This window comes from Zingiber officinale, chromosome 7B, assembly GCF_018446385.1.
Source record: "Zingiber officinale cultivar Zhangliang chromosome 7B, Zo_v1.1, whole genome shotgun sequence".
Classification (NCBI taxonomy): Eukaryota; Viridiplantae; Streptophyta; class Magnoliopsida; order Zingiberales; family Zingiberaceae; genus Zingiber; species Zingiber officinale.
The window spans coordinates 101,129,632-101,272,907 of NC_055999.1; the positions used below are offsets into that span (position 1 = coordinate 101,129,632).

At 37.9% G+C, this 143,276-nt stretch overlaps 11 protein-coding genes and 1 non-coding gene across 22 annotated transcripts; 5 read left to right on the top strand and 7 right to left on the bottom strand.

Moving 5' to 3' along the window:
* The first annotated feature begins 1,188 nt into the window (after window positions 1–1,188).
* Window positions 1,189–4,476, top strand: LOC122006540 (inositol-3-phosphate synthase-like). Its single transcript, XM_042562084.1, has 10 exons — window positions 1,189–1,525; window positions 1,614–1,682; window positions 1,782–1,917; window positions 2,127–2,374; window positions 2,512–2,738; window positions 2,821–2,936; window positions 3,023–3,199; window positions 3,277–3,465; window positions 3,548–3,610; window positions 4,130–4,476. The coding sequence occupies exons 1-10, from the start codon at window positions 1,338–1,340 to the stop codon at window positions 4,247–4,249; spliced, it is 1,533 nt and encodes a 510-aa protein (XP_042418018.1). The 5' UTR covers window positions 1,189–1,337; the 3' UTR covers window positions 4,250–4,476.
* Window positions 4,477–9,069: 4,593 nt separating this feature from the next.
* Window positions 9,070–11,079, bottom strand: LOC122006541 (cytochrome P450 81Q32-like). The gene is made up of 2 exons (XM_042562085.1): window positions 9,960–11,079; window positions 9,070–9,891 (listed from the first exon to the last, which is right to left on the bottom strand). The coding sequence occupies exons 1-2, from the start codon at window positions 10,887–10,889 to the stop codon at window positions 9,262–9,264; spliced, it is 1,560 nt and encodes a 519-aa protein (XP_042418019.1). The 5' UTR covers window positions 10,890–11,079; the 3' UTR covers window positions 9,070–9,261.
* A 1,029-nt stretch (window positions 11,080–12,108) lies between these two features.
* Window positions 12,109–12,195, bottom strand: TRNAM-CAU. Its single transcript is given in 2 exon segments — window positions 12,109–12,144; window positions 12,158–12,195. It is a non-coding gene; the product is annotated as a tRNA-Met (tRNA).
* A 902-nt stretch (window positions 12,196–13,097) lies between these two features.
* On the bottom strand, window positions 13,098–26,792 carry LOC122006542 (polyadenylate-binding protein 2-like). 3 transcript variants are annotated; one of them, XM_042562087.1, is made up of 6 exons: window positions 26,570–26,792; window positions 26,395–26,500; window positions 25,920–25,990; window positions 13,715–13,906; window positions 13,482–13,612; window positions 13,131–13,393 (listed from the first exon to the last, which is right to left on the bottom strand). In XM_042562087.1, the coding sequence occupies exons 1-6, from the start codon at window positions 26,741–26,743 to the stop codon at window positions 13,348–13,350; spliced, it is 720 nt and encodes a 239-aa protein (XP_042418021.1). In that variant the 5' UTR covers window positions 26,744–26,792; the 3' UTR covers window positions 13,131–13,347. The 3 variants fall into 3 exon arrangements, with proteins under 3 accessions (XP_042418020.1, XP_042418022.1, XP_042418021.1); XM_042562086.1 differs by having other exon boundaries at window positions 13,098–13,393; window positions 26,395–26,792; XM_042562088.1 differs by lacking the exons at window positions 25,920–25,990; window positions 26,395–26,500; window positions 26,570–26,792 and adding an exon at window positions 16,254–16,748 and having other exon boundaries at window positions 13,098–13,393.
* A 4,161-nt stretch (window positions 26,793–30,953) lies between these two features.
* On the top strand, window positions 30,954–34,785 carry LOC122006544 (cytochrome c oxidase subunit 6b-1-like). The gene is made up of 5 exons (XM_042562089.1): window positions 30,954–31,503; window positions 33,834–34,136; window positions 34,215–34,297; window positions 34,382–34,463; window positions 34,553–34,785. Exons 1-5 carry the CDS (start codon window positions 31,462–31,464, stop codon window positions 34,604–34,606), a joined length of 564 nt encoding a protein of 187 aa, XP_042418023.1. The 5' UTR covers window positions 30,954–31,461; the 3' UTR covers window positions 34,607–34,785.
* Window positions 34,786–35,478: 693 nt separating this feature from the next.
* On the top strand, window positions 35,479–36,712 carry LOC122003992 (E3 ubiquitin-protein ligase ATL6-like). Its single transcript, XM_042558940.1, has one exon. It carries the CDS (start codon window positions 35,594–35,596, stop codon window positions 36,581–36,583), a length of 990 nt encoding a protein of 329 aa, XP_042414874.1. The 5' UTR covers window positions 35,479–35,593; the 3' UTR covers window positions 36,584–36,712.
* A 3,454-nt stretch (window positions 36,713–40,166) lies between these two features.
* LOC122004621 lies at window positions 40,167–41,288 on the top strand. The gene has a single exon (XM_042559479.1). The coding sequence runs from the start codon at window positions 40,167–40,169 to the stop codon at window positions 41,175–41,177; it is 1,011 nt and encodes a 336-aa protein (XP_042415413.1). The 3' UTR covers window positions 41,178–41,288.
* A 109-nt stretch (window positions 41,289–41,397) lies between these two features.
* Window positions 41,398–43,133, bottom strand: LOC122006545 (aspartyl protease 25-like). The gene has a single exon (XM_042562090.1). It carries the CDS (start codon window positions 42,917–42,919, stop codon window positions 41,648–41,650), a length of 1,272 nt encoding a protein of 423 aa, XP_042418024.1. The 5' UTR covers window positions 42,920–43,133; the 3' UTR covers window positions 41,398–41,647.
* Window positions 43,134–53,950: 10,817 nt separating this feature from the next.
* LOC122006546 (ubiquitin carboxyl-terminal hydrolase 17-like) lies at window positions 53,951–60,710 on the top strand. The gene is made up of 11 exons (XM_042562091.1): window positions 53,951–54,479; window positions 55,254–56,340; window positions 56,491–56,579; window positions 57,590–57,675; window positions 57,766–57,928; window positions 58,206–58,326; window positions 58,424–58,581; window positions 59,216–59,300; window positions 59,397–59,609; window positions 59,715–59,776; window positions 59,847–60,710. The coding sequence occupies exons 1-11, from the start codon at window positions 54,184–54,186 to the stop codon at window positions 60,529–60,531; spliced, it is 3,045 nt and encodes a 1,014-aa protein (XP_042418025.1). The 5' UTR covers window positions 53,951–54,183; the 3' UTR covers window positions 60,532–60,710.
* Window positions 60,711–61,442: 732 nt separating this feature from the next.
* On the bottom strand, window positions 61,443–80,902 carry LOC122006548 (nodulation protein H-like). 2 transcript variants are annotated; one of them, XM_042562093.1, is made up of 8 exons: window positions 80,772–80,902; window positions 73,098–73,559; window positions 72,434–72,669; window positions 72,098–72,356; window positions 71,266–71,445; window positions 71,043–71,198; window positions 70,632–70,866; window positions 61,443–61,701 (listed from the first exon to the last, which is right to left on the bottom strand). In XM_042562093.1, the coding sequence occupies exons 2-7, from the start codon at window positions 73,128–73,130 to the stop codon at window positions 70,693–70,695; spliced, it is 1,038 nt and encodes a 345-aa protein (XP_042418027.1). In that variant the 5' UTR covers window positions 73,131–73,559; window positions 80,772–80,902; the 3' UTR covers window positions 61,443–61,701; window positions 70,632–70,692. The 2 variants fall into 2 exon arrangements, with proteins under 2 accessions (XP_042418027.1, XP_042418028.1); XM_042562094.1 differs by having other exon boundaries at window positions 61,443–61,704.
* Window positions 80,903–80,952: 50 nt separating this feature from the next.
* On the bottom strand, window positions 80,953–82,734 carry LOC122006547 (MORN repeat-containing protein 3-like). 2 transcript variants are annotated; one of them, XR_006118716.1, is made up of 4 exons: window positions 82,059–82,734; window positions 81,459–81,687; window positions 81,084–81,390; window positions 80,953–81,017 (listed from the first exon to the last, which is right to left on the bottom strand). XR_006118716.1 is itself a non-coding variant. In XM_042562092.1 (3 exons), exons 1-3 carry the CDS (start codon window positions 82,703–82,705, stop codon window positions 81,226–81,228), a joined length of 1,041 nt encoding a protein of 346 aa, XP_042418026.1. In that variant the 5' UTR covers window positions 82,706–82,734; the 3' UTR covers window positions 80,953–81,225. The 2 variants fall into 2 exon arrangements, 1 of the variants encoding a protein (XP_042418026.1); XM_042562092.1 differs by having other exon boundaries at window positions 80,953–81,390.
* A 3,117-nt stretch (window positions 82,735–85,851) lies between these two features.
* Window positions 85,852–99,510, bottom strand: LOC122006549 (outer envelope protein 64, chloroplastic-like). 7 transcript variants are annotated; one of them, XR_006118720.1, is made up of 15 exons: window positions 99,188–99,510; window positions 98,027–98,179; window positions 97,695–97,819; window positions 94,588–94,713; window positions 93,917–94,099; window positions 93,673–93,814; window positions 92,504–92,669; window positions 91,985–92,119; window positions 91,657–91,857; window positions 89,392–89,519; window positions 89,248–89,299; window positions 87,791–87,860; window positions 86,715–86,943; window positions 86,521–86,627; window positions 85,852–86,031 (listed from the first exon to the last, which is right to left on the bottom strand). XR_006118720.1 is itself a non-coding variant. In XM_042562096.1 (13 exons), the coding sequence occupies exons 1-13, from the start codon at window positions 99,406–99,408 to the stop codon at window positions 86,900–86,902; spliced, it is 1,746 nt and encodes a 581-aa protein (XP_042418030.1). In that variant the 5' UTR covers window positions 99,409–99,510; the 3' UTR covers window positions 85,852–86,899. The 7 variants fall into 7 exon arrangements, 3 of the variants coding, with proteins under 3 accessions (XP_042418030.1, XP_042418029.1, XP_042418031.1); XR_006118718.1 differs by having other exon boundaries at window positions 85,852–86,627; XR_006118719.1 differs by having other exon boundaries at window positions 86,521–86,943.
* Window positions 99,511–143,276: the final 43,766 nt, after the last annotated feature.

Genomic DNA, 143,276 nt, shown 5'->3' on the forward strand with positions numbered 1-143,276 from the left:
TCGGACACTGAGTATACAGAAGTCCATTTCCATGCTCAATTCGACAAGAGTCAACCCATCGAGAACCAACCCGATAGGAGACGATCCGATACAAGCCGACTCATATCATAATCTTCTCCGGATCACATGCGATCCCCGTGATTGAATCTTAATGACGTTCATTTCCATTTACTCTAGAGTTAGTTTATCAGTAATAAAGGACCTTGACAGCGATTCCTAGGTTTTTTTTTTTCTTCAAAAAAAAAGCTTCACAATCACATGCCTTTCATGCTTATCCACAAGGACGAGCTGTAGCAGTCTTCTCTCTCTCTTTCTCTATCTATCTATAGATAACTGTGCTCTTATTGCAGCAGCGGCAGGAGGAGCAAGTGTGGTGCCATGGCAGAAATCGCTCTGTGGGCAGCGGAGGAGCTCGACAAGAGGAGGAAGTGGAAGGAAGGAGACCCCAGAGTGGGACAGGAGAGGAGGTGCTCTGCTTCCAGGGCTCCCTCTACGGTGTCGGCTCATGGCAGGAGAGCTCAGGAAGAAGCCGGCGCCGCCACCTTGAAGATCGGACCTAAGGAAATGGATCTCGCGAGGAGGTGCCTCGAGCCGAAGAGTTCATCCGATTCCCCTGCCTCAGATGGCTTCTTCTCCGTTTGACTTCGTTGCTGCTAGATCTTCTCTGTTTCATGGATCTTGGCTTTGTGTATATTTCTTCTATAAATGTGCCTTGATCTTGGAATTTAATGATAGCTGTTTGGATTTGGCATGTTCTAAGATGGAATGATCTCCATTTCCAATTTCACTCCTCACCCAATTTAAAATTCAGATTATAAAATAAAAAAAATGGAATATAAAAAATATTTTACTTTTTAAAGAAGAGTTCCATATCATGATTATACATGTTGGCTTGTTTTAGGTTTATTTTTATATTAACGAGAAAACAGAAAATAGGAAAGGCAATAATGGAAACGGGAGATAAAAGGGACGGAAGGTCCTCCCGGTCACGTGCGGTGCATGTGACACGCGGAGGAGAAGCGGAGTTAGATCCGTCAGCCACGTGTCGGTTTTCTAGGTGCTTCGACACACACCGCGTGGCGGTTTCTGCATTCCTTGCGCCCGTCGGGATGCAGCTCACGTGATTCATATCTCCCGCATGCTTTTCTCTACGCGACCCGTCGGGAAAGTTTTCCATAACGAGAAGCTCTATGCGGGAGTCCTGCCTTTCGCCGTAAGCGGTCGCCTCCTTATAAATACACGCTGCGTCGACTCGTTGCGAGACCTACAAGGAGAGCGAGGGAGGAGGAGGACGAGAAGGCGGCGGCGGCGGCGGCTTCTCGGATTGGATTGGGAAGATGTTTATAGAGAAGTTTAGAGTGGAGAGCCCCAACGTGAGGTACGGGGAGGAGGAGATCGAGGCGGTGTACTACTACGAGACGACGGACCTTGTGCACGAGGAACGGGACGGTGCCTATCAATGGATCGTACGCCCCAAGAGCGTCAGATACGACTTCAAGACCCAAACCCGCGTTCCCAAGCTTGGGTATCGCTTCTTCCCTCTCGCCTGTTGGGTTCGGTTTTGTTTCGCTTAGTGGTGTACGATAATCCCATTATGTTGTGGAATTTTTTAGTGTGATGCTTGTGGGATGGGGTGGGAACAACGGTTCCACGCTCACCGCCGGAGTCATCGCGAACCGAGAGTAAGATTTCGCTAAAAAGTCTGTTAATTTGTTGTTTGTTATTATCGTTGGGTTGAATGTTTGTGAAAGTTTCCTTTTGGATTATGGTTTGATCGATAGGGGCATCTCTTGGGTAACCAAGGACAAGGTGCAGCAAGCCAATTATTTTGGATCTCTGACCCAGGCTTCCACCATTAGGGTTGGCTCGTACAATGGGGAGGAGATTTATGCCCCTTTCAAGAACCTCCTTCCCATGGTAAAAACACATCGTCTTTTCTGTTTCTTATCTTTCCTAAATAATAAAAAAAAGTCTCTTTTCTCTTGTCCATGAAAAAGACAAGTACCTTCATGAATTGAACGGCTGAAATTAGTTTTGTCATTGTTTTTCTGTATATTTAATATCAGAATCATGAGCTGGTTGGAATTGCATGTGATAGGAACTGTCTTTGTCATTGAATTTGTTAGGTTAATCCAGATGATATAGTGTTTGGTGGATGGGACATTAGCAACATGAACCTGGCAGATGCCATGGCCAGAGCCAAGGTCCTGGACATTGACCTGCAGAAGCAGCTCAGGCCCTATATGGAGTCCATGGTCCCATTGCCTGGAATTTTCGACCCAGACTTTGTTGCGGCAAACCAGGGTGCCCGGGCCAACCATGTGCTCAAGGGAACCAAGGTCGAGCAAGTCCAACAAATCGTCAAAGATATAAGGTGTTTGCATGCCTTCATATAACAAGCTTATTCCTTAACAATTAGCATGCAAAGAACTAGTGTAGTTTATCTGATTGCTGTTTTTTTGGTTTAATGACATAATTCACCTGTTCAACAATGTTATCATTGCTTAACAGGGAATTTAAGGAGAAGACTCAGGTGGACAAAGTGGTTGTGCTGTGGACGGCTAATACTGAGAGGTACAGCAACGTGATTGTCGGTCTCAATGATACCACAGAGAATCTCATGGCCTCACTGGACAAGAATGAGGCTGAGATATCTCCTTCCACGTTATATGGTATAGCATGTGTTTTGGAGAATGTCCCTTACATCAACGGGAGTCCACAGAATACCTTTGTGCCTGGTATGTTGCTTGAGCAAATTTTGACTTGAAAATTTGGCGACTGATATTTAGAATGCCTCATGCTTTTCTTATATATGTGCAGGGCTCATTGACATGGCTATTCAAAGGAACAGCCTGATAGGAGGGGATGACTTCAAGAGTGGGCAGACCAAAATGAAATCTGTCTTAGTTGATTTTTTGGTCGGGGCCGGAATCAAGGTATCAAGATTTTTTGGTGCTTGATTATGTGTAATGATTTGAGATTTAATTAGTTTAATGCATCTCACGTTGAATGTTCCTACTAGCCAACATCTATTGTTAGCTACAATCATCTGGGAAACAATGATGGGATGAACCTATCTGCACCACAAACCTTCCGATCCAAGGAGATCTCAAAGAGTAATGTCGTCGATGACATGGTCTCTAGTAATGGCATCCTGTATGAGCCTGGGGAGCACCCTGATCATGTCATTGTCATCAAGGTGGGTTTAAGTTTTACAAATCTGTTTGATTATTTACTAGGCTATTCTATAATGTTCATCCTTCGTTTAAACTGCAGTATGTACCATATGTTGGTGACAGCAAGAGGGCTATGGACGAATACACCTCTGAGATATTCATGGGTGGAAGGAGCACTATCGTTCTTCACAACACCTGCGAAGATTCCCTGTTGGCAGCGCCCATAATTTTGGATCTAGTCTTGCTCGCTGAACTGAGTTCTAGGATTCAGCTTAAAGCTGAGGGGGAAGTAAGTTGTTGGCAATATTTCTCATTCTGGCAATATTTGAATTTTAAGCAAGCTGCGTCTTAATGTTTTTCTGATGTTACAGGGCAAATTCTCCTCTTTCCATCCAGTGTCTGCAATCCTCAGTTACCTTACCAAAGCTCCACTAGTAAGTAAAAAATTTAAATTTTAGCATCTTCATTTTTATATCCTTCATGGAGGAGACAATCAGACAAACAATCGCGTTTCTTCTTCATCGTCCAAAAATGACGTATAATGAAGACTAGCATGATAATGCATATATTCTTAACAGTTGGAAGGCAACTTTAGCTTCTGTTCACATTAAATGTCGTAGCACCAACAGTGCTTTCTGATGCTCTGTTATCGGCGTCAAAGTTTGATGACATCTTCATCTTTTTTCTTTTAAAGAAAGATTCTTGTTAGCTTTCTTAGTCAAAATGATGTTGCATTCTTTGGTTAATCTTCCATTTGAAGTCTTGAAGATGTTCTTCTTTTTTTTACAATGAACAATATATTCTTTTATATTAAAGTACATAGCAGAATCAATCTTGATTCGCCATATCTACGACATTAGCTAGCAAGCAGCACCTTCGTTTTTTTTTTATATTTTTATTTATTAATGGATGATTTTATTTGATTAACTATTTCATTTCATGACTAAAAACAGGTCCCTACAGGCACGCCAGTGGTGAATGCTCTGGCCAAGCAAAGGGCCATGCTGGAGAACATACTCAGGGCTTGCGTTGGCCTGTCTCCTGAGAACAACATGAACCTAGAGTACAAGTGAAGCGAACATTTTCACAATGATTTTTATGTTTTTGTCCTGGTCGTCTTCTCCTCTTCTCAAGTAATGGGGAGACTAGTGCCTGTGATGTTTAGAGCTAAATTCATGGGGCTGCGTGCTGATATATATCATGCATTTCCGTACTAGTGTCCTGATGACAGCATAATTCTCAAGTTTGAATGTTGCCTCTCACCTTGGTTTGTTTTAATTTTAATGTCTGGCATCACACTCGTTTGGTTTCATTCATATATCAATGCGTTTGATTTTAAGTTACCATGGATATAATCAAGGTTAAATAAAATATAAAATATAACATAATATATAATATTGTTTGGTTCAATTCATATAATTAAAGTTTTATAAAATATAATATAATACATAATATTGTTTGATTTAATTTAAGTAATATAATAAAATTTTATTTATTTGAAGAATTTAATATATAATCTAGTTTAAAATAGATTATCCTCCATACATATTATTTTTTTTCTTCTTGAATTTTATGTTTATTTTCTTGAACTTTACAAAAAAAAACAACTTTATTTTAAATAAAATATCACAGGTTGTTGGATTCTATCTATTACATCCAATTGCTATACTAAATTATTTATTATTTATGATGTACAGTGAGCATTTATGGGAAAATATCAAGAGCAAAAACTCAAAAGAGCGTTCCAAGTTGGGCGTTTCATTTTATTTTTTTTGAAAAAAAAATCATATGGGTGTACTTATTGTGATTTTATTTATTTTATTTGTTATAGAAGCTAACGGATAATTTTTACCAGTCGAGCTGGCCCGTGGTCAAGGTGGGGGCGTTGCACAAGCCTCACCTCTGCTAGTCTATTTTTTAAATAAATAACAATACCTGTTTTTTAAAAAAATAATAATAAATTATAAAGGTCGAACCCACTTTTATATACACACACAGAATTCTTATGCTACGGTTCATATCCTGCGGTTCCGTGCGGCGAAGACGATGTGACAATTCCATGTCATTCGCGTGAGAAATAAGTTAGCGTCAAGGGCAAAAAAAACAATCACGTCAAACCTCAAACCTCTCCTCTCCTTCCTCTCCACGAACCCTAGCAGAAGCGTCGCCTCTCTCTCCTCGAATTCCTCTTCTCGTGTCCCTTCCTCTCCAGTTATTCTAGACGGCCAAAGGCGAAGGAACGTGATCCTCAACGCAAACCAAATCGAGGCGAACTCTCCGCGCTCCTCTCTTGCCGCGATTAGCTAGGTTTTCTCTCGCCGCAACCTCCCAGCTCCTTTCCCTACTATGACTACCTCTCCACCGACATATTCCTTCTCCGATAAAAGCTCCTATGCTACTTTCTGTTGAGTGGTGATTTCTTTTTAGGGTTTCGCGGGTAAAAACTCTCTCTTTCTATAAGTGTTGATTTTTTGTATTATGACATTCACTGGTAGACATTAGTTGTGAAATTAAGTGTAGAAGGTAAGAAACAAAAAGAAATAGTCAGTGAGGAGATGATTGGTAAAGTCAAAGAGAGGGTGATGCGGTGATGATGAGAGGTCCCACCCCGTGGAGGATAGCTGTCACGGTGGAGGTCAAAGTCAAGGCGGTCAACGCGCATATAGCATCGGGTGGGCAAGCAAGCATGCCCCGACCGGGGGGAGAAGGTCCCGGTTCGACCCGCCTTCGACACGGGGAGGTGTCAAATGATCGACTCAATGGAGTATCGGACGCCGGACGGAGGAGACGATGTGCAGAAGCTAGGTCAAGCGATTACCCCGCTCGGCCAGACAGCAGGACTCGACATTGGCAGAGCAGAACTTCGGCCAAGCGGACGTCACACAAGCACAGTGGAATTCCGGCTGAGCAGACATGACACAAGCACAGTGGAGTTACTGCCGAGTGGACGAGACACAGGAACAGCGAAATTATTGTCGAGCGGACTAAACACAGTGGAGCCCCGGCCGAGCAGGCAGGACACAGGTGTAGCGAAGCTCTAGCCGAACAACCAACCTGCTCGACTTAGCAGCATACTCTCTCTTTGGTATCCATCGACATCCTTTTGGGAGTTAGTGTCACCGACACCGATCATGAACAATCAGAAGATCATACAGCGGAAGTTTCCACAGTCACTTTAGAGATATGCTTGGCCTGTTAAGGTATTGTGTCAGAGACACTTTACTGATGAGTCTTTTCAGGGAAAACTTTGAAAAACGTGTTCAACTTGGGGAATGTGCACGTGCGCTACAGGAGCTCTATATAAATGGGGGTCCAAGCATCGACGGAGGTACGCAATATGCGATAGACACTGTTCTCGCTACTATTCATTTTGCTTCGCCTTCTACTTCATCGTCGGTGACTGACTTGAGCGTCGGAGGGCGAACGTTAGGGACCCCTTCCCTGGCTCGACACTGACATAATTTGTGTTGCAAGTTCGAGTGGAGTCTACAAGTCGTCAGCAGGAGTGCCACATCCCCAGCTTTCCATCTTATCGACTTTCGGACATGATCATATTTGGCGTCATCTGTGGGAACGTAGCCTACATCCGAGTTGAGAAGATGGAGGACGCCAGACGACTCACAACCGTGACACTCACCAAAGAGGAGCTCGACATGCTCATGCAAGCCCGAGCGATGAAGATGTTTGAGCAGCAGCAACAACAAGCTTTAGCCGATTGACTAGTACAGCAGCTGGCGATGTTGGTAGTAGGAGGGCGAGCGAGACTGGAAGACCGACCAGAACCAATTTCCATATGGGGGCAGAATAGAGATCCGACCGACACGCAAGGGGAAGCGCCGCCCACGTCCATCCCTTTTCATCTCGCCCTATTCCAAACCCCCTCAGAAATAGCTCAAGCGAACCAAGAGAGGGGGTTATCTTCGGACGATGCTCCCGTTCGGGATGCGCGGAAAGGAAAGGCACCCATAAGTCATGCATCGCCTGAGCGAATCAATCTGCAGTTCTCTCAAGCGATCTTGAGTGACCCTCTACCTCGACATTATACACCACTGGCAATCGGGGAATATAATGGAACGATCGATCCAGATGATCATCTGAATAAGTTCGATAATGCTGCCACATTGCACCAGTATACAGATGGATCGAAGTACCGAGTCTTTCTCACCACACTCTCCGGCTCAGCACAGTGCTGATTCCGAAGACTGCCGGACAGCTCAATATGAAGGTTCAAGGACTTCCGAGCTGCATTCCAGCACCATTTCGCCAGCAGCCGACACTATTAGAAGACGAGCGTTAGCCTCTTTGCCCTAAAGTAGGAGCCCAAGGAAGCGCTCCGAGTGTACATCAGGCGCTTCAAACAAGTAGCCATGGATATCCTCTCGGTCTCATCCAAGACGATGATGAATGCCTTCACTCAGGGGCTGGTGGAAGGAGAGTTCTTCCGATTGCTCATCCGTAAACCGCCCAGGGACTTCGACCTCTGCTCAGGAAGGTCAATGAATACATAAACGTAGAAGAAGCCCAGACAGCAAGAAAGAAGGAAACGCCGATCTAGCTCGCGTAGGCGCTCGAGCGGCGACCGACGAGCAGCCACCAACCGTCCAAAGAACCAAGAGCGGAGGGAGCGCGGCCACACCAGGAGGCTAGGACACATGCCGTACAACATGTGGCCTCCAGTCGGTAGAAAACAACAAAAGGCAAGGTATGGACGCCTATGTTCTGCTCCTTTCATCAGTCGACGACACACAACATACGCAATTGCTACGTGCAGAATTCATACATGAAAAGGACTTTATTGTTTGTATTTAGTTAAAATGTTATTAAAAATTTGACTAAATCTTATGTAATATTATTCATGTATTCTGTATGCCGGTTAAAAAGTGAAAAGAGAGGAAAATAATGGAGAAAAGAAAAATGGTAAAAAAAGTTAGAAGAGTAAAACAAGAATGACACTTGAAAATGTATATTCTTTGATAAATTATAAAATAACGTATGTCTTTTATTAAATTTAAAAATTTAGGTACATTGTTATTTGATAAATTATGATAGTTTTTTTTTTTCAAAAATAAACATAGGAAAATGTGTCACGTGGAATCTCTTTTTTATATCATCCATACTTTGAGATAAATAGGATAAAATGATACATCGGCCCGACTCTCCAAGGTCATCCACTAGGATTTAGTATCAGATAGGTTTTTTTAATTTATAATTTAGATATTTAATATTTTAAATTGACTAATTTTAAAAATAATCAATTTAATCATATAAAAAATATTTTTTCCAATTAGTAGAGTAAATTAACAAATATTTACTAAAATTTATCTAAGCATCAACATTCTAATTATTATAAATGGAAAATCTCAACTGCTCCCTAAATACAAACTATTTGAAAGACCTAACTGACACCACACACGAGATGATTTTATAATTGACATAAGGGAAGAGGACAAATTTAATAGAAGAATTATCATTTTAACTCCCTGTACTTTTTATTATTCTTCATTCATTCATCTTCATATCTTTTTTTGTCAATAATGGAGACGTAAATCAATTTAATTTATAAAAATACTAAATATAGAATGATCAGTAAATTACAAAGATGTATATAACATTATTAGAGTAAAATAATAATAAAGGTGTTTTCATTTTCATATCTTTTGATTTGTATTCTTTTTTTATAATTAAATCTTCTCATCCTTCGATTAATGTTGTCACTGTATCTAGTGCAGATTGAAAAAAAAAAACAAAGCTCACGAAAACCTTTATTAAACGCAAAATAAAAAAAAAAGTAAAGGATAAGATTTTAATAAGAGATTAAACTTGGGTTTAAATCTATTTATAATTAAAATTATTAAATTTAGATGAGACACTTGAGTCTTGAGACATTTGAGTCTTGAGACACTTGGAAAACTTAATTTTTAATTAATTAAATTCAATAAAAACATTAGACTCTAGCTTTATTAGACATACTTTTCCAAACTTACCCAAATTCCAACCCGATCAGAGAGCGAGTCTAGCTTTATTTGGTGCGGCCAACATGGCCCCACCCAATTTTGATAACTTAGGGAAGACACATATATTCCAATTAAAGCTGGGAGAGAGGGCCAATCATGGACGGACGCGGGCGACACATTGCCTGAAGTGGAACCGCTTTGGGCAGCGTCAGGGCGGAGCCTTCCCTCATGTCCACCTTCTCGCCGCCCACCCTGTCCCACTCGAAGCCCTGGATCAAGATCCCCAGCACCAACCCCACCACCTTCATCGCCAACCCTTCCCCGGGGCACTTCCTCCTCCCCATTCCAAACGGCATCATCCACTTCCCCTCCGCCTTCCCCTCCTCGAACCTCTCCGGCGCGAACTCCTCCGGCGCCTCCCAGATGCTCGGATCTCTATGGATCGAATAAACATTCACCAGCAGCATCGTCCCCGGAGGCACGCGGAACCCGGCCACGAAGCACTCGCCTGAGGATTCGTGCGGCATCAGCAGAGGCCCCGCGGGGTACATCCGCAGCGTTTCGGAGACGACGCAGTTGAGGTAGGGCAGGTTCGGCAGATCCGATTCCTCCAGAAGTCGGTTCTTCCCCTTCTCGGTCCCTTCCAGGTACGCATCGATCTCGTCTCTCGTTTTCTTCATCGCGTTGGGGTGATTGAGGAGGAGGGAGATCGCCCATTCGATCGTGTCGGAAGTGGAGTCCGTTCCGGCTGAGAGCAAACTCTAATCGGGGAGAAATTCAATTAGGGCAATGTTCGATTTGGATCATGAAACAGAGAAGCTGAACTCACGGTGACGAGTGCTTTGATGATTTGATCGGAATAATGTTCGGGATCTGTTTTCTGCGAGGAGAGAAGATAACCGATCATTGTTCTGTTCATCTCTTCGGGGTTTTCGTTGCTGTTCTTGTTCCTGACCTCGTCAACGAGTTCCTGCAACAACTCATCTCGATTTGTATGGAATCTCATCATTCTTCTCTTCATTCCTTTCAAATCCAACCACCGGAGCAGAGGCACGAAGTCGCCGATGTTGGAGGCGCCGCCCAAAGCTAACCTCTCCTCCACCACGGCCTGGAACCTCTTCGCCTCCGCTGACACAGTGCCGGCTTTGTCCTCGCCGTAGTATCTCTTCCCTGCTATCTGCCTCATCACAAGGTTCATCGAGAACTGGAACAGAATCGGCCGGAGCTCCACCTTGGAAGCCTTGTCGACTTCGGCGCAGGCCTGGAAGAGGTGCCGAGCCATGGCACGGGCCTCGTCAGCGCGAGCGGTCAAGGAGGTGCGCAGACGGTGGGTGGAGAGGAGCTCGAGGGTGGCGAGGCGGCGGAGGTTGCGCCAGTGGGGTCCGTAGCTGGAGGATCCGAGGGTGGAGTTATGGTAGCTTAGGTACTTGCCAGAGGGGAGTTTGGGGCGGTTGGCGAAGATGAGGTCGTTGGTGGTCAAACACTCATCAGCAGCTACGGAAGATGAGACGAGGAGGGCGGGGCGAGAGCCAAAGCGGAGGAGGAGAACGGGGCCGTGAAGGGCGGCGAGTTTGGCGAGGGAGAGGTGCATCGGCTTCTTGCAGAGGTGGAGGTGACCCAGGAAAGGGAGGCCGCCAGGCACAGTCGGGGGAAGAAGAAACTTCTTGTTTCCGACGAGGGAGAGGAGGCGGCGGAGGAAGAGGGAGAGGAGGAGAAGGCCGGCGAAGTAGTAAGGCAAGTCGGAGAGCTCTGCTGCCATGGCGACGTTGGTAGAGCAACAGACAATTCTATGATTTGTGGACCACAGGAATGGCAAATTTAATAGAGAAAATTTTCATATTTAAACTCCCTATACTTTTTATTATTCTTTATTTTTTTTTTTAAATAATCCTTCGGCTCAACCAAATCCAGTGTAGCGGGCAACCAGCGACTCCTTTTTAATTTATAAATACATTATAGTAAAATTATAAAAAGGTTTTTTTTAAACAAATTAAAATGAAAAAGTCTAGTTTAATAACCGGGAGATAGCGACTTTATTGGACTAGAAAACTGGTCCACCGACTTATAATATATATATATATATATATATATATATATATATATATATATATATATATATATATATATATATATATATATATATATTTTTTTTTTATTGACGGTGAAGCATGTGATTTCATTTTAAAATATTCAAGGAACATGAAATTCCATTATTGGGTTCTTGTTCATTTTCATGGTTTATTTATATGGCACGATTCCAAGTTCATGGTTTATTTATATGGCACGATTCCAAGTTCCAACATATTAATTTAGTATTAATTGGAATAATCGATTCGGTTAATTCTTTTTTAATAAATTTTTTATTTAATTTAATTAATCAATATTAAATTAATTTTCAATTAATTTAATTAATTTATAAATCGAACTAATTGAATGTTCATTCCTACCGACAGTTATTTATCAACCCGTTAAGCCTCGGTTCATTTACCGAGCGCTAAGTTGATTGTTTGCTTTAAACAGCTGTCCTTGATACAAAGGTGTTAGGTGGTTAAAAAGATTAATAATTCTATTGAAATAGTAGAGAAAGTCAATAGAGAAGCCACTCCCCATCTCCGGATCCAAGCCTTGGTTCGCTTAGCTAGTGCTAGAGTTTACTGTTTGCTTTAAACAGCTGTCACTGTACCCAGAACATCTACCATGATAATTACCCATGGGTACCTTGGCACAGAGAGTACCCAAATGCAAAATATTAACAAAACATCAAATCCAAATAATAGCCGAAGAAAGATAGCACAAATACATTTAGCATCAGCATCCAAAAGACCATTTCAAAATGGAGAAAGTCCTCTACGTGGTCGGCGCACCGGTTATATTGATTGAATTCAGCAGCTTTGAGGATGTCGCTACCTCAGCGCCGGGATGGCCTATTCGCTAAGACTAGAACTTATTTTTTAAAAAAAAAACAAAAAAAAAATAATTGGGGTGAGAGAGGCTCGAACTCTCGACCTCAGGATTACTCAAACAAGCTATGAGACCTACGCGCTAGCCAACTGCGCCACCACCCCTTTGCTCAGATTGATATAGGAATTTACTTAAATATATGAAATGAAAACAAAATGGACAAAAAATTCCCCCAAAAAATGAAACCTAAGGCAGGCAAATGCAACGCTTTTCATAAATCCACCACAGGGCACTGTAAGAGGCAACACTGGATTCAATTCCCACGCATGATACACTGCAATATTCAGAGGGAGGGCACTTTCTCAAACAACAAAGATTCGATTCTCAATTTCTCATGCAATGACGCATCCAAATATTGAACCATCGAAGGGGTAGTCGAGGCCAAGCTCACTAATACTTTGTTTGGAAACAACTTAAGTGAAGGAATTGAATTGAATTCCATTAGGAATTGAATTCAATTCTTATGTTTGGAATGGATTAGTGAATAACAGAATTGAATTGAATTCCTTAATTTAGAATCTATTTGAATTGAATTCCATTTTTATACATTTACCATTTTATCCTCATAACTAATCATTTAATAATAAAAACTCCAGAAAGAGAGTGTTAGCATACCACTCTTGATCTATCCAAACAAAATGTAGAGGCTACTGAGGAAGTCGTTGATTTTGTTGCTGATTCTGTTCAGCAGGTAAGAACTCGTGTTTGTTTTGCTAGGGTTTCAATCCAGCGCACGGGAAAAAGTTGGCACACGGTGCACAGGAACAAACAGTCGGCAGATGAAAAAAAAGGGGATTTTAAAAGGGACATTTAAGTAATTCTAGTTCTTCAAGGTAAATTCCCTATCCAAATCAGATGGGTTTTGGTCTAATTTACTTTTGCACTATTTCATAGAATTAGAATTCAATTCTTGAGCGATTCCATATCAAAATTTTATACCAAAGAATGGAATTGAATTCCAATTCCAATTCTTAGTCTTTCCAAACAGGGTGTAAAGTAACCGTTCTTTAAATAAGGTAAAAAAATATGAAGATCTGAATTTCCAATAACATGGGGTAGAATAGAACTTAAGATTTGGAGTAGTTGCAGTTAGGAATACAAATTAAGGGACAGCCAAATAGCACATTCAACCTATGGTGCTTACAATTGCACACACATTTCGTCCTTAATAATTTAATAACGTTGCAGTTGTCTTGAGAATGAATCAGTAGAAAATGCAGCCACAGTGATGAAGCAATATCGATAATGCTATGCTCTTAGAATGGACGGTAACGCATTGGCCTTCTATACCTGGGCGTCTTCCTGCAAAAGATTAAGAAAACAACGCAAAGATCCTGTCATACAAAGATTGCACATTGCACATCCGCTAGTCCAAGGACAATTTACCAACCCGTAGGGATAGGGCAGGGGGAAATATGGTGGTGGCATGTAAGGCCTCCTCGTGGAATATCCCATATAGGGATTGAATCGTCGTGGGCGAAACTGCTTCATCCCGGGGACGTTAGTCCGTTTAGCAGCCACCTGCAGAACACAGACACAAGCAAAACTGATGTATATTGTTTCAACAGACGAAAAACATCGTATGTAATGCTGCATGACATGGATATGTTTACATCGCCTTACTTTTATTTGACGACCATGCAACTCCGATTCATTCAGTTGGAGAGCTTCTTGAACAGCCTCAGTTTCCAAAAATTCAACATAAGCAAAACCCTTTGGCTGACCAAATTTGTCTGTCAAAATAGTGACCCTGTTGACTGTTCCACATGACTGGAAATGCTGCTGGACTTCTTCAGGCGTACAAACATAATCCACCTGCATTTTCAATTCAAAAGTACAATAAATTCAAGAGTTTTCAATGAATATTTACAAAATGCTGCTACCAGCTGAATCCGGAGAATAATAATCACTAGTATTTCAACAGAACTTTCATCAGGTAGATTTGTGAGGTAAGGTAGCCTCAAGATTAGCAGATACTCCCATAGCAATATTTCTATGGAAAAAAAAAGGACAATTGCAACCTTATTGGCTTCTGAATAGGGATGACAATTTCACCCAAATCCGATGGGTAATCCAACATCTGACCCGAATGGAGGAGGATATGGAGGAAAGTTTTATACCCAATTATAGTAAATGGTATTCGGATATGGGTATGGAGGCGGATGTGGTAAAATCCTACTCATACCCTACCCGATACCCGATACCCGATATATATATAAATAGCTCGCTTTCCGTCTTAGAAAAAAAAGACTTAGTTTGTCTCTTTATCCGGTTATCAATACGTATCTCATCTTCTTTTCCACGGAAAATATTCACCCGATCAAAGGAGTGCGAGACGAGGAAGAGCTGACAAATACATTGAAATAATTTTTTTAAAAAAAAAACGAGAATGGTAGTAGGATGATGGGTAGAATATGGATATCCGAAACTCTGATGGGTATGGAGATGGGTATGAAAGTTAAATATCCAATGGGTATGGGAATGTGCACAGGTATAGATATAATAAATGAGGATGGGTACGGAGGATATGAAATCCTACCCAAATCCTATCAATTGTCATCCCTACTTCTGAAACTATAAAATAAGAGTAATAAGTAATGCCATCTGGTTAAAATGCATTAGTAACATAATAAAAAAGTTTAACTTTGATGACAAGAAACTGGCTGTCTGCAATTTAGCATATTTATAAAAGCATTGTCTCCACTAATTATATTGGTTAACAAGAAGAGGTTGTGTCTCAACTAAGGGGGTCAACTATATGAATCCTATCCCTTCATGGCGTGTCTATATGTGACTACATTTCTAGCATACATGGTTTTCTAAATCACTTATACTGATATGTAGATACCACATTTAATATTCACCATTTAACATGGAATATCTTAAATATGCTACTTCACAGGTAAATATTGATGACGATACCCCTAATAGGACAAAGAGTAAGTAATTGAAGCCGATAGAAAGATGGTTGTGCTATCTTCATGTCTTCATGTGCCCCTTATCTTACGACCAGCAGTCTATGGACTAGAACGTTTGACAACTGCTAAGATAAAATATGTGATTACTAGAAAAATAAAACTTGAATAAGGTGCAGACCCAATAAATGATAAAATGAAAAAAATAACCAATCTGAAAAGATAAAAAAACAAGAAAACTGCTATCCAGGAGTAATAAGCGCAAGTGGTGCAAGTCCAATCAATGATGATAGGAGAAAAACTAAATTAATTTGGTACGAAGTGTTCAAAGATGGCAAATAAATTCTAGACAAGTCGAAGTAATTAAGAAAAATAAATAAATAAAACTCTAGCTGATAATTAAAAATGATTTAGGAGATTTGAATCACTAGTGAAATAATCTAGCATATGTATGTTCAATGAAGGGATACAATTCCTCACTAGGTGCCTTACCTTCTCATGCAAAGGGCCACTGCGCAAGGGCAAATACACCCCCTCCCCTTGATTTACTCCCTTCCATAGAGTGTAGGGCCGCCCTAGAAGGGTCACTAAGGCGACAACTTCACCTTTTACTCCAATGAAGGGATACAACTGATATAATTGACTGCCAAAAGTATACTAACCCAGCTTCATGAAGATGATTTACAAATTTTATCAATTCAATTTGTCCAAACAAAATTTGTTTATCACCTTTTAGTGTTTTTATATCTTAATCATTTCTCTAATTACACCTAATTGCTCCTAATAGTAACATTTTGTTTCTATAACCACACCACACTCTAACTTCTTGTATGTGTGGATGAATAAAAAGAGTGACGAGTAACATTGATTGCAGAACTGCAGTTTGCAAAGAAAGAACCATATTCCATGAATTCCAGCGAAATAAAAGTTCATTTAGTACATATCAGTTCCAAACAAAGAAAACTAGTTAGCTGATCATTATTATTAGACTCTCCTCACCCAGTTCAATCCTCTATCATTTTGTAAAAGTACATATTATGCAGATCTGTTTGGAGAGAAGGATGAATGAATCAATTTTCAGAAATTTAGTCAGCCAAAAAAAACAAGACATTTTCTGATTACATATCTACTTTAAGAATAAGTAGATGTTTTTTTCTTGCATAAAGGAATAGGTACATAGTATGTAGATGAAAACAATTGAAGGAGAAGTTTAAAAGGTCAAACGCAACAGATCAAGGACCTCTCACCATATTGCAATGCAATAAGAGACTTCAAGGAACTCCAAGAATCAGTTGGCTCCAGCATTTAAAGTTGCATATGCGTCATGAAGAAATAGATAAACAATGAGAAAGAATTTTTCACTCCACTTGCTTGGATTTGCCATTAACAGAAAGCTGTTGACTATCAAGCCTTTCCTTTAAGTTATCAGCATTAATGTCAAAGTTACCATCCAGTTTGCCATCTCCATGCCTTTCCTATCTTCTGCACATATAATTACTATTTTTTTTCTTTTTCACTTTGTTTTTTTTTTATTTCCCTTACCACTTTTTTACTATATTTTGTAACTTTCATTTTCTTCAACTCCCTCAGAATTTCCCCCAACTTTTTTAAGTACTCTTTTTCTCATTTCCATTTTCATCCCTTTCCATCAATCAATCAATACACAATCTTTTTTTCCAAGACTACAAGCTTAGTTAAACAAGAAGTTTCTGGAACCCAAAAATTGAGCATCAGACAACTCAATTCCAAAAACAGAATATCTGTACCTGCACATTGTTAGATGTAGAATTAAAAAGCATTAACCTGAATTGTCCAAAGGTGTATCAATAAATGTACCCAAGAACAGAAAAAAAGGAAAAACATGTAATTGATACTAGAATTCGTAGTTCATTCCAAACCCACTTTGTTGCAAATAATATAAAAAGAAACATGAATCATAGGGTAAAATTACAAATAAAACATAATAGATATAAAATTGCAGGAGTTAGCTGACAGTAACTATGGGGATAAAGTTTTTTTAGATTCTATAGTGATAATAGGCTAAAGATATTAGAGTAGATACAAAGGCTCAGATGAATGAATCTCCAACTTGAATGAAATTGACCATTATTGGAAAGAAAAAAATGTAGCTTGTATGAAATTTAGTATGATAGCCTTTCTTTGGTCTTTGTTACTGAGCTTCTAGAAGTTTTTAGAGAACTGATTCAACACTTCACTCAAATGAACTTCCTTGGAAATTTGTTTGAGAGAGAAATGAAAAGAAGAATACAATTTTCCAAGGAATAGCTACTGTTGGTACTTCAAGCAAGTGCATGCCCACTAAGATAACTACTTGAGCTCAATAACAAGGTCAACTAATTTTACTTGCAAAGACAAAAAGCCATTCTCAAACAAATTTTCTCTCAGGATGGAAGCAAAATGAACATGGATCACCAATCTGTTGTCATCATTTCTGATCAAAACAATAGGCATGAAGTGACCATAGTGAAGCATTATTTTATGAATCCAATTAATAAAAAGATAATCTCTTAACAATAAGAAAACAACCTAATTTCCCTCGCCAAGACATAAAGACATGTTTAAAAATGATTTCCATCTAAGGATTGAAGCAAAATAAACCCAAATTGTCCAGATCAAGATAGAGATGTGATGACCTCAGAACAGTCGATTAACCAAATCAATATAAAATATCCTAAAAATAAACAAATATTGGTTGCCTAAGTAAAGTAATATAATAAGTAATATACAACAACAACAACAACAACAACCAAGCCTTTTCCCACTAGGTGGGGTCGACTAATATAATAAGTAATATAAAAAGTAAAAAAAATAATTTGACCTGAAACTAAAGTCTACAGTCTAGCTTACTTTAGCAAAATTTGACATCATGTTTAGCTTGTTTGTGCTAACAATAGACACTTTACTTTTTATCTGCTTTTTTCTTGTCTTTCATATGCATGACTTTGCAACAATTCAATCAACCAGCAATTTGTATTCTATTTAAGTTGTTTAATTAAATACATCCAACATAACAATAAAGATCAATCTTTTAGAAAAGAATTTTCATTCCATGGAGGGATGGAAATAACTAAAATTTCCATTCCAATTGTTTCCTTGCAGGCAATGAAAGGCGAGGGACCCTTAAATTTTACAACTTTATTTTTTAAAATCAAAATATGTTAATCAAAATAGATTTGAAAAAAAAATCAAAATTTTAAGGTCGAATTTGAGCTCCATGGCACCAAACAGTAGTTTGTCTGTTCAAATTCGATAAAAGGATAATTGGGAAAAGCAGGAAAAGTTTTTATCTTTAGTCTTTCCCTTCCTCTCTATTTCCAGCAAAGGAAGCAGGTGAAAGATGCCACTGAGAAAATCTTTCTATCACCTTATTTCAATCCACAGTTCCTCCCCTCATAAGAAGCACAACATATAATAATTTCATTGACAATGGTGGCAGAAGCTTCTGAATGCAGATTGTGAAGCCACCTCCAACAGTGTGAAGCCATAGTTATCATTTTCCTTCTCAATCAATGTGATGAGGTGATATCAAAATTATATATATATCTTCGGTTATTGTTCTTCTCTTTGTTGTTCCTCCTTTCAAATCTCACCCCAAAACCCTAATTCAAATACTAGGCAAGTATGCACTTACTGGGTGTTTCTCCCTAGATGCTCACTCAAACAACTGCTTAGCAATATCTAGTGTTCTAAAATGTGCCCTAGGCGGCCGCCTAGGCGCTCAGCGGCCGGCACCCGCACCGGAAAGGTGCTAGGCATCTAACCTAGGCAGCCCAGCTACCTAGGCAGCGTTGGGCGTCGTCGCGGAAATTTAGGAATTTTTTATTTTATTTTTTTTTCAATTTAAAGTCCTAAATGGTTGAACTCTATTCGATCTCACCGTTTCGACTGTCGACCGCCTCTCGTCTCCTCCGGAAGAACTGTAAGTTTTTAAATTTATTTTATATTTTTAAGCAATTTTTTACACCTCCCGCGAAGCTTCTAGCGTTGCGGGACCCGCCTGGGGTCGCCGCTTCCGAGGAATAGTCCGACGACCCCAAACGTGTCTAGGAACATGCTCGGTGCCGCTCGCTGCCGCCACCGTGCCACGTCGCGCGTCGCATTCAGCACGCGATTTTTTGTTAATTTATTTATTATTTTTTAAATTTATATGTTATTTATTTAATTCAACAATTCCTCACTTAAATAAGGTAATTTAAATAGGCTTTTATACCCCCTAATTAAATTATCCCAATAAATTATATATAAAAAATATTTAAAATTAAAATATTTTAAAAAATAAATTTTATTAAGTTATTTATATTCTAATAATATTATATTTCAAATTTAAAAATTCTAATAAATATTATTAATTAATTTATATTCTGATATTTTATATTTAAATAAAAAAATTCTAACAAATCTTATTAATTCATATAAATCATATTTATATTCATAAATTTATATTTAAAATGTTAAAAAAATCTAATAAATTTTATCAATTATTTAATTCATATAAATTATATTTATATTCTGATAATATTTTTTTACTGATTTATATTAATATTTTTAACTGATTTATATACTATAAATTTATTCTTAAATCACTTTTCAGGTTATCACAATTACAATGGCGAACAATCCATTTTCGACGGCATCTGTCACTCAACTTGAATCCGGAATTCCTAAGAGAAAGTCAAATGACATTGGATGAGAATTTGGAATATTGATTGACTAAGAATCTCGATAAAATTAAATGCAAGTTGTATGAAAAAACGATATCGGGGGAGTGTATAAGATCAAGGAGCACATAACAAATATACCTAGAAATATATCTGGTTGTCGAAAAGTATCTTAAGAAGATAAAAATAAGTGCAAACAGACAATTTTAGAAGGGAGGAGCGGAAAAAAAAATAAAATAATGAAAGAACAAAGTTGCACAGCAGAGGTGACTATTTCTATAGACGAAGAAGAAGGTCCTGAAATTGAAGGGATAGATGGAATTAAAAAACCTCTTCTACTTAACCCCATGGATAGATATGGATCGGCAATTGCTCTAGAAAATGCAGGCTCTAGTGGGAGTAAAGTGTTTCGCCGAAAAAATATAAATGAGGCTCCTTTTAAAGAGAGAACTCAACAAGTTCAACAATATGTTGGGAGTGTTGGGGATCGTATGGCCGACTAGAAGAGGGGTTGAATAGACGTTACCCCCAATTTGATCGCTTCCTACAATTGTTAGTTTGCACAGCGAAAATACAAACTAATATGAAAGCTAAAGACAATAAGAGAAAGCAAACCACTAACATGTTTCCTTTAACGTGGTTCAGAGATTAGGGCTCCTACTCCACGGTTGTCTGTAAGGTGGACGATTCCTCAATCCTTCGGTGGATTAACCCCCGGCAAACTACGACAGCTCAAGCAACTCCTTGTCGGTTGAGAAACCTCACCACAACACCAACCAAGAACACCTGGACACAATGGAAACCTTGAGCACTTAGTGACTACTAATTAGGCTTTAACCAAGTCTAATTTTGTCAGCTTGGCCAGCCATCCCAACCTCTATTTTATAGAGCTTAGGAAGAAACAGTAAAACTGTTTTACCGTTACTAGTCGATTGGTCCTTGCACCAGTCGACTGGTCCTGGCCAACAGCTCTTTACCAGTCGACTGGTGTCAACACCAATTGACCGATCCCTGTCGTTCGGGCACAAAACCTCTACCAGTAGACTGGCACAACCCTAAACCTGGGGTTTCCCTTCCCGAATACATTTCTCTCGCACTCGGACCCTTACGACTCATTTAACTGTTCTTCACAGCTTTGACCTCTTTCCTTCAAGCCTACTTCCTTTGGCTCTAGTCCCTCGGATGCATTCAACCCCGCGACTCGTCCCCAATGTCATCCTTCGCGTATGCCTCGAAGTTGCTTCCCTTAGTCCTTGTCCTTGCTGCCTTGTCCACGGTCCCTCGGATGCTCCATTTTTCACTGGACCCGAAGCCATCAAGCTGAGTCGTATCTGTATCCTGTAAACCTGCACACTCATATACACATATCAAATACAAGGGTGAACCTAAATTAAACCCTTTGCCCAAACACCAAAACATATAGTCGCACGAACCATTGGGATTACTCCAACAGGGAGATGGGTTCATTCAATACTATTGATAATGATAGCTTCAAGCAACTAATATAGGCAGTGGGTCAATTTGTACCAGGATTCAAGCCTCCAACTCAATATCAACTTAGGGATCAACTATTGAAAGCCGAAGTTGAAAGAACAAAGCAATTGATAAAAAAACATGAAGAAGAATGGGAAAAGAATGGGTGCTCGATCATGACAGATGTATGAAGTGATAGAAAAAGAAGAAGCATCTTAAATATGTGTGTTAATTGCAAGCTGGTACTACATTTTTAGAATCTATGGAGTCTTCGGACAAGGCGCATATAGCTGAACTTATTTTTGAGTATGTTGACAAGTGTGTTAAACAAGTAGGAGCTCAGAATATTGTTCAGATTATAACAGACAATGCCACCAATAATATGACTGCAGCTAAATTGATGAGAGAAAAGCGACCTTAGATCTTTTGAAGTTCATGTGCAACTCACACCGTTAATCTCATGCTTGAAAGTATTGACAAACTTCCACGATATAAAAAGGTTATTGGGCAAGCCAAGTCTTTTACCATCTTCATTTATGCTCACCATAAAACTTTGTCATTGATGCAAAGTTTCACAAATAAGAGAGACATAGTCCAGCCAGGAGTTACCAGATTTGCATCGAATTTCCTCACATTGCAAAGTTTGATTAAAAAAAAATCTGGTTTAAGGACTATGTTTACAAGTGATATGTGGGAGAAATGTAAATAGTCAAAAACAAACAAAGGAAAATTGGCTTACTATAATGTGATGAGCATGAGTTTTTGGAATGGTGTGACACTTTGTTTGAAAATATTTGCACCTTTGGTAAGAGTTCTTCGATTGGTATGGAGATAGAAAGTCATCGATGGGGTTTCTATATGGGGAGCTTCTTCAACATAGTTATCAAAAGCGCTCGCTTCGCTCGCTTAAGCGCAAAGCGAAGCGAGGCGCAGCCCTTGCGCTTCCGAGAACTTGGAAGCGCAACAGGTTTAAGAAGCGCGCACGTCGCTGCGCTTCGCGCAGAAGCGAGCGAAGCACAGCTCTTCTGCGCGAAGCGCAACGACCCTAAAAGATTCCTTTTTTGTTTTAAATTTTATTTAAAGCCCTAATTAATCTCTTTAAACTTGTCTCTTCATCTCCCGCTGTTGTTCGTTGCGTCCGCCGCTGCTGCAACTAGACGGATTTGTCGTGGCTGCTTCTTCACGTGTCCTGCTTCTTCACGCGTCGCCTGCAGGTAAGGTTTCAATTTCTATTACTTAAATTCAATTTGAAGCATCCTGGCCATTCTGCGATCGCCTCCGGCAGTGTCGCGAGATGCCTTCGGCGGCGTCGGAGGCGTCGCGAGAGGGCCCCGACACCTCCAGCTGCGTCGCGGGAGGGACCGACGCCTCCAGCGGCGTCGCGGGAGTTCTCCGACGCCGAAGGCTTCCTGCGACGCCGCCCAAGGCTTCCCGCGACGCCTCCGGCGACGTCGGTGGCCTCCGGCAACGGCTCTGGCGCCGTCGCGGGCATCGCGATGGCATCGCCGTGGTCGTGTCTCGTGTGAAACAGTGAAAGGAGAAAAAGTTTGATTTTATTAAATCAAATTTAAATATATAAACAAAATTAAAAATATAAAAAAATTGATAAAGTTTATTAATTCATATAAATTTAATTTAAAGATATAAAAATAAATTAAAATTTTAAAAAACTTAATAAATTGCATTAATTTATATAAATCAGATTTAAATATATAAAAATTATTTAAAATAAACAAAAATCTAATAAATATTATTAATTCTAATTTCTAAATCAGATTTAATTATTTAATTTTAATTAAATGTATCAAAAATATTTTAAAAATCTAATAATCTTATTAATTTTAAACTAGATTTAATTATTTAAATTTTAAACATAATATTTTTAAAAAAATCTAATAAACTTTATTAATTATAAATCAGATTTAATTATTTAAACATATAAAAAATATATTTAAAATAAAAAATCTAATAAATTCTATTAATACATATAAATCAGATTTAAATATATAAAATATATAAAAAAAAATAAAAATCTAATAAATATTATTAGCACATATACATCAGATTTAATCATTTAAATATATAAAAAATATATGTAAAATAAAAAAAATCTAATAAATTTTATTAATACATATAAATCAGATTTAAATATATAAAAATATATATATTTAAAATTAAAAATTGTAATTAATTCGTATAAATCATATTTATATTTTGATATATTTTTACTGTTTTATATTGTTTTACTTATTGAATGTTTATTATTAATTGCAGCGCTCTTGACTCTTGATTCTTGAGTTAACCATGTCAAATATAACAATTTCATCCACTCGAAAAGATATTGCTTGGAATTATGCAATATGTTCAGATCCTAAAAATCCAAATGTTGTCAGTTGTATTTTTTGTGGTAAAATAACAAATAGTGGAATTTATCGACACAAGTTACATTTAGTTGGGGGCAATAGAAATGTGAAAGCTTGCCCGAAATGTCCTGAGCATGTTAAAGAAGAAATTAGAGAGTTTATGCAAAAAAAGAATAATTTGAAGAATCAAATGGATGAAATTCCTCATTCTGATGATGTTGATAATTTGGAAGATTTGGAAGAAGATGAAGAAGATGATCATCAAACTAAAGTGAAAGGGAAACGACCAATATCATATTCAAGCAACCATCCTACGACCCAAGGTAAAAAGTGTAAACAAACTGGGCCTATTAATCTTTATTTTATGAAAGATGTCGATGAAATTGTCAAACAAAGACGTGCAAAAAGCAAAGGACAATTTGATGAAAATAAAAAGAAGTTAAGAGATATTGCAGTTGAGAAATTTGCAAGATGGATATATAATGTTGGAATTCCCTTCAACGCTGTTAAATATGATTCTTTTGAGCCTTGTATTGAAGCTATTGGACAATTTGGATCTGGGATGAAACCTCCATCATATCATGAAGTGAGGGTTAAGTATTTGAAGGAGTTGGCAAATACGAACTCACTTCTCAAATCCCATGAAGAAAATCATGCTAAGTTTGGGTGCACAATCATGGCAGATGGATGGACAGATAAAAAGGGTAGGACTCTTATAAATTTTTTGGTGAATGGTCCCAAAGGAAGTGTATTTGTCCAATCAGTTGATGCTTCAGGCTATTCTCACACAGCAGACAAAATGTTTGAGTTGCTTTCTAAATTTGTGTATCGCAATGGAGAAAAAAATGTGGTTCAGATTGTAACAGATAATGCAAGCTGCAATGTCAGTGCAGGTAATATTTTAAATTTTTGTTAAATATTAGCCTGTTATTTCCAAGTTCCAATTAATAATTGAATTATATTTTTAATTTTTTTGAATAAATTTTTTTTTTTTAGGTCGTCTTTTGGAAAACTGATTTCCACACTTATACTGGACTCCCTGTGCAGCTCATTGTTTAGATTTGTTGCTTGAGGATATATTCAAAATTCCTCATCTCAAAAAATTGCATGAACGGGCATTGATGGTGAATGGTTATATTTACAACAGACCACAAGTATTGAGCATGATGAGAGAGTTTAGACAGAGAGACATGGTAAGAACCGCAAAGACACGTTTCGCAACCGCTTTTTTGACTTTAAAGCGGTTTCATGTACAACAAGCAAATCTGAGAAAGATGTTTACATCTGAAAAGTGGGCAAATAGTCGATTTTCCAAAGAGGTCGCAGGAAAATGTGTAGCAGAAGTGATATTGATGCCTTCTTTTTGGAAAAATATGGTTTTTGCATTAAAAGCTAGTGGTCCATTGGTAAAAGTATTACGGCTGGTAGACGGTGAAAAACGATCTCCCATGGGTTATATTTATGAGGCAATGGACAGGGCCAAAGAAGCTATCGCTGCGTCATTTAACAATAATGAAGAGAAATATGGTAGCATTTTTGAATTCATTGACAAAAGATGGAACATTTAACTGCATCGACCTTTGCACGCAGCCGGATATTTCTTGAATCTAGAGTGTTTTTACTCAAACCCTGATATAGAAAATGATACAGAAGTGATGGAGGGTTTGTACAAGTGCATATCTAGATTGGTGAGAGGTGAGGATTTACAAGATAAGATCACGAATCAATTGGAAAAATACAAGAAAGCAGAAGGACTTTTTGGTTTGCCAATAGCTATCCGACAAAGAACTTTAAAATCGCCAGGTAAATTTATAAATAATATATCGCGCAATAATCAATATCAATATTGGATGGTAATAAAGTTAATCTTATAATTTATATGTTTTTGTTTTTCAAGCTGATTGGTGGTCTTCTTATGGTGCATCAACGCCTGTTATAATATGTGAGTTATTATGTAAATTATTTTAATACCGAGGAATCCGCCTAGCAGCGCCTAGTCCCCGCCTAGGTGCTAGGTGCCGGTCTAGCGCCCGACTAGCGCCTAGCGAATTTTAAAACCTTAGCAATATCCATAGCTTGAGACAATTTAAAGGGCTGCCCCAATCCTGAGTTTTATGTCTACGCACTCACCAAAAGCAGTTTATAACCTATGTTGCTAGAATGCCAAAGAACATCACTAGATGATTGATGACACAAGCAGCCATCAAACGCACGATGAGCAAACAGTTACTGCCAATAAAGTGCTTTGAACAATAAACAATTGATTTGTCAAAGACAAATTGTGTTGGAAAAGATACCCAAATTGTATTGTAAAAGATAGTACAATGTTAAACATTATGTAGGATCAAAGAGTCACCCGAGTAAGTTCTAGATAAGTCTACAGAAGTATGAAACTTACATTACCAACGTATATTGATCGAGCATCAACCTCTTCTTTACTTGCCTGACTCACGGCTGCACCATCAGAGTCTGAATATAAGAGGGGAAATTATTATATTTATGCGCACAGGTAAGATAAACCTCATAAAAACAATTATAGATATATTTGCAAAGATCATGTAGATGAAGTAGATCGGCATGTTACAATAGATTCTATTCTGGTTGCTTAACCAATAAATTATACTATCATAAAATAGAAAGTTTGTAGCAGCAAATTCGCATCTTGGCATCTCATTGGGTGATTCTCAAGCACGAAGAATGCTATTCCTACTCTCACACCAAATTTTCTGATTACATAATTCCTATGAACAGGCCCAGCAAAAAAAAAAATCTAGGAAATTCATCAAGTCATGGATACAAACACTCCACGAGATCGGAAGAGAATTTTCGACATTTTCAATATTTGAAATGGACAAGGAGAGGGATTTGGTGACCTTGGGACGCGCCGCCCATCTCCTTCTCAACCTTGGCCTGCATCTCGCGGAGGGCAGCGGCCTCCTCCTCCATCTCCTTGAGCCGCTTCTTCATCTCGTCCAGATCCTGGAACAGGACGCCCGAAAGAGAATCAGGAACTAGGGATGGTGGAAAATAAACAAGAGCAGAGCCTACCTTGGTGTCCGCTTCTCCAGGATGGGACATGTCGACGTCGGCGTCCATGTCCGTCACGTCGGGAATATCACCGCCATAGACCTCGTGCTCTTCCTCGTCCATGACCGCCGGCTCCTCCTCTTGGTTTTGGCGAGAGGAGATCGAAACAGCGTATTCGCTTCGGCTGGTACGCATACGGACTATAAAGACATGAATCGACTCCCTCGCATAGGATCCAGGCGAAGCAACCAAATGACCAAATTACACTTTTTTATTTATGTAAATATTGAAAATTTAGTACATCAAATAATTAATGGTTAGTATTAGATAAAATCTTAGAATTTAAAATTTTATTTTTAAAACAATCAAATAGTTTTTATTATTTAATTTACTTGATAAAAAATATTACTGTACGATTATTTCTATTTTGATTTTGACTCTGAGCTCGAGCTCGAGCTCCGAGTTTGAAAGCTTGATTTTAATTCTAACTGGAACAGCCGAGCATAAGCTGAGCCGAGCTCAAACTCGAGTCAAACTTTATTAATCGTCGGTCTACTACTCTTAGTTAAAAAATTCATTATAAAAATTTCATCCATTAATTTATTAAAAAAAATTTAATATCAGTGTCTCAATTTTATTTTTCATTTGGTTGTAGGTTCTACTTAACTTTTGTAGAGTTACATTTGTCTATAATTTTTCTCTCATTTTTTTTAATCTGAATTTAATGATTTCATACTTAAATTTTTGAATCACTTTAGAATTAAAATTTAGAATTTTTAAAAATAAATATTACAAAAGCGTGATATTATTTATTTGTAGAATTAAGATTTTTAAATGAAAATTTCTTATTTTTGTCATGAAATTCTTTAAAAAAGAATATTTTCATTCTATACCGTGAATGATCATTAATAATGTTAAATAGAATATAATTTAATATCATATCAATTGGAGGCGAGGTCAATTTTTGGTAGCATGACGATCTTTAAAATTTACTGAGCAGCCACAAGCAATATCATATCTATGTGCCTCGCCCACCGACTCTAATAGCTTGATGATTTATCTATTTTATATTAGTCTTAAAAATAGATTAGTAGATTTAGTAGATATTAAGATAAATGAATTATCTTTTTACTATATATTTATGTAGTTAGTTGCCCCAAGATTATGATACAACAGCAAAGTATCCAATTTGTCATTTAGGTACTAGCAATTCGATGAATTTATAGAATTATTTTCTCTAAATAGGACGCGCAGTCAATAGATACTGGACTTTTTGTCCGCCCGTCATGAGTGCTTCTCAATTTAACTTGATGACCAATAGAAAAATTCTGTAGAATAAAATTGATCATCTCATGACTAGCTAGGGTTATCATATCTATGTAGTTAGGTAATATCTAATTTTTGTTTCATATTTTTGACATGATTATTCAAAACAATTATAACGGCAAAAAAAAAAAAATTTAAACTAATAAAAAAGTTTTTAAAATAATACTAATAAAAAGTATATCTAAAATATTTTAACATGTATTATTTTTTAAGTAATACTGAAATTATATATTATAAGATCTAGTTCGCTAAACATGCAGAAAACGTAGTGGAAAAAATGACTAAATCCTTTACAGAAGATTCATGCAAAGGAGAAACCTATATTCTAAGTTTGTTAAAGGAGAGTTATACCTTTGTGGCATAAACACAAACTCCCAACAGTAAGGATCTCAGTAAGATCACGCGTCCGTGTCTCTAACGGTATTCACACGAACAAGCCTTATGTCTGTCTCACTAACTCACGAAGTAGAGAAGAAAATCAATCAAAGATTTTAATAACAACCACAAGGATGATTTCAGCTAAACGTGGAAGAAGAGAGAAGACGAAGATGCACACATAAAAAATGAGATGAAAAAGGCCTTTTGTACTTCATCCAATGAATATACTTAATGAGCATTAACACTCCATTAAGATGAATCTTTTGGTATTCATTCAAGAATTCAAATCAATATTTGAATTCTTCATGAGTGAATAGTCAATTTTAAAAAATTGATATTTTATCTTCCTTCATGCAATTCAAATTCAACGAGTCACTATCTCATTAATTCAAATTGACTAAATGAGTTTAGTATGAATTGAACTCAATCTAATAATTGGATCAAATTGAATCTAACTCAATGAGTCTAATTTGGATTAGACTTAATCCAATGATCCATCATATGAATCCATCTCCAAAACAACTTATTCTTTGTGCGTGACCCAATAGACTCTCTTAACGTTGGCAATGTCTCTAAAACTATTTTAGATACATAAACAATGAGTAGTATCTAGCAAGACATCATTGCTACCCAAGTAACGAGAATATCAAGATCCGACTTAATTTTTCCGTGTCTATTATCTTATATGACTCAATCATTCTAATCTTGATATCTAGATTGATCAATAAGGTATAGACTATGTCATCCTTTTATCAATCTTTGTGTTTCTTGATCTCTAAGTAGACACACTCAATCAAATAAGTTCAATATTGCATATTGACTCATTTGAGCATGGTCATAAATTCTTGTGTCCTACTAATCAAGAGGTTCACAAATATCATTTCTGTCATATGGAAGGGATAGATCCCATATACATCACTCACATCCCTCCGCATAACTTATTGCAAACCCAGTGATTGACTTTATAGTCCACCATGTTATAAGTGGCATTTGCCGATACCAAAGTACACAACTCCTTATTTAGGGAATTATAGTGACTTCAGGTCTAAGGACTATTCATACTAATAGTCATTTGAGAATGTTTATGGTACTCATATAACGATCCATGAAATATTTCATGGCGGGGGTCATCCAGTACATATTCTTTAATATATACTCATGTATCAACCTCATATTTCATATTCATGACTTATGAAATTAAGTCATCTGATGACCTACATGTTAGTCTCAACGCATCAATATTGTCATTGTATATTAATGTCTGAATAGAAATAGTTAAGAGTGACGTTCTATATATCTATAATATCACACTATCAATTCAACTAGTGGATATGTTCTTAGTATAGTGTGTCAAATCGATGTTCGATGACATTTATATAATTAGGAGAACTAGACGAATACATATGATCTGGTTTCATGTAATTTTAATCTCTCTAAGTCCATCAGCTGTTTTGACCCAATATATTGATAGCAATATTTTCTAAATACGAATTAGATTTTTTTTTTGACATATTCATGTTCAAAAAAGCATTGCTCTCAATATAGTATGCCAAATTGATATTTGAGAACATATATATAATCATAAAAACTAGAGGAACTCATAGAACCTAGTTTTACGTCATTTCGAGCCATATAGGTTTATCAACCCATTTTGGCTAATGAAATTAAAGAATTTCGGTCAAAACCAGTTGATAGACCTAATGTTTTCGGAATAACGTGAAACCAGAGCTTATATGTTCTTCTAGTTCTCTTGATTATATAAATATCCTCAAATATGAATTTGACCTACTATTGAGAGCACTGATTTTTTTTAACACGGATATATCTGAAAAATCTAACTCGCGTTCAAAAAATCATTACTTTTAATATATTAAATAAAATTAATATTTGAAGCCATGAATATAATCATAAGAACTATATATTGAGTAAAATTAATATTTGAGAGCATGAATATAATCATAATAAGAACTAGACGAACTCATAAAAACTAGTTTCACATCATTCCAAGCCCTTTAGGTACATCAACCGATTTTGATTGAATGAACCTAAAGAGTTTTGACCAAAATTGGTTGATGAATCTAGAGAGCTTGAAATGATATGAAACTAAGTCCTATGAGTTTGTCTAATTCTTCTAATTATATTCATGCTCTCAAATATTAATTTGACCAAAAAAATATTGAGTGTAGTGATTTTTTGAATATGAATTTTATTTTCCAGACATATTTATTCAAAAATCACCACTCTCAATATAATAAGTAAATTGATGTTTGAAGACATTTATATGATCAAAAGAATTAGAAAAACACATAAGATCTTATTATACATCATTTCAAATTCAATAGATCCATCTATCAATTTTGACTGAAACTGACTAATAGATTTAGATAATTTAGAATGAATTTGTCCATCAATTTTTCTTATTTTTATAAATAATTTTAAATATTAATATAACTTACTATATATTTAGAATAGTAATTTTTTTAATACGAATTAGTCATTTTTGTAAAGCTGTAAAATCACTTGACTCGACTCCTATAATTTGATTGAATACTAACCAGGGCGAAAAATGAGAATTGGTACATGATTTAGTAATTTTAGAACTAGGTTATGTATTTCGCTGAAATATTTTTTAAAGTGCAACGCACAGGATTATTTCTTCTTCGTCCCCGTTTGGCTTCCGACGATGATCGTGTGCGAAAGAAGTTGAGGTTGAAGTCGGACGGAGATGGGGGAGCTCAGTGCAAGAACAAGGTTGAGGTTAGGGCGAAGGACAGTAAAGGGGCGATGGAGCTCAAGGTCAAGTAAACTTCTTTGTTCCTATCCCTTATTCTCTCCCACTTTCCCTTTGCTTTCTTCTTCGGAGGAAAACAAGCCTAACAATCATGGAAGTGATGCATCGAGCGGCGCAGCGCAGTGGCAATGACAAACGCATGTGCTCTCGGTACGTGGGCAGGTCCAGCACTATACATGGAGGCCCATTTACATGGGAAGGTGACGAGCCGTAAACGGGACCGAGGGCTCATCAAGCCCTAGCGTTTGGGATTCTAGTCCTTTGTAGATATTTGGTTGGTGCGTGGAGCGAGCAAAAGACCTAGCTTTTAGCCAATCCATTACTCGCAAGGTTCCCTCCTACCAACGCCGCCATCCATCTCTCCTCATCCCTCAGCTGCTGCGACGCCGCTGGTTGGGAGTCTCGAAATCTGTTTTCCATGGCGGAAGCTGTCCCGGAGAAGCCTCTCTCTTTAGCCGAGGTCAGATTACTTGATGCGCGATCTCTTCCTCTTAAATTCTGCCTTCCTGGTATTTGGATCTGAAAAAGATTCGACCTTGGAATTGTTCTTAATTTCGGCATTTCCCGTGATGTTTGCTTCTTGTGTGTTTGATCCAACCAAGCTTTGTTGTGCAGAAGACGAACTTTGTGATTTTACACAATTTGATCTGGATTCATATTTATGTGAAACGCCAATTCATTTTTTTCTTGGCTTGGAAATAGATCATAGCAACAGGTTGTAAACTTGTTTTCCGACTAGTTCTAGATCGTATTAAAATAGTTTCTTTGTAGGTATAAATGAGTGGGATATGTTGTGGCAATCATGGCACAATTTCACTTTATTGGGAGTTGAAAAGTTAAAGGATTACCTTGTCTTATTCCTGTAGTGTGTTTGATCGATGATCTTCTTTACGTTATCACTGTGAAGGGAAGAGACACTTCACATCCTCTGAAGTGGAGGATGAAGAGTTAGAGGCAAATTATGTGAGAAAGATATAGGATAGCAAATCTGTTCGAGTGAAAGAAGATGAAATGCAAGATGCCACTCTTTTATCTTTCCTTTTTTATGAATTTAGTGAACTAGCTACGCCCTTTGACTTTTTCGCATCTGATATTGCATTATATTCTTATGATATATCTAGGATTTCCATGAAAGATTCAAGTGATGATTTTGATTTTCAGCTGTCTCATTATGTTATGTTTTATGATCTTAAACGCTTGTTTGTTTGGTGTTCAGAATCGTAAATTATCCACGTCAGTGATATATTCATGTTTGAATGGTTAACAAAAAGTTTTGAAGATTTGATAATTGTATTCCTATTCGCATATAGCCTTGAATAAAGTAAATGGAGGGATAAGATTTGGCCGGAATAGTCAGAAAAGAAAAAGGTGAGAGGGTAGAACTTGAGTGAGAAAGTAGAGGTAGAACTTGGGAAGAAGAGAGGGAAGTAAAAGGAAAAAAAAAAAATTGACAAAGGCAGGAGAGAGGAGCCAGAATACTCCCTCCTACCCAAAACAAACTATAAATCAACTATGATTTTTGATTCTGTCTGAGAAATATCTTATAGTAGATAATACATTTTAGTTGATGTATATAGAAAATAAAAGTGAAATAGAAAGAGACTTGTGAAAACATAAAATGAAACATTTTGATTAAAGAAAGACTATCTGATGAATTAAAGATTACTAAATAATACATATTAGCTACAAAATACAAAAAATATCAATATAAAATGCAAACCAAACACAAAAAACAAATTGATGTTCGAGGAGGGCATGATCCTAACGTTATTTATGCAATTTAAGTACATATTTTGATGCTGAAACAAAAGTGATTCAGAACACTATTATTGTTTCTGACAAATCCTTCATTGGTCAATGTAAGCAAAAATATTAAGGTCTGATCCATTTTTGGGATTATCCTCATTTGGATATTGCTTACTGAATAAACTCTCTTTTAAATGTTTTTTCTTCCCTCTATTGTGTAATTATACCTCTCCTTTTTCTTTTTCCCTTGTTAGACTCCAGTTTTATTGTCAATTTTTATCCTAATAATTTACAAGGCAAAATATGACCAACTTTGATTACCTTTTCTCTAGTTAACCTTTCATATTCATTTCGACTGGCAAGACCTCCCTTGTAGTTAGATTCCTCATTTTGCCTACCCATTGTTTTGTTTCATTTTGCATATGCAGTTGGCAAATTGATAACATGTAGAGAAATTTATTTAAGCTTTTGTTTATTTGTAATTTTCTTGATTAATCACTTTGTCCACCCCTACCTAATATTTTTGACAAATCATATGATGTTGTTCCCTTTATCGGAAACAATAAGTGTAGCCTGAAAACAACAGATGGCTAATCATGAAGGTAATTTAATGATATATAGGTTACAAACAATCAAAATAGAATGGCCTTAGTCACAAGACTGTGTATAAAATACTAAGCATCCCTTGAAAAACACAATGCATAATCATGAAAGAGTTCATTATGTGATGTCATCATAGCATTATCAACTATAGATGAGCATAACAACAAAGTCATCTCGTACAACTATTTGGGGTCGAATATATGCATTATGGATCTTATCCTTCCATTGAACCGCATGCAAGGCATCAACTTTAGATCCATGTTATACGAGATGAATCACAGGCAGGTAAAAATATGGACATACTCAAAAGAGGGTAAATGCAATAAGTTAAAATTAGTGCTATATGTTTTCTTTCCATTCCCTTGAACAAGACTGAGTTTCTTCTTCTCTTTCTTCACTGTTTTTGGACTGTATTTCCAATTTAAGTCTTGTAAAATGCAGCAATATTCGCTTCAAGGCGTCGAGAAGATAGATCGAGTTGAGGTTTCCATTGAACAAACCCCCGACAAGGAGAATGCAGCCAATGCTAGTCCAGGTGATGTCATTGCAGAAAATGCTGATGAGACCCTTGCATCGAAGGCTATTACAGAAAGCACTGGCGAAACTGCTGTCCCTGAATTTACTGAACAGACGACTGATGCAGCCCCTGCTGTAGAGGAAGGAAGTGCTGTTGAAGCAACCAACGACCAAACGACAGAGGAACAAGATACCGAAGAACAGGAAGTTGAAGAACGAGAGATAAAGGTATTTCTTTCTTAACATTTGCAGTCAGTGTTTGCATATCTTCAAGACAAACAAAAGCTATAATTGCTGGATTCATAGATTGAGACAGCACCTGCTGATTTCCGCTTCCCGACAACCAATCAAACAAGGCATTGCTTTACTCGCTATATTGAATATCACAGGTGAGATTCTACTATTCTGACTAATTGTTGTCGTTATCGAATGGTTGATATTAAATCGTGTTACACGCTACTGGTGTTTGGCAGGTGTGTGGCTGCTAAGGGAGAAGATGCTTCTGAATGCAATAAATTTGCCAAATACTATCGGTCACTATGCCCAAGTGAATGGGTATGTAATCCCTTCAGTCATTATACATATATCTAGTCATTAATTACTCATAATTTGAATCGCTTGCTAATGATATGCTTCTTTTACAGGTAGAACGATGGAACGAACAACGCGAAAATGGCACCTTCCCTGGTCCTCTATAAATTGTGTTCCCGATTCTCAGCAAAATGCTTTTGATTTGGAAGATGTTAATCAATAATGATTTTGACTTGTCCACAAACCTGTCAAAATTAGTGTTCTAACAATTCGGCCAAAAATTGCTTTCTTAAACACCGAGTGCAAGTGTTCTAACTCTTATTTCTAAAATTTTATTTCTCTCTTACTAGGATGGCAATCTATTATCATTTGGAATTACACTGTTTTGTTGTTGGTCTGGTCTTGAGGAGAGGAGACTGAGTTTACTTGAATGGAAAGTTAAAGATGGATGAGGAGGAAGAGGAAAAAGTAAAATGATAATTTTATTTTACAAATAAATAAATCCTCTACAAGTCTACATCTAAACTTGCACCTAAAAATCGATGCTTCCTGAATCACAATTGTCAATATTCTTGTTTCGTCTGATGTTTCTACATCAAAGAATGAAACTGGCCGTGGATTCTCGATCACCTTGTTGAATTGAGTGATCCTAGCACAACTTTCAGCACACGGCAGCTCCTAAGTCGCCGTAAGTTTGAAGGAGCCTTATGTTGACACAACCTTTCATTATTATATTTTTCTTAGTCGCCGTTGACCTGGCGAGATTCGCGTCGATCATTTTTTTTTCTTTAATCTCAATTATTTCTTACATACCTCCTCTCCCCTGTCTTCTCGAAATCAGCTTCCAGCAAACCCCTACCCTGACCCAACCTCCTGCTGATTAAACCATTCATAAAGAAGGCACCTGTTCGCCTGACTGCCTGTACGCTGTCCTTTGTAATATAGCGAATCAACAAGGCTCACTCCCTTCAGTTGAGGTCAAAGTCTGAGGAATTGACCTGGCATCATGCACCACGCCACCAGCTCTCTTACAAAGCTCTGTGTTTTTTGACCTTTTTATTTACTTCTCGGCCTCTAATCGGTTTCAGCAATGTCGCCGGCGGCGATCCACCGCCGTCTTCCACCTGCGGCGCTCTTGCTGTTGCTACTCTTCGATGGCTCCGCCGCCCAGTCCTCTTCCAACACTCCCAACAACGGCAACTTGTACGGTGACTACTGACTACAACCTCCCCGTCAACCCCGTCATCGTCGCCCTCGTCATCGCCTTTATCTGCGGCTTCTTCTTCCTGGGCTTCTTCTCTGTCTACCTCCGTCGCTGCGGAGGTCGATCCTCCGGGCAGCTCCCCTCCTCTACAGCCGCCTCTGCCCCTGGGGAACGCGCATCTCGTCTCGGGCTTGACCCGGCCGTGCTCGACTCTTTCCCCACGATGTCCTACTCGGAGGCGAAGGCTCACCGACGGGGGAAGGGCGGCGCGCTCGAGTGCGCCGTCTGCCTCTCCGAGTTCGCGAGCGACGACACGCTCCGCCTCCTCAACCCCTGTTTCCACGTCTTCCACGTCGATTGCATCGACACCTGGCTCGATACCCACGTCACCTGTCCGGTTTGCCGGGCAAACCTGGCAGCGCCGGAGATCTACGCCGGCGAGGCTCCACCGGTCAGGCCGGTGGGGGAGGGGGAGCTGGACTTGGAGGCCGGTCAATGTCATCCTATCGAGTACCGGAGATGGCACTCGACGGGCCACGAGGGGGAAGAAGTGGACCGACACCGATTGCATCTGCCGGAGCAGGTGAGAAGGGAGATCTTCTCGGCGGCAGCGGTGGAGCTCCGGCGGGCGTCGAGTGTGGCAGAGATGCGTCCTCCGCTGAACAGAGAAGGGAGCGAAAGGAGGGGAGGAGGGCGGAGCGGGCGGTGGGGATTCCTACTGCGGTCGTTCTCGGGTCGGCGTAGGCCGGACGCGACGCCGGCGGAGTGGTCCGGCAAACGGGTCTCCCCTTCACCGGAAGCTTCATTCGATATCGGAGCCGGAGGGAAGAAATCCGAATCCGCCAGTGCAAAAGTTGAAACAGAGTCCAAATCCACGAAGGAGGCAGAAGCGGAGGCGGAGCCATCGTCCGTCCAGTCCACGGCAACAGATCGGGTTTAAAAAATCATGTGTCGTAACTCCCCATTTCGATTTTTTTTTAAAAAAAAAAAATCGGCCGAATGTCGTGTAAATAGAAAGTGTTTGCCTTTGATTTTGACATAAAATATTTATATTATTTGGGTTGAAAAACTATTTACAAGGCGAATGTTCAAGCCATTATCATCTCTTTAAAAATGTTTCTACAATCTTAATAATATTATCAATTAGATCCGCATACGCATTAGGCTTTGAAATTGTCAAACATTAATGGTTTGAGGAGTTGGGTCAACTAATCAAGATGAAGACTAGCAATGGAAGCGATTATGAAACGAATCTTCATATAAAATAATATAAAATCCAGTTTAGTCGTTGAATTTTAAAAAGAAATTCATATTTATTTAGAGGTGATAATTGTAAGAAGAGAAGTCTACGTATAAAAATATTGTTAGATTCTCTTGACGGAGTTGTTTTCTATTTGTCCAGTAGAGGTTTGCTGTGATTATAATAAAAAAAAGGTTATTCGGTAAACTTGACATCCAAATTTTGTATTACGAAATACGACTAAATTAAACAAAGAGAAAGTTTTTGTTTTCTCCCTACTTTAAATAACTTTTCAGAAACGCCCTCTACTTTTGTTTTTTTTCACTTAATAGGGCCTAGAAGAAAAACAACTACCTCTAACACTGCAAATCCCTTCCTCCTTTGTATAGTCCATAGATTGGACGTACACAAACTAATTATTGAGGAATAAAATCCATCTGATTCGATCGCCATTCATATTTTTATCATCCGTTTGAATGGGTGGATGTGTTCTAGTCGATTAAAGGTACCTCGTTAGCTTTTGTAAGTAAATGTAGAAACTAATTGTGAATAAAATTTTAAAACCCTTGTGACCACTTAACCTCTTTTTAATGGGTGGATGAAGTACTCAAAAATCTTTTTTTTAACTTTTTAGTATCGACTATAAATTGATAGTATAATTTATCTTCTTTCACATAATCTAAAGATAGACTATAAGAAATACTTAAAATAAGTATAATCATCTTTTTTTAACTATGAAGTATTCAAAGACATTCAAAAATTTGAACAAGATTATAATATTTCAAGATCCCTCATTTAATCTCTCAAATATTCACAGTTCGATTTCTAATTATTTTACATTGTAAAATAATTTTCTCTAATGAGATGATAAATCTAAGAAGTTGGACTGTTAAACTGTTAAGTCATTTACTGTGCATATTTTTAGATTTATTTTGATGATTGATAATTTTTTTTTCAAAGAATCAATCCAAACATTGGATATTTTGTGCTAGCTAAACCTCTTATTAATTTACTACTTACGTAGGCATTTTAAAAATCACGCTAATACAAAATTTCTATGAAAATCATTATTATAAAAATATACTATCCAAACACAAAAATTTCAAAATGTGAAACAGACAAACCAAGACTATAAATCATGTTAAAATTTTCATTTAAACTAGTTAATTCTCAAAACCTATAATTTATTGTTCTGCTACAGCGCAACCTGTTTTTAATATTCTTACATAAGTTTAACTCTTTATTCTTTAAAAAATCTCTAGATCTGTCTAGTTAATTAGAACGAAGTAACGTTTGGCTATGATTATTTATATCCATTTTTTTTATATAAACATATTCTGTTTTTACGATGATAATCGGAAGAAAATTTTCATGGGATCAAATCGGTCACCCTAGGAATAGTCAATGAAACTAACTAAGATTTATCATTTTTTTATAAAGATATTCTTCTTCTTTCCGACTATGCATTTTTTACTGTGTATTTACATTTATCTCACTCCATATCTGTGGGACCGACTCTAAAGGACCGCAAATGTGGCGGTTCTATATTTTTTTTAAACATATTCTTCCCTCTGCTAGGATGTATTTATAGAAATTTTTCCTCTAAATAGGGTGGGGGGAGATAATTCAAAGATACTGGGCTTCTAGGTTGGCCGCCACGTGCACTTCCTGATTTATCCTGGTGGTCGGTGTAAAACTTTCTTGGGGTTAGATTGGTCACCCAAGGATAGTCAATGAGACAAACTGAGATTATCATTTTTTGATAAACATATTCTTCTTTGCCCTTGGACTATGGTGCAACAGTAGGATATTCAGATTATCACCCAGGTACTCACGATTTGATCCTCAGTTATGACACATTTATAGAAAATTTTCCTCTAAATGGGACGCGCAACCAAAGAATGATAGGTTTCTTGGCCACCTGCTGTGAGCACTTCCCGATTGACCCTAGTGGCCGGTGAAAAAATTCTGTGGGGCCGGACAGGTCACCCCAGGGCTAGTCAATGAGGCTAACTGGATTTATCATTTTTTATAAATATATTCTTCGTTGTATTGCTAATTTTTCCCCGGGGCTATGGTACCATGGTAGAATATTTAGATTGTCACCCAGACATCCATGGTTCAATCCCAAGCTATAGTGTATTTGTAGAAATTTTTTCTCCAAATGAGACACGCAACTAAATGATACTAGGCTTTTGAGTCGCCCGTCGTGCACGCTTCTCGATTTACCTGATGGCCAATGGAAAACTTCCATAGTTAATGAGGCTAACTGATTTATCATTTTTTATAAACATATTTTTCATGTTGGTCACTGCACTAATGGCTAGTAGTCATCCGTGATTTACCTCCTTTGTATTGTCTAAGACAGGATTGACAGAGGCCCTGGGGCGAGCGAATCACTTTTGCCACATTATAGCTTTCACAAACATAACTAAGATGATAAATGAATGGGAATTTGTCACTTGAGGTCAAGAGGATGAACTTTGGGATTGACGGGAAATAAACTCCTACATCCCATATAGATAACCTCTTCTCTCAATCTACTTATCTTCTTATTTATCATGATTTATATCTTTCTTATGAGTCTATCTTTTTAGTCATTATAATTTATCTCTTTTATATTGATCCGTTAAATTAACGGAGACTTAGGATAAACAATTTTACCTTTTATAAGTTGAATTAACGGAGACTCTAGGATAAATATTTTTACCTTTTATAACTTATAAACAGATTCCCCAAAATAACCTATTACCATAATTGTAGGCCTTTTCCCTAATCCTATCCTCTAAATCTAATTCCATCCTAAATACCATTCTCCCATATTTACCTATTACTATAATTATCCACACCCATTATTGCATTCCATGCATTTAAAAAGCTCATTGGCCATCTCCCCCATTCCCAATTAATTCATTAATCAAATCTTGTGTTCTAATTAACCACTCCATTGCAGTTGGTGCTCCAATCAAAATAAGTTTCTGGATAAGAATACTTACCTCGGATTCACCGTAGATGTCTTTACTGTCAGCATCTCGACCGTCCGTTTTGCATTAATCACCATGGAATCAGAGCGATCGACGAACCTGATACTCCTCCGTCTCCGATTTAGAAGCAGGGTTGTTGCTCTCGTGGGTGGTAATCACACCGCCGCCCGCTTTTCTAGCCGCTAGGCTTCACTCCCCCTCTCCCTCTCTCTCTCTCTCTCTCTCTTCTGACAATTGCATCCGGTAACTCTCGGTAAGCTTCGTCGCCCACAGCTCCAGAACCACCGGCGAAGAGAACAATGTCTGCGACCAAGAAGGTGAGTGGCGTCCGACGCATCGGCGGTGCCGTTCATCTCGGATCTGACTACCTCGTGATCCCCCTGCCGACCCCTCACCTCGTCCGGCTCGTCGCACGGTCGGTTCTCCTCGTCGCGGCCGTCTTCTCCTTCACCTGGATCCGCACCGCCTTCCTTCGCTACGGCGACGAAGACCGCTCCTTCGATGCCGGCGCTAGCTTCCCCCCGAACTTCATAGACCTTCTGGGACGTCGCGGCCTGCTTCGATCGGAGGACAATGATTTCTTCCTCCGCGACGCGATTGCAAAAGCGGCGACATCTGCCTTGGCGTTTCCCGCCGCGGCCGAAGATTTCGAGCGCGCCGACCACGCGGCCTCCGCCTCTATGGTGGCTACGCAAAAGAACTCCGATGTCAATTTAGGGCGAAGGCTGCGGCGGCTTTTGGCCGTTCCGGTGGCGAAGAAGGAGGCGCTGAGCAAGCTGGAAGAAGTTTTGTTGGAGCCTCCGGGCCCGGGGCGACGGGGATGGAAGAGAAAGGCGAGGTACCTGCCGGATCTCACCGGCGACTCGCTGGACGAGTACCCTCGGCGGGTGTTCGTGGAAGTGGTCCCAACCGGCGGAGCCGGCAGCGGCGCGGCGTGGTTCGAACGTAACTACCCGATGAAGGGGCGCGCCTTCGAGGTCATCCGCGTAGAGGTGGACGAGGAGGAGGAGGTGCCTGCGGAAATGGAGTCGGAGGGAGGAAGGCCGTCGCTGGCGGAGTGGCTGGAAGGGAACGTCAAGGAGGAAGAGTACGTTGTGGTGAAGGCGGAGGCGGCGTCTGTGGAGGAGGTGGTGGCGGAAGGGGTGATCGGGCTGGTGGACGAGCTGTTTTTGGAATGCGACCACCAGATGGGGGAGGGCGAGGAGAACGAGTGGAGAAAAGGTCGCCGGCGAGCATACTGGGAGTGCCTGGCGCTCTACGGCAAACTGAGGGACGCCGGCGTGGCGGTTCACCAGTGGTGGAGTTTCTAAATCTAGAAAAAAAAAAGGAAAAGAAAGATGAAAGGCAGGAAAAGGAGGAGCTTGATATTACGATTTATTATTTATTTATCCATTTTATTATATTAATTAAAGAGGTTGCCATTTGGCGTTTTGAGGTATTTATTTTAAGTTAATTTTTATTTGTTTGTATATTCTTTATAATTGAGTAGATTTATACATTAATAATTAGTATTAGATATAAAACACATAGTTAAATCTTAAATAAAGTCCAGCTCACTTTGCCTTGCATCGGAAATTAACACGATCGCATCCATCTCCTTGCACGTTACACCTCATTCCATTTGTAGAAAAGAACAAACAACACAGACGACGAGCAGAAGAACCGGAGACAGGAAGACAAGCAACGCGTGACGCTACAATTAAGCAAAGGAAAGACGACAAGCAACTGGTTGCAGAGATCCCTAAACTACCGAATTTTAAAGAGCACCGATTATAGTTAATCAATTGCAGAGCTCCCGCGCGAAGCCCACCCGGTTGTTGGCCGCGTCCACCACCACCCTCAGATTCTGCTGCTGCAAGCTGGCGATCACGTTCACCACCGCGTTCACGTTCGCCGGCGCTGCCGCCATGGCCAGGCACGCCAGCGGGGTCGCGCTGCTGTGGACCAGAGTGTTCTCCACGGGCAGCGTCAGGTCGAGGCCCTCCAGCCGCAGGGTCACCGACGGCGGCGTCGCCACCTCGTTCGTGCTGAAGCAGGTGTCGAACGCCCCCAGCGAGGTGTAGCCGCTGGAGGCGTTCGCCTGCCGCCGGAACTCGTCGCGGATCGCCGCGTACGCCGGGGCCACGAACCGCGAGATCACCGTCCCCGTGTCGACCACGGTCCCGGAGCCGGTGGCTGGGTCGAACGCGAACGAGTCGGGCGGCACGGCCACCTGGACGCGGCCCACCGTGACACCGACCAGGTTCACGTAGTACAGGGACGGCCGGTGCGGGTTCTTGAGAAGGGGAGCGAACCGGGCTCTCTTGGGCTGGCCCAGTGGGCCGAGCCGGAGCGAACCGGAAAAGTAGTAGGACTTAAAGCTGGGCAAGCAGTAAGAGAACACGCCCTGGTAAAGGTCACCGGACTGGGAAAGGAGCGACGTAGGGCCGCGACCTAACCCTAAAAGTCCCTGCTTTGGGAGATTGGCGGCGTTGCCGTCGATGGCGTTGACGCATCCGAAGACGTAACTGGGGAGGACGTCGGAGGCGAGGTAGAGCGAGTCCTGGACGACGACGGCGGAGAAGGAGGCGTCGCCGCCGTATGTCTGGGTGAAGGCGCAGGGGCCGGCGGGGCCGGCGACAGCGGCGCAAGCCTGGCCCTTGAATTGGGGGCACCAGGAGGAGGAGCAGGGCAGCGAGGCGTAGGTGGAGGAGTTGGCCGGGAGGAATTGGGAAGCGGCGGCGGGGCAGGAGGAGCAGGGGGAGCAGGGGGCCCAGGTGGCGTCGGCGCTGGTGTCGAGGGCGAGGAGGATCTGCTGCGGCGGGAAGCCGAGCTTGGTGCGGAGGACGTAGGAGGAGGACTGGAGGACCTGTTGGCCGGAGGCGAGGGGGACGGAGGTAGGCTTGGAGGAGAGGAAGGTGAGGCGGGAGGCGTCGGCAGCGCCGGCGAGTGCGAGGGCGGATTCGAGCGGGGAGCGCGAGTGGAGGTCGGCGGAGTGGAAAAGGCGGAGTTCGGTGGCGGCGGAAAGGTGGAGCAGGAAGAGGAGAGGGAGGAAGGCGTGGGGAATGGCCATGGCGAGTGAGTGAGCTCGCTAGCGATGACACACTGTCACTGTGCGATAAGGTGATGAAATAGCTTCTTTTATAGGCATGCAGAGCTCTGAGTATATTAGATGATCTTGCATAATTTTGCATTAACTTAGTGATCTCAAATCTGGATTCCACATTATAAATCTCCTTCAGATTGTCTTTATTAGATCACAATAGCACATTTCTTCCTAACCATCTCATTATTCTCTAAGAATTTACAACTGCAAAAGGAATAAAACTTGCACTGAATATTTTGGAAGCTCTCTGTTTCGAAATATGGAGAGGAAGATCAGCAGGGAGAAGACAAAGAAGTCACGTTGGGGCTACAGACAGGGAGTCACGGGGCTCCTGCAAACATTGCTGCAGGAGGTGGCTGGCTCTGAAACCAATCTGTTCTGTGCACAGGGATTGGATGCTTCTTCTACCTCAGTTTTACGGCATCTCCAACAAAATAAATAAATAAATAAAAATAAAAAAAGCTCGAATCAAAGGCGGGAGCAATAATAAATTTCAAAGTTGCTTGTTTTTTTTTCTAAATTAAGAATATGGGTGGAGTCAAAATAAATAAATAAATATATAATGTAATAATAATAAATAAAGATGAATGATTTTACAACCTAGGATACATAAAAAAAAGATTTATGAGAGTTTTTTTTTATAGTGAAGGGAATAATAAGTTTTTATATCTTTAATGTGGTATTGATGTTTCACATTGGCGATAAAAAATAATAATTTAAAGTTCTAACCATTGAAATGCTTGAGAGTTCTAAATGATTTTTTTAATCCTTAATATGCATCAAAAACACAACTTATATATTTTATAAAATCATATTGTCTTTATTTATTTTTTATTAGTAAATGATCCTCAAAGTTACTAATTTTGAGAGAGAAAAGATCTAAAAAATTTTAAAAATATTTCCTTAAATGTTAGAGTAAAATGATTAATCAGGATAAATTTGGAAGTACAAGTTTTATTTAGAGAAAAAATCACACCGTAAGTGTTTGAAAAATAACTGAGTAGGGGTTTAAATATTAGAGTAAAAGTTCCTTATTGATGTGATGTATTGATAAAATATTTAGAAAAATAAATAAAAAATAGGTCTATCTTTACGATTAATGAGGAGAAGACTAAACATCTAGATTCATTGGCAAGTTAACATTGTTATTTCTTAGTTTTAACAATGAGAGCTTTCAAGACAAGTCAAAGTTTAAATTGTCATCTCAATAACTAATTTAAGTTAATAAATATACATATTCCGAACACAACCATACTTTTCAATCCATTGACTCTAAATCATACTTCGATTCATTCATCGATTGCATATGTCATCGCTCGGTCATAAAATGATAAAATTAAACCTCATTCCAATCCCATTAGCTACTTGAATTTCATCATAACATCATATCAACGTATAATATAACAACAAAAAAATCAAACCAAATCTCCAAAGAGCTCAAAGTGAGTCTTAAAAATTGCATCATCTTAAACAAACAGTCGATTTAGGTGTATGTGAAACATGATGTTTCATGCGCTTCGATTATTCAAAAATATGTGACTCGTATTCTCATAAAACTCTTTTTTTTATTTGCAACTTGATATTTTTTAATAAATATTTTGGTGCCTTAAAAGAAAATTGTGTCCCTTCCTTTGATAAACAAATGAGATTAGGGTGGCTAATAATTGAATAAAAAACAAAAATAATTATTAGTTTGCACGGATTCTTATTCTAGGTTTGGTAGATGGAATAGAAGTATTAGAGTGGTTATTGTTTAATTTATTATGTCTGGTTTTTTTCCCGGCGAAATTTTTAAAAGAGACTAAACTTTTTTATATTATTCATATATATATTTATTTGTTTATATCTTCTAGGGTAATTTAGACTTTTTTTTTTTTTTATAGAGTTTAGGATTTTTTAACTTAACTGTATAGATCTTATACTATGTATTTCTAAGTATTAATTTTATATTCAATAATATGGTTAATTTTTTTTTCCTTCTCTTAATTTCTATATGGTATCAGAGTGATTCTCCTTCTCTAACCTAATTTTTTCTACCGCCCCTTGTTATTACTTCCTATTATCGTTGTTGTCTCTTACTGTTGCTATTGATTTCAGCGTCGACATCTATTTTCTATCATATTGTTGTTGATTTTGGCGCCGACATTTATTTTCTGTCGATTTCGGCGTCGACGTCCTGTCCTACCAATTTCAGTTCCGACGTTATTTTCTGTCGATTTCGGTGCTGACGCTATTTTCTGCCAATTTCGGCACCGGCGCTATTTTCTCTCGATTTTGGCACTGACGTCCTGTGCTGTCAATTTTGGCGCCGACATTCTTTTCTGTCGATTTCGGTGCCAAAGCCCTATTATGTTGATTTTGACATTGACGTCTTTTTCTATTGATTTTGACACCGACGTCCTGTGTTACTGATTTCTACATTTGACATCCTTTTCTGTCTTAGATTCTTTGTGTAACCACGGGTCGTCCTGACATCAATTTTTGTGGATTATACAAATGTGTATCCTTACAGTTTAGTTATTCTGAGAATTATTCATTCTGTCATCATGCCTAATCATGCAGATACTTCATAGAAATTTGATTCGTATATGTTTGAGCAGTTTCAACAGTTCCTTCCTTCACAACCCTCTACGATGTCAGCTTCCTCTCATATAGGTTTGTCATTGTTTGGTATTTTAGGTATATCTTCATCCTTGTGGATTTTGGACTCTGGTGCCTCCCATCATATGTCATCTAATTTGTCATCTTTTATTTCTTTTTTCTCCCAATTCATCTATATATATTGTGATTATTGATGGTACTCCTATGTCATTAGTAAGTGTCGGTTCAATTATTACATCTTCTTTATCTCTTACTAATGTTTATTATATTCCAAGTCTTATTTTAAATTTTGTTTCTGTTAGTCAATTATGTGAGTCTGGATACCTAGTCTTTTTTTCTTCATCCAATTATTTTGTTTAGGACTCGCAATCTCAGAGGTTGATTGGGACTGGTCATAGGCAAAGAGGACTCTATGTTTTAGATCAACTTAAAGTACTAGAAGTTGTAGCTTCAAGTGTGGATTTATCATCTTTTCATTTGAGTCATTCATTTTCTGATTTTTTATTTATGGCACTTTCGTTTATGTCATGCTTTGACGTCTCGTTTGTAGTTTTTATTTTCTATAGGAGTATTAAGACCTTTAAAAAAGTTATGATATTTATGATTGTAGTGGTTGTAAACTGGCCAAATTTTCTGTCTTATCATTTTCTAAAAGTCTCTTTTTTTTCTGCTTCATTTAATCTTATTCATTCTGATATGTGGAGACCCTCTCCTATTCCTATAAAAGGAAGTTCAAGGTATTATGTTTCATTTATTGATAATTGCACTCGTTACTCTTGAGTTTATCTTATGAAACATAGATTTAATTATCTTATCATTTTCAACAACTTCAGAGCTCTTGTGAAAACTCAACATTCTAGTGTCATAAAGTGTTTTCGTTGTGATTTGGGGGGCGAATACACTTTGAATCATTTTTCATAGTTATTTGCTTCTGATGGTAATATTTATCAAACCTCGTGCACAAATACTTTTGAACAGAATGGTGTGACTGAACAAAAACATAGGTATCTTGTTGAAATAACTCGTTCATTTTTATTGTCTGCCAGTGCTCCTAATACCTTTTGGGGGGAAGCAATCCTTACCGTTGTTCACGTGATTAATAGAATTCCAACCTCACACAATGCAGACTTATCACCTTTTGAAAAATTATATGGGCATGCTCCTCTTTACTCCTCTTTGTGTGTTTTTAGTTGTACTTGCTTCGTCCTTCATCCACATGTCGAGCGTAATAAATTAGCCTCTCGTTCTGCTCTTTGTGTCTTTTTGGGTTATGGTGTTAGTCAAAAAGGATATCGTTGCTTTAATCCTGTTAGTCAAAAATTGTATGTCTCTCATCATGTTGTGTTTCTTGAACATATTTCATTCTTTTATATTTCTGCTAGTTTACATAATATGACAAAGTCATATCTACTTTGTATTGATCCTTTCAATACTGACACTAAGGAAGTTTCACCCATAGCTCCTACTGGTAGCTCAACTAAATTTGATACTTTGGTTTCTGAGATATCTGCTCCACATGCTCCTCCTTTTGCCATTACCAATCATCACTTGAGGTTGTAGATGATCCTTCTCTCCACTGTCGTCAATCCACTCGTGTTCATAAGTCTACTAAGCTACTATATTTTGTTGACTCATGTTATTCTCATTCTTTTACTTCATTTGTTGCATCTATTCATTGTCTTTCTAAGCCTGTATATCCTATAGAGAATCTGTTTGTAACCCACTTTGGTAGAGTACTATGGCTGAGGAACTAACTGCTTTGCATCAGAGTCAAACATGAGATTTGGTTCCATTGCCACCAGGAAAATATACTATTGATTCTCGTTGGGTATATAAGATCAAAACTAAATCTGATGGATCTATCGAACGATACAAAGCTCGTCTTGTTGCAAAATGTTATTTTCAGGAGTATAGCATGGATTATGAGGAAACATTTGCTCTTGTTATAAAAATGATGACTGTTCATACTCTGATTGCTATTACTTCTGTTTGTCGATGGAGAATATCTCATATGAATGTCAAGAATGCATTTCTAAATGGTGATCTTCATGAAAAAGTTTATATGACACCTCCTCCTGGTATTTCATGTTGGAACCCCAAGGTTGTTTTGGTGTAATCAACAAGTTAAGTTAGGTCTGTGTTGTTTTTAACCTTGTGTCTAAGTGTGTAGGAGCTTAGGAGCACAGGTACTCGAGCGGAAGACGCGGCTAGCGAGAAGGACATCACGGGGAGAGAGCCGACGAGCTCGGTGCGTCCGAGGGAAGAGGTGCCGCGGAAGAGTACCCCGGTGGACGAGAAGGAAGCGTGCGCTGGTTCCGAGGGACGAGAAGCCGGAGCGAAAGATTGCTCGAGGAGCAAGCGACACAGCTAGCGAGAAGGTCGGCACAGGAGAGAGCCGACGGGCTCGGTGCAACTGAGGGACGAAGACTACGGATGGGTACGCTGGCGGACGAGAAGGAATCATGCGACGATTCTGAGGGACAAGGAGTCGGAGCGGAAGCCTGCTCGAGAAGACCGGAACTTGGCTTCGGGTGAGCCCTTTTCCGGATGGCCAAGATCACCCAAGCGAGTGGATCCGGAGTTGAAGACCCGGATCAAGACGAACTGAACCGGAGCGAAGGTCCCGACAGAGAAAATTCAACTCTTGTTGACTATAGTGCTCTGGGCTCCCGGAACCATTCCGGGCGCCTGGAACAGCCCGGGGCGCCCGGAATGGCTCCGGGCGCCCGGACCTTGAATCTTGATCAGATCGTGTCAAATGCGATCTGAACGCTGGGGATAAAGTTTTATCCTCCCAGGGCGCCCGGAACCCTTCGGGGCACCCCGACCAAGGCTATAAATATAGCCTTGGTCCAGAAGCTTTTCAATGAACTCACGAATTGTAATTCCAACACTTGTGTGCTTTAGTTTAGAGTTAAGCTTCTGTTTCTGCGCTTCATTACTGTACGAGGCTTCTCCACCTGAAGAAGTATTCTAGTGCTTTCAGCTTCCTTGGATTAACAACCACATCGGTTGTAACCTAGTAAATATCTTGTGCCTCGTTCTTTATGATTTTAATTATTGCTTTGTTTTATTTATGCAAGTGTTAGCTTAAAGAGTTCGAGAAGGGTTTTCTTGTTTTTTTTTTTTTACAAGACTACTCAACAACCCCCTTCTAGTCGGTCGCAACTGTCCTACAAGTGGTATCAGAGCAGAGTACGCCTCAGGAGGACTAACCGCCAACTGATGCAACAAAATGATGGTCGGAGCTAGCTAATATGCACCAACATTCGAGGGGGAGTTTTCTTTATGGAAGAAACAAATGGAGGTATACCTAAGCACTGATTTAGATATTTGTTTAATAATGAAATCTGGTTATGAAGCACCAAAGATAATGAATGGAGAAGAACTCGATAAACGCCTCTAGAACGAGAAGCAACGTCACGAGTATATGGCAAACGCTCGGGCGGAATTTCACCTTCTAACTGTAATACCAAATGAAGATATCGACAGAGTCGGAGAGTACGAAAGTGCAAAAGAACTTTAGGAAAAGTTCTTGAAACTCTACGAAGAACCTTTGGAAGCCGACAACTCAATGGACACCAAGCCGTCGACAGAACAGTCCGAGAATGAGGAAACTGCCGAGACAGCCGAGCTCCATCCCGAGGACACGGAAAGCTTATCCCAGATGAGTATCGATGAAGGAGGAGAGACTTCGGAAGAAAGCAACTGGACAGGGGGAGAATCAACTGCTGACAAGGTAAGTCAGGTATGGTCTCCACCTTCTGAACGATTACTTAAATCAATCGAAAAGTCACCGAAAGAATTTTCTCTTTCGAAATCATCGAAAGAGTTTTTCAGATTAGAAAATCTTCTGTCGAATAAATTTTACAAATTACGAAATATTTTTTCGAACGAATTTTGCAAATTAGAGATATCATCGAAAGAGTTTTTCGAATTAGAAAATCTTCTGTCAAATAAATTTTGCAAATTACGAAATATTTTTTCGAACGAATTTTTCAAATTAGAGATATTATCGAAAGAGTTTTTCAGATTAGAAAATCTTCTGTCGAATAAATGTTGTAAATTATGAAATATTTTTCCGAACGAATTTTGTAAATTAGAAATATTATCAAAAGAGTTTTTCGGACTAGAAAATTTATTATCAACATATTTTTGCAAATTAAAATTTATGTTGTCAAAATACTTTTACAAATTACAAAATATTTTGTCGAACGAAGTTTGCAAATTAGAAATATTGTCGAAAAACTTTATCAAGTTAGAATTTATATTATCGAAACACTTTTGTAAATTAGAAATTCAAAATATAACAAAAAATATTAAGTCAAAAGAAATAGTTTAGATTAAAGAATCTTGACAAACTAATAATAAAAATTAATATGATACAATTTTTTGCATGTTTAATATTGGTTGCTTTAAATATGAAAAAGTGTGAATTAAGAAGTTATGATAAATTAAAATGAAAATTTAAAACCTTCTGATAAAAACATTAGAATTAAAAAAATAAATAAATGCATAGATTTTTTTTTAAATTTTTCTACATATTCTAAAAAAATTTTATGCATAAAGTTTTCTGCTGAGAAAATTCTTAATTTTGATGACGAAAACTTAGAAATTTTCTAAAAGTTATTTTTAACTTAGAAACTTTTCTTGACTTAGAAATGTTTTCAAGAAAATCATTTCTTACAATTTTTTTTTGTAAGTATCAACCCTTAGATTCTTTTTGTACCCCATTTTTTTATGTGATCAAAGGGGAGAAGAAGTATAAGTCTAGGGGGAGGTAGAAGGTAGAAAATTGAAAATTTTTTAAATTTAATTTTTCTATCTTGATGCACGTTATTGCAATATAAATTGTTTAATTTTCATGTCTGTTTTGACCCTAGCTTAACTTGGGTTGCTCACATAAAAAATGGGGAGATTGTTGGAACCCCAAGGTTGTTTTGGTGTGATCAACAAGTTAAGTTAGGTCCTGTGTTATTTTTAACCTTGTGTCTAAGTGTGCAGGAGCTTAGGAGCACAGGTACTCGAGCGGAAGACGCGGCTAGCGAGAAAGATAACATGGGGAGAGAGTCGACGGGCTCGGTGCGTCCGAGGGACGAGGTGCCGCGGAAGAGTACCTCGGTGGATGAGAAGGAAGCGTGCACTGGTTTTGAGGGACAAGAAGCCGGAGCGGAAGATTGTTCGGGGAGCGAGAGACACAGCTAGCGAGAAGGTCGGCACGGGAGAGAGCCGACGGGCTCGGTGCGACTGAGGGACGAAGACTGCGGATGAGTACGCTGGCGTACGAGAAGGAATCATGCGACGATTCTGAGGGACGAGGAGCCGGAGCGGAAGCCTGCTCGAGAAGACCGGAACTTGGGTTCGGGTGAGCCCTTTTCCGGATGACCAAGATCACCCAAGCGAGTGGATCTGGAGTTGAAGACCCAGACCAAGACGAACTGAACCGGAGTGAAGGTCCCGACGGAAAAAAGTCAACTCCTGTTGACTATAGTGCTCCGGGCGCCCGGAACAGCCCAGGGCGCTCGGAATGGCTCAGGGTGCCTGGACCTTGAATCTTGACCAGATCGCGTCAAATGCGATCTTAACGTTGGGGGATAAAGTTTTATCCCCCCAGGGTGCTCGGAACCCTTCGGGGCACCCCCAACCAAGGCTATAAATATAGTCTTGGTCCAAAAGCTTTTCAACGAATTCACGAATTGTAATTCCAACACTTGTGTCTTTAGTTTAGAGTTAAGCTTCTGTTTCTGCGCTTCATTGCTGTATGAGGCTTCTCTACCTGAAGAAGTATTCTAGTGCTTTCAACTTTCTTGGATTAACAACCACATCGGTTGTAACCAAGTAAATATCTTGTGCCTCGTTCTTTATGATTTTAATTATTGCTTTGCTTTATTTATGTAAGTGTTAGTTTAAAGAGTTCGAGAAGGGTGTTCTTATTTTTGTTTGTTTTACAGGACTACTCAACAACCCCCTTCTAGCCGGCCGCAACAGTCCTACATTTCACACCAACCTGGTGGAGTTTATAGGCTTCGTAAAGTGCTTTATAGTCTCAAACAAGCACCTCGTGCTTGGTTTGAGAAGTTCTTTATAGTGATTAATTTATTTGGTTTTCATCTTAGTAATCATGATTCAACAATGTTTGTTAGATGTACGAGTGCAGGTCGTATTCTTTTATCATTATATGCTGATGACATAATTATTATTGGTGATGATTCTGATGGAATTACTTCCTTAAAGTCTGAGTTGGCTTATTGTTTTGCTATGAAAGACTTGGGTATACTATACTACTTTCTGGGTATTGAGGTTGCTTATTCCCCGAAAGGTTATCTTTTATCTCAGTCAAAGTATATATCTGATCTGTTTGAGCGTGCTTGTCTTATTGATAATAGAGTTGTTGATACTTCTATTGACACTAATGCTCGATATTCTCCATCTGATGGCTCACCTTTGCCGAATCCTAGTCTGTACAAAACTACGTATGCTATTCATGTGGTTAGTCAATTTGTTGCTGCACCAACTACAGTTCATTGGGTTGCTGTTCTTTGTATTCTTAGGTATCTTTGGGGCACTCAATTTCAAAGCCTTCTATTTCTTTCTACTTTATCTCTTGAGTTTCGTGCATACTGTGATGCATATTGGGTTGGTGATCCTATGAATTGTAAATCTACCACTGACTTATGCATTTTTCTTGGCGATTCCCTTATTTATTGGAAGAGTAAAAAGTAAGATGCTATTTATAGATCTTTCACAGAAGCTGAGTATCGTGCCATGATCTTAACTACTTGTGAGATAGTTTGGTTGCGTTGGTTGTTTACGGATATGAGTGTCTCTTTTCATCAACCTACTTCGTTATATTGTGATAATCAGAGTGTTATTCAAATTACATGCAATTCAGTTTTCATGAGCGGATGAAACATATTGAAATTAATTATCACATTACTCATCACGATCTTCAGATTGACATCATCACATTGCCTTTTGTTCTTTCAAAGCTACAGATTGTTGATATGCTTACCAAGGCATATTCCGCTTCACGTTTTCGTTTCTTATTTGACAAACTCTCAATGCTTCTAGTTGTAGCATTATGAGTTTGAGGAGGGATGTTAGATTATATATTTATTTGTTTATAATTTTTAGGGCAATTTAGAGTTTTTCTTTTTTTTTATAAAGTTTAGGGTTTCTTAACTTAACTATATATAAGACCTTATATTATATATTTCCAAGTATTAATTTTAGATTCAATAATATTGTTAGTTTTTTTTCCTTCTCTTAATTTCTACATTTCAAAGGATGCATTTATTTCTCATTTTACTTTTCCCGTCAACTATTATGGTGTTGAATTTCAAAAAAATAATATTATTATGATACTGTATTTTAAAAATCAATATCACTTTGATATTACATAAATTTTAAAACCACCATTCCAACAAATACAGTGATATTGATTTTTAAAATTCATAGTGACATAGGTATATTTAGAAATTTAATTTATCAAGAAGGGAGGATAAAAAGTCAAATATCATAAATACATATATAAAAAAATTATTACATAACAACAACTAATTGATAAAAACTACCAACAAAGTACATCTCTAAAGAAAAATAATTCAGACATTCGACTATAGACTAATGGAGGGATTTTGGAGGATATTTTATTAATTATAATTTATTTGTATATTTTTTGTAAACACAATAATACTATAGTAATAATTATAAATAATAGACTAGTAAAATTATTTAAAACATAGCGTACTATTACTATAATACTATAGTACTCTATTATTTTATATCAAAATATTTAAAAGGATAATCCCTTGCTCTGTATAATGGTGGTTTGGATGAGCAAGGGCGTAGACAGGGTTGGGCTTTGCTGGGCTCCAGCCCAGTGCAACTCAGCAAATAATCCAGTAATTTTAGTCCTCAACTTGATTATGATGACTTGGACTTTGCTAGGCTCAGCATTTTTAGCCCAGGGTAGTACAACTAGGTAAGCATCCCAACAATTTTAGGCTTCAATCTGGCTACACTGGGCTGAGCTTTACTGGGCTCAGCGTTTTTAGCCCAGGATAATTGTTCAACTTGGCTACGCCATTGTGGGTGAGAGAAGGGTAAATAGAAATAAATATATATTTTGAAAATTTTAAAAATTAAGTTGGTCTTTGAACAATTTCACAATTTTAAATACGTATTTGGTGTGTTGTTTTTTTTATATATATATAACGATACTCTTTAAAATTCAAAAATATTCTACAAATTAATTAATGCTGATAATAGATGATGCCGAACACCTTGTTGACTCGTACAAGTCAAACGAAATGCTTGACTAATTTCTCTGTTCTTACGATTTACGAATGCTATTTTTTAATTGAAATAGGTTTTGGTGGTACTACTTTTCTTTTTTTATATTTAGCAATAATCGATGGGGTTGTGGCTTTTAGTGGCCGATTTCGATCTCTCGTCGCCGGTGTCTGAATCCGGAGCGGAGTCAGCGTGGAGGTAGTAGAGGCGCCGGGAGTGAGGGGAGCAAGGAGGTCAGCGGGAATCGGGAGGTGGAAGCTCGAGGGAAGATCTATGCTCGCGGCGCCGGACGAGGATCACAGGAAGAGGGACCGGGGTGGTCCGGGCGCAGGAGCATGCCCTCCCTAGGGTTCGCCGTTGTTGCGCTCTTCCTTTGCCCGCTCTTGACGCTGCTGGCTCGGCGCAAGTGGCGGCGGGCCGAGGCGAGGCGGGCGGAGGTCATGCGGCTCGCGCTCCTCGCGGCGGAGGAGGCTGTGCAGGCGGAGGAGGAGTATTTGCGTGTGGTCCTTGGGCGCGGTGGGGTCATCCCGGCCGCGGAAGGCGGGGTTGCTGGGCCGAGAGGGGGAGTGTGTGCTGTATGCCACATCCCTACCACGATGAGGTGCTCTCGATGCAAAGCTGTGAGATACTGGTTTGTGGTCTTCTACTCTGTCAATTTCAGAAATTATTGGAGTTTTGTGGGATTTTTGCTGAGTTATGCTTCCTTTTACTGCGCGATTATGGGATTTGTTTTGAACTTAAGGATCTGATCTATCTCTAGGTTTATTTGATGTATTGTTTTTACAATGGAAGAAGAAAATATAGCTGTGTGGCTTCACATCGAAGGTGTTTGGGAATGGGGACCTAGTTGTGAAGAGTTAGGATTTCGTATCAAACTTGGGGATATAAATATAGGTAATATGTATAAGGATAAAGGGACTACCTTTGGAGATAATGTTAATAATTTTTTTCCTCTCAATCAAGAAAAGGTTTTTCTTGTTTCTTGACGCACTAATTACTGATCCGCAAAAGACAATGAGGTGGCAAACTCAAGCATCGCCTTATTGTGGACTTTTGAGAATCATGATACCAATGAGTGGTGCTATAGTGGGCTCAACCCTAACAGATTGTTTGTTTCCATTGAAACGTGACACATAAAAATCTTGCCATCTCAAATTATATTCTTGTGGCATATACTTGAAAGGATTCAGATTTGAGTCTCATTAACTATACATGTTTAAATTGCTAAGCTCTTTATATACTTCTCTATACTGCTTATGGAATTTACTCCACTACACATTATCAGCTTTTCTTTTTTATTTATTTTAGAACATCTATCCACATAAGCTTCAGCATGTCTTGATCTTTCTTCTGATCAAAGTCATTTAGCACTTGGTATTTGCTTGTTTCTGCTTTGTAATTGCAGCACAAGAAAATGCCAGATAATCCATTGGAGACAAGGACATGAGAATAGTTGTGGTCGCCCACGTATTGATGATAGTTTTGGTGCCCAAGTTGGTATCACACCATTGAATGGGTTAACAGGTGATGGATCTGATTTGTATAATGATTATCCATACATTGAAGGAAATTACCAGACGTTAGTAATGACATCCAGCAAGAAGCTATCATCTAAGTCAAGCTACTCGTCTGAAGCTTTTAGTGATGATGAATTCTTGGACTCATCTGGAACAGAAAGCGCGTCTGATTCATCTGATTCTTCATCATCGAGCTATGTGGTGCTCTCTGGCCCTGTTAAACCATTAGATGACTTTTCTTCTGTTGTTTGTGCCAGTGTACACCACAAATCTGGAAGTGAAATTGAATCATCTTCTAACGGTTCACATGATACTTTGTCTTCTAATGTCTCACATGATAAAGTAAGAACAGAAGTTGAGCGCAAAGTACCTTTATTTGAGGCTAAAAGTGCTGAATATACCCCTTCAAACTCAAAGCTTACAGATTCTGAAAGCTGTTTAAATCATTCAAATATAACTCAAAGTTCCGCTCTTGTTAATGCAACAGATTCCACAACATTCACAGAGAGAGAGCACAATATCTTGGATGCCGATTCACATGTGACTGTTTCCAACGAGCTTTCTGATGAGGCTATATGCTCTGAAAGAAAGTCAAGGAATGAAATGCTTTCTTTACGATCTTTGTCAGGAGTGGCCCAAACTGTCTATACAAGCTCTACAACTTCTATAAATGAATCAGGTCTTTCTTATGGTTCAAAAAGTCACAGTGCGCAGCTAGTTAAGTCTAAAAGTTTGATGTCTCTATCACCAGCCTATGTTACACAAGCATCTCCTGCTGGACACTTCAAAACAGACTATGCATCTAGAAAAGAGGATAACCATCCTAAAGCTCCTGTGAGATTTCATCACAATGTAGGATCTCGTTCGAGTGACATTAAAACATCTGTTCAAAGAGTTGTTCAACAGTTAAAGCTTTCAAAGATCTCAAAGCAACATACATCTAGTTTCAACAATGATTCTTCCAAAAGACTGAAGGTTTGAATTAATAATAATAATAATAATAATAATTATTATTATTATTGTTATTATTATTATTATTTATTTTGGCAGTAAATGAAGTTATGGATGGGATCACATTTTTTTAGGTATTTTGAGATAGTGACATTTTTTCCTTTTGTTTTTCAGATGCTTTTCCCATTTGAGTACTTTGTCAAATTGTACAATTTTGACAAAGTGGTTCTACGTCCTAGTGGTCTAATAAACTGCCACAACTGGTAACAATTGTTTGAACCTTGTTTAATTTTTTTCTTGGTGACTATTGTTTGAAAGCATCCTTATTTAATATTTTTTAGTAGCTGTTGTTTGACAGCATCCTTATTTAATATTTTTTGGCTCACAAGGTTGAGCATGTGTCTTTTGAAGTTTTGAATCTATTTTCCTCCTCTACATGAGATCCTTGCCAAAATGGTTCTCTTGAGATTTTTCATTTTTTTATTCTCATACTTGCCAATAAAGATTGATGATTATTTCATTTAATTATTAGTCATTGACCAGTTATTTACATGATTTTATGAATAATAATTGATGATGCTCTTTGTTCTCTCTTCAATTTTGTTGACTAACAATTTAATTTTGAGATTGTTTATAAGCCTAAGGCTCTATTTAACTGGAGGGAATGGAGAGGAGAAGAGATGAGAAGGTCTCTTCCTAGCTTCATTTACTGTGCAGAGAGAGCAGAGAGGAGAGGTGGTTGCAAAGAGGATTAATTGACTAAATCACTAAAATACATCAAAGTTAGGTGTATTATTAGGTAAATTTAATTGAAAACAAAAGGGTATACAGGTGATTTTACTTTTTCCCTCTTCCCCCCTATCTGTCCTCTCTGAGAGGAGTTTAGTATAACAAATCATGCCACAGAATCCAACTCTCTTACTCCCTGTTGGCTAAATCATCGAGATAAATAGTAGAGCATCCGTACACTCTGCTTCTCCCCTGATGAAAAGCTGTGAACTTTTGAATTTCCACTTTTTCACTGAAGGCCCAAATTCTATTGTGCTTGAAACCTTCTGTAAGCCAGTCTGTTAAGTTTCAGGTTAAGTTCTGAAACTGTTACCTTAAAAATATCACAAAGAGAATAATAATGGCTCAATACACGTTGATTCTTTTTAGCTGTAACAAGATGTATCTGTAACAAAATACATTATGTATAACACATTTCCTCACTTATTGTACTGTCTTTTTAAGATCCGCTTTAAATATGTTCTAAATCATTCCTTTTCTGCAGCTGTTATGTGAATGTTGTGCTCCAGTGTTTGGCTTTTACTACGCCACTTGCTGCTTATCTTCTTGAAGGAGTCCATTCAAAATCATGCATGTGTCATCCACTGGTTACATCGTCATTTTTTTTGCTGTGTGCTGCCCAAGCTTTTTTACTAATGTTTGAAAACTCTTAAATAACAGGCCCCAAGCGAGGATGGTGCTTCACATGTGAACTAGAAAATCTTCTTATGAATGTAGAGGCAGGAAATTCTCCCTTATCTCCTGCTGGCATACTTTCTCACATACACAAAATTGGTAGTCATCTTGGTCTTGGAAGAGAAGAAGATGCCCATGAATTTTTGAGGTGATATGTTATAAATCATATTTAACTGGAGTTTAGTATTTAAAATTATTAATATTATAAAACTATGAAGCATGTTTAAATGCTACCTTATCAGCTCTGAATGTCTGAGACAGTATGTTTATCTGTAACTGATGCTTGAGAATTAAGAGAGGAGAAAGTTTTTTTTGTTGGTAGGTTGAAAAATATAAGCTCTTATTTTCAGAAAATGGTTATGTATTCATTATTTTGTTACAGCTCACGTGTGTATATCTATATACTCATTTTCGTCCTTTTACAGATATGTCATTGATGCAATGGAATCTGTTTGCCTTAAGGAAGCTGGCTTACACTCTGTTGATGGGTGGACTGAAGAAACTACCTTCATACAACTAACTTTTGGTGGTTACCTACTCTCAAAGGTTTTGATTTTGATGCCTAATTTGTTTTCCAATGCTATAGTGTTTTCCAGTCATTTTATGATTTAAAATTTTAATTGAAAATTCTTGGAAATTACAGATAGAGTGTCTGAAGTGCCGCAATAGATCTGAGCGTTTTGAAAGAATGATGGATCTTACATTAGATATAGAAGGAAATGTTGGAACACTTGAAGAAGCTCTCAGAAAATTTACGATGACTGAGGTTTTGGATGGAGAGAATAGATATCATTGCCCAAGGTGAGTGTTATACAAGTGCTTGATAGTTAACCATTTTAGACTGTTATACCTTCAGAGTTATTATGCCCACATGTTATATAGGCGGAACACTTATCTGGAGTGGGAAAATCTTTATTAAGCATGTTGTCTTAAAGCATAAATTGATTGAATTTCTGTCGCTAAAAATGTAGCTATTCTCTCATCTTTCTGAGAATTGGAAAATCATCTGATTCAAATTTTTCTGTCAATGATCATCCTTGTGTAAAACCTGAACCCTAATTGAAAATTTCCTCCTTATAAAACCTGGACTCTAATTGAAATTTCCTCCTTATCTTAATGAATCTTTTCGACTATTTTCTCCTGTGCAATGTTTTTTCTTTCTATAACCTGTTATTGATGATTCCTCACTTCACAATAAAGTTTCAAGTCTGTTATCTTTACTCGGTGAATCTATTATCATTTTCAAGAAGCAAAACACATTTATATGGTATTGTGAGCAACTAAGATGATGGAATGTTTAGATGTGCTATTCTCAATCATTGTGTCTGTCTTTTAATTCACCCTTCATGTGATGTAACATCCTAAGAATGAGCTTTTTACTGATTATTTTTAGTCATGAATTGATCCCATGTGATTGTACACTTGTTTACCTCAGTTGCAAATCGTATGAGCGAGCGAAAAAGAAATTGGCAATAGTTGATGCCCCTAATATCCTTACAATTGCCTTGAAACGGTTTCAGGTAATTCTTGCGAGAAACAATGGTGTATAATTTGTTTTTCCTTGAATATAGTAATGCAATTGGTTTGTTTACATGTATCTATCTATCCTGATACAGTCTGGTAAATTTGGTAAGCTCAATAAAGCTGTTCGTTTTCCTGAATACCTGGATTTAGCTCCTTATATGCGCGAAACAACTGATAAATCTTTGGGGTACAAGCTTTATTCTGTGGTGGTTCACTTGGATGTTATGAATGCTGCTTTTTCTGGCCACTATGTGTGTTATGTGAAGAATATACAAGGGAAATGGTTTAAGACGGATGATGCTGTGGTAAGTTTGAATAGGTTTAATATATAATAGTACTGTATTTGTTAGTCGCCTTGCCAACATTTACCATGTGTACAACTGAACATGGAAACATGATCACATGTGCAGGTAAAATCCGTGGAGCTTGAACAAGTCATGTCAAAAAATGCATACATGCTTTTATATGCAAGGTAAATGTTTAGATGGCCATGTGCTTAATTTTTTTCACAATGTGATTTAGTAACGTTTTCCTCATGATAGATGTTCACCGCATCGTCCAAGCTTGACAAGTAAGACCTTGTCCCTAGACCAAGTATTGACTAAGAGGAGCAAGTCAAGAGAAGCTTGTTCTTCTGGTTATGACACAGAAGAAACAAGTTATAACCCCATAACCACGACGCCTAATCAACACCATGATGAACCAAATCAGATGGTTGATTATGGTTTCAGCCTTAAACCTTGTAATTCCATTGATGGAATGTTTCATTTCCCAGACAGAGATTCTTCGAGTGACAGTTCTTCCCTATTCAGCTGCTCAGATGAGGCTTCCTGCAGTACAGGGAGCACGCGAAACTCAACAAGCACTGAAGAGTTCTCAGACTTCATATTTGGGAACTTGGATCAACAAGCTCGGCAGAGTCCTTCGAGATTCTCAGATTTCTCGGACAGCAGTGGAGGCTCCCCCTTGTACTCAACCCACTCATATGCAGCGGCAAATCAGAATGTAGATAGTGTTGCAGCTGATAGGATATGGGATGATGGCAGAGAGCAGTGTCTGGATGAGGGAGCATCTTCCTTTTTGTATTCCCACACTATTAATCATAGTAAACTAACAGGACGTAGGAGTAGAGAGACTGATGTGATTATCCAAACTAAACTAAAGTCCAGTGTATTGAGAAGAAGCTCTACCCTTTGGGGAAGAACATCTGATTCTTCTTATCGATAAATCTCAGCTGTATATGTGTAGGTAGAGTAGGTTGTATTAATCTATTATAATTTTGCTTATTGTGGAGTCTATTCCATCCTCTGTATACCTTGCTAAAATAAGGAGGGGCAAACAAAATATTCATTTCATGAGAATTCTGAGACTTGTTTATGAAATCACACAGTTTATTATTCTTTTCATGATCCGTGGTGCTGTGCCTCTCCTAATGGGCTGCATTTTGCTGTTCTTCTTGTCCTGTGTGCAATTTTGAATCTCACTCTGCTCTTGCTCAGCACCTGCAATCATGAACGAGTCCTTCAACTTCATCCTCCCTTTCCCTCTTCCATCATTCTTCATTGAACAAACAGCAGTTTGCGGTGACTTGGACAGTGACAGCGGAAACAATTTCCACTCGCACAGGATCCCACCTGCAGTTGCGACATCGTTCTTGGTTTACGTGGAACGTGAACAATCCTGGATGAGCGATCACTCTATGATGAGGGCTGTTGGGAGTGGCAGCAGCGTCATGTTGGCAGCTCAGTGGCTCTGCCAGAGGGAGCAAGTAGAGGGGAGTGTGGAGTCCAACTGCAAGCCAGATGATGCCTCAGGAACCAACAATTCAATGCCTCCTCAAGTTACAATAGAAGAAGATAGGAGATTTCAATCCTTTTCACTATTACAGAAAAATATGACAACCCTCACTAGGAGGCCTTCCAAAACTATCCCATACGATTTGGAAGGGAGATAAATCATGAAGATTTCACCCAACGCCCTTTACGTGAATCCTTTTCACGAGCCAAGGAAGAAGAGCCAATGAACTTTAAATTTTTTTGAAGTCTACTCTTCAAGATTGAACTTCAAAAGATTTGATTTTGAAGGACCAAACTTCATATTAATGGAGGACATGTAAGAGCATGATTGAACTCATGTGCTAAAGCTTAGATTTCTCTCAAAAATATGAACATTGCTAGCTTGCTTTTTATACAGGACGGATTAGAAAGTTTTATGAGGAGAAATAATATAAAAAATAAAATTAAAAAACACAATGAACTATATATAGATATTATATATTCAAATAAAATAAAAGATCTGTAGGTTGCAATGATCCATCTTTAACAAGGAATAACCGTGTGCAAGAAGTCTACTCAGTGTTTCTTGTGTCTTTCTGTCTCGAGCCTCTTGATATAAAATCTGCTGAAAACAAAATGGAGATTTGTATAGCTGAGCAGCAAACATATTCTGTAAATGCAACAATAAATGTAGTAAAAAAAAAATATTTTGACTTAATTTCATTGGGAATCAAGAATCCTGTGCTAATTCACTTGTACTATAAAGGGAAGGAACTTCCCAATTCCAAACAAAGTTTAGAATGTAGAAAATATGTTCTAAATACATGATAGACAAATTAATTAAATGTAATAAAAATTTATAGCGATCTCCCGCAGATCCACAATCGGCAATGACGAAGCTCGTTATCGGAAGAGCGATCACAGGATCGGAAAGCCCTCCGCAATTCCACAAACCAAATCTCGCCGCTTTGGATGTTCTCCTCTTACTCTCGTCGCACGATCGCGATTTCACACACGCTGAGCCTTGGACGGACCCCCTTTATATAGGGAAATACACTAGGGGCATAATGGACTTTTCCATTATGTGTAGTGGGGAACATGGGCCACGTTCCCCACTATCCCCATTTCCAACATCTCCCACTCGTCCAAGGTAAGTCACTAAGACTTTTTCATTCAGGTAAGTCACAAAGACTAGTTCATTCAGGTAAGTCACAAAGACTTAATAAGTCACATAGACTATTAGAGAGTTCGGTCACATAGACCATATGAGAACATCCAATCCATACTTAGAGAAAATGGTTCGTGCGACAGCAAGCACACTGAGCGATAGTTGCTAAGAAGATTGTTACACCTTGACTTAGCCGCTCTTTGAGCAATCAATACTAATAAAGTTGTTACACTTTACTTAGCTGCTCAAATAAATTAGAGACACACTCTTCATGGCACTTAGCCACTTTCCTGGTGGCACATAGCCATTATCTAGGATCCATCTAATCTTCAAGTGACACACAGTCATTATCTTGAAGATATCCATGTCTTGCTATTTACCCAGATTAAATAATTTTCATTTACATCGATATGAACATCTCTAATCCCTTATAATGACCACTATGTCATGAGCATGTTCCATATCCTATATTCACATTCATTTCCGTACATAACAGAAATGGGTCGACCAGTGAATAACAACAAAAGATGTAAATATATTTAATCTTCCTTTTTAGCTAGAATCAATTCATTTTAATCAGTCGCTTTCCTAGTTATGCTCCATAGACCGAATCATCCATAGCCATAGGATACACGCTAAAGTAGCAGACACTGATTAAAACTTCAAGTAGACAGCTAAATAGTCACTAAGGCAAAAATTAAGATTAACATATAATCTCAAAGGTCTCACATAGTAGAGAAACAGGGATTCATTCTCCTACTACCTTTATTGTCGCAATAGCACATGTGGTATGAATCACATGCTACGATGTTATTCTCTTTACTAAAAAGAGTGCATGTTGTCTTTAAATTTAACATCGTACAGATTTCGATCTAGACATACCTAACGTCTAATCCTGAATTCAACATATGAATTCTAATCTGGCTTTCAACAGGTTTAGTAAATGGTGGATTCATTTACTTCGATCATTATTTACACATAAATAATCTCATCTTGACACAATTATCAAGGCGACCTCAACTTATGAATCTGTCTCTAATTTCATAATTTCAGCTACGTAAGCTGTTTCATAAGTAACGGTCTTACCCCTATTTGTACTTAACAAACAGAGATGATTGTCCATGTGAGTGGACCAATCTTCACCTGCCAACATGCTCACCGAGATCTTACATGAATGTAACAAATACAACATATACACTGAAATAAATTATGGCAAATGACACAATCATAACACAAAGTCTGATTGTTATTTCAATATTGTTACATTCTACGAAGTCCCAAAGATTTTACATGTTCTTTAAATGACTCTTTAGTCATTGTCTTAGTAAAAGGATCTGCAAGCATAACACGTGTAGGGACATACTCAAGAATGACTTTTTTTTTAGCCACAATATCCCTTACAAAATTATATTTAATTTCTATATGCTTGCCTTTGCTATGATATTTGGGATCCTTGGAAAAAGCTATTGCAGCTTGACTGTCACAGTAGACAGTTACTGGACTCCCACTATCCTCAGCAATTTTCAGATGCTTCAGAAACCTTCTCAACCAGACTGCTTCTTGCACAGCTTCCATAGTCGACAAAGCTACACAAGCTTGTTTCTTGCTGTTCCAGGAGATGGCGCCACCATTCAGCAAGAATGTATAGCCTGATGTGGATTTTCTATCATCCAGGTCTCCAGCCCAATCTGCATCTGAATAACCTTTCAGACTCATATCTGATCCTTGAAAACAGAGACAATAATCTGTTGTCGCCTTCAGATATCTGAATATCCTTTTTACTGCCTTCCAATGTCTCGATCCTGGGTTTGACTGGAAGCGACTGACCAAGCCCACAACATAGCTGATATCGGGACGTGTACACAACATAGTGTACATCAAACTACCAATAGCACTGGCATATGATTTTTTATTCATCTCAGCTATTTCCTCTGAAGTTTTAGGACACATACTCTTGCTCAACACAGTACCTTTCACAATAGGTGTATGTTCTATGTTGCAATTAGACATGCTGAAATGATGTAACATCTTCTTTATATAAGACTCTTGTGACAGACCCAAAAGTCTTTTAGGACGATCTCTTATGATCTTCACCCCTAAGATGTATTCAGCTTCTCCCATATCTGTTGTATCAAATTGTGATGACAGCCACTTCTTGACTTCATTCACATATCCTATGTCATTTCCAGCTATCAGCATATCATCAACATATAATGATAAAATGACATATTTTCCTTTTTCCCTTTTCAAGAAAACACAATGATCCTCATTGATCATCTCGAAACCATAAGATAAAACGACTTCGTTAAATCTTATGTTCCATTGTCTTGACGCTTGCTTTAGCCCATATATAGACTTTCTAAGTCTACATACTTTTTGCTCTTGGCCTTCAGCAATGAAACCTTCTGGTTGAACCATATAGATTTCTTCGTCAAGATCACCGTTAAGGAAAGCGGTTTTTACATCCATTTGATGTAATTCTAAGTCATAATGTGCCACAAAGGCCAAAATAACTCTTATTGATACAAATTTCACTACGGGAGAAAATGTCTCTTCAAAGTCAATACCCTCCATTTGGGTATATCCTTTTGCAACTAAACGAGCTTTGTATCTGTTAATCGATCCATCTGCTTTCCTCTTTATTTTGAGAATCCATTTATTCCCAATAGCCCTTCGGCCCGGAGGAAGATCGACTAAGTCCCAAACATGATTTTGAATCATGGACTCCATCTCTTCAACCATTGCAGCTTTCCATTTTTCTCTAACTCTACATCCCAATGCATCCTCAATGGATTGAGGCTCGTCGTCGTCAATTGGAAGTGTAACCAATGCCTCATTCTCAATATCAAACCTCTTCTTAGGTTTGATCTTACGAACACTTCTCCGTAAGTTGGGCTGTTGAGAAGTCAACTCATGACTCGGCATATCACTCCCACTCGGTTGACTAGACTCAGGTATCCCTTTTGACACCTCTCTTGTTGATAATATCTCATCCTCCTCAAATAGAGGAACATTTTTATCAACATCACCTCTGATTGGGAACTCTGTTTCGAGAAAAGTCGCATCTCTCGAGTCTATTTCGGAGATGGTTCCATCTAGTTGCTCACCTATGAAAACATAACCTTTGGAGGTCTCATGATATCTTATAAAGATACATTTCTTACCTCTAGGCCCCAGTTTTCCATACTTGTGAGAACTATCATGAACATAAGCAGCTGACCCCCAGGGTCTCAGATTAATCTGGTTTTCTACCTGTCCAACGTTCATATGAGGTAGATGGAACTGACTTTGAAGGCACTTTGTTAAGTATATAGGCTGCAGTTAATAATGCATCTCCCCAATAGGAGATTGGCAAATTAGCTTGCGTCATCATAGACCTAACCATTTCAAGAAGAGTCCTATTTCTTCTTTCAGCTACCCCATTTTGCTGTGGAGTTCCAGGGATTGTCAACTGTCTAATAATCCCTCTATCATTACATATTGTCTTGAACATATCAGACAAATACTCCCCACCACGGTCAGTGCGTAAAGTCTTAACTTTACGTTCCGTTTGATTCTCAACTTCGTTCATATAACGAATGAAGCAATCTAATGCTTCGGATTTGTGAGAAATCAAATACACATGACCGAACCTAGAGAAATCATCAATAAATGTAATGAAATAGGAAGCTCCATGTCTAGCTTTCACATTCATTGGACCACAAATGTCCGAATGAATTAACTACAATGTTGATTCAGATCTAATAGCCTTACCAAATGGTTTCCTAGTTGCTTTTCCAGCAAGACAATGCTCACATATAGACAATTGAATCTTAGCTCGAGTGCCCAATAGACCCTCTTTAGCTAATCGATTCATACGTTCTTGTCCTATGTGTCCTAATCTAGCATGCCAAACCTCATCAGTTATATCTGCATCACTAGTTAAAGCAATGTTTGAAAAACAACCATCAATAGCATAATTGGCATCTGGTTCTACATCAAGAACCATAAAACCATTTGTTAAAAAACCATATCCGATTGACACTGAGTCAATCTTAAGTTCAACAGACCGACTGTAAAAATTAATACAATACCCTAAATCAAGAAGACACGTAACGGAAACAAAATTCCGTCGAATTTCAGGAGCATACAAGACATCATGTAGAAATAAAACTCTACCACCACGTAGGTTGAGTTTGCAAGTGCCGACTCCTTTGACTTCAACTCTTGCATTATTTCCCACATAGATCCACTTGTTGCCAGCTGGTACCCGACGGTACTCAACAAATGTAACTCGTTCCCGAGCTACATGGTTGGTTGCTCCCGAATCTATAATCCACAAAGGATAAGAATCAGCTAACAACACTGAACTAGCAACAAAATGCTCTTGAAAAGAAGACACACTTGGATTTACCTTTTTCGGCTCAGTGCACTCCCGAGCAAAGTGGCCCTTTTTGCCACAGTTAAAACAAGTCAACTTGTTTTTAGGTTTCTTTCCAGTCTTCTTGACTATCTTCTTGATTGGGCCTTGTCCCACAACAGCAGCTTCCCTCTTCTTTCCCTTCCCTTTCTTGAACCATTTCTTTTTCTTGGATCCATATGATCCTGCAGAACCTACAGCCACATAGGCTTGTCCAGAAATCCTTGCGGATTCAACTCTCTCCGCCTCCAATTCTACATGGCGTGAGACATCAGTGAAAGTCTTGATACTCTCACTGTGAGTTAAGGTCTGCTTCATGGTTTCCCAAGAATCTGGAAGTGAACGTATAACTGCTTGAACCTGTTGTTCATCAGTCAACTCATGACCAGCAGTTTTAAGCTCCCGAATCATGTTCGACATCTCCCTGAGGTGTTGAACCATTGATACGTTCGGACGCTTTTTGTAGCTGTCAAATTTAATTGTCAGCTGTCGAAGCTTGCTCAGACTTACTCCACTGTATTTTTCTTTAAGGGCAACCCAGACTTCATGAGCCGTAAGATATGACTCATATTCAAAAGCTAGGTCGTCTACCATTGAACTAATCAATATACCCTTTGCAGTGGAGTCCTTTTTCTTCCATGCCTTATAGGCATCAAGATCTCGTCTGTGTTGTGCAGTGGGACCATCTACAGGTACTTCCATAACCTGATTTACAGCCTCTAGAACTTCTTGTTCCTCAAGTACATATTATATTTTGAGGTGCCAGATCTTGTAGTTATCCCCATTAAGTTTTTCACCTTTGTTGAGTTCAGCTATTATGTTTTTGGTTGCCATAATCTATCATAAATAAATAAATTATTTAGTATTCAGTGTATATCATATGTATGCAATTTATGATTGACTTAATATTACTTTGAGTTGGTTTACAAAATCAAGTGACAACTATGTTTTCACTCATCATCCGTATGACCAATCAAATTAATATTAATCAATTCTATTACATACATCCCAACAAATGAACTAATCATTTATAATATCATGAATTCATTAATTAAATGAACTAATCATTTAATATATCATGTTTTTTTAATTAAATGAACTAATCATTTAATACATCATGAACTAATCATGCATCATGTCAAGCAAACAACATAACTAAATGAACATATCATTAATATAAAATTATGCTGCAAATTGTTAACATATAACTAACTGACATGAATGAAATGGACTAACTATTGTTCATACAAAACGACAATAAAAATAACAGAACTCTAATAAACTAGATAGGCAACTACCACTCCCACTAGGACAGACACTAGTGCAGTGGCCAAAATAATCACTCTCAGCCTGGACTCATTTGGGGTAATCACAGGCAGGACAGCTTCAAGGTTCTCTATTGGATCCACAATTGGATCCTCTTCTAGTTCCTCCTCGATCATTTCCGGGTCCTCTTCGAACTCTTCCGGATCCTCTTCAGTCATATGATGAAGCAACTCCTCACATAGTACAGAATATGTGACGCGTCCTTGATGACGCCCCCAAATATAGTCCGCTATCATCCTAGGATTTTCTGGCTATGATTCCATCAAAGCCCAAATCCTATAACTGTCCAGGACTGGAAACTCTTCTCGCTCAAGTTTCCAAAATAGATCATCAAGTCGTCCAATGTGTCCGTCGACTCCATAAGCAGAGTTGTACTCTATCTCCTGAATTTCCTCCCTGAGCTGATTTCGTCGCACTTTGCGACGAGTCAATGTGGTAATCGTCCGTGCCATATGAAAAATTGAAAATAAATAAGTCAGTACAAAACCGACTAACCAGTACAAAATCGGCTTATTTCAATTTATACAGGCATAGTACCAATATAATAAATCAAGAAAAACAAATCTTCTCGATTTTCAGGAGTTCAAGTCGACAATTAGAACTAATCTAATTGGTCAAACCCATTGGATCGGTTGATTAGGGATCCAGATCCTAAGCTCAGTTCTTTGTCCTTAATTAGAACTAATCTAATTGGACAGGAATTTTTGTACCTATGTTCTGTTACTTTTTCTCTAAGTCCATTTCTATCAATTTCAGACTTATTAATTAAACTCAGGTCCGTTTGATCAAACCAATATCCATTGGTTTAAGTCCGACCAATTAGAACAAATCTAATTGTTTTGATCAAATCTGACCTAATAGAACAAATCTGGTCATTTGATCATATTTGGTCCAAGTCCAATTAATCAACCCAAATTGATTTGGGGTTGGATCAAATTGGTTTGATTAAACTCAATGGTTTAATCTAAACCGGATCTAATTGGACCAACCAATTTAAACCCACCTAATTAATTAAAATTAGAATAATAATCATAATTTTAATTAATTCTAACATGCATTATTTATATATATTAATATATAAATAGTTTTTAAAGCACGTGAGTTTGCACTGTTCTGTTCGAACAAAAAAAAAAAAAGTTTCCTTTTTTTCTTTTAAATAGAACTTATCCTATTAAAAAAGATTAAAGAAAAAAAAACCCGAACACGTCTTCTGTCGTTTTCTCCGCCACACCCACGTCGCTCACGCACGCCACCAAGCCGCCCACTTTGATCATGCTGCCCACACTGCAACTGCGACAAACACAGTCGCCGGCCATGCCAGCCTTCTGCCGGTGACAACCGGTCCTTTCCGGTACCATAAATCAGTCATCTTTAGGCCCAACGAAATCGTCGACAGTGGTCCTGACTGTCCTAGCCACCAACACATAACCGGCCAGCCAGGACGCCAACGACGGCCACGGACTGCCATCGCCGGTAAATCCAGCGATAGTGATTTTACAAATTGGGCAAAACGTGTATGCTTCGACACATTAGTCGTGCAAAACGGCGACGGGAAATGACAAAACGAGGAAACATTCGAACGGCAATATTATAATTCGACTCTAAGCATTTAGAAATAACTACGCGCTCTGATACCAATGTAGAAAATATGTTCTAAATGCATGATAGACGAATTAATTAAATGCAATAAAAACTTATAGCGATCTCCCGCAGATCCACAATCGGCAATGACAAAGCTCGCTATCGGAAGAGCGATCACAGGATCGGAAAGCCCTCCGCAATTCCACAAACCAAATCTCGCCGCTTTGGATGTTCTCCTCTTACTCTCGTCGCACGATCGCGATTTCACACACGCTGAGCCTTGGACGGACCCCCTTTATATAGGGAAATACACTAGGGGCATAATGGACTTTTCCATTATGTGTAGTGGGGAACATGGGCCACGTTCCCCACTATCCCCATTTCCAACATAGAAGGCTTTAACAGACCTGATCAAGACAGTGCACACAGAAGGGTGAATTTTTCTTTGGGGAAAGATTTCAAGAATGTATCTCGCAAACTCAATAGTATTGAAGGGCTGCCAAAGCCCTCAAATTTCAAAGGGTACTAAACTGAAAAGGCATTCCCTTGATACTTGACCTCGTCGTCTACCCCTTTTGTACCAGTGCCAAATACTAACAGTTGGACACCGACATTTCAAGCGATACTTAACATTTCTCTTGATCTCAGCTCTAAGTTATGGAAAGATGTCATAGAATTGGGAGGATAGGAACATCACAACTTGGAGATTCCCTACTGTCTGCCAGGACTGTTCGGGTCATAGCCTCGTTTCCTCCTATTTGCCAGGGAAATCTTTTAAAACAAGACTCACAATAGAAGCTAAAATGGCAGAGGAGATCAAGTAACCTATGCTCTCACAAACTCACACAAGAAGCTATTAAAACAAGACTGACTACCAACACTGTATTCTGTTGATCCCCCTTTGTTTTTGAAACCTTGTTTTGGTACCAGGGGATCCTTGTCGACATAGTAAGTAGTTCTAACTTGCAATAAAATGTTTTGGCTGCTTGGGGTCAGTAAATGTTAGAAAACTCTTTTATTGTGTTCACTAAAATGATAAGCAATCAATCCGAAAAATTTGAAATAAATAATTCTCTACCTTGCCATGACCATGCCGTGGAAAACCCGGCTAACAGGAATTCGTGCAGAGGCAAGATTATCTATGAAACATAATCAGCTTTCAAGAAGCTCTCATACTCTGTTCCTTTGAGACTGGTGTAAATTTCATCCCAGTTTTCGATCAAACTGGGTAGTGGTTTTGTGTGTATCTTAACATGCCGACTAACTAGTTTTCTGTGAGGTACTTTGAGGAACTCCAGGACATCCATCATCTTCTGGGGAAGAAAATAAACAAAAGAATGTAAGTGGTATACTAAAGGGCATTGCATTTTAACAACAAAATCTTTCCTTTCGAACTTCACCCACAAGTGCTCTATTTATAAATAACTTACTAACTTCATTATTGAGAATAATAAATGAGAACCCGAGTCAATAGATAAGCTGAACTCACAGTACTATTTTGCAAAAGATCCTCGTAGTACAGAACGATGTGGCGGATATTGTTGAAGTGCTCCAAGGCATCACTCGCAAACTTTTCAGCATTTTTAAGATTTGAGATTAACTCCGAGGTATTGATCCTTGGCTTGTACATTGCGAGAATGTTGGCCTGAATGTTGTCAACAGGTGTGACATAAAATTCGGGAGATTGAAACCGTATGACAAAGGAGACTAACCTCATTTTCAGAATGTACATGAGCTTTATGTGTTCCATTTAGTTGCTTAGTACTGCGATCATGATCATTTGCGAGCTGTGAAACTAAACGACGAAGTAAGTTCCTTCTGAATAGGAATATTACAGAGACACCTCTTTCCCTGAAATATTGGATGACTTTTATGCAATTGTCCATCAGACCCTGAAATAGTCCCAGTTAATCGATGTGAGAATCATATTGATGCAGTAAGATCAGGCTGGAATTCAAGAATTATCTCTCATTTAATACTAGTAACATTGAGAAATTATGCTTAACTAATAACTCAAAGCTTAAACTTGTCAACTTAGATGAAGAAGAAGTGAATTATATTTACTCTTGCAAGAAATTAGTTAAACCAATAGTAGGTGAGCAAACAATTATCTGCAGATGCTACGACTTTGTACAATATGATCGGCGTTTCCTCACGCTTTGCTATCAAAGGTCTCATAAAGCATGTGGATCCCTGAAGAGATTGGAGTTTTTATCTCAAGTTTCACCCTCTTTTACCTGTGCCCATGCATTCATTATACATGAACCTCGTACATTATTCATGCACCTCATTCTTTTGCCTTTGGCAAATCACAGAACCATATCTTATGTGCAGCATTAAAAGTATGAACACATAGCAACAATTCGTTTCGATTCAGCCAGAGCATCCATACAAAGCTCATCCTAACTCAAATCAAAATAGGAGTTCAAGAAACTCTCAATTGCATCCAAATTGAAAAGAAATCACTTTGTCATCATTTCAAACCATGCAAACTTATAAACTTTCAATAGGCATATTAAGACAAAAAGAATTCAACCGATTTACCTGATTAAGCATCCACTTGAAGCCAGCAGCTGCAGTGCATTCATTTTTCGAAGCACTACTAAACCAATCGAGATTATACACTTTGTCCAATGCCCTTATGATTGTAGATATGTTAGTTCTCCTTTCTTTGGGAGAGAAGATCTCCCCATTAGAACTAATGTTAACATGACTATTTAAGAGAGTCTCGAACCACCCACTTCCAGACCTCTGCATCGACACGATAGAAAAAAAATGAACTGGTGTACATGCACATTCCTCCCTGATAAGACAATGACTGGTTGGTCACATAAAAATGGATGAAAGAAAGCCAAGAGAACAAATTGCCAACGCGCATGCCTGCTATGAGTGACTGGTGATGGATAGTGCAAATACGCAAATTCTCGATGTGATACTGAAGAATTCTTGCAAGGTGGCTTGATTATCTCAAATTTCAAAATTCTGGGTCTGCTTTGCATTCTTATCTGCTTTGTACATACCGAGCAAATATAGATGCCGCATATTGTCACAGTAACTAACATAAACATCTTCAATGCAATGTGTGTTTTCTTTGGTGCCTTGACAACAAGTGTGTCCTGCAAGAAATTTCACACTAGTTATTCTCTTTACTATGCTCTATATCGAACACACGAATACAGAAACCAGAGCAAGTGATAGCAGAAAAGGAGAGGGAGATTCTGGATAAAGAAAGGAGAAAGAGGGAAAGGGGTTGGGGAGAAAGACAATGAAGAGACTACCCTCATTCTTCCTGGATTTTTACCAAGATAAAGCAGGGAGTGGACCTCCAAAAATGTGCAATATAATCTTAACCTAGAGAAGATTTGGGTGATCGAGAGGGGAGACAAATAAGGTAGAAAGCAATTACTCATACTCCATTTGCAGTCAATGAAATGCTCAAAAGAGAAAAGTAAAATAAAGGAGCAAGATTGAAACTCTTTTTTTTCCCCCTACCCTTCATTTGAAAAACAAAGACAAATAACAAGCAGGAAGAAAGAGAAATGACCTTGTTGAAGAAGCACCGCTCCTCCACCATCATGTCCTTTTTTCCGCAACCTATTCTTCGATTCTTCTATGAACTATTCCAAAAAACCACTTTTGTTTTTGTTGTTGGTAATGCGAGGTTTCTAGCAGGCGAGAGGAAGATGAGGATCAACAGCTTCAGTCGCTTCGACCTCTTCTGCCTGGCTCATCAAGACCGCGTGAGCAAACATCATTGCTTATAGACGCCACAAGGCGCTCCCTTTCGCCCTTAACAAAATCCCTTTTTTGTTCGAAACTGGAAAACTGCATTTATTTCTTCTTCTCAAAATGTCACTAGCTGCCATTGCTTTTCTCTGTCGTCGTCGACAACCAATCCGTTCCTCTCTTTCCCCTCCGACTTCTGCGTGCGCGTTGAGCAGCACACCTGGCGCCGGGGGAGAGAAGGGGCGTCCAAAATAGCCCAGACAAATGTGCTACGCCTACACTGAGAGGAAGAAGGCAAGCATCGGCAATTTATGCATGAGGATGGAAAAAAAAGGCATAAAAGTTGCAACTTTTTTTTTTTCTAATTGAAAACTCCCAACTTTTATCACGCGGTAGTACTGATTCTTGATAAAATAAAATAAAATAATGAAAAGCTTCATTGATTTCCTTTTTCATTCAAATTTGAAAAATCTTCCACTAGGAATGGATCAGCATATTCAGATCAAACGTAGCATCACTTTGTAGAATTGGGTTTTTTTTATTTTTTTTATTTTTTTTTAAGAAAAGCATAGTTAGAGATGGATGAGAGACACCGTAACCGTTGCACATACTTTCATATTCAATTTCTCAGGATGATAGTTAGACGGTAAATCAATCGAATAGATAAGTTTAGTTTGATAAAAATTTATTTATACTTATTTAATATGTATAAAATTAATTAAATAAATAAATTTGAATACAATATTCATGAATACTATTTGCGAACTATATTCATTAATAAAATTCTTTTCATTATGTTAAATAAATAATTAAATAAAATAAATAAATAAATTTAAATTATCAAGTTCAATAACCAATTAAACAACTAAAAATTTGATAACATCTAAACGAACCAAACTCAAACCAAGCTTGAATTAAGAGCTCGATAATATCTAAACGAACCAAGGTCAAACCAAGCTTCAAATAAACTCAAGTTCAAAAATAAATAAATAAATAAATAAATCAAATCAAGCTTGAACAATCATTTTAAAAATTTAATTCATTTTAAATTTGACTCGACTCAATTCAGCTCGACTCAGTTATCTTATAAAAAAAAAATATATAAATACCTAAAAGTTCGGGTTGTTTACCGTCATATTAATAGTAATCAGATTTTGTTTTTTTTATGTGGGATCAAAAGGAAGTTTTTTGAATTTAATTTCGATCATAATTTAAGAAAGTAAACGAGGTTTCTCTTGAGTGTTTTCTCTCAACTGAACTTAAACATAAAATTGAAATATGAAAACAAAGTTTTTAAATATGGTTTCTGCACTCATATAATACAAATCAGAACAGCGATTAATTCAATGTACAATCAATGAAACAATATACAGTGATGTCCTTAGTAGGGATGTCAAAAATAAACCCGACCTGATGACTCAATTCGAATCGATTCGAAAAAAAATCAAATTCGGATTGGATATTTTCGGGTTTAGGTTGGGTTCGGGTTGGAGAGTAAAAAAATTTCGGATTGGGTCGGGTCGGATTCGGGTTGACCCGGGTTGATTTAAATATAGGGTTTTGTGAATTTTTTGGGGGTTAAATCAAATTTTATTTTAAAAATTTAGATGTTTTTATGTATATTAATATCATGCTTGTATTATAATGATGGAGTATTGAGATAAAAGTGAAGAATTATAGGGAAAATAGCCCCAAAAAAATCGTTTTGAATAAGATTTTCATGTTATATGAGTCGGGTTCGGGTTGGTCGGGTTCAGGTTCAGATTGAGGTGTTTTGGGTTGAACTCGGGTTCGGGTCGAGTTCGGGTTGGGTTAAAAAAAAAAAAATCAACCCTACCTGACCCACCTGAATTGACACTCCTAGTCCTTAGTGGTGGATCCAAACAAAAAAGAAAAAGGGTACTCAAAGAAAGAAGTTGGAGCTTATCTTCCTTTTCATTGTCCCTCGGACTACAACATATTGGTAGCAATTTTCGGGAGTAAGGGGGTGCTCAAGCACACCCCCGCTCCCCCTAGATCCGCCACTGACCTCGAGTTGATTAAATAGTGATAGATTTACTATAATAGAATAGAATAAGGATTAATTTGAACAAACATGTCTTTGAGAAAAAAACTCTTTCCATCTTCTAAACACTTGACAGTCGGTTATAAATTAATCAAAAAAACTCTTTCCATCTTCTAAACACTTGACAGTCGGTTATAAATTAATTTTATGATTTATCTTCCCTCACGTAACCTAGAAAATTCAATGTGCAATCAATATAATCAATGAAACAACAAAGGTGCCCCCACGGAAAGCCCAGTTAACTAGAGAGTGACATATTTATTACAATGGGGGTAGAGATCAATTCTCAGCGAACATATGCCCTCGAGGAAAAAACTCCTCCCATCTCCTAGCTACTTGGCGGTTGGATATAAATTGACTCTGTGATTTACCTCCCTTCGTATAACCGAGGGAAAGATTGTGAGGGGCGTTTGTGGTGAGCGTAATCACTTTTTTACTACAATCAAACAACAAAGGTGGCCTCGGGCAATGATGCAATGGTTAAACCTTCCAACGTATAATCAAGGAATCTAAGGTTTGAATCTCAACTACGGTGCATTACAATGTATTTTACTTCTAGTGAAAACTGGCCTAAAAATGTTGGCTTTCTGGATAAGCCTCCATAAGCACTTCTCGATTTACTCTAGTGGAAAGTGGAAAACTTTTGTGTAGTCGGGCCAATCATCCTAGGATTAGTTAGTTTGAAGAGCTGAATACTTGATGTCAACTAAAAAAAATAATAAAACAACAAAGGTGACCCAGGACAATGGTGCAGCGACAACGCATCTACTCAATTTCCTAGGCATCTAGGATTGGGTTTTAGTTTTGACAAATTAACGGATGAATTTTACTTAATGGGTGAATGACCTAAGAACGTTGGACTGATGTGCCTCCTGCTGTGTGCGCTTCCGGATTTACTCTGGCGGTTGGTGATAAACTTCTGTGGGATCTGGTTGGTCATCCCGAGAATTAGTCAACGTAAGTTGGATACTTAGTATCAACTAAAAAAATAAATTATTTTTTTAAAAAAATATGAAACAACAAAGGTGACCCGGGGCAATGGTGTAGCAACAGAGTACACTCAGTTTCTTAGGAATCTAAGAATCGAGTCCCAACTTCGATGAATTAACATATGAATTTTTCTTAATGGACAGTTGACCTAAGAATGCTAGGCTGATGGAATGCTCATTACGAGTGCTTCCAGATTTACCTTAATGGTTAGGGTTGTCAGACGAGTCGACCCGCAGCTAGGCAGGGAGGGGCAAGGCGAAACGACCCATCATTTTGGTGGATTGGAAAATCCCCAACCCAATCTAACTCATATTGGGTTGTGGGTTAGGTGGATCAACTCACGAGCCTGTCAAAAAAAAAAAAAAAAAAAATATATATATATATATATATATATATATATATTAAAATTTTAAATTTGGATTACTTATTAGGTGGATTTAATGCTTATGACTTTCATAGAATTGCAATCTAGTAGGTTTTTGTGTGTTTATTGTCTTTGGAGATTCCTATCCATACAGAAATTGTGGAAGAAATGATTATTTGGAGTATTTGTTTAGTTATGGTTTATTTATTTTTCTTTAATGAAGAGTAGAGCTCGTATTTATTTATCTAAAATTTAATTCTACAAAAGGAGAACAGTTAAGGGAGTATTTGGTAGAGTTTCAATTAAGCTTTTATCATGTTCTAACTAAATGGAAATACTTTTGAGTATTTATGAATATCAAATTTTACTTTACTTTAGCTTCTATAACTTTTACTCAAAAATTAGAAGTAAAAATTTGATTTTTTTTTTACTTCTGCTTTTTTATTTATGGTATAATAGTTGACATTTATGCCCTTAATAAATTTATCATTTTACATAATTACTGTTACACTTTTGACCTAATTTCTCTCCTCATATCACTTCTCAAATCATTTATAAAATTTCAATCATGTTTTATTATAAGTATTTATTTTTTAAATAATATTTTAGTTTTTTTATATAATTTGCATTTTTAAATTTTTTTATACATATTTTTGCATATCTATATAAATTTTATCTTTTTTTATATTTATATTTTAATTAATTTATATATATTTTTAAACATTGCTGTTATAAAAAAATTATTTTTGATACAATATTAAAAATATAATAATAATTATATAAACACTAGTGTATCAAAATTATATTTAGATAATTAAAAAATATTAATTTATATAGTTTAAGGATATTGTTATCATTTAACTAAAGATTAAGGTTAGAAATAATTATTTATCAAATATTCAAAATTTACCTTATATTAGCTTTTGGTTTCTATTTCTAAATACTCCATGTTTTAACTTCTCATTAATTTAAAAATAATCTCTATAAAATCACTTTTAAATAAGCAAAAGTTTTCTGAAACACTTCCTAAATCTCTTGTTGTTGCTTCTTCTATTTATTTGAGAAAAAATTTACTTAGACAATTTTTTTTCTTCTCAACCCCTGGGTCAATCCAATCTCACCGCGAGTCGACCCACACGTGACACAGACCCAAGAAGGTCAGCCCACCTAGACCCGTCTTTAAATAAGTTGATAAAATTCCAATTTAACATGCTTAAATTATTTGGCAAGGGTGGACTAACTCGACGTGCCCAACTTAAATTGACGGCTCTACTGGTGGCGGATGGAAAACTTCCGTGGGACATGACTGGTCACTCCTAGGATTAGTCGGTATAAATTGAATACTTGATATTAATTGAAAAAATGAAACAACAAAGATGCCCTCAGGTAATGGTGCAGTGACAGGGCACCTTCTTAGTTTCTCAAGCATCTAAGGATCGAGTTCCCACCTCGGCGAATTAACGAATGAATTTCTCTTAATGAACGATTGACTAAGAATGTCGGGTTGATGGGTCATCTGCTGCTAACACTTCCCGATTTATCTTAGCGGCCGGTGGAAAAGTTTTGTAGGACCGAGCTAGTCACCCTCGAGATTAATCTGTGTAAGCTGAATACCTAATACCAATTAAAAAATAAAACAATAAAGGTGCCTCCGTGAATTAATGAATGAATCTCCCTTAATATGCGGTTAACCTAAGAACCGCTAGACTGATGGAGTGTCCGCTGCGATCGCTTCCCGATTTGCCCTAGTAGCCGCTGGGAAACTTCCGTTGGGTCGGACCGATCATCTCAAGATTAGTCAGCGTAAGTTGGATACTTGGTGTCAACTAAAAAAATGAAACAATAAAGGTCTTAAGAAAACGGGCAATCTGGATAGATCATCACGAGAATTAGTAAACATAACCTAGATATCTGGCGTCAACTAAAAAAATGAAACAATGAAGGTCATGAGAAAGCTGGTCGTTTTGATAGACCATCCTCAAAATTAGTCTTCATAAACTGGATATCTGGTGTCAACTAAAAAAATGAAATAATAAACATACCTTGGCAAATTAACAGATGAATTTCTCTTAATGGGCAGTTGACCTAAGAATGCTGGGTTGATGGGCCACCCGATGCGAGCGCTTCCTATTTTATCCTGTTGGACGGTGGAAAAATTTCCATCGGGCTGGGTCAGTTACCCCAGGATTAGTTGGCGTAAGCTGCAGGATATTTGATATCAACTAAAAAAAATAAAACAATAAAAGTTCTGAGAAAGTTAGTCGTCTGCATAGACGACCACGAGCACCTCCCGATTTACCTTGATGGCGGTGGGAAACTTTTGTGGGGTCGGGCCGGTCGGGTCATTTCCAAAATTAGTCGGTTAAAAAAACTATATACTTGGCGTCAACTAAAAAAAATAAAATAATAAAGGTGAAGGTAGTGCACCTTCTCAGTTTCTCAAGCATCTATGCATCGAGTCTTAGTTTTGACGAATTAATAGATGAATTTTTCTTAATGGGAAGTTAACTTAAGAATGCTAGGATAATGGGTCGCCGCTGTGAGTACTTCCCGATTTACCTTAGTAGTCAGTGGAAAACATTTGTGAGATCAGACCGATCTTTTAGGGTTAGTTGGCATAAGCTGGATATCTAGTACCAACTAAAAATAATAATAAAGGTGCCCCTAGGTAATGGTGCAGCGACATGACACCTTCTCAGTTTCCAAACATCTAAGGATTGAGTTCCAACTTCAGCGAATTAACGGATGAATGTCTCTTAATGAATGGTTAAATTAAGAATGTTGGGTTGATGGACCATCTGCTACGAGTACTTCCCGATTTACTCTATTGGTCGGTAGAAAGCTTCCGTGGAGCTGAGTTAGTCATCCCAATATTAGTCGGCGTAAACTGGATATCTAATGTCAACTAAAAATAAATGAAACAATAAAGGTGCTCCCCAAAGTGTCACGTGCTGGCAACAACTGGGCATTTTTCACATGAAGTGAAGGTTTGATCCCTTGCGAGAACACTTGTGGCGATCAAATTTTTAGTGTGTTAGGTGCCCCGTCAGGAGCTAGCGTATTTCCTAGATTTATTTGGTAGGCAGAATGTGAGGCGATACCGTTTATCCCATATTAGCATAGTTATAAGATCTAGATGCCTAGTATAAAAAAAATGAAACAACAAAGGTACCCTCGAGGCATGGTGCAACAGAAAAGTACTTCAATTGCAAATAGAGTATCACAATTTGAATCCTGCCCAGGAAGCAATTGTCTATGGTGAGATTATGGATAGTGAACGTCCTATGCATTCAACACTGAATGCATGATGCAAGCGCTTCCTGAATTTAATTTGATAGTGATGGAATATTTTTTTAGGGTTGAACTAGTCATCTTCCGGGCTAATCCTTCGGAGAGCTATAAAAATAAAAAAAATGAAATAACAAAGGCCCACGTAAAACAAGTCTAAATTGAATGTGTATAGATGCACAGGTTTGGAACCCAAAGATCGACTAGTATGGACCATCCAAACCACCTTTCAATGCTTGGGCCGTCTAAGTGGCCTACCCAAATTGTCAAACCTACAAGTCTGTCCAGATCTATTAGCATGCCCAATTCGCTTGACCTACTCGCACCAGTCTCTCGAACTATATGTCTAGGCTAGCTTAGACTATTCTCTCTGTTGGGATGGACCAAATTGCTTAAATCACCTCTGCTTCGTATAGACCATCCAGGGGACTTTGAATTTAATGAGGTGGGCTAGGTTTTGAGGGTCGAAGGAGTATATTTTAATAAATTAAATAAAAAATTTACATGTGTAATAAAAAAATTACCTGGCTAACCAACCTAACGTGGTATAAAATATAGAAAATGAAAAAGTAAAAATTATACTTTTATATTCATTTTTGCTATTAAACATATAGGAATAAATTATTTTATGTTATGAAAGATATTTTTTTTTTAATTTTTAAAATAAGTTGTCTATTAGATCGTACCGGTACCACACCTTTTTTATATTTTATCTCTACTAACCGTGCCAAACAAATAAAATTGAATACGGTCATGTAATGACTAATATTGCCAGCACCACTTACTTAATAGCCTGCAGGTGGGAGTAGCTGGAGCTTGCTCCAAGATTCTGCAACAGAACAAGATGTTACCCTACTAAGTTTCCAAGCCATACAGTAATTGATAAAATAAAAAAAAAAAAAAACAATAAAGCAAATCTGTCTGCTGAGAAGAGAAGCCTGCAAAGTAAATCAAACGAGCATCCAGTGACTGCAGTGAGAATCCAAATGCAGATTGGGGTACACTGACAACCAGCACATTGTCACATTATCCTACAAAATACTTCTTCTTTAGTGGATGGAGCAGAAGATGCTGACCAGATGAAGATCAATGCAAACCTATGGACTTTTCTACAGTGTTAAATGGTGTATTAATTCTGACGTTTGCTCTCAGCTTCTGGAGCGTATAGCTCATTCTCCATTGGGATCAGGTAGATGTCTGTGTCGTTCCTGGCAAAATCTTCGATTGCAAGGTTTGAACTTATACAAAAATGCAACAGAATTTGTCTTCCTTCTGGTTCTGGACGGCTCGCACTGCCGCAACTCGAGCGGCGGTGGCGGATTTGTTTGCGGCTGAGATAGCCTGCCTAACTTGTTCCTCCACTTGAGGAACTTTAGTTGCCTTCTCTGCGGCCGTCCTTGCAGCCTAAACCAATGAAAGATATTTCAAATTGATGAGAATAGCACAGTAGTGTGATGGATTGGGAGGCATACCTCAACAGCTCGCCAGACTGCAGGATCTGAGGCGCAGAGGCTGTTCTTCAAAACGCCATAGTCCCACTCACCAGGTCGTGTTTCGCCATTCCGGAAGGTGTATCTTCCGAAGCCCTGTCTCCTTCCCTCGTGCCATGAACCTTCGTAGCAGTGACCATTGGCGAAGTCGTACACCCCGAATCCATGGATTTTGTCTCCAAAGTATTCGCCGGCATACTTGTCACCATTCCTGCAACAGGAAAGGCCAGTCACCCAATTGTAGACAGAGAAATTGAATTCTCAATCGCTCTTCCATCATGCCAATTGAAGGAGTAAAAGAGAGCAAACAGATCTATAGTGGTTTGATGCATTATTCCATAACATATTCAACGAGATCAAACCAAATGAAAAATGAAATCGACAAAGAAATTTGTGTCTGATGCATTAAGAACTCTATCATCAGGAACAGATGATGAGTTCAACCAGCTCCACGGAACATATGTGGTTCGATTCGTCAAGATGATACAACGAATTCGTTGATTCATGGATCGATTCAAGAAGTAGAACCGAGAAGGGAGAATAAGCGTCGTGACTAAATTGTTAACTAGACCAATTCGTCACCTGAAGCGATACAGGCCGAGGCCGTGCTTAACCCCGCACTTGAACTCGCCGGCGTAGCAACTACCGTCGGAGCAAGTCTGCACTCCGCACCCTTGGCTCTTTCCTCCGACCCACTCACCGGCATAGCTGTCGCCGTCGTAGAACCGGTACACCCCGAAGCCGTGCCGCATACCCTGACGGTACTGCCCGCGGTACCGACTCCCTCGGGCCCAGCTCTCGATCCCGTGCCCTTCGTACTTCCCGTCGATCCAACAGCCTTCGTACCGCCCCTTCTCGCAGAAGCAATACACGCCTCCCCCATGGCACCGCCCCCCGGACAACTCCCCTTCGTAGACATCCCCATTGCCGAACAGCAACACGCCCTCTCGCGCGACCTTTCCCCGCGTGTTCGGGAATCTCTCGGGGTCCTCTTCGACGGACCCGATGAACCATCGGACGGGGAGGCTTGCGCCGGCGGATCGGATACGGAGTAGGCGCGACCGAGCGAGGAGGACGGAGATCAGAGCAAGGGAAGCGGAGGCGGAGGCGAGGAGAAGACGGTGGTAGGAGGCTTCGGAGGCACGGTTGAGGTAGAGGAGGGATGCAGAGAGGAGGAGGAAGACGGCGAAGAAGGAATAATGGAGGAGAAGGGAGCGCCCTACTTCCATGGCGCCGATTAAAATGCTGCAAGAAGGAGGAGGAGAGAGAGACGGGTGACGAAACACGAGTAAATATATAGGAACGAGATCATCGGACGGTTGGTGGGTGACGTGGCGATCGCCTCCGCATCTGGACCGCTCGATTGCAGGGCAGAGGGAGAGGGGAGGCGAGCGTACGGACGGATCATGGATCAGGGGTGCGAGGGTGTGTGGGGACAACGGGAGGAGTCCAACCTCGGCAAAACCCGATTACCCGAATCCGACAATAGAACTAACCTTACAAGACTGAAGGAAGGATAGCGACAGAGGATTGAGATGAAATCATGCATGAGCTGGCAAGGGAGCGGAATTGGATCAAATCCTAAACCATCAAACTCAAGTCCACGTCACTGCATTAAATTTAATTGGAGGGGAGGCATTAAAGTACGAGCATGGAAAACATGTAAGGGAGTATAATGTCTCCTTCCTTCGTAAGAAACATCAAACCCTCAATATGATAAGTTCTGAAACTTGATAGGTCTACAAGGTAAAATAATGAACTTAAAATAATATATTGAGTCTACCATGAGCCTTTATTGGATATTTAGAATGTCCCATGATAATAATATTATGATAGAATATTTAGATTATTATTTAAATATTTATGATTTAATTTTTAGTTATGACGTATTTATAGAAATTTTTCTTGGAGAGCATAATTAAAGGATGTTGGACTTTTGGATTGGCCACCGAGTGTACTTTTGGATTTATCTTGGTAGCTGGTGGAAAACTTCCATAGAGCCGAACCGATCATTTCCAAGATAGTTAATGAGGCTAACTAAAATTATCACAAAAGGAATCATTTTTCTTACCTGAATTAAAAGGAATTATTTTTCTTCATAGATACTCTTTGTCAATAATCTTCATCAATTAATTTTTATTATGGAATGATTTTTTTATATATGTATTTGTGATATTTAGCTCTTTGCCCCCTTGATAAAATTTTTAGATCTGCCCCTGCTTGCTCTCCATGTTATAAATATGCCACATGATTACCATGTTTGCTACGCCTTGGGAGTCTTTTGCTTTTTTACCGATCATTAAAGAAACGCTCCATTTTCGATTTTTATATCAAAATGATACATTACTCCTGTAAAATAATATAACTATCTTTCAGTATTGTTCATCTCCTACCTAAATCCTGAACTACAAAATTGTAGTTACTATACAATTATAGCAATTATGATTTCGTAGCTGCTACAACTGAGTTGTCACACAATTATAGTATCTACAGTTCCGTATCTGCTATAATATGAAAAAAAAATTCAAAACTAAAATTGTTTAGAATTTCTGAAAAAAATTTAAATGATATTTTTTGAGTCTAAAATTGGACTGTTATGAAATCTCGTAATCAATTGTAGATCTCTAAATGACCTTCAATTTAATATATTGTACATCATGTGATTCAACTCGAGTCAAAAGTAACAGTCTCTTATAAAGTTAATAATTACAAAACCTAAGCTGCTACAACTATATAACAACTATAATTTTATATTTGCTATAACTGAGCTGTCACACAGTTACAGCAACTAAGGTTTCATAACTATTACAACTGATTTACCACGCAAATTATAGCGATTACGATTTAGTAGTTGTTACAACATGAATATTAAATTCTAAATTTTGATAGATCATAACTTTTGACTCAAGTTGAACAACATGACACACAATATTTCAAATCAAAGTTCATTCATAGATTTACAACTAATTATAGGGTGGGAAATGACACGATTTTAGAATAAAAAAACCTCGTCTAAATCCTTTTCAGTGGCTCTGAACAATTTTATTCTTAATGTTTCTTCCCATAATGTAGCAGCTACAAAACTATAGCTGCTACAATGTGCTGATCAATTCAGGATTTGGGCAAGAGATATAGGTAGGATAATAATAAAAATAGTTCTAAAGGGAGAACAATTATGTCATTTTTTTAAGGAGGTGGGGTGCCCGTTTGATTTTAAAAAAAAATCCAAATAAGATGAAGTGCTCCATTTTCATTTTTTTTTTATAAAAGGGTGTCTTACTTCTATAAATTGCTATAACTATCTTCAAGTACTATCTATCTTTTGTCTAAATCCTAAATTGATTGAACATATTATAATAGTTACAAAATCATAAATGCTACGTAGTTATTGCAGCTACGATTTGTAGTTGCTGCAATTGAGCGACACATAGTTGTTTCAACTATGATTCCGTAGCTGTTACAATATAGAAAATAATTTATGACTAAAATTATCTAGAGCATTTGAAAAGGATTTAAATGATATTTTTTAAACTTGAAATTAGGCTGTTATGGGTTCCACCCTGTGACCAATTGTATATCTCTAAACAAGTTTCGATTTAATATATTGTACATCATGTTGTTCAAATCAAATCAAAAGTTATGACCACTCAAAATTTAAGATTTAACATTCACATTATAATAGTTATGAAACTGTAACTGCTATAATTATGTAACAGCTATGGTTTCGTAGTTACTATAATGTGAATGTTAAATCCTAAACTTTGAAAGATTATAACTTTTATCTTGGATTGGAACCCGTAACAGTACAATTTTAGAATAAAAAAATATCGTTTAAATCTTTTTCGAAGGCTCCAAGTAATTTTAGTTTTACTTTTTTTTCCCTATATTATAGTGACTACAAAATCATAATTGCTATAATGCATTTGACTCGTTCAAAATTTAGATACTATAATTAGTACAACAAATCCGATCAATTTAAAATTTAGACCCAAGATATAGGCCAGAAAATCATTTTATACAATTCGGTAAAAATAAAAACCTTCTTTTGACTTTGCCCAAATAATTATAGTGCTGCAAAATGCGCATCACTGGCATTGCCTTGCTGCTGCTCTCTTACCGCTAATGAAGTATATTGTGGTTTTACTCGCCAAAGAATGTTTGGTAAACACAAACAAGTTCAAAAAATGTGGATTTTTTTAGATGATTTTAACTCACTGCTATTATTATTTTTTTTTTGTTGGATAGGTAATATATGAACACAAACGTGCTCACTATATTCAAACTATGGCCTAATTCTAAATGTGAAATGTGGCATGCACCGTCTTTGCTGGAGCGAAGAATCGCAACAAAAATAACCAGGGCTGCACTAGAATGATTAATCTAATTCTCGCATCATCACCTCCGTTTTTTTATTATTAATTTTTAATCCGAATAATACAACACTTGATCTCTAGCATTGAAATCTTCAACTTTGAAACAGACAATGGAACTACTTTGATAGACAAAAGGTCATATGTTCACCTGGAGTTCAGACTTTGCTCTTGACATAGTGGACCTGCATGAGGAAGGTAAGGAAGTCAAGAAACATTTCACCACTAAAAATTGACCTCAAGTAGTTAACGACTGTGCATCCCATGGGGACACTTTGATTAGATACTCTTGAATGATAGCACGGAACACTTTGATTAGATACTCTTGAATGATAGCACGACACCTCAAATGACAAGCACTAATGCCAACATCTTAACCTTTCAACTTCAAACAGCAAGTATACCCATTTATCACAACAATAATCAATGAATGACAAGAACTTCAAGCAACACAGTATAATCATTTACCATAAAACAACAAATAATGGCATGATCTTCTACAACAATCACCATCAAATAATGGCTATATGCTTCGAAAATAATGTTCATTAGACAACAATTGATACCTAGCGCCAAGTAAAAAAAACATTAGACAACAATTAAAATGTAATGGTGAACTTGTTCCAAATCAGCTTCTGGTTTAGGCTAATCAAACACAATCTATGTCAACTCACCTAAATCCATTGGCCATCATCAACCCAAATAAATTCATCATCGCCAGCATCCCTCAACTCCTCTCTTCAATGTAATTCAGTATGACAATAGAATGTTCAGCAATCAACTAAAAATTTAATCAAAATTTAGGTGGAAAGGAAACAATCAAACTTGTAAAGGTTACTTCAACTTCACCCAAGCCAGAAATCATTACCATGTTATCGCGACCTGTTTGTTTTCGGATTCTGATCATAATATTTTACATGAAATAGAATTCAGATAGAAAGAGAGCCTTGGCGCAATGGTAAAGTTGTTGCCATGTGATCAAAAGGTCACGGGTTCAAATCTTGAAAACAGCCTCTTGCAAAAAACAAGGTAAGGTTGCGTACAATGGATCCTTCACCGGGACCCCGCATGGCGAGAGTTTCGTGCACCGGGCTGCTCTTTTTTTTAAAAAAAATAGATCTCAGATAAAATGCTCAATAAAAAAAACAAAAGAAGGAAAGATTAGTTACACAGAAATTGCAATTATAAGTAAAAGAAATAAGTCTTAAATTTTATTCAACTATAGTGCTCCCACTTAACAGCAGCTAAAAATGAGTCTAGATTCAAAAAACAAAGAGATACTCATCAAAAAGGGCAGATAATATGAAAATATTTACTGTCATCGGACAACAGAGCTATTGCAAAACTGAGGCACCTCCACCAGCACAACTATAGCACTGTACCATTGGGGCACATTTCATGTGCATTCATGTTATGACTGGTGCAGCACTCTTGCAAGGAGCACAGCTAGAACCCGTATCATTCATCGACAGCGGGCTATCAAAATTTGTAAGTACTTCAAATGCTGGAAATTTGTGTAGTCTAAGAACTAGGGAAATACGTTCTTTAGCCTATTGACAGCATTTGTTGCTGTTTTGTTTGTTGGTTCCAGAACCAGAGCATACTTGAAATCTGCATATTTAAGGAATGGAATCATAAATTAGAAATAAATTGAAGATATATAAGCGGGTCACAATTCTTTGGTACTAATTAGACTTAACAGACTTCACATAGGCCTCGGGTGATCTTTGTCAAAGCAGGGGAAAGGTTGCAATTAATACAAACAGATGTTAATAAGTCAATTCACATGCATTCATGTAGATTATGTATATTGTGTGAGAGCTTGAATATGTATATAGTGAGGTTTCAATTACAGAATAAGATTCTACGGTCAATTCCAAATAGTTGGAGATTCATAAAATGAGAGAGAGAGAGAGAGAGAGAGAGAGAGAGAGAGAGAGAGACCTTCAATTGCTTCTTTATAGTAGCCCAACATCTCCCTGGCAGTTCCCCTTCGTAGATATGCTTTAACATTCTAGCAAAATAAAAAAACATGCTGCTGAAAATGAGATAATTATTCAAGTGCTTTCAAAAACTGATCAAATATGAATATTGACCAATTCAAGGGAAATATTTCAAGCCGATAGTATGCTGCATAAAAGATAACAAGAGAAAATTAGCAGCATTCCAATAAACTCAACATAATTTTACCAGTGAGATAACCTTTTATAGAGTTGAATGGTGCAAGAGGATTTCATATAGCCAATTCCAATAGTTGGCACTTGGGACAAACAAGAATTGACGATGACAAACCGGCCAACTAGTAATTTGAAATATTCCAAAGTTAGATACAGAAATATGGTTGCTCAAGTAAATATGGTTGCTTAAGTATGTTAATGTAGACAGAAGCCCAGCCCATCCAACCTGATCAGTCCATTAGGCCCACCCAACCTATTCAAAATGTGTTACTTGGAAAATTGAATAGAATAGAAATAGATATTCTTTGAAGAGTGGATAAGAGGAAAAATAGCTATTCCTAGGAATGAAGGAATAGCTAAGAAGGATGATTGAGGAATCACAAATCTACATATATTCCTTGGATGCGAGAAAATTTTCCAGGGTCTAATGTTTCCATTAGAGCTATGGTTTAAAGATGGATGGATATGCCGCTAGTTGGAAAGTGAGAGGCGGCAGTGGAGGCATTAATAGGAAGCTACAGGAGTCTCTGAACAATCTGACAGACGCTTGGAGCTTTGGAATTTGATCAGCCTATGGGGCAGGCTTATTTATTTTGAAGAGAGGGTGGTTAGTTTATTCAGATGTTTCAGCATCTTTGGCTACAACTTGATGGATTCCAACAAGAACTAATTATATCCTAACTTATGCTACTATCCCTGTACGGTGTCACGAGAGCTGCTTTTTTTATTTTTTGGTCAGTAGCTTTGTGGTAGTTCTTGTATGGTACTCTTCTATTTAATGCTTAACTGAGTGAACTCTCAGTTTACTCATATGGGTTCTTTCCAATAAAAATCTTCATTTTTGTAAGCATGCATAGAAATAATTTTACAGGAATTGATAGGAAATAGAATGGTTATTCCTATAAACCAAATGCAGAAGTATACATTTCAACACTCAGCTGATAAATAATCTTTGAAGTACATGTAAACCAAAATTATGTGCCTAATGTCACAATCTAACGTTTGCCTTGTAACATGATTCTACCCAAGATTGACACAAGACAACAAAAAAGCAACTATAGAAGTCGAACCAAATGTCTATTATATAACTATTAGAAGTCATGACAATTTTATGACAAAAAACAGCATGATATTGAAGGGAAAAGAGGGACTATACTAATTCCAAGCTCCCCATATCTAAAACAAAATTTGTTGTAATTTCACTTAAAGGAAAAAAAAACTTACCTTTTTGTCAAGGTTGATAGCAGCAGTGCAATCCGCTTCAGCTTGAAGGTAACTGATTGGAAAATCAAGGAAATAAAGTAATTCAATTTGTTATAGAGAACATCAATGAACATCATAGAGCAAGATGCCAAAGGCAACATGTACCTTCCCAATTCAAGATATGCAGCAGCTCGATTACTATGGTATGTTGCACTCTTTTCGTTAAGTTGGATTGCATCGGTGTATAGATTTATAGCCTTTTGCCATTGCTTATCTTTGTAAGCAGCATTACCCTGCAACACAATCAAGAGAGGAAAAAAAAATCCATAAAGACAAACACAGTTGAAATATTAAAAGAAATTGGTGGCACTTTCTCCAATTTGAACAAACAATACAGCATTTAAAACAATTACAGCCGGCCACCTCCATGAAGAAAGCACAGCACAATCAGCAGAAAAGTTAAAAGTCAATAGCAAAAAGATTAATAATCTGCTCCATATTGCAAAGATTAACTATAAATCTACAGAAGTAAACACATGAAATAAAGATGATATGATCCCAGATAGACTTATTCAAATAAACCCTTAAAAATATTATCCTTATTTATTCTCCTTTTCAGGATAAGTTTATATTTAATTTTCTTTTAGATAAGTTATTAGATTTTCTCCTTTTTGTAGTTGACTTTTTCTCTTACGTGTCTATTTAAAGAGACGTTATGTAACCTTTGAGAAGACAAGTAATTTCTTTGATTAATCAATTCCACTTGATTATTGGAGGCCGATCCCCTTAAAGTGATCACCCTATCCCCCGTTCTCATTTTTTTTCTCCGATTTTCCACATGATAGGACAAGGGTTCCTATCAATTTGGTAAGAGCAAGGATTTTCATATTATGACAAATTGGAGATTCTATGAAGATGAATTCTCTTGTTGGCGAAGTAGAGATCCTACTGGCTTTATTTCTAAAGCAGAAATGTATTTTCTCCTACACAACACACCAAATGATTCGAAGGTGGAAATAGCTTCTTTGCATCTGCATGGAGAGGCTCTTCGATAGTATCAATTATTTGTGTCATGCCATGGATCTACAATATGGGAGGAGTTTGTCGATGGTCTTCTCACTTGTTTCACACCTCAAGAGTATGATAATGCAAATGAGGAATTATCTAAAATTCAACAAATCATAATGGTAGCAGAATATAAGTCGTTTTCTTCGACTCTTTAACCAAAATTGTGATTGGTGAGAACGAAAATTGTTGAATACCTTTATTGAAGGACTTCATCTTAACATCCAAAAAGAGGTGAAGTGTACTATCCTCGCAATGTAAAAGCTGCATTATCCTTTGCATGATTGCAAGAAGAGAAAGTCAATGAGGAAGCGCGAAGAAATAATAAGTGGTACCGAAGTCATCAATGTACACAAAAGAGAGTTTTGATGGAGGAACCAATAGAAGATTTAAAGAAAAAAGATGATATCAATGAAGAAGAAATACAAGATGTTGCTATGACCAACTCAATTCATGACTTAGAAGGATAACAACCTCCACAAACAATAAAGGTAAAAGGATTCATTGAACAACAACAAGATAGTTACAAAGACAATATACATGAGTAGCTAAATTTTGTGACACCCGTAATTGAAGTCGTCAACACCAATCACTACTTCTATCATTCAAGTGAACAAAGCAATAATGCTTTGTCACCTTCAACAACATCCGACAAATCATGGAATATTTTTTTATCATAATTTGATGAGTACTCAATGCAAAGCTAAGTGAAGAAAAAGAAAGTATCAGCATGCTCATAAACTTTCTACAAAGACCCAAAACAATATATTCCATTATCAAAGGAAATTTTCAAACTTAAGAAAGAATCATACAAGGTAATCTGTCTGCATCAAAAGGAGATTTCAATTGGCACATAATAAGAAGTTATTTCATGCAAATCATCGAAAGAAAAAGAAAAAGAAAAAGATCAACCTTGAGGACAAGGTTGTTTTGAGGTACGGTGGAATGATACAATCCCCATATAGACCTATTCAAATAAACCCTTGAAAACATTATCCTTATTTATTCTTTTTTTAGGATAAATTTATATTTAATTTTCCTTTAGATAAGTTATTAGATTTTTCTACTTTTTGTAGGTACTCTTACGTGTCTATTCAAAGAGATGTTATGTAACCTTTGAGAAGATAAGTAATTTCTTAGATTAATCAATTCCACTTGATTATTGGAGGTTGATCCTCTCGAAGTGATCACCCTATCCCCGTTCTCATTTTTTCTCTCCGATTTTCCATGTTATTATGCGGGTGTTCCTATTAGCTATAAAAGTTAAATGTCAATAGAATTAATATTAATAATCTGTTCCATATTGTAAAGATTAGCTATAAATCTACAGAAGCAAACACATGAAATAAAGAGATTGTAACTGACTTTTTCTTTTGCAATTTCAGCAGATTCTTCCTTGCTAATGCTGCTTTTTGAAAAGCTGGACTTGGATGCTATATTAGCTTGTTCCTGTAAAATAGCATACATTGACTTGACAGTATCTAGCAAGAGGGAGTCTGCTCCATGCCTGGCAATGAAGGAAAGTGAGACTGGAGTTTTTTCATGTATTCCTATGGGTATAGTGACCTGTTGTAAGGAATTAGCACATAAAACAATCATTATTAGCATGATTGAATAACTGGAGATATCATGAGTCATGCAAGTTAAATCTGCCAACATAAATTCACTGAGCTTCCATTTAATGGCATTGTACCTGACAACAACCTGACATACTAGCAACAGAAGACAGGCAAAATGTATAAGAAAGATATTTTTCTGATGATATTTCCTTTGCATTAAGCTTTGGAGGAAGTCCTAACACTGTAGGGAGAACAAGTATGCCATCATCCTGTTTGCAGAACCACCAACTCAGACAAAATAACAGTATAGTTAAAAAGAGCAGTAATGTTGATGTTCTCACAACATCAAGGCATCATAGTCCTAACACTTTGATATAAACTACTTCTAATGATGATGTTCTCACAAATTTATTGATTAAATATACTTGTACTAATTCTATGTATGGACATTCAATTAACTATAAGCCAAAAAAATCAAGTCAGCTGTTTTGTTAATGAGAAAGAATTAGAACAATGGACAAACTAACAATATTAAAGTAAACTTTGATGCTTCAATTTTATCAGACTAAAGAGTTGCATAAAATTTCTTATTACATTTGAACTTCCATTGTAAACATATGTTATTGAATAGAGAATAATTCTATCTCTTGTACCTTTAGAAGAGAATATAGGGCCAAGCGTGCCTTATCTCTTGCAGAATGGCAACAATCAAGTGCAAGTGTATTGTCTGACGATCTATTTATTTGTGCTGATATAAAAGGATCTAGGACAGGCTTAGTAGAGCTGATCCACTCATCATGGCTATTCCTAAACTCATGGCTGTGAATAAAGGACAAACTTATTAATTTAAGCTTCAGCAATGCCGTAAAGAAAATGTATGCAATACGAAGAATGTGAAAGCACCGGTAGAATTTGCTACTAAACAAAGATTTGGTATAAAAAATAAAATTCCAATACATTTTATCAGGCCAATTATATGCACATAAAAAAACATAGGTTGATTAGGTAAGAAAATAACAGGACATTTACCAAAAAGGAAAAAAATGCTGGTGAGTTGTCAATACCACACCTATCAGCATATGACTTGCACAATCCACATTTTGCTCCAATAAGATATCAAACTGCAGTGGCAAGACCATAATTACTTAATTCAGTTCATCTTGGTTTGATAGAACCAATTTGACGTCCTTAGAGATCATAGCAACAACCATATGAAGTTGTTCCCTTTCTCTTTAAACTTTCAGTGCTGATATAGATCTCATGTACATCGAGATTCTGAGTACAATTCATAACCCATCTATTTTAATTTCTTTCCTTCTAATTTCCCATGTAGTGCCATCATGCATTTGTGCAAAGGAGCCAGCGCATAAATGCGCATGATATACCAAATAGTGAGCAGCATAACATATGCTGCAAAGATAACTCCCCAATCACAGGAATTGACCAAGTTCACCAAGCCGGAGGCAAAGCTCTTTTTTGAATGTACAGAAAAAAAATATATGAGGTAAAGTGTACGGCGTACCCAACAAGAACAAGATGAAGTAGACAAGAAATTAACACCAAACCATCCATAAGCTAGCAGAAAAATCAAGACAAAAAAAATCATAATCTCCTTAATCAGGAAGGATTTGTTAAATTAGAATTGCAGAAAAATGTTTATTCTTATTTTGGTTCGACTTTTGAAACATATGTTTCTCAAATTATTCAAAAATTTCTAAGGAAAAACTTTATCATCACGAACCCAAAGAGAAAACTCAACTAAAACATTTAAACATACATATCCAGAGGAAATTAGATATTGCTCAAGTATCAATGGAATTACTTGTAAAGTGATCGCATAGCATTTGCAAGTGATAAGAGTGTGCTTGTTGACTCGTCATTCTTTTTTCCATTTTGAAGATGCTTCAAACTATCGATTCTTGAAGACAAATAATCTCCAAGATTAAGATGCTTTAGAAGTCGCCCTACGCCAATGAATTAGCAAGCTACTATTAGAACAAAGTCATGAATATTAAAAAAAAGGGAGATATAAGCATCTCCTTGGAGGAGAAACTCAAGATAGTTACTTCCAAACTGCTTCTCTACAGATTTGACCAGCACCTGAGTCACTCTACTCGCTGGTATCTTCAACAGTTCAAAACAGTCATCTGCAATGATTATACTTCTAGGTTGGCGCAAACCGCCATATGGAAGCTGGAGCAGTATATGAGCTACCCGATGCAACACATTAGGATCCTTGGAGAATAATCCTGAAACCAGAGATACAGACGCAAATATCTGTGGTTAATAATTGGTTAGAAATGAAACATCACAGACTACTATTTTGTTACAAACTTTAAAGATAAAAGCAAATAAAGGATAAGATACAATATCAAACATACAAAATTTTTAATGGAATCAAGAAATAATATGTTCTTGTGTTCTCGACTCATCTCAATGTTGCATTAGGTCATTAATCCCATGGAAAAACTTATCTCATGTGATGGTCTAATAAATAGTCACTACATTCTAACACCTAAGTTTATAAGTTTAGCACCATATCAAAAAATTTGGAAATATGACTAACCTTTATGGTAATTTTTAGCAAACACTAAAGCACACATGTTCAGTTGAATATGTAATATTTCAAGAGCTAGAAAGACTTTGCATACCAATTGTTTCAAGACTAGGGGAAACAGGAATAACTTTGCATACCAATTGTTTCAAGACTAGGGGAAACAGGAATAACTTTGCATACCAACTGTGTCCAGGCTAGGGGAAACAGGAATAACACCCATATTAGAAATAACACCATAAGAAGGCCGGAAAGCTAAAATGCCACAATATCCCCCGGGTATTCTCACTCCACCAACAGCGTCAACACCTGCAAATATAAAAAAATAAGAAAATATTCTGAGATCTTATAATATCTTCATTTTTTTCAATATCGTGCAGTGCCCACCTATTTTCATAACTTGCAAAACATGGATGTAGAATAAAGCTCAAGTGTTGGCATAAATTCATTTTGCCAAAAGAAAAGTCTTGCAAAATGTCAGATATTAACCCAATAGCCGAGACTAACACCTGTCCACGGGAAGGTAGTAGAAAGAAGCATATTATAAACGCGGAAGAAGCAGAAAAAGAACTGTTGGAACATGGCCAGATCATATGGAAAAAGTACAAAAGAAACAAAAAGGTGGTGAAGAATTTCAAAATTGTTTATCAACTTCGATACTTGGACTCTTCATCCCTTCATAGTTGTAGCTACCAACAATAGAACCCCGACACTCTGAGTGTATATCTTACATTTCTATTCTTATACGTCAGTGTCACAATTTTAGTAATAGTTGTGTGAGACACTTGCGCTTGGATCCACCCCCTCAGCAGATACTCATGCACAAGCCCGAGTAAGTTAAGTTATTAATAATTGCAATAATTTTAAGCATATTATTATACCTACGACTTAAATCACAGAGCTCAGAGATAGCTACTTGACTGCATACTAAATAATAAACATTCAATACCTATTATCAGGGTCAGAAAATTGGAATTAGAATTTTGCACAATGTTTTCTGCTTTCCTTCAGTTTTTTTTTGTGTATTTTATATTTTGTATTTATGAGATGTGTTATTGTTTTATTAAAAATGCTGAAACATGTCAAGTATCAGTGCTATATATATATGATTCCATGTACAACTTATCCAGCACAACCGTGACATCCAACGTGGATGCTCTGACGCGGCCTTTACTCATTGTTTTTTTATTTCTCTCTCTCATCTTCATGCAATTTTCTTCTCTCTCCTGTAATTTTCTTCTCTCTCCTGCATGCAAGTCTCTTTCCTGCATGTAAGGTGATGCTGATCTTTAAAGACCAACACCAACACTGTTTTAAAATCAGCACCAACCATCACCACGTTGGTATTGTCTTTAAAGACCAGTGTTGCTGGTTTGAACCCAGCATTGGTGCTGGTCTTTAAAGACCAGCACAGTATTGCTGGTTTGAACCAAGGCCAGCATAGTGTTGCTAGTTTGAAACCACTGTTGTTGGTCTTTAAAGACAGTACCAACGTGGTGCGCTAACCAGCAGCTGGTGCACCAACGTGGTGCTGGTTTTAAAACAATACGCTGATACTGGTCTTTAAAGACCAACACCACCTTGCATGCAGGAGAGAGAAGAGAATTGAATGTGGATGAGAGAGGGAAATAAAAAAATGAGTGAAGGTCGTGTCAGAGCATCCACATTGGATATCGGCCACGGTTATGCAGGATAAGTTGTGTAAGGTATCATTCTTGTATATATATATATATAGGGTTTGAAGCCATGCTGCCCGAAACCACCGAAATTTACCATTCCGGTGAGGAAGCGAAACCGGCACAGCAGCGAACCAATTTCGCTTTCGTCATCCGCTCGCAATCGCCGCCTCCGCCGGCGCCAGAAGTGTGCACGACGCCTCCGCCAGTGCCGAAAGAGTCACGCAAATCCTCCGCTGCCACCGGAAGCGTCGCGCGAGCGCTGCTCACTGGATCGCGGTGTTGTATGGCTACTGTTGCAAAAGAAAAAAAAATTTAATTAATTTAAACAATTCCTAACTAAAAATGTGATATTTTGAATAGGATTTTATAAACCCTAATTAAATTATCTCTATAAAATATATAAAAATATATTTAAAATTTAAAAAAATAATTTAAAAATAAAAATTTATTAATTGATATTATAAAAAATTATTTTTTACTGTTTTAATTTATTTAAAAATTCTAAAAAAATCTAATAAATCATATTTATATTCTAATAATTTATTATTATTATTATTTACTTTTTTGCTGTTTAATTGATATTTTGATTTTTTTTACTATTTTAAATATATAAGATTTAAATTAATAATTAATTAAATGAATAAACAATTAATTTATATAATCATGATGTATCAATTTTAATTCGAGTAATTAATATCTTTAAAGAAAACTATATTTAATTATTTTTTCTAACCATATTAAATTGATCAAACAACTTATATAAAATCAATATACAACTTATTTTTTAAATTATACACAATAAACATATTTATCTAATAATTACTATATATAAATAAAAAAATACCGAAACTATATCGGCACGACACGATACCGAAACCGTATTTATACCAATAAAAAGTGAAAGGATATTAAAGGAATAAATCCATCTAAATTCATCTCCACATGCTTCCATTGATACCAAAGCATGTTGTGTCAACATAACATGGTGCCAAAAAGTAATTTAAACCTTGTCCCAAAATATGCAATTATATTCTCTTCTTCTTCATCTCCTACCTCCCACCTCCACCTCCAATTTGCTATTGGCAGCATTTGGCAACACTTTGGCATGGTATAAGATTTGTTTGGATATATATTATGTTATGATTGTCCTTATGTGATATTCATCTTTGCTTGTTGATGATTTTGTGCAAAAGTGTGTTGTGAGTATTATCTACCATCTCACGTGGATCAATAACTGACACAAAGGACATTGTCAATGGAAATATGTTCAATCAAGAAGTGCTCATTTAGGGCATGACACACTGTCACTAGGTCTGTTACCCAATCATACAATAAACCACACTCAATCTTAGTTTGCTAACTCATTATGCAAGATAACTTCATCGTCATCATTGTAAATCATTTCTAAAGAATAGTGAAAAACATACATAAACTACATGATTATTGGTAGTTGTTTGATCTTTTGTCAGTTTCAGAGATACAAACTAAAGCACATGAAGAACAGTTACAAAATTGAGAGGAAAAAATGAAGCATAAGAAACTAGTTTAAGGAGATTTTATATAAAACTTTAACAGCTCATTCACAAAAGAATAGGAAATATAAAAGCTCACCTAAGGAGAAGTCTACCAAGCCACTAGCAACAGCTACAGCTGACCCACTTGAACATCCTCCTGGTACTCGCTCAGGAGATGAAGGATTCTCAGGAGTATCGTAATGTTTGTTTTCACCACTTATGCTGGCAAAATTACCGAGGTATTAACTAAGAATGACTATAGTGAAGGAAGAACCTTAGAGAGGATGAAAATGATGGACTACAAAACTTTATGTGAACATAAAAAAAAATCAAATGGCTCATAAGAAAATATTGGCACATATGACTGGAAACATGAATAGAACACATATGAATGAATATCAATGAGGATGTGAAATGCAACTTTTATACCCATATGCTAACTCATCAATGACAGTTTTTCCAACACAACTAGCGCCACCATCCACAAGAGTCAAAATAATTGGAGATGTTCTCGTTGCAAATTCATGTGTCCTTGCCCAGTCCGGGTTGCCAAACCCAGTCACATATCCTTCAATATCAAATCTGTTAATTAACCAAATAATCAGAATCTCACTGAGTTTGTAAATGGATTTAAACTTTTGGCTGAAGCACATCTAGCTATTGATTCATAAAAAAATAACTTTCTTATTAGGAAATAAGAGTGCCTGTGAGCTTAAACTAACTTCATTTGATAAAAAGCACACTCAATCTGAAAATTGAATGACAGATACAAGAAGAATAGAAGAAAAATACTAGGGTCTGCATTTTGTAGATGGAAATATTTTAAAATGACAAGACCAATAGCCTGAAGGCCAAATGGTTATAGGTAACCTACAACCACCAGAAAATCCATTTAGCACATCAAACAAAAATTAAAAACGACTATCTCAAGACTGGATGAAAAGGTTGACGATAACATTAATTTGTTCAAACCTATGGGCATGAAAACTTAGACAACCACCACCATTTGGGAAAACACGGCTTGATGATGATGACAATCTAACAGAAAAATGTACTGACTCGGCAACTTGGTGACTCGGCAAATTCCCTCTCCCACTCAGTCTTGGGCAGCTCTAGATGAAGTTGGCAATCGGCCTACTAGGCCAACAGTTTGAGATAATCAGCTCAAGCCATCTTGACCTCTGTACCTTCAGCAGATTGTGGATAAAGATCCAACAAAAAAATAAATCACATTAAGAGATTTCTCTACAATTTGGTCTACCACCTGCAGAATTGCATTCAAGAAGTCTCTCCCATAGACTCTCTATACTTCAAAAGTCATCTGCCACGGGCTCTCTATACTATTCATATCCTATTAATTATAGTCTCACTTCACTATTTGATATCGCAGTAATCATACAAGACCTCTATACTATTAGATATCCAGTCTCAAAGAAACCGCATGAACCGCTAGGTCGCACAGAACCCCTAAAACGCACAGTAAGGAGAATTCTCCGCAACCTAAACGACGAGATTCGGCACGATCAAGGGCAATTAGAAAAAAAGAAGAGCACTAGTAAGAAAAGGGCAGGAGATGAATCCGATGCTCACATGTCGGCAACGGCGAAGGTGAGGCCGGTCAATGGGTGGGGGGCCTTGGGTGGCGGGGGTGGAGGCGGTGGGAGAATCTGGAGACGCTGGACGAAGGCGCCGAGGTCCTCCTTCGGGACGCGCCGCCGGAGGCGCCGCGTCATAAGGATTACGCCGGCGAGGCTCAGCCCGAGCAGCACCAAAAGATTCGACGGGAGAAAGGAGGAGGAGGAAGGAGCCATGCTTCCGCTTCTACTTCTGCCTCTCCGTTGAGTTGGAGATTTGACGAGAAGGCGGCAGAAGTGGAATGGAAATGGAATGGCATGGAATGGAGGAGATAACACAAGCACGGCGCTTGATTTTATATACCCTTTTTATTCCCAATATCCTTTTTTTTAAAATATTTTTCTCGGTCTCCGTTTCCAGTAATGCGATTTACAAGTAGGAAGTTGGTTAGGAGACGAAAGCTTGGGCAACCAACATATTACATTTTTATTTTCCAATATCTTTAATAATATATTATTAAGGGTAAAATTTAAAATAATATATTTTTAAGGGCAAAAATTAAAAGGAAAGTAATCTCTTCAACTCTATAACTAACCACTATAAGTCTATAACATATAATAGTTATAGACGAACTGTACACTGAAGATTTAATTATTTTTATTTTAACCAAAATTATTATACATAAAATATTATTATATTAAAATAATTTTTATAAACTTGGTAGAAATTATTTAAAATTTATCAAAAAAAAATATTTTAATCAAAATGATTATACATAAAATATTATTATATTAAATTTTTTTTTATGAACTTGGTATAAATTATTTAAACTTTATAAAAAAAATTTAAAAAAAATTATAGAAACTCCTGAGTAACTGAGACACGATGGTAAAAATTTCTAGTAGTTGTTACACAATTATAACTAAATCTTAAACATTAAATCATAAATCATAAATTTTGAACACTATTATATAAAATATTTTTTATAAAATTGATCAAAATTATTTAATTTTTATTAAAATCACTTTAAATTTATGAAAATCATTTTAAAATAATTATAGAAATTATTAAGGATCTATATATTGCAGATAAACTCTAAATTTTAAATCCTACAATTTTAAATTCTAAACCCTAAAAACTATTCTATCAAAATACTCTTTAGCATCTTAATCAAAATTATTTAAATTTAATTAAAATTATTTTAAATTAATTTAAATAGTTGTTACATAATTGTAGATACTATAGTAACCGCTACACTACTATAACAATGTTTTATGAAGTATTACACATTATAATAATTAGTTGTGATGTTGTAATAGTATTGAAAGAAGAAATATTCTTAAAAATATAGCATCTTTTTTATTTTTTTTAAAGACGATCATATAATAATTGATAGATCTAGAGCGTGATATGTTTGAGAGATGTCTTAAGGTAAATTATTTTATAATTTGTACTATCTATTTTTATAAATAAAGATTCATTATTTGAGTGCACTTTGCTTATGTGTTTGAATTGTCTTAAACTCACTGAATATCCGCAATACGATTCATAGTATGAGAGAACTTATGATTGAATCATAACTAGTAAGCATTTTTACATGTGTAATTATGGAAGTACTTAAATATTCTATAATCAATTAATTGATATATTCGGACATTAACAATTCTGTGAGACTAGCACGAGTTATACTCTTTGGTCTGACCAAACAGCTATTACTCATTAGCTGGAGATATTAGGATGTCGAGAGTTAAACGTGGATGCTAGTTATGATAACTAGTTTAATGGAGTAACCTGTTGTAAGACTTTATATGGTTTTCTACGCATATGGATATGTCTGTGAAGTATTTATTGCAGTTCGAGTGCAAGTTTCCTTTGACTTGAGATATTCAAGTCACCTTAGTCATGGAAGTTTATACTTTGACATCTTAAGTAAAACATCTCCGTAGATATATGAACCCAAGATGAATGGGTATAATTCAAAGTACCTAAAGGAATTTGGATAGCCTACAGAGGATTCACCACTCCTTACAAGGAGACATATACCTATGACCATTTGTCAGGATTGTTATTCAAAGTCTTTACTAAACATCACATGTTAAGACTATGAGATTCTTAGACATGTTGGAGCAATTTGAATCCACATGACGAGTTAATATTATTTGGACTAGGTATGACGTAGTCAGCCTAGTAAGGACATACACATAGACCAAGTAGGTATAAGACAAGTAAAGGAATAAGGCACGACTCACTATAGCTACTGAAGGGTTCAGAACTAGTTCTGGAATTAATTATAATTTTCTTATTAATTGAGGATCATGATGTACTACTAGGTGTCACTCATGATCGATCTATAATTAAATAATTAATTATGGACGGTTAAGATAAATTGAAAACCTATTGGGTCACACACACTACGAGTATCTAAAGGACATAAAACAAGTTTGAGAATTCAATTTTCAAATCAAGAGATAAGATATTTGGTTAGAACAGACAAAGGGCAAATATGGAAGATATTGTTGGAACCCCAAGGTTGTTGGTGGTGTGATCAACCAAGTTAGGTTAAGTCATGTTATTTTCTGATCCCTGTGTCCAAGTGTGCAGGAGCGTAGGAGCATAAGAAGTCGAGCGGAAGATGTGACTAGCAAGAAGGACGACACGGGAGAGAGCCGACAGGCTCGGTGTGTCCGAGGGACGAGACGCTGCGGAAGAGTACGCCGGTGGACGAGAAGGATGTGCATGACGTTCGAGGGATGAGAAGCCGGAGCGAAAACCTGCTCGAGGAGAAGGTCGGAAAGTGAGTTTAAATGTGCCCTATTCTGGTGGCCGAAATCACCCAAGAAATCACAGCAGCAAAGAAGCGAAGTGGAGCTGTAAGTGTTGCTGGAGGCGCCTTCAAGGGCTGTTGAAGGCGCCTCCACGCCTTCTGTGGAAGGCGCCTTCCATGGTTGGATGGCGCCTTCGATGAACAATGTGAAGACGCCCTCCAAGACTATGGAAGGCGCTTTTAGTCAGTCAACTTTACCATTACCAAGGGATAAAACTTTATCCCTTGGCACCTCATTAGAGGCGCCCTCCAAACCCTTGGGAGGCGCCTTCAAGCTTCGGGTGAGATTTCTCGGGGGCTATAAAAGGACTCCTGGACCTAGGAAATCAACAACAACTTCAGTATTCAATTTACTAGTCTTTTCTGAGCTATTAATGAGTGCAAAAGGATTCTCCACCTTCGGTGAAGGAGATTCTTAGTGAGCGTTTATTTGCCTTAGATTAACAACCATCTAGGTTGTAACCAAGTAAACTCTGGTGTTTTTTACTATTTTTCTTTAAGTTGTTATTTCTGTTATAATTACAATACTAATTTGAGTCGAAAGATCGAGAAGGTGTTTTATTTTTGTGTTTAAGGCAACTCGACCCTCTCCAGCCAGCCTACCCGGTCCAACAAGTGGTATTAGAGCCTAACAGATTTAGGAGGACTAACCGTCAAATGAAGCACACGAGATGGTTGGTTCAAGCATCCATCCACCAAATTTCGAGAGGGACTTCGCCAACTGGAAGAAGAAAATGGAGGTATTTTTCAAGACTGGTTTTGATTTATTTTTAATAATGGAGTTTGATTTTGTAGCACCCGAAGGTAAAGATAAATATCACTGGACCAAGAAGGTGCAAACTGATTTCATGGAAAATGGAAAAGCAGAATTTCATCTGCTAAGTATTCTACCGCCAGAAGAAGTCAGTCGAATCGGAGTCTACGAATCTGCGAAGGAGCTCTGGGAGAAGTTCCTGGAACTACACGAAGGAACCTCGAAGGAGAAACTTGCAAGACAGAATCTGCTTAGAAACCAGATCACAACATTAAGCTGGAACTGTTGGAGTGTATACTGAAAGCCTAAGCTTTGTAAACATTCATTATGAATAAATAATCACATTTGGTCTAATTATCTACATTTGTTTGTAGTTGTTCATTTAATTTATATTGTAGATAACATAGTATGTGGTGTCACATACAGAAGATGATGTTATCAGTACCTTATAAATTATAAACAGTAGCTCACGACCAGAATGGAAAGGAACAAACCATTAGAAGGTCGTAGTGTAATTAGGTATTAGTTTATCTTGACTATATAATTACACTAGTACACTCAGAGTGTATTGAGTAGGACCATTTGAGGTCGTTTCTTTTATACTGACTTTATAAAGGAACAAAGACCTCGGTTATTATGGAAGTGTGTGCTCTTAATCCTAATATAATAACAAGCACATATATTTGATATTTATTTCTTTAATTTATCAATGGGTGAGATTTAGTTCGATGAATCAATAAGCCCGATAAATTGGGAAATGATATCACTTATAGTGTGTGTTGTTGATTATAGAAGGAAGCGTGTCCTAGAGATACTAGGTTGATAATGTCCCCAAGAGGAGCTCATAAGGATTGTCATGTTAAACTCTGCAGGTGGACTTAGTCCGACATGACAAGGTTGAGTGGTACTACTCTTGGACTTAGACATTAATTAAATGAGTTGTCGGTAACTCACTTAATTAGTGGACATTCGATATCTTAAACACGGAGACTAACACACTCATAATAAGAAGGAGCCCAAAATGTAATTTGGGATTGGTGCGGTAGTTCAATGATAGTTCTCTAGTGGAATGAATTATCATTGATAAAATTAAGTTGTGTGTAACACGAGATGCTTAATTTTATCGGAGACCAAACCAATTCCTCCTCTCGGTCCCTATCGTAGCCTCTTATTTATAGAGTTCTATACCCACCTATACCCACCTTCATACCCATGTTGTAGGGGTCGGCCAAGCTAGCCTAGCTTGAACCCAAGCTAGTAGGGCCGGCCAAAATAAATTAAAAAGAAATTTAATTTTAATTTTTATTATTATGTGGAAGATATATTTTAAAGAGAATTAAAATTAAAATATCTCTCTTGTAAAAGATCTACAAAAGATTAAAGAAAGAGATTAAATCTCTTTCCTTATTTATAGATTGGAGAGATGTTTTATTTTTCTTTAAAATTATTCACATGTTGATAAAATTAAAATTATAGAAATTTCCTTTATCAACCATGAAGAGATTTTAAAGAGAAATTTTATTTTTAAAATTTCCGGAAACAAATTAGGAAGTTTTAATTGTTGATTAAAACTTGTCCTCTTTGTTATCCCGGCCACTTGAAATTAATTGGGAAATTTTATTTTATTTCTCTCAATTAAATCATGTCAAGGAAATTAAGGAAAATTTATTGTAATTAAATTTCCTAATTTGCCTAGGCCAAGGAATATAAAAGAAGGGGTGAGGGTGCCTTCACAAGACACAACATCTATTATTCCTCTCCCTCTTTTGTTCCTTGGTGTGGCCGGCCAACCTCTCCCTCTCTTCCTCTTGTGGTGGCCGAACCCTACCCTTCTATTGGAGCTCTTGTGGTGGCCGGATACTACTCGGAGAAGAAGAAGAAGAAGGAGAGAAAGCTAGCATCTCTTGGAGCTTGGTTAGTATTTTGTTTTTCTTCCTTGGTGAAGCTTTCTCTTTGTTGGCCGAACCTAGCTAGGAGGAGAAGAAGGTGATTGGTGGTTTCTCGTCTCGGAAGATCGTTGCCCACACAACGTCCGAGGTTAGAAGAGGAATACGGTAGATGTAACAACCCAATTTTCCCTATTTCAAGTTCTAAAAGTCCATAAAAATATTTAGAAATACTTTTAAAATATTCTAGAGATTTTTAGGAATTTTTAGAGTATTTTTACGTAATTTTTGGAAGTCGTTTAGTATGTTTACAAAAAGAAAGAAGTTTTGACCAAAAATATGGAAGTTGAGACTTGAACCCAAGACCTCCGGTCGGACCTGACCCAATCGGACGCAGCCAACCAACTGAGCTACGCAGGTTTTATTAATCAAGTATGAAGAGAAATAGATTTAAGCTATAGCTGGAACGTTTAAAATAAATTGGAATAAAAGTGCGCGGCAGAGGAATCGAAGCCCAAACCTTTGATTTGGTTAAAATCTGGCCAACCAACTGGGCTGCGCGTGATTTGTTAATTAAGTATGTAGCGAGATGTATTTAAGTTATTGTAAAGGGCAAAAATAAAATCTAGGTTATAAAGGGTTAAGTGTTTTCCCGTGACCTAATCCCATCTCTTCTCCCGTGCGTGCGCCGATTCTGTCGAGCGGAGGAAAAAACGAAGCCAACTTCGTCTCCGACGGCCGGCCGAAGGGAATTTCCACGAGCTCTTGCGGAACCGAGCTCTCCTCGTCAAGGGGAACACGCGGAAAGGAAGGAATCGCCGAGATCTTCATCTTCACCCGAAACCTAGAAGCCTTAGAGTTCTCTTTTCCGGTTGTAAGTTCAAAACAGCGAGGTGAGTTGCTACTCACCTGCAGTAGGATAGCTCCGAGTTTTATTTTCCTTGCTGCCGTGATAAGGGATTTTGGTTTTATGATTTTGCCGTGAGATAGAGTTCTGAAGCATGTGGTAGGAGGGGATTTCGGATTTTGTTCTTCTTGATTTTGAATCATGCTGTAAAGATTATGCTTGTGTCTTTTGAATTTTGAAGTATGCTGTGAAATCACTTGTGTGTTTGCTGCCGTGCACTTTAAAGAAGGGAAATAATTGTATGAACTAGGCATTCTTGTTCCTTTAGATATAGGGCAGTTGACATTGAATAGGGGAAGAGTTGTAGTTTCGGGTTGCTTGTGTTGGGTGCTGCCATGACCATTAATTCCGCCCAAGTTGTTCCCTTTTGATTAGGGTTCTGTTTAATTGAAGTTTAGTAGCATGCATTCTTGGTTTTCTTCCTTTTAAATTCTGTGGCAGCTAGAATTAGTATCCTATTGCTAGATATGGGTTTTGATTTTGGAACGAAACAAGCTTTATATAGGTTCCAAGTTTCCAACAGGTTTAGTGGAAGAATTTAGCAAGTTTGATTCAAGTATCCTGTTTCAAGTATTCTATTGATGTTGCTAGTATTCTGTTCCAAGTGTTCTGTTGCAAGAATTCAGCAAGCTTGATTCTTTTATGTTGCAATTTATTATGCAGTTTTTAATTGCTATAAGTTGAGCATGATCAGTTTTCTTTATTACTAGATACACATGAGCAGTTTCTTTAGTTTTCATTTGCTATTTTAATAAGCATGAACAACCATGTATTCTAGTGGGAAAATAAGAGTTCTATCAAATTCTTTTAGAAGCATTAACAAGTAAAAAGAAAGAAAAAGAAAAGAAAGAAAAGGCCAAGGCCTTAAGTAAATCCCAAAGTCAAGACTTTAGGGATTTTGGCACATAAGATGTTATTAAAATGCCAAGGCATTTAAAGAAGAAGTAATTAAGATAATAAGTATTTTACTTTTAAGAAGAGGCTAGTACCCGACTTCCAAGGTTGTCGTTAAACAAATCCAGGTGTCCAATTCCAAGGTCTTGGCCCTGGTAGACCAAGGTCTGCTCTTTTAGGATTGGCGGCTCGCTACCCCAACCTATTAGGGAACGCGCATAATTGGTACTAAGCCTGGGCCCAAGAGAAGTTGATTATTATTTTCAAGTATTAAAGTATAAATTTTAAACAAGTGAAATAAAAGAATAAGTTTACAGTAAAAGAAGTAAGTTTCACTTTGTTTTAAAGATCAGCAAGTTTAGCTTTCTTTTATGCTAGCAGCTTTTACATGTTTAGTTTCTTACATGTTATTTATTTGCTAGTTGATGAGCATGTTTTGCTTTATATGTTAGCATTCCAGTTAGTTTGCTTTCTTTATTAGTTTATGAGCATGAGTAGTTATACCTGTTATCTTTTCTGTTAGTTGATTTCTTTGCTATTTATGAGCATGAGTAGCTTTATATATTAGCATTCAGTTTTAGCATGTTTTTATTTGTATACATGCATATCGAGTTTTTGTGAGTTAAATAGCGCTCACTAAGCTTTACGCTTATAGACTGCACTTTCTCCTACTGCAGATAAAGAAAAAGGAAAGCTAATATGAAGGAAGGCGACAAGGAGATGCAAGAGGGGTGTGTGATGACTGCACTATGGAAGTTCTAGGGATCCTTGCGAATAAGTTGAATTATGATTTGTTCTTTGAGTTAATTAAGTTTTTTATGTGTTAAGGAAATTTGATAACTGTTTATAAGGACACTTGATACTGTGTTTGCTATTTAGTTGTGGTTGTGGATTAGTTTTCCTTTATTGTTGCTGAGTTAGATTTATTATACTGCGTGGTTGTTAGTTATGTGTTCCAGCCGCTTGTGGCTGAGTATATATACTGCATGTATTGTTGAATATAGTCACCGGTACAGGGGAGATTCTGTCGAAATTTTTCGATAGGGTTTCCATGTGGTTTTTAATCACACCAGTTAAGTAGAGTTAGTAGTTAAGTAACGGTCATCTTTAGAGAATAGTAGTAGTAAGAAGGGTGGACGTTACAGTAGAAGATCAAGAGGTTTTTCTACAAGGTATAACTAGTAATTTCTATTTCCGCATCATGCTAGTTATTTATGGAAATAATACTAAATACAAGAGGCTTACGTTCTAGAATTTCGAATATGTTTTTCGAAGTTGTGTTCTTTTGTTTCTTTCTTTTCCTTGTGATTTGATTGTTCCTTTTGGTTAACCTAAAGTTATTTTAGGAAATTAAATATTAGCTTTCTATTAAAGGTTTTGTCTAGTCGGTGGTGGTTGCTCCCATATCCAAGAAGGTCATGTGCCTCGCCACGTCAGTACTGGGAACCTTTTATAGAAATTAATATTTAATGGAATTAATAACTTAAGGTGACTTGGGTCGAACGTGTTAAGTTCCGCAGGAGATCCAAGTCAAAACCTAAAAGAACAAATAGATTAAGTTTTGGATCAAACGTGTTAAGTTCCGCAGGCGATCCAAAATTTAATTTAAAAGAACACATGGTAGCTAGGAGAAGGTTCAGACCTTTGTACAAAATTTTTGTACAGTGCAACCTATAGGTTTTCCGAGTAGCAACCAACAATTGGTATCAGAGCTAGGGTTTTGCCTCTGTGTATTTGGTATTTAGTTTAATTATGCACATGTCATACATAATTTAGGCAGGTTAATAGTAGGATGTGCTAACTCTATGGATGCAGGATCCAACTATTATGGCTTTTAGTTAATTATGTGTGTGATTGGACCCTTGGACATGTCAAGGGCAATTTATATGTGAGTGCATGATTGTATTAAAATACAGCAGAGGTCTGTATTTAGTTTTATTAGGATTTTATTTTGATCTAGATACATGTACATTCCTTTTATGGAATATAGGATCAAAATGTAAAATTCTATTTATGTCGCGGATCGAATCTTGCAAAGCGTGGAACCTTCTAAGGACCAGAGGCGCAGCGGAACTCGGAGCAAGATGGATGCGACAGTTAGACCCGGTGGCCAAATATGGCAGCAGGATGACAACACACGGAGGACAATTAAAGATAAAAGCCATAATAGTTGAAAATTAGATTTTCTATTTATTGCTTTTATATTGTGCTGTGTGTGCATGTTAGTTTACAAGTTTAGTAGGCTAGCATAGTTAAAATTCCTCATTTATAAATAACTAAGTGGGAGAGGGATTTTTAAGTAAATCCCATGGTCTCCATTACTGGTTTGTAAGTGATGCAAACAAGCTTGCGCGTTGGCTCTGAGTGCCTTCCTCCATAACGGATGAGCTTGTTTGCGGATCACTAGAACAGACTTCCATTTTTGGATGACTATAGGAAGTTAATTAAGAGCGTGTGATCTTCCCCAACGGAAGGGGCATAATCTTATTAATGGACTTAGTGTCAAGTAATGGTGTACACTTAGACACATCTAATAGTATCCTCCCCAACGGAGTCACTGCTATTATTTGTGTGACCAAATAATACCAACTATTAATTTTATTTGTCAAAAAGTTAGGTTGACAAGATAATAAAATTAATGGGTTAAAACCCTCCTTTTTACAAATGTTGAAATTGTATACGTCCACACTAACGTGACATACAAAATTCACGGTGTTATGAGGTGTTGGTTAATTTAAAATAGTATTGTTTGAGGAATCAATATTATCCTAAATTTAGAGTTCTGACCAAAAGTTATTTGTGATTCTTAGGATGACTTTCAACCCACTGTCCATCATACTTCAACAAAATAGACTTACTGGACCAAATTACATAGATTGGAAAAGAAACCTGGATATTGTTCTGACTGCTGAAAGCTATAAATTTGTACTGACTGAACCTTGTCCTGATGCACCCACTGGTGAATCTACCCAAGAGGAGATTGAATATCATAAGAGATGGGTAAAGGCAGATGAGATGGCGCGGTGTTACATTTTGGCTTCAATGTCAAATGTATTGCAACATCAGCATAAAGATTTACCAACAGCTTATGATATTATGAACAATCTCAAGGAACTCTTTGGTCATCAGGATAGGGCTTCTAGGCAAGAAGCCATGAGAAAGATAATGATAGCCACCATGCAAGAGGGTACTCCTGTAAGAGATCATATCCTAAAGATGATGGCTTATCTGAACGAAATACAGATCCTTGGAGGAGAAATTGATGGGGAAACCCAGATCGATATGATTCTCCAAACGCTACCTAGAAGTTTGCAGTTCCGCCTGAACTATAATATGAATAAAAGGATTTATTCATTAGGGGAACTCTTGACAGAACTTCAAGGATTATTTCGTCACAATGCTCAAATTCACTATCTTGAAAATGGTTCTACTTCTAAACCGAAATGAAATAAGAAGAAGAAACAAGCTGGTTAGCAAAGAAAGTGAATAAATCTCAGTGTACAGGATTAAGAAGGAGTGAAGAAGTCAAGGGCAAGTGCTTCATCTGCAAACAGTCATTGGAAGGCGGATGTCCTCGTAAGAACCAAAACAAAGGTATATCTCATGCTCTAGTTGTTGAAACATGTTTAGCGGTGTTATCTACCAAGACTTGGTGTGTAGATACAGGAGCCATGATCATGTCTGCAATTCCTTGCAGGGGTTCCAGGAAACCCGACGACTATCTGAAGGGGAGATTACCGTCTACATGGGCAATGCTACTAAGGTGGCAGCTGTTGCAGTGGGAGACGTCTACTTATCTTTTAGTAGAAATAGAAATTTGATTTTAAGAAATTGTCTTTATGTACCCAGTTTTAGAAAGAATTTAATTTCAGTTTCTAAACTGTTTTTAGATGGATATTCAGTTTCTTTCAGTAACGATGTAGTTATTAAAAGAAATAAAGTGATTATCTGTTCTGGTGCATTAGTTGGCAATTTGTATATTTTAAATCCAAATTCTTCCACAAAGCAAAACATGGAAATTTATAATTCATCTTCTAATTCTAATAAGAGAAAAGAACCTTCATAAATGAACCAAGCATATCTTTGGCATCTAAGGCTTGGTCATATTAATTTAAGTAGGATTCAGAGGCTTATAGCCGATGGACTTTTGAGTTCATTAGAGTTGGAAAATTTTCCAACTTGTGAATCTTGCTTAGAAGGTAAAATGACCAAGAGGCCGTTCAAGGCCAAGGGTATAGAGCCAAAGAAGTGTTAGAGTTGGTTCACTCGATTTGTGTGGTCTCTGTCCAGGCAAGAGGAGGTTTTGAATATTTTGTCTCTTTCATGGGCGATTATTCAAGATATGGATACATTTACCTAATGCGCAAGTCCGAATGCTTTGACAAGTTCAAAGAATACAAGGCTGATGTGGAGAAGCGATTAGGTAAAGTATCAAGACACTACGATCGATCGTGGTGGCGAATACCTCTTAGGAGAGTTTAGGAATTACTTATCGAGGTCGATTCAATCCCAATTGTCGCACCTAGAACACCCAATGAGAATGGTGTGGCAGGCGAAGGAATAGGACTCTTATGGAGATGGTTAGATCGATGATGAGTTATTCGATTACCAAATTTGTTTTGGGGATATGCTCCGGAAAAGTGATATGTTCCGAACTTAGTACCTTCTAAATCAGTTTCTTCTACTCCCATAGAATTGTGGAATGGCGAAAACCCAGTCTAAGACATATTCGGTTGGGGTAGTCCAGACATGTCTTTGAAACCAGATCTTGATAAGTTAGAATCTCGTACAGTTCGTGTTTGTAGGATATCCTAAAGGAACGAAGGTGGTTTATTTTATAGTCCTAAGACCGAAGGTCATTGTTAGCACCAATGCCCGTTTTAGAAGAAGACTATATAATGGATCACAAGCCCAAGAGTAAAGTTGTTTTAGAAGAACTTAGAGGACATGTCTACTTCAGCCAACAATACAAGATGAAGTACCACAAGAGGCGCAACACGTGTCACACATGATGCACAACCACGCATTACCTCGTCGTAGTGGGAGGGTTGTGAGGCGACTGAAAGATTCATGTTTTGGGAGAGTCTTGGGACTTGATCCGGGTAAACATGAACCTGATCCCCATATGATGAAGCACTCCAAGATATAGATGCAGATCTTGGCAAAAGGCAATGAATTACGAAATAGAGTCCATGTACTCTAATAAGGTGCAGGAGCTTGTAGAACCACCGATGGTTTAAAAGCGTTGGATGCAAGTGGATCTACAAAAGAAAAGAGGACAGACGGAAGGTAGAAACCTTTCAAAGCTAGGCTTGTTGCGAAAGGGTACACTCGGAAAGAGGGAATCGATTATGAGAAACCTTTTCACCGGTAGCCATGCTTAAGTCTATCCGGATACTCTTATCCATTCTGCTCATATGGATTATGAGATTTGGCAAATGGATGTCAAGACGGCTTTCCTTAATGGAAGTCTTGAAGAGAACATCCATATGAAGCAACCGAAGGGTTCATTGAAAAGGCAAAGAGCATCTAGTGTGCAAGCTTAATCGGTCCATTTATGGACTGAAGCAAGCTTCAGGTCTTGGAACATCCGGTTTAATGAAGTAATCCATCATATGGATTTATTCAAAGTCCGGATGAGTCTTGTGTATATAAGAATGTAACGGAAATGTGGTGGTATTTCTTGTACTATCGTAGATGATATTTTGTTAATTGGCAACAATGTCAAGGTATTATCGGACGTAAGGGTATGGTTGTCAAACAATTTGATATGAAGGACTTAGGAGATTGTGCACACATTCTTGGGATCAAAGTTATAAGGGATCGTAAGAAAAGAATGTTGTGTCATCCCAAGCTTCATATATAGATACAATCCTTGCTCGTTTTAGTATGCAGGATTCCAAGAAAGGTTTCTTACCTTTTAGACATGGAGTAGCTCTATCTAAAGAGATGTCTCCAAAGGCGTCGAAAGAGATAGAGGACATGAAAGCGGTTCCTTATGCTTGGTGTAGGAAGCCTAATGTATGCAATCTATGTACGAGACCGGATATCTGTTTTTGTTAGGCGTCAGCAGATATCGAGTAACCTGGACAAGGACATTGGACCGCGGTAAAGCATATATTAAAGTACACGAGAAGGACTAGAGATTATATGCTAGTTTACAAGCAGATGATCTGCTCCCAGTGGGTTACACGGATTTCAATCGGATAGGGATAATAAGAAGTCTACATCGGGCTATGTGTTTACTTTGGAGGTGGAGCCATTTCATGGAGGAGTGTTAAGCGAAATGTTTTCGACTCAACCATGGAAGTCGAGTATGTAGCACCTCTGAGGCGGCTAAAGAAGCGGTATGGCTCGGGAACTTTCTAATGGACTTAGATGTGATTCTGGTTTGCCCAAAATCATCACAATTTATTGTGATAATGGTGCAATTGCAAACTCGAAGGAACCACGAGCCCATAAGGCAAGTAAACATATAGGCACGACCAGATAAGAGATATCGTGAGCGAGGAGAAGTTGTCATCGCCAAGATTGCATCGGCGGATAACCTGGCGATCCTTTCACTAAGGCCCTTCCAAAAGCTTTCGATCGGCATGTGGAGGGAATGGGAATCGGATGTATGGTAGAAGATATGGCGACTTAGTCATTAGTATAAGTGGGAGATTGTTGGGGTGTATACTGAAAGCCTAAGCTTTGTAAACATTCATTATGAATAAAGAATCACCTTTGGTCTAATTATCTACATTTGTTTGTGGTTGTTCATTTAATTTATATTGTAGATAACATAGTATGTGGTGTCACATGCGGAAGGTGATGTTATCAGGACCTTATAAATTATAAACAGTAGCTCACGACCAGAATGGAAAGGAACAAACCATTAGAAGGTCGTAGTGTAATTAGGTATTAGTTTATCTTGACTATATAATTACACTAGTACACTCAGAGTGTATTGAGTATGATCATTTGAGGTCGTTTCTTTTATACTGACTTTATAAAGGAACAAAGACCTCGGTTATTATGGAAGTGTGTGCTCTTAATCCTAATATAATAATAAGCACATATATTTGATATTTATTTCTTTAATTTATCAATGGGTGAGATTTAGTTCGATGAATCAATAAGCCCGATAAATTGGGAAATGATATCACTTATAGTGTGTGTTGTTGATAATAGAAGGAGCGTGTCCTAGAGATACTAGGTTGATAATGTCCCAAGAGGAGCTCATAAGATTGTCATGTTAAACTCTGCAGTGGACTTGCGATAAGGTTGAGTGGTACTACTCTTGGACTTAGACATTAATTAAATGAGTTGTCGATAACTCACTTAATTAGTGGACATTCGATATCTTAAACAGGAGACTAACACACTCATAATAAGAAGGAGCCCAAAATGTAATTTGGGATTGGTGCGGTAGTTCAATGATAGTTCTCTAGTGGAATGAATTATCATTGATAAAATTAAGTTGTGTGTTCAGGGCGAACACGTAATTTTATCGGGAGACCAAACCAATTCCTCCTCTCGGTCCCTATCGTAGCCTCTTATTTATAGAGTTCTATACCCACCTATACCCACCTTCATACCCACCCTGTAGGGGTCGCCAAGCTAGCTTGGGATCAAGCTAGGGCCGGCCAAAGATTGGTTGATGGGCCCTAGCTTGAACCCAAGCTAGTAGGGCCGGCCAAAATAAATTAAAAAAGAAATTTAATTTTAAATTTTATTATTATGTGGAAGATATATTTTAAAGAGAATTAAAATTAAAATATCTCTCTTGTAAAAGATCTACAAAAGATTAAAGAAAGAGATTAAATCTCTTTCCTTATTTGTAGATTGGAGAGATGTTTTATTTTTCTTTAAAATTATTCACATGTTGATAAAATTAAAATTATAGAAATTTCCTTTTATCAACCATGAAGAGATTTTAAAGAGAAATTTTATTTTTAAAATTTCGAAACAAATTAGGAAGTTTTAATTGTTGATTAAAACTTGTCCTCTTTGTTATCCAATGATGGCCGACCACTTGAAATTAATTGGGAAATTTTATTTTATTTCTCTCAATTAAATCATGTCAAGAAATTAAGGAAAATTTATTGTAATTAAATTTCCTAATTTGCCTAGGCCAAGGAATATAAAAGAAGGGTGAGGTGCCTTCACAAGACACAACATCTATTATTCCTCTCCTCTTTTTTCCTTGGTGTGGCTGCCAACCTCTCCCTCTCTTCCTCTTGTGGTGGCCAACCCTACCCTTCTATTGGAGCTCTTGTGGTGGCGGATACTACTCGGAGAAGAAGAAGAAGAAGGAGAAAGCTAGCATCTCTTGGAGCTTGGTTAGTATTTTGTTTTTCTTCCTTGGTGAAGCTTCCTCTTTGTTGGCCGAACCTAGCTAGGAGGAGAAGAAGGTGATTGGTGGTTTCTCGTCTCGGAAGATCGTTGCCCACACAACGTCCGAGGTTAGAAGAGGAATACGGTAGAAGATCAAGAGGTTTTTCTACAAGGTATAACTAGTAATTTCTATTTCCGCATCATGCTAGTTATTTATGGAAATAATACTAAATACAAGAGGCTTACGTTCTAGAATTTCGAATATGTTTTTCGAAGTTGTGTTCTTTTGTTTCTTTCTTTTCCTTGTGATTTGATTGTTCCTTTTGGTTAACCTAAAGTTATTTTAGGAAATTAAATATTAGCTTTCTATTAAAGGTTTTGTCTAGTCGGTGGTGGTTGCTCCCATATCCAAGAAGGCCATGTGGCTCGCCACGTCAGTACTGGGAACCTTTTATGGAAATTAATATTTAACGGAATTAATAACTTAAGGTGACTTGGGTCGAACGTGTTAAGTTCCGCAGGAGATCCAAGTCAAAACCTAAAAGAACAAATAGATTAAGTTTTGGATCAAACGTGTTAAGTTCCGCAGGCGATCCAAAATTTAATTTAAAAGAACACATGGTAGCTAGGAAAAGGTTCAGACCTTTGTACAAAATTTTTGTACAGTGGAACCTATAGGTTTTCCGAGTAGCAACCAACAGGAACAAGGCGAAACAATTATAGGATCGAGAAATTCGCTAGAGGGGGGGTGAATAGCGATTTAAAAAATTTAGTAAGTACGCAGCGGAAAAACAAGAACATAACAACGCTAACACAAAACCCAATTTACTTGGTTCGAAGCCTTCATCGACTCCTACTCCAAGGCCCGCACTCGTTGAGTGCTTTTGTTAGGCAATCCACTAGCAATTCGAAATATTACAAGTGAAATTACAATTGTTTTAAAGGAAAAATACCGACAACAATAAGGAATGAAAAAGAAGCGTGTTGTCGGAGGAGCTTCGCAGTGTCGCAGGAGCACGACACGACAGAGCAAGCGTTGGAAGATCTTGTTGTTAGTTGTTTTTTGCTCTAGGGTGCATCCTCCTTATATAGGAGGCTCCAAGCACCCGGATCCCTTCCAGACGCCTGAAGTGTGACGTAACCCGTCCAACCAGAGTGCTCTATGTGGCACCGTGCGTAGGGGATAACTTTTGCATTCCGGGCGCCCGGATCCCTTCCGGGCGCCCGGACCTTTATTTTTTCAGCAACCTGCAAAAAACATTAGTCTGAGGCAAAATGCAAAATTACCCTGCAAAATAAAGTGTTAGCACAGTTAAGTTATAAGAGTAATAAAAGCAGTAATTAGATTGCGTCTCCTCGAGATCGGAATCTAATCATGACCTCAACTTAGATTTTCGAAATAGATCTAAGTTGGATCGACGCCTAATGTTCCCTTCCCAAGAATGCGTCCTCACAGTCACTCCTTTCCAGTGACTTACCTTAACTTACCTGTCAGACGTCCGATCAGTCCTTCGATCTATCTAGACTTCGTGCCAACTATCTAGTTAGCCCATCGACCTAGCTGAACTTCCCTGCAACACTAAGTTAGCTCAACAGATAAAAACAGTGTTAACAGAATTCAAGTATAACCTAGGGTTATCTCCCCTTAGGGTTGTCTAGCTTCACTCACTAGGACTTTTATTGCTTGGTTTCACTTACCAGGACTTCCTCCACCTAGCTTCACTCACTAGAGCCCGACTTCACTCACCAGGACTTCCTCCACCTAGCTTCACTCACTAGGGCCCGACTTCACTCATCGGAACTTCCACCACCTAGCTTCACTCATTAGGGCCCGACTTCACTCTCTGAGACTTCTGTTGGATGTATACTATAAGCCTAGCTTTTATATGAACATCTATTTTGAAATATTTTGAAATGAGAATCACTTTGATCAAATGTCTACATTTTATATTTATATATATGTCAATGCAATTGTCCATTTAATTTATATTGTAGATAACATGGTGTATGGTGCCACACAGAAGATCATGTTATCGGTTCCTTATAAATTATAAATAGTAGCTCACAACCAATATGGATTGGGACAAACTATTGGAACGGTTGTAGTGTAATTTGGTATTAGTCTGTCTTGACTATAAAATTACACTAGTACACTATGTATGTATTGAGCAGGACCATTTGAGGTTGTTCGATTTATATTGACTATATAAAAGAACATAACTTCTGTTATTATGAATGTGCGTCCTCTTAATCCCTATATAATAACAAGCACGTATACTTAGTATTTATTTCTTTAACTTATCAATGGGTAAGATTTATTCATTAAATCAATAGACCCGATGAGTTGGGAAATAGTACTATTTATATGGTGTGTTGTTGATTATAGAAGGAATCTATGTCCTAATTATTTAGGCTGATGATGTCCCCTTGAGGAGCTCATAAGGATTATCATGTAAACCCTGCAGGTGGATTTAGTCTGACATGATAATAAAGTTGAGTGGTAATACTCTTGGAATCAGATATTAATTAGTGGGTTGTCAGTGACTCAATTAATTAACGGACATACGATATCTTAAGCACAAGAAAATTAACGCACTCATGATAAAAAGGAGCCCATATTGTAATATGGAATTGATGCGGTAGTTCAATAATAACCCTTTAGTGGTATGCGTTATTATTGATGGACTTGGGTTGGGTGATCGGGCCGAACACAGGAAGCCCAAGCCTATCAGGAGGAATTTGATTGTTTAAGGAATCCAGTGGGTCATGCTAGTTCCTCTTCTTCTAGTGGAGATGCAGTCTTTAAAACGTGAAAATCAAGAATTGTGCACTCAATTGAAATTAATGGATCAGAGGATGGTCGATATGGATCAATGGAGGGCTGATGAGGAAAAGAAGTGAGCCGAATGTGACAAGAGTAATGAAGCTCTCATGGCCCAAATGCAGGCGATCGTGGCTTCTTTCACCCAAGCATCACATGGTTCTGAGTCACAGGAGACTCAAGATCCATCAGACGGTGATGATTAGCTTTTTCTGAGGTATGTTCAATTACAATTTATTTTTTTATTTATCATACATAGATCATGGTAACATATTTATTCTATTTTAATATTATAATATGCTCACTTATAAATATTTTATTATTATGTGTTTCATGAGTCACATTTGGTTCTATTTACATATTGGCTCTTCATATCATCATATGCTCATTTTTGTTCAGGTATCATTTTATTACATACAAAATTCATTAAACATATATGTAAAAATGTTTATTTATACATCAACATGATTATTTGATATTTGACTCTTTGCAAGATTTTCTTTATTATCTGTGTTGTATTATTTAGAGTACTTTCTATTACGGTATGTATTTGGTAAACTTGGATTTATATATGGATATTTGCTTTTGTATCATGCATGTAGAATTGTTTAGTTTTGTTTGTTTGTATTATGTGTGGATTTTACAAGTGATTGTTTGTATGTACATGTGATTGTTATATGATGTATGTGTGTGAATATATTTGATTTGTTTATGTGTGGATTGTATGTATAATGCCATCGTTTGTGATGGATTTTATATATTTGAAAATTGTAAACATGGTAAGTAGCAAAATCAAGATGTTCCTGGTAATTTTTTTTTATTTTAGACAGAATACCGATGGAATGTGCATTCCGTCGGTGATTATCGGAAATGAATCACCAACGGGACATTCCATTCCATTGGTGTTTTGATATATTACCGTCGGAATATGCATATTCCGTCGGTAATTACCGACGGAAAGACGGAAATAATTTTCCATTAGTAAACTTCAGTATGTCGGATTACCCTATCCCGGCATCATTGCTGACGGAATATGTATTCTGTCGGCAAATTTTTACCAACGAAAATATGTAATTCTGTTGGTAAATATGTTCCATCAAATTACTTTTCGACACCGGATATTCCTTTGGTATTTCGTCTGTAGTCACATATACTGACTGAATACCGACAGATATTTCCGTCAGTATCCCTGATTTTCTTTGTAGTGTTGGAGATGCTGTTGGGACCGAAAAGTAGCTAGAGGGGGGGTGAATAGCTCGGTGCAATCTCGTGCTCGTCGTTGCTTGTTTCTTGTGATGAAATGCAGCGGAAAATACAAAGAAACAACACTCAACGCTAACACTAGGGGTTTACTTGGTATCCACCTCAAGGAGAGGTGACTAATCCAAGGATCCACACACTCACACACCCTCCACTATATAAACACTCCTTTTCGGTAACTACCGAAGGCGGAGAAGGCCTACAATACTCTCAATACAACAAGAAATAAAGAGAAGCAAATACAAGGGAAAGCTTACAAGATTTGGAGAATAAAACCCTAACCCTAGCTTCTTCTTCTTGTTGTAGATCCGCCTCTTGCCTTGGAAATGCTGTAGTTGCAGCGGAGGCCGGCAAGAGGGGGGTGAATTGCTGAAAACAAAAATAAACTATACCCTCCTCGTGCTTTTAACTCAATTAGTGCAATAGTAAATAAAGCAGTAAAGAAATTAAAACAGTAAACAAAAAGGAAACAAGAATTTAACCTGGTTACAACCAAGGAGGTTGTTAATCCAGGGCAATGAGAAGCGCACTAAAAAGAATCTCCTTTACTGAAGGCGGAGAAGTCTTTTACACTTTGGAAACTTAGAACTATTGCTAGGAATGGCTACACGATTGATTGCTTGAGTTGTTAATTATTTCCTAGCTCCAAGAGCCTTTATATAGATCCTGGAAATCTTATCCCGAGGGTCCAAGGCGCATTCAAAAAGGTTTAAGGCGCCTTCAGCTCGGTCAGCGGATAAAACTTTATCCGCTGCGCAAACGGTCTGTTTGACCAGGCTTAAGGTGCCTTCATCAGCCTTGAAGGCGCCTTCAAGCTGAAGGCGCCTTGAGCTGTTTATCCAGCACAGCTTCTTTTCCAGCTCTTTTGCGTTGGCTTCCTTTGCTCCATTCTTTTGGGTGATTGCGGCCAACCGGAATAGGGCTCACCCGAACCCAATTCTCGGCCTTCTCCTCGAGCAGCCTTCCGTCCCGACTTAACTTCCCTCGAACGTCGTGCACACTCTTCACGCCCACTGGAGTACTCTTCCGCAGCTCTTTTGTCCTTCGGACACACCGAGCCCGTCGGCTCCTTTCCCGTGCCGTCCTTCTCGCTAGCTGCGTCTTCCGCTCGACTTCCTGTGCTCCTAAGCTCCTGCACACTCAGACATAGGGATCAAACATAGCAGGACCTAACCAACTTGGTTGATCACATCAAAACACCCACGGAGACCAACAAATGCCTCCAAGAACCTTCTAGATCTAGCGATGAGAACTCTATAGAGAAGCTCTGGAATCGCTGTGAAGATCAGAGATGAACAGTGCAAGCATTGGCGAAGAAAGAGCTCGACAACGACTATATCCTGCGCCAACGGTCGGATCCCAATCGATTGGATTGCTCCCAATCGATTGGGGAGGCTTTGGATCGATCGGTCGATCGATCTAGAGTGCCTCTGTGCTCTCGGCAATTGCCTGGATCGATCGACCGATCGATCCAGAGCTTATCGCCCGAAATCGCAGCTCCCAATCGATGAGTCGATCGATTGGAGGCTCCCAATCGGCCGGCCGATCGATTGAGAGGCTTTCTGTGCGATCGGTGATTCTCCCAATCGATCTACTGATTGATTGGGAGGAGGCTTGTCGCAGGGACTCGCCCAATCGATCAGCCGATCGATTGGACATGAGCCAATCGATCGGTTGATCGATCCAGCTCTTGTTTTTGCCCAAAAACAAGTCCAAAGTCCCCTAGACCAACATCTGGTTAACCATGACCTGTTGGTACATCATGCTTAGCATCTGGTCACCCTTGACCTGCTAGAACTCCCTCACCAAGTGTCCGGTCAATCCCTTTGACCCACTTGGACTTTTCTCCTCGTGCCAAGTGTCCGATCACCCTTGACCCACTTGGACTTATCTCCACCAGGTGTTTGATCAACCTTGATCCACCTGGATTTCCTGTGCCAAGTGTCCGGTCAATCCCTTTGACCTACTTGGGCTTCCCAACACCAGATGTCTGATCAAACTTGATCCATCTGGATTTCCTGTGCCTGGCTTCACTCACCAGGACTTTCACTTAGCTTCACTCACTAGGATTTTCCTTCTGTCTAGCTTCACTCACTAGGACTTCTCATTTGCCTGGCTTCACTTACCAGGACTTTCCATACTTCCTAGCTTCACTCACTAGGTCTTTCACCTGACTTCACTCACCAGGATTTTTCAGCTGCCCGACTTCACTCACCGGGACTTCTCATTTGCCTGGCTTCACTCACCAGGACTTTCCTTCTGTCTAGCTTCACTTACTAGGACTTCTCATTTGCCTGGCTTCACTCACCAGGACTTTCACCTGGCTTCACTCACCAGGATTTTTCAGTCAAGTATCCAGTCAACCTTGACCTACTCGACTCTCCTTCACAATCTCTCCACATGAACAATTGCACCTGCAATCTCCATATATTGTCTACATATATTGTCAAATATCGAACCCCATACATCAAGACTCGAGCTTGAACCAATTCAAGCTCAGTCAACTAGGTCAACCTTGACCTAGAGAGACCTAGGGAATATTACACCAACAATCTCCCCCTTTTTGATTTTTGACAATACCTTTAAGTTAGACTAGTCTTATAGCCTCAACTCACCTTCATGCCAATGTAAGAATGATGGTTTCCTTTATTCTCCTCCTTTTCTAAAGGGCAAACTCCCTCTTAGGTAATAAAGGCCTAACTTAACCACACATTCTCCCCCGCACACATCAAAAACTCTCCCCTTTGAAGAGTTACCCAACGTTGTTTACAACTTCACTCGTTGTTCACAACATAATAACGAAGGTCACATACCCTTCATTATTCTGAACACTCAACCCTTGAGCATATACCACCTGGTATATTCACACACGATTTAAATGAAGGTCTCATACCCTTCATTATCATCAAATGCTCATCCATGAGCATACACCACTTGAATAATGAAGATATCCACTTTCTATGATATTCAAATGCCCAACCTTGAGCATTTTCGCTAAAGAAGGTTAACCACCTTCCAAGGTGTATGAAAAATATATTTTTATGTCCTTAAAGAGTAACTCCCCCTAAAGACATGCACGTAACTTCTGTCATTGCACCAACAATGACTTGGAATCCCTAAACCTTTAGGAAACTCATATTTAGAAGTTTTGAGGTTCAAAAATTCAATATTGAAACAAACCTCAACCTAAACCTCTACTTAGTCTCCCTTAACCAATTCATCATTGTTTTCATCATGAAAACTTCTCCTAAATGTATATAAATGTGTTTTGAGGGGTTAGGAAAGGTTTTATAGACTAAAAATGGTTCAAGATGCTGAAAATAAGCTTTCCCAGCCAAAATCAGCATCCCCAATCGATTGGAGTCGGGTCCCAATCGATTGAACCTGCTTGAATCGATCCACTGATCAATTCAGCTAGTGTGGATCGATCCAGTGAGCTTCTGTTTGCGAGAAGCTCACTCTCAATCGATCGCCCGATCGATTGAGACCCTTCAATCGATCGGGTGATATATTGAAGGTCTGAAGTTGTTGAAATTTCATTTCAGTCAACTTCAGAAACCCCTAGAAAATTTTACAAAATTCTAAAAATCATGAAAATTCATGTAGACATTTCTTAGGGCATATACTATCAAGGAAAAATAGTTTTCTATGAAAATACTTTCTATTTTCAAAGATTGACAAAAACTTAAAAACTTGTAAAAACTTTAGTATTTTTTTTCTAGTTTGTGCCTAACTATTCAATGATGATTACTATCAAAAGATAGTCTTCACCAGGGTTTTCCAAAATTATTTTAAAACCATTTTCCAAACCAATTTCCAACCATGTTCTTTGGGCTCAATGCACATGACTTGTACATTAGCTTTCCCAATGATTGGAAAACACATAACTATGTGTTTTGATGAATTCAAAACTCAAAGGAATGCACTAAATCAACATCTTGAGTTTTGTTCATCATCCTAACATCTCACTTGCATCTAATGTGCACGAAAACACATACAGGTTACCTTATAGTTCTTTGTGAGATGTAAAATTTTAGTTTTGCCCTAATTTAGGGATCATGCATATCTATCTAGGCATTTTGAGGTTATGAACATCCACCAAGGATGTTACTTGTTAACAAATGTCATTTGTCTCTAATTTCAAGGAATTTAAAAATTATGCATGATGCGATATGACATACATCAAAGATAAATAATTTTCAAAAGAAAGTTTCCTATGACTATATGATGTATGTATGACATGACATGGTATTTTTATGTTTTTCATAATAAAACATGAATACAAAGCATGATATCATGACATATGATGGGCAAACAAAGCATGACAAATTAGCATAAATAAAATACCTAGAATAACTATCTAAGTATCCTTAAACCTTAGCTAACTTAAATTTAAAGCCTAGATTGCTCATTACTTCCCAAGAAAATGTCAAAACCCTATTTTGACATTTCTTTTGATTTTATAGATTTTGTGCCAATTTAAAATAAGCATATTACTCAAATTTTGACACACATTACTCTTTTAAAGAGTAACAAATTAAAATAAGGCTTAGATTTGCATTTAACTTTCCAATAAAATGCTAACTTCCCAACTTGGCATTTCCTTAGACTTGATTTCTTGTGCCAATTAAAATTATATCCAAATTTCTCAACCTATGGCACATCTTACACTTTCCAAGAGTAAACCACCAATCCTTATCATTTTCAAAGATTAACATTAATCTTGAAAATGCTCTTAGAGTGCCAACTTCATCATGATTGGGTTAACTACCCTTTCAATTAGAGTTGACACTCTCTAACCCATCTAAGGGGTAGAGAAAATGCTCCTAGAAACCCAAAATCTATTGGTGCTCCTTGGATGCTTTAGGTGTTCACTAGGAATAGCCTCCCTAGATACCTTCCTAATGACCTTGTTAGGCTTCTTAGAAGTCTTGGTCACATTTTCTAGATCAACTCTAGGGATTTCTTCCCTTGTGACATTCTTTGTGACTTTCTTGGACTTCTTAGAAGTCTTAGTCGCTTTTGTTTCAAAAATACTCTTAGGAATAACCTTCCTAGTATTTTTGACTTGACCATTTGACCTAGGGTTGGTTCCATAATTATATGAAACCATATGATAAGAAGGTACATCCTTCTTAGCCTTAGGTTTGTATCACAAACCTCTATGACCATTGGATGACCCTTGTTGTCCTAGACCTAGGTTTTGACTTTTGAATCCTTGTGTATCATTTGTGATTTTTCTAAGAGCCCTCTCCAATTTATCAAGTTTTGACCTTAAGACTTGATTTTCTCTCCATAATCCCTCAACCTTGGATTTTTCACTAAAACCTTGATTTTTATTTTTCTTAGGTAAATACCTAAAATCCTTAGGATTACTTCCTAGTTGGTTATCTACCTTCTTAGCCCTAGATTGAGTGGTTTTAGCATGAAGAGCCATATGTTTTTCTTTAATGTTATCATGCTTCCTATTTTTATGGTAAATAGCATTAAAATGATATAAATTAGAACTATCATGCTTTTTACCATTATTTAAAGGGATAGTCTCAATAAATGATACCTTTCTTTTTACCTTGGAGGCTCCCCCTTGACTCGTGCTGCCTCCTTTAGCTTTGACCGCTTTCTTCCCCTTAGGACATTGACTCCGGTAATGTCCTTTTTGATTGCAAGAGAAGCACATAATGTGCTCCTTGCTCTTCTTTGTTGTGGGGACGGTCTCCTTGGGCTTTACCTTGCCCTTTAGTGCCACTTGGCCCTTCTTCTTGGCCAATTTGGGGCACTTGCTCTTGTAGTGCCCATGTTCCCTACACTCAAAACATATAATATAATTTTTATTCTTAATTGAAACATTTATACCTTCATGTGTAGGGATGACATTTTCTCCTTTTGATCCGGATGTAGAGGCTTCTTCTTGATCCGACAATGATGATCCACACTCCCCCTCAATCCTAAAGGTGGAGGCTTCTACCTCTTCATCCTCGGACGTTGAGTATATCTCAACTTCCGAATCCTCATGCTCATGAAATAAGGAGTAAACTCCTTTGGCTTTACCTTCGTGCTCTATTGAGGATGGACTTTCTTCTTCTTCCTTCGGTGTTGAGCACCTCTCAACCTTGGAGTCCTCTTCTTCTTTTTGGTCTTGATTCAATGAATCACCCTCATTTGATTTTTCTTGGATTGGTACAGCGGAGGGTTCTTCATGATGTTTTGACAATTTGCTCCATAGCTCTTTGACATCTTCAAATTCTCCAATTTTCTCCAAGATATTGCTCGGCAATAGATTGACCAAAAGCTTGGTCACTTTGTCATTAGCCTCACATCTTTGGATTTGTTCTTGGCTCTACTTGCTCCTCTTGAGAATTTTGCCCTTTGAATTCTTTGGAGCTTCGAAGTCTTCCATTAGAGCAAATCATTGCTCTATCTCCATCATAAGAAAATTTTCAATTCTTGATTTCCAAGAATCGAAACTCATGGATACATATGGTGGATGCACCCTTGTGTCGAATCCGAGTCCATCTCGGAATTCCATCTTGAAGTTGAGCCTTTTTGATGAAGTCTTCGACTTGTAGAATTGCTCCAACTTCTTCACCCTCTAACTTTTTGCCCCTTCCGGCGATGATTCCGGTGAAGAGCAACCTTGCTCTGATACCACTTGTTGGGACCGAAAAGTAGCTAGAGGGGGGGGGGCGAATAGCTCGGCGCGATCTCGTGCTCGTCGTTGCTTGTTTCTTCTAATGAAATGCATCAGAAAATACAAAGAAACAACATTTAACGCTAACACTAGGGATTTACTTGGTATCCACCTCAAGGAGAGGTGGCTAATCCAAGGATCCACACACTCACGCATCCTCCACTATATAAACACTCATTTTCGGTAACTACCATAGGTGGAGAAGCCCTACAATACTCTCAATACAACAAGAAATAAAGAGAAGCAAATACAAGGGAAAGCTTACAAGATTTGGACAATGAAACTCTAACCCTAGCTTCTTCTTCTTGTTGTAGATCCGCCTCTTGACTTGGAAATGCCTCCAAGAACCTTCAAAATCTGGCGGTGAGAACTCTATGGAGAAGCTCTAGAATCGTTGTGAAGATCAGAGATGAACAGTGCAAGCGTTGGCGAAGAAAGAGCTCGACAATGACTATATCCTGCGCCAATGGTCGGATCCCAATCGATTGGATTGCTCCCAATCGATTGGGGAGGCTTTGGATCGATCGGTCGATTGATCCAGAGCACCTCTGTGCTCTCGGGAATTGCTTGGATCGATCGACCGATCAATCTAGGGCTTATCGCGCGAAATCGCAGCTCCCAATCGATCAGCCGATCGATTGGAGGCTCCCAATCGATCGATTGGGAGACTTTCTGTGTGATCGGCGATTCTCCCAATCGATCCACTAATCTATTGGGAGGAGGCTTGTCGCAGGGACTCGCCCAATCGATCAGCCGATCGATTGGCTCAGGCTGATCGATCCAACTCTTGTTTTTGCCCAAAAACAAGTCTAAAGTCCCCTAGACCAACATCCGGTCAACCATGACCTGTTGGTACATCATGCTTAGCATCTGGTCACCCTTGACCTGCTAGAACTCCCTCACCAAGTGTCCGGTCAATCCCTTTGACCCACTTGGACTTTTCTCCTCGTGCCAAGTGTCCGGTCACCCTTGACCCACTTGGACTTATCTCCACCAGGTGTTTGATCAACCTTGATCCACCTGGATTTCCTGTGCCAAGTGTCCGGTCAATCCCTTTGACCTATTTGGGCTTCCCAACACTAGATGTCTGATCAAACTTGCTCCATCTGGATTTCCTATGCCTGACTTCACTCATCAGTACTTTCACCTAGCTTCACTCACTAGGATTTTCTTTCTGTCTAGCTTCACTCACTAGGACTTCTCATTTGCCTGGCTTCACTCACCAGGACTTTCCATACTGCCTAGCTTCACTCACTAGGTCTTTCACCTGGCTTCACTCACCAGGATTTTCCAGTTGCCCGACTTCACTCACCGGGACTTCTCATTTGCCTGGCTTCACTCACTAGGACTTTCTTTCTGCCTAGCTTCACTCACTAGGACTTCTCATTTGCCTGGCTTCACTCACCAGGACTTTCACCTGGCTTCACTCACCATGATTTTCTAGTCAAGTATCCAGTCAACCTTGACCTACTCGACTCTCCTTCACAATCTCCCCACATGAACAATTGCACCTGCAATCTCCATGTATTGTTAAACATCGAAACTCATACATCAAGACTCGAGCTTGAACCAATTCAAGCTCAGTCAACCAAGTCAGCCTTGACTTAGGGAATATTGCACCAACAGATGCCTCTCAGGTGAAGTAGTAGAGCATGGCTATAATTAATTAATGATTATATTGGCAAAAACTCAAACCTTAATTTAGAGTCAGGCATAATTCATTTAGGGGCGGTGCTGTCCAACCCAAACTCAAACAGCAAGGCGATGCTTTCATAGAGAAGGGGAAGAAGGCATCAAGTCTTATATTAAAAAGAGATAAAAAAATTATGAGTTTAAAAGGATATAAGATATCTGAATATGAAGTGTAAGATACAGAATTTTTATAATAAGTGTTATTAGAGAAATAACCTTATAGAATTTTTTAGGAAATTTTAGAAAAATTTTAAGATTTAAACGAAATCCATATGATACATTTAAAGGAATGAATCAATTAGGGTAGGAGAATGCTGGTTTAGAATAACTTAAGTGGGAATTAATTAAAGAGTTAATTGCAAACTCCCAATTCTTTTCCTTTTCTCCCTCACCACCGCACACCTCCTCACTCGATCCCCCTCTTTATCTTCTTCACCGGTGCCCTAACCTCCACCTCTTCTCGTCAGCACCAACTGCCCAAGCCTTGATCTGGCCATCATCCTTTCATTCCTGGCAGTGAACACTCGCCGGAAACCAAGCACACGAGTTTCCTTTTCGGTTGCGCCCTAGTTTCTGACTTCCTGCATCGCGCGACTCGAATCGGGCATCGGGCATCAACGCCGACGACAACGAAGGGGTCGGACGCCTCCAGCTCAACCTCACAACCTCTAGCGTAGGTTGCGGCCATGATAGGAGCAGCGACCATCTCTCACAGCCGCCTCGCGCCACCACTGCTCCGCCACATCGTCGAGGGCCAACACCGATCAATCACCACCGCTTCGCACCAAAGCAACATCACCCACTCACGGTGTCAAGCCCAACCTGGTAGGGTCATTGTCTTCCTCTTCTCTAAGCTGATGCCATCGTCACCAAACGACACCATCCTAATAGTCAGAGCTGTTCCACCCACTTGCGACCACAGTGACCTGAGTTATTGTCGGTAGTTCAGTGGTTAGTGGTTAGCCATAGGCTGGGGTGTTCTCTACTTCCCTCACTACCAATTGGAGGTTGCTACGATCATGGGAAGACATTGACAGTAGGGATGGCAATTTTCCCCGCGGGGAAAACCCGAAATGGGGATGGGGATCCCCGATTTTTCGGGGATGGGGCGGGTTTGGGACGGGTATGGGAATACTATCCCCATCCCCGAACCCGCCCTGAATATTATTATTATTAATATTAATAAATAATAATATGATTTTTTTTAAAAAATATTAATAATAGTGTTAATATTAATATTAAAATTTTTGAAAATATTAATAATAATAATATTATTGATATTTGTTGGAGTGTATACTGAAAGCCTAAGCTTTGTAAACATTCATTATGAATAAAGAATCACATTTGGTCTAATTATCTACATTTGTTTGTAGTTGTTCATTTAATTTATATTGTAGATAACATAGTATGTGGTGTCACATACAGAAGATGATGTTATCAGTACCTTATAAATTATAAACAGTAGCTCACGACCAGAATGGAAAGGAACAAACCATTAGAAGGTCGTAGTGTAATTAGGTATTAGTTTATCTTGACTATATAATTACACTAGTACACTCAGAGTGTATTGAGTAGGACCATTTGAGGTCGTTCCTTTTATACTGACTTTATAAAGGAACAAAGACCTCAGTTATTATGGAAGTGTGTGCTCTTAATCCTAATATAATAACAAGCACATATGTTTGATATTTATTTCTTTAATTTATCAATGGGTGAGATTTAGTTCGATGAATCAATAAACCCGATAAATTGGGAAATGGTATCACCCATAGTGTGTGTTGTTGATTATAGAAGGAAACTGTGTCCTAGTGATACTAGGTTGATAATGTCCTCAAGAGGAGCTCATAAAGATTGTCATGTTAAACCCTGCAGGTGGACTTAGTCCGACATGATAATAAGGTTGAGTGGTACTACTCTTGGACTTAGATATTAATTAAATGAGTTGTCAGTAACTCACTTAATTAGTGGACATTCGATATCTTAAACACAGGGAGACTAACACACTCATAATAAGAAGGAGCCCAAAAATGTAATTTGGGATTGGTGCGGTAGTTCAATGATAGTTCTCTAGTGGAATGAATTATCATTGATAAAATTAAGTTGTGTGTTCGGGGCGAACATGGGATGCTTAATTTTATCAGGAGACCAAAACCAATTCCTCCTCTCGGTCCCTATCGTAGCCTCTTATTTATAGAGTTCTATACCCACCTATACCCACCTTCTATACCCATCAATAAGGGGCCGGCCAAGCTAGCTTGGGAACCAAGCTAGGGCCGGCCTAGGTATAATTTTGGGTGGTCGGCCCTAGCTTGAACCCAAGCTAGTGGGGGCCGGCCAAATTAAATTAAAAAAGAAATTTAATTTTAATTTTTATTATTATGTGGAAGATATAATTTAAAGAGAATTAAAATTAAAATATCTCTCTTGTAAAAGATCTACAAAAGATTAAAGAAAGAGATTAGATCTCTTTCCTTATTTGTAGATTGGAGAGATGTTTTATTTTCTCTTTAAAATTATTCACATGTTAATAAAATTAAAATTATAGAAATTTCCTTTTATCAACCATGAAGAGATTTTAAAGAGAAATTTTATTTTTTAAAATTTCCGGAAACAAATTAGGAAGTTTTAATTGTTGATTAAAACTTGTCCTCTTTTGTTATCCAATGATGGCCGGCCACTTGAAATCAATTGGGGAAATTTTATTTTATTTCTCTCAATTAAATCATGTCAAGGAAATTAAGGAAAATTTATTGTAATTAAATTTCCTAATTTGCCTAGGCCAAGGAATATAAAAGAAGGGGTGAGGGTGCCTTCACAAGACACAACATCTATTATTCCTCTCCCTCTTTTGTTCCTTGGTGTGGCCGGCCAACCTCTCCCTCTCTTCCTCTTGTGGTGGCCGAACCCTACCCTTCTATTGGAGCTCTTGTGGTGGCCGGATACTACTCGGAGAAGAAGAAGAAGAAGAAGGAGAGAAAGCTAGCATCTCTTGGAGCTTGGTTAGTATTTTGTTTTTCTTCCTTGGTGAAGCTTCCTCTTTGTTGGCCGAACCTTGCTTGGAGGAGAAGAAGGTGGTTGGTGGTTTCTCATCTTGGTAGATCGTTGCCCACACAACGTCCGAGGTTAGAAGAGGAATACGGTAGAAGATCAAGAGGTTTTTCTACAAGGTATAACTAGTAATTTCTATTTCCGCATCATGCTAGTTATTTATGGAAATAATACCAAATACAAGAGGCTTACGTTCTAGTATTTCGAATATGTTTTTTCGAAGTTGTGTTCTTTTGTTTCTTTCTTTTCCTTGTGATTTGATTGTTCTCTTTGGTTAACCTAAAGTTATTTTAGGAAATTAAATATTAGCTTTCTATTAAGGGTTTTGTCTAGTCGGTGGTGGTTGCTCCCATATCCAAGAAGGCCATGTGCCTCGCCACGTCAGTACTGGGAACCTTTTATGGAAATTAATATTTAATGGAATTAATAACTTAAGGAGACTTGGGTCGAACGTGTTAAGTTCCGCAGGAGATCCAAGTCAAAACCTAAAAGAACAAATAGATTAAGTTTTGGATCAAACGTGTTAAGTTCCGCAGGAGAGCCAAAATTTAATTTAAAAGAACACATGGTAGCTAGGAAAAGGTTCAGATATTTGTACAAAATTTTTGTACAGTGGAACCTATAGGCTTTCCGAGTAGCAACCAACAATATTGATATTAATATTAATATTATCATTAATAATTATTATTAAATAATAATAATAATAATATAAATTAAATTTAGAAATGGGGCGGGGATGGGGAATCCCCGAACCCGAAAAAAATGAGAACGGGGCGGGGATGGGAATGGCAAACCCGCCCTCGCCCCGCCCCATTGCCATCCCTAATTGACAGTCCCTTACTGTGGCTAACCATCCCTCCAGCTGTGAGGCACTCTTTGATCATGAGCCACCATCAGCTATCATCAGATAGGGTAAACCCTAACTAAACTTGACTACCTTGCTTCAATTGATAGAGTGAAATGCATGATTAACAATAAGTTTAGTCGAGGTTGATTACTATTTGAGGGATCTAATTATTGGGATGGATTAGATTAGGGTTAATGATGGATTAGAGCAATTTGATCAAAGAATTAGAATCAATTCAAGTAGATAATTAATTAAGGTTAATTAATGATCATTTTAGTTAGGGTTTTTCCAAATTTGTTGGGATGCAGTTTAGTTAGTAGTGGCATATTTAATTAGCTAAACTATACATTATGTGATTATAGGACTTTGATTAGAGACGAGCATCTCGACGTGTGGAGTTACCTGACACGACCTACATTTAAGGTAGGTACTTCTTTCTTGGCCTCTATAGTTCTTTGAATTTAATACATGGATTATTTGATGGATTAGATTGTTATATTTTGACTTTATTCATATTTTATCCATACTTGATCTTTAAGATGATCTTTTTATTGTCATACAGTCTCATTGTTTGATATTCCTACTCTATAGTATACACATGTGTATGGTGTGTACCGTAGGGGTTATCATGCCGATTATGCATTATTAGTGTGCACACATGTATAGATGTTGCTATGTATTGTAAATGTTGTTAGTAGACACATGTTAGGTCTTTTAATGCATATAGGTGTATGTGATTGATGGATCATGATTCTGGATATATTGTATATTGTGTGTGTGCATACATGTTAGGTGAGTATTATTGGAGGTATCTTGTCAATTATACCTTTGTTGTTATGCGTACATGTGCTCAAGATGTTTAGTTGGAAGTATCTTGATGATTATACTTATGTTGTGAGTGTACACATGGTTGTCGTGTGTACAGGTGGCTGGTGAGTGGTATTAGAGGTATCCTGTCGATTATACCTATATTGTGGTATGTGTACACGTGTTTAGTGTGTACTATTGGAGGTATCTAGCTGATTATACCTACATTGAATGTCCACACATATTGGGTGTGTATTATTAGAGGTATCATGTTGATTATACTCGTGTGGTGTGTACACATATGTCTGGTGTGTACTATTGGAGGATCATATTGATTATATTGTACCTATGTTGAGGGAGTTGTTGCATTGATGATTATTGTATCGGTATCATGGTTATTTACATCATGTTCATCATTGCACTATATACATGCTGATGACCATTGCTCCTTAGTGGTATGAGCTAGTTTGACGACCATTGCTCCATTGTGGTATGAGCTAGTTTGATGACCATTTCTCTCGTTCGGAATGAGCTAGTTTAATTACCATTGCTCCTATGTAGTATGAGCTAGTTTAACGACCATTACTTCCTTTCGGTACGAGCTAGTTTGACGACCATTGTCCCATGTGATATGAGCTAGTTTGACGACCATTGCTCTCATGTGGTACAAGCTAGTTTAACGACCATTGCTCCCATGTGGTACAAGTTAGTTTGACGACCATTGCTCCCTTGTAGGTGGAGCTAGTTGACAGTGATTGTTATACCTCTGGATTTACATGTCTCCTATCGGCCAAGGCTCTCTCTCGTTGTAGGATGAGGTCAAAGCCAGTTGACGGTGGGTGTTATATCTTGGGCTGCTAACAATGATCGATGGCAGAGTGATCTCGCGCAGCCTGTAGCTAGATATCTACTACCTATCTGCCTACAGTGATCTATGGTAGAGTGATCTTGCACAGACAAGGACCCTGACAATTCAGACTGCTCACAGTGATCTGTGGTAGAGTAAGCTCGTGTAATCCCTAGCTAGATAGCTAAATGTCTTGGTCAATTGTATTTTTTTGTGGCGGAGCGTAGCTCCCATATATGATTGTTTGCTTATCATTTTATCCTCGGGTTATTATACTCTGGGCTGCTTACAGTGATCTGTGGTAGAGTGATCTCGTGCAGCCCGTAGCTAGATAGCTATTAATCTGTGGTAGAGAGATCTCGCACAGACAGAGACCCGGACATTTCAGACTGTTCACAGTGATCTGTGGTAGAGTGATCTCGCGCAGTCCCTAGCTAGATAGCTAGATGTCTTAGTCACTTGCGGATTTTTTGTGGTAGAGCGTTGCTCCCACATATTACGGATTGGTTGTGGTAGAGCGTTTCTACCATATATTACGGATTGTTTGTGGTAGAGCATTACTCCCACATATTGTGAATTGGTTATGGTGGAGCGTTGCTCTCACGTACTATGGATTGCTTATGGTAGAGTGTTGCTCCCACATATGACGTATTTTTGTGATGGAGTGATGCCCTCACATTTGATGATCTATTACTGTTTATCATACATGGTTATACTGTCATATATATTGTCCAAGTGTTATAAGCAGGTTTGTTGTTGATCCCTAATAAGTTACTGATCATTATACTATTTGAGTTAGACCGGTACGGGTATGTATATTTGTTATGTCATATATATATGATTATGTTCTTATTTTTCCATACTGAGATTGTATATCTTTGATCGCCTTATACTTTTGTCCATGCACTACCATGTTCTTATTATCTGTTGAGTGATTCACACTCACCACCCATTGTACTCATTTTTCTTTCGCCAGGGAGCAGGTAGAGGATTTATGGAGTTTCTTAGAGGATCCTAGCTGCTAGTCCCACATCACATCTAAGATCAGTTTTTCATGTGATTTTGTATTGCGCTATTGGTACTTTGTATTTGGTTTTGATATTGTGTTATGTGATTTTGTTTATGGTTCTGAGCCTTGTGGCTATATTTTTTCGTTTAGAGTTTGTATTGTGGTGTAAGTCATGCTGATATGCAGTCAGTGTATTATCTTGCGCGGTTTGTGTTTGTACCAGCCGTGTAGGCTATGTATTGTTTATTCTGTCTTCCGTTGGGTTTTTAGTATAATCGTGTGGGCTATGTATTATATAATTGTATGGTTATATTTCTTTTTCTCCAACCATATGGGCCGTGTATATAACTGCGTGGTTGTGTATGTTTCAGCCGTGTGGGCTGTTGATTATTACTTGTGGCTTTGTATACATGATTCATTTATACAACCTTACCCTCAGGGTGTGACATAAAGGCTTTTGGATAGAGCCTAAAAATAAAATCATGAGGCTTAGGCGTAAAGAATGATATCATACTATTGTGGAGATACAGGTCAAGAGTGACTGGATGTTTACGGGGAGGCCTGAACCATGAAAGTAATGATAGTCCTTCGTTTGAGGGGAGAATTGTTAGGGATATCAAAGTCCTATATTGGAAAGAGATGGAAAAGATTATGGGTTTAAAAGGATGTAAGATATCTCCATTGGTATGAGAACTTTTGGGTAGAGTCCAAAAATAAAATTATGAGGGCTTAAACCCAAAGTGGATAATATTATATCATTATGAGATACGTGAATTTCTTTTGGACATAACAATCGGATACCTGAAGAGGTGGTGCCAAGGCTGGAGGAAAATGTCTTGTCTCGAGTGGCACCATGGTTGTCGAAGCCGTGGGGGGAAGAGTGTCAAGGCCGACGTCGTGGTTGTCGAAGCCACAAGGGGAAGGGTGTCGAGACATCTCGGTTGATGCCATGGTTGCCGAAGCTAAGGGGGAACAACGTCTAGCATAAGCGAGGAGGAGTTGTGCGGGCTTGGGGACTTGGGCAGAAAAAGGAGAAGGGAGGAATTGCGCGGGGGTTTATTCAGTTTAACCGAATAAGAAAGTTTAAAACTGAAATCGAACCAAATTACTCAAATAAAAAGATTTCATTTTCTTTAGATCTAATGGTTGAAAGATTGATCATAGGTTCATTTCCTTCCACTTAGAATTGAATTCCAATTGTTTAATAGTTTTGGTGACTTTAATTTTATTTTTTTCACGTTGGATTTCCTTATTGTTGTAGAGTAGACGAGGTGTGGTTGTTCGCTTTACAATTGCATGAATTAGGTTGTAATCATAGGATAATTTCATTGATTTTCTAGTTGATGTTGTGCTCATCCACATCCTCATGGTCTACCCTTAAATTATGTAAAGGAAGATAAATCACTTTGATGTATGGTAGTTAACTTAGTGTTCCTTTTATCATTGTTAATTGTATACCATTATGTTTGTCATCATTTTATTCATGTTCATACTGTAGTGAATTTCCAATTATGTATTCTCCTTACTATCCTTAGATTGAGCAGCTAAAATCCAAATTCTATGTCTATATAAATTGATCATAAGATTTCATTCTTGCTAACATTCCTTATGAGAGACGACTCAAGTCATCTCTATACTACATTAGCATAGAAGGCTCGGTACTTAATTGTTTGTAAACGTATTATGAGAACACATCTTATCACACATCTTCCTCCTTGGACCCCTCATAGCCTTTCCCTTTCGGACTCTCGTCGCCTCTCGTTGACTCTGTCGCCAAGCCACGAGCCTCTTTTACTTTCTTCGCTATGCCTCTGGTTTACAACCTACTAGCCTTCGCGCCCCCACAACCTGTAACTAATGTCACCGCCATCAATGAGCAACAACGACCGCACCAACAATAACCACTAGGGGTTTCCCAAAGAAACACCAAAGAAGTCTATAGGCTAGTTAAGTGAATTACTCCATTGTCACAGTTCACCTCTCAATCAGCCATTAAAAGCCTTCCATTCCTCAAAATACTATGCAAGGCAACTTGATTTTCATGGGACAAGAAGCGTGAACAAGATTTCATCGATCTCAAAGCATACTTGGCAAACCTGCTCATTCTGTCCAAGCCTATAGTAGGAGAACACCTATGGTTGTATTTGTTATATTCTGAAGAAGCCCTTGGCTTGGTTTTGGTTTGGTAGGAAGACAATGCCCAACAATTCATATACTTCTCAAGCCATCTATTGAAGGATGTCGAGACCCGCTAAACAATGCTGGAAAAGTTGGCTTTGCTGTTAGTCTTGATTGCCCGCTAGCTTTGTCCTTACTTTCTCTCGCATCTCGTCAAGGTGCTCACTAATAACATCTTGGGCCGAGTGTTAACCAATCTAGAAGCTTTAAGATGTTTGATCAAGTGGGCCACTAAACTCAGTGAATACGATGTCCAATACTAGTCGAGAGCTGCTATCAAAGTGTTGGGATATGCCCGATGCGGTGTGTGCTAAAACATGTTTCGTAAACATGCACAACGAAAAATAAAACAATAATAATTCCTAAATTATTACATCACATGCACCACACGCATACAAGGATATAATATGCGAAACATGATTGCATAATTAATTTTTTACAAAAAGTAAATTTACACTAAGTGTACCTTACGGATGACCTATAACGAGAAGGGCATTACCCGTAGCAACGTTGTCGAACCTCGCCTCTATTTGTATCCACACCGAGCTCCTCAAGACAACTCCTTGAGTACAAGCATCTCCTTCGGAAGTTACTAGCCACGAGCGAATAAAAGGGATCAAGAGGAAGAGAAAGAGAAGCATACAAAGGAGAGTTTTCTCCCTTGTGGTGGTCACGGCAACAAGGGGAAAGTCTTCCCCTTGTTGGCGGAGGTAAAGAGAGAGAGGAGAGGGAGAGGAGAAGAGAAATTGGGTTAAGGTTTTCTAAAAATCTTACAAGCCAATTAATGATCTCATGTATATAATTTTCTATTAACCATATCAATATATAACCCTCATTAATGAGTTGGATTAGAAAGCCCAAATCAAACCCATTGTCCCTTAACAAAAAATTAGTCCATTAACCCCTTAATTTGATTTACAACTAAACAAAGTTGGTTCATGACTAATTCATGATTAAACCAAATATGATCCAACTCTTCCATAAGAGATGTGACCTATCTGCTCTTTTATTGTGACAAATATTTCCATATTTGTCTTATGTATGGTTCAACTAAACATTTATCTCTTGATCTAAGAATCCTATTCTTTAATTTATTTTACGTCTTTTAGAGATTCTTTAGTGCGTGTGACCTAATAGGTTTCCGATTTATCTTGGCTGTCCATAATTAACTACTTAATCATAGAACGGTCATGAGTGACACCTAGTAGTACATCATGATCCCCAATTAGTTGGAAAATCATAGTTGATCTCATAATTAATTCTAAACCCTTCAGCAGTTACAGTGAGTCGTGACTCGTTCCTCACTTGTCTTATACCCACTTGGTTCAGGACATGGTCTATGAGTCATGTCCCCACTAGGTTGACTATATCACACCTAACCCAAGTAATACTTCCTCATTCCACGGATTCAAATTACTCATATATGTGTACAACAGTCTCGCACTCTTAATATGCGATGCTTTGGCCAAAGATTTTGAGTAATAATCCTAATGAGTGGCCATAAGATATACGTCTCCTTGTAAGGAGCGGTGAATCCTCTGTGGGCTATCCAAACACCTTCGGACACTTTAACTTATACACAATCATCCCGGGTCGACACCTCAATGAGATGCATGCTTAAGATGTCAAAGTATAAGTCTCCATGACCAAGATGACTTGTATAACTCAAGTTGAAGGAAACTTGCACTCGTGCTGTACTAAGAACTTCACAGACATATCTATATATATGTCTTGAACCATATAAAGTTTTACAGCGAGTCACTCCAATAAACTAGTTACCATAACCAACATCCACATTTAACTCTCGACATCCCAATGTCTCCAGCCAGTGAGAAAACAACTGTTTGGCTGAACCAAGGAGTATAACCCGTGCTAGTCTTACAGAATTGATGATGTCCGAATACATCAATTCGACAACTAGGGAAATTTCAATATATTCATAATTGTACATGTAGAGATAATTACTAGTTGCGATCCAATCACAAATTCTCTCATGCTATGAATTATATTACGGACATTCAGTAAATGAGTTTAAGACAATCAAACATATAATATGCACTCAAATAATGAATCTATACTTATCAAATAAATAGAAAAACAAATGTAAAGCAATTACCTTAGGACATCTCTCAAATTCTAACACTCCCACTTGGCCTAAAGCCAATCACCACGGTGTCCTAAACCGTAAGCACAGACGTGACTCTCAAACTTGCTTTGTGGTAGAGCCTTTGTCAAAGGATCCGCTAGAATCCTTTTAGTGGGAATTTTCTTGAGCTGTATTTCTTTCCTACTAACGATCTCCCTAATCAGATGATAACGGCGAAGCACATGTTTTGATCGCTGATGAGACCTCGACTCCTTTTCTTGTGCAATGACTCTAGTGTTATCACAGTAAACATGTAATGCTTCAACAATGGATGGAATCACTCCAAGGAACTTCTTGATCTAAACCGCTTCCTTTGCTGCTTCCGAAGCTGCAATGTATTTCGCTTCATAGGTAGAATCTACAATAGTGTCTTGCTTAGAACTTTTCCAACTAATTGTGCCTCCATTTAATATGAATATGAATCTAGATCGGGACTTGGAGTCATCCTTGTCTATCTGGAAACTAGCATCTGTATATCCGCGTATGGTCATATCATCATCTCCATAAACTAAGAACATATCCTTAGTTCTTCTTAAGTACTTGAGGATCATCTTGACAGCCACCCAACTTTAGCCTTTTAATAGAATCTTATGGTTTTCCTTGCAAGGTTACTACCATACCAATATCTTCCATTTGAGGAGCCATGAATTGGTACACTGCATCGCACCAATTATATCTACCTAATTGTTCAAAAATATCTACACAATTAATTAGAAACGACATAGGTATTCTAGGGATGTTACTCCTACCACAGAATAAAACACATGTAAAAAAATAGAGAATATATAACTGAGAATATAGCTTGGCAGAGTTTGGATTCTCAGTCGATCTTGTCATCTTTATGTAATTCACCAAATCTTTGTAATTACATTTAGAATTTTTGAAATACTCCAAATATAGTGGGATGGATGCCTCATTTAACGTAATTGGGACTACCACTCCATTGTTAGGTGGGCAAACAATAACAGAGATATCTAACTTGGTGAATTTCAATCTTTTTTGATGAAAAATGAAACACTTTTCCTCCTGATCTCAATTGCCAAACATATTTTGGACCAAACCTTTGACGTGTTTATCCTCAAGGATGTCCAGGACCCACGTAGAAGGGCTGCTCTGAATCAACACTTCTTGTTCAGTAGTTGGTTTGATAGTATTAATGAACTTCCTGAACCTGCGTAGTTTGTTAAATCAATCTATCTTTTTTACTTCGACCTCTATTGAGGAAACTGGGTTGGACAACGCTGGCACTTGCAAATGATGTTTTCGAAGCCAACTATGACTGAAAAACATTTAAATGTAATGCTAACAATAATATGATTAAGTATAGAACCCTAACAACAATTATGTCCTAAACCCTAAAATGGATAAATTTCCAAAATGATAATTTATGTCTCGAAATCAATGGTGTCATACCTTCGAACTAAAAAATTGAGGACACTCTTCTTAACTTTAAGAAATCCAAGCAATTTCCACACCAACTTACTTTAGTTATTGTATTGGCCAAGAGGATGCACGAGAAGATGATCGCTAAAAAAGATCGTCGCACACTTACCTCTAACAAGAAGATACCTCCCGCTTCAAATGTGTCAAACCTGAAGATGTAGTTTAAATTTAAGATATCATGGTCATGATAGATTTTCTATTGTGTTGTTGGTTTTGGAATATCAGCAACAAACTGGTCCCACACCTTGTAATGTGTTGTTAGTGTGTAAATATCAACAATATAGTGTTGATGTTCTAGGGCTATCAACAACAATGTATTGCTGGTCTTCCTTGATTAGCAATACAGTGTAACAAGTATTATATTGTGTTATTGGTATAAAAAGACTAGCAACACATTGTTGTTGTTCTTAGTTTATCAACAACAAAGTGTTGTTGGTCTTCCAAGGATCAATAACAGAGTGTACTAACAGGTATTAAATTATGTCGCTGGTGTGGAAATATCATCAACATGTTGTTGCTATTCTAGGTTTATCAACAATGTGTTGTTGGTATTCCTTGGATCAGCCACAGAATGTAACAAGTATTGTAGTATTGCTGGTGTGAAAATACCAGCAATACGTTGTTGTTGTTGTTCTACGATTATCACCAACGACGTGTTGTTGGTTTTTCTAGGATCAACAAGAGAGTGTAACAGGTATTGTAGTGTGTTATTGGTATGAAAATACTAGCAACATGAACAAACAGTGTTGTTGGTCTTCCTAGACTCAGAAATAGAGTGTTCTAGCAGGTATCATAGTGTGTTGCTGGTGTGGAAATACCAACAACACTCTGTTGTTGTTCTAGGATATCAGCAACAATGTGTCGCTGGTCTTACTAGGATCAACAACAGAGTTTTTAACATGTATTATAGTGTGTTGCTAATGTGAAAATACCAGCAACATGTTGTGGTTGTTCTAGGTGTATTAGCAATAGACTATTCTAACACATATAATAGTGTCTGATGGTGGGAAATACCAGCAACATGATGTTGCTGGTCTTTCTACAATCACCTACAAGGTGGTCATTAACAAGACGAGGATCACTTCCATGATGTTTTAACAAATTGTAGTCTCTTGTGGTAAGACATTAATATCCACTGTCTGATATCACTTTTTGACAACACAATTTAATTTTCGGGGCTCAAATATGTTGATAAATTTAATTTTTCAATTTTAGACAATGCAATTATATCATCCATTTTTGTCACAAAAGTGGTCGATAAACCTTCACAAAAAGAACAAATAAGAGCTCAATAATTTAAACTAACCAACAATTAGTACTAAACCATAATCTCAATTAAGTAAATAACAATAACCACAATAATAACATGATACCAATGAGATTTTATACAATATATGTCACAAGAAATCACAATTTACACCAATAAAAATTCACAATCAGTACTAACATTTGACTAAAATACTTCCATACCAAATTGGTATAACAAGTCTCTTTTTACAATATAAACATACTACATTTTATATGCAAGATATACATACATACTCAACATTGTCACCTACACTATTGATGATTGCCTAATTATAGTTTGAATCTACTACCCCTGTCCTTCAAAATTGACAAAGCAACCTCTACTCTAGTTGTATCAATATCCTTTTGTGTGAAATCCATCTTTATATCGAACAACAAATGACGACAATATTGCATTACGAAAATGTCACAGTCATTGCTATATGTTCAAATATTTCAATAACTTAGTTAAATGGTAATATAAATTTGTAAATTAATGATGTTTTAAATTTACTTACGACAATTTTTGTTAGGGACAATCAACTTTAGTAGAGGTTCATTCATCTAACGACATATAATCTTGTAGTCCGTCATGCATTTGTCTTAGTTTAGTGTTGGCCAAATTTTTCAATCTATATACCTGTCACAAAACATAAGATTAAGATAAATTATTTAAATATAATTATTTGTTATTGTCTAATAAAGATTATTTTGAAGAATATTTACTATCCAGCTCTGCAAAATGATAAATATTGTTTCTACTGTAGGACATTGAACTAAAATGGTAGAATATTTTTATCTCGGTGTCCCTGACCAATAAATGATAGTGAGCATGATTAATATTCATTGGTATAAAAATATACCTAACTTCATGATCAACCGAATTTGATTTTTTATGTGTAACACACTAGTTCCCCATAAGTGTTCCTGTGATGACTGTAAATTCAAGATATATTCGTAGTTAGTGTAATAATATCACAAATAAATTAATATGTTATCATATAATAATAAATTTCTACCTCATATTTGGTTGAACAATAAATGGATTGGTTATATGCCATACTAGATGAAGATGCATTCCTAAAGAGTATTGAAATGTATGCGTTGATTACTTCTCTGTCCATAAATATGCTACCATCGACACATGTAAGGAAGTCATTTCTCGTCAATGCATAATATCCCTCCTCCCATACAAAGTCAGAATTAGGTCACCTTAAATTCTCAAGTACTGCTATGAGGTAGGCGACATTTCCCTATCATTTATTCTTTTCTTTTCTATAAATTTACCTTTAAGATATTGCAAATAAGAACAACTCAATGTATTTATCACCCATAATAGAAACTCATATCAATATGATTGTAATTATTATTTCAAATAAGAACAACTCAATGTATTTATCACCCATAATAGAAACTCATATAAATATGATTGTAATTATTATTTAAAAATTACTCCATAATTTTATGCTTATTTTAATAGCTGCTGCTCCCTTTAACTGGTCGAATAGGTCATCTATTCTGGGAAGAGGATACCTGTTCTTGATCGTGACCTGATTCAGTGCTCTGTAGTCTATGCATAGCCGCATGCTTCCATCCTTCTTCTTCACGAACAGTACAGGCGCTCCCCAGGGTGAGTGACTAGGGCGTATGAAGCCCTTGTCAAGCAGCTCCTGTAGTTGCTCATGAAGTTCCTTCAGTTCTGCTGGAGCCATGCGGTAAGGCGCTTTGGAAATAGGATTTGTGCCGGGGAAGAGCTCTATCTCAAATTCAATCTCCCTGACTGGTGCTAGGCCTGGTAACTCCTCAGGGAAGACTGCCGGGTAGTCACATACAACTCGGACCTCTGCTAGCTGTTGGTCCTGGTCCTGGCTGGTATTGACTACCTGTGCTAGGTACCCCGTACATCCCGAATCCATCAACTTCTGTGCCTTCATAGCTGAGAGAAATTTTCTGGCTTTTCTCTTTGGTTCTCCGATGTACTCGAACTGTGCTTCTGCTTCGGGTTGGAATACGACTTTCTGTTTACGGCACTCTATGGAAGCACCGTATCTGATCAGGAAGTCCATTCCAAGGATGACATCGTAGTCAGTCATTTCCAGCAGGATCAGATCACAAAAAAGTTCCCGGTCTGCTATAATGACTGGCACTGCTCTGAGCTAGTGCGTTGATGCCATGACCTCTCCTGAAGGTAGTGCCGTCAGAAACTAACCACTGAGTACCTCTGGGGGTATTTCTAATTTCTCGGAGAACATCCGGGCTATATATGAATGGGTTGCCCCAGTATCAAATAGAACAGTAGCACTATACTGAAAAATGCTAATCTGACCTGTGACGACTGTCGAGGCATTTGCTACGTCCTCTCTGGTGAGTGAGTAGATCCTCGCATTCACCATAGCTGGAGGGGCTTCTAATCGGCCCTGGCTGATGAGTGGACCTTCTAGAGCGGC

What these genes read in the sequence shown, in the direction of transcription:
- LOC122006540 (XM_042562084.1), top strand. Translation starts at nt 1,338, where the DNA reads ATGTTTATAGAGAAGTTTAGAGTGGAGAGCCCCAACGTGAGGTACGGG. An exon ending in CAAATCGTCAAAGATATAAG is followed by an intron (nt 2,375 to 2,511) that starts GTGTTTGCATGC and finishes ATTGCTTAACAG; the next exon opens with GGAATTTAAGGAGAAGACTC. An exon ending in ATCATGTCATTGTCATCAAG is followed by an intron (nt 3,200 to 3,276) that starts GTGGGTTTAAGT and finishes TTTAAACTGCAG; the next exon opens with TATGTACCATATGTTGGTGA.
- LOC122006541 (XM_042562085.1), bottom strand. Translation starts at nt 10,889, where the DNA reads ATGGCAGCAGAGCTCTCCGACTTGCCTTACTACTTCGCCGGCCTTCTC. An exon ending in TCATCAAAGCACTCGTCACC is followed by an intron (nt 9,892 to 9,959) that starts GTGAGTTCAGCT and finishes CTCCCCGATTAG; the next exon opens with AGTTTGCTCTCAGCCGGAAC.
- LOC122006542 (XM_042562086.1), bottom strand. Translation starts at nt 26,743, where the DNA reads ATGCGTACCAGCCGAAGCGAATACGCTGTTTCGATCTCCTCTCGCCAA. An exon ending in GATGGGCGGCGCGTCCCAAG is followed by an intron (nt 25,991 to 26,394) that starts GTCACCAAATCC and finishes TCTTATATTCAG; the next exon opens with ACTCTGATGGTGCAGCCGTG. An exon ending in TGCATGGTCGTCAAATAAAA is followed by an intron (nt 13,613 to 13,714) that starts GTAAGGCGATGT and finishes TGTGTTCTGCAG; the next exon opens with GTGGCTGCTAAACGGACTAA.
- LOC122006544 (XM_042562089.1), top strand. Translation starts at nt 31,462, where the DNA reads ATGGCGGAAGCTGTCCCGGAGAAGCCTCTCTCTTTAGCCGAG. An exon ending in AGCCTCTCTCTTTAGCCGAG is followed by an intron (nt 31,504 to 33,833) that starts GTCAGATTACTT and finishes TGTAAAATGCAG; the next exon opens with CAATATTCGCTTCAAGGCGT. An exon ending in TTGAAGAACGAGAGATAAAG is followed by an intron (nt 34,137 to 34,214) that starts GTATTTCTTTCT and finishes CTGGATTCATAG; the next exon opens with ATTGAGACAGCACCTGCTGA.
- LOC122003992 (XM_042558940.1), top strand. Translation starts at nt 35,594, where the DNA reads ATGGCTCCGCCGCCCAGTCCTCTTCCAACACTCCCAACAACGGCAACT.
- LOC122004621 (XM_042559479.1), top strand. Translation starts at nt 40,167, where the DNA reads ATGTCTGCGACCAAGAAGGTGAGTGGCGTCCGACGCATCGGCGGTGCC.
- LOC122006545 (XM_042562090.1), bottom strand. Translation starts at nt 42,919, where the DNA reads ATGGCCATTCCCCACGCCTTCCTCCCTCTCCTCTTCCTGCTCCACCTT.
- LOC122006546 (XM_042562091.1), top strand. Translation starts at nt 54,184, where the DNA reads ATGCCCTCCCTAGGGTTCGCCGTTGTTGCGCTCTTCCTTTGCCCGCTC. An exon ending in GATGCCCATGAATTTTTGAG is followed by an intron (nt 57,929 to 58,205) that starts GTGATATGTTAT and finishes GTCCTTTTACAG; the next exon opens with ATATGTCATTGATGCAATGG. An exon ending in TTGCCTTGAAACGGTTTCAG is followed by an intron (nt 59,301 to 59,396) that starts GTAATTCTTGCG and finishes ATCCTGATACAG; the next exon opens with TCTGGTAAATTTGGTAAGCT.
- LOC122006548 (XM_042562093.1), bottom strand. Translation starts at nt 73,130, where the DNA reads ATGATGGTGGAGGAGCGGTGCTTCTTCAACAAG. An exon ending in TCACCAGTCACTCATAGCAG is followed by an intron (nt 72,357 to 72,433) that starts GCATGCGCGTTG and finishes TTGTCTTATCAG; the next exon opens with GGAGGAATGTGCATGTACAC. An exon ending in ATCTTTTGCAAAATAGTACT is followed by an intron (nt 70,867 to 71,042) that starts GTGAGTTCAGCT and finishes TTTCTTCCCCAG; the next exon opens with AAGATGATGGATGTCCTGGA.
- LOC122006547 (XM_042562092.1), bottom strand. Translation starts at nt 82,705, where the DNA reads ATGGAAGTAGGGCGCTCCCTTCTCCTCCATTATTCCTTCTTCGCCGTC. An exon ending in CTCGGCCTGTATCGCTTCAG is followed by an intron (nt 81,688 to 82,058) that starts GTGACGAATTGG and finishes TTCCTGTTGCAG; the next exon opens with GAATGGTGACAAGTATGCCG. An exon ending in CAGTCTGGCGAGCTGTTGAG is followed by an intron (nt 81,391 to 81,458) that starts GTATGCCTCCCA and finishes TCATTGGTTTAG; the next exon opens with GCTGCAAGGACGGCCGCAGA.
- LOC122006549 (XM_042562095.1), bottom strand. Translation starts at nt 99,408, where the DNA reads ATGGCTCCTTCCTCCTCCTCCTTTCTCCCGTCGAATCTTTTGGTGCTG. An exon ending in ACCTTCGCCGTTGCCGACAT is followed by an intron (nt 98,180 to 99,187) that starts GTGAGCATCGGA and finishes GTTAATTAACAG; the next exon opens with ATTTGATATTGAAGGATATG. An exon ending in TGTAGAGAAGCAGTTTGGAA is followed by an intron (nt 93,815 to 93,916) that starts GTAACTATCTTG and finishes TCATTGGCGTAG; the next exon opens with GGCGACTTCTAAAGCATCTT.